Source organism: Callorhinchus milii, unplaced genomic scaffold (genome assembly GCF_018977255.1).
Source record: "Callorhinchus milii isolate IMCB2004 unplaced genomic scaffold, IMCB_Cmil_1.0 Scaffold2, whole genome shotgun sequence".
In the NCBI taxonomy this organism is placed as follows: domain Eukaryota; kingdom Metazoa; phylum Chordata; class Chondrichthyes; order Chimaeriformes; family Callorhinchidae; genus Callorhinchus; species Callorhinchus milii.
Genome location: NW_024704743.1, coordinates 89,636,505 through 89,779,845, shown reverse-complemented (window position 1 = coordinate 89,779,845; position 143,341 = coordinate 89,636,505). Strand labels below are relative to the sequence as shown.

At 42.7% G+C, this 143,341-nt stretch overlaps 4 protein-coding genes across 6 annotated transcripts; 3 read left to right on the top strand and 1 right to left on the bottom strand.

The window, feature by feature from the left end:
- Positions 1–42,572: 42,572 nt before the first annotated feature.
- Positions 42,573–45,778, bottom strand: mettl18 (methyltransferase like 18). The gene is made up of 2 exons (XM_007903205.2): positions 45,691–45,778; positions 42,573–43,672 (listed from the first exon to the last, which is right to left on the bottom strand). The coding sequence occupies exons 1-2, from the start codon at positions 45,776–45,778 to the stop codon at positions 42,687–42,689; spliced, it is 1,074 nt and encodes a 357-aa protein (XP_007901396.2). The 3' UTR covers positions 42,573–42,686.
- A 4,201-nt stretch (positions 45,779–49,979) lies between these two features.
- On the top strand, positions 49,980–71,109 carry LOC103184941 (copine-3). Its single transcript, XM_007903204.2, has 16 exons — positions 49,980–50,070; positions 53,926–54,062; positions 54,904–55,083; positions 57,741–57,815; positions 59,068–59,139; positions 59,683–59,766; positions 60,663–60,752; positions 62,734–62,829; positions 63,808–63,894; positions 64,478–64,537; positions 65,590–65,723; positions 66,728–66,782; positions 66,873–66,924; positions 67,407–67,540; positions 68,571–68,807; positions 70,099–71,109. The coding sequence occupies exons 2-16, from the start codon at positions 53,934–53,936 to the stop codon at positions 70,204–70,206; spliced, it is 1,593 nt and encodes a 530-aa protein (XP_007901395.1). The 5' UTR covers positions 49,980–50,070; positions 53,926–53,933; the 3' UTR covers positions 70,207–71,109.
- A 2,672-nt stretch (positions 71,110–73,781) lies between these two features.
- On the top strand, positions 73,782–104,632 carry LOC103184940 (copine-3-like). 3 transcript variants are annotated; one of them, XM_042331814.1, is made up of 16 exons: positions 73,782–73,853; positions 82,662–82,798; positions 86,562–86,741; positions 88,057–88,131; positions 89,119–89,190; positions 89,454–89,537; positions 90,696–90,785; positions 92,331–92,429; positions 96,013–96,099; positions 96,615–96,674; positions 97,126–97,259; positions 98,046–98,100; positions 98,192–98,243; positions 99,459–99,592; positions 101,379–101,615; positions 103,838–104,632. In XM_042331814.1, the coding sequence occupies exons 2-16, from the start codon at positions 82,670–82,672 to the stop codon at positions 103,955–103,957; spliced, it is 1,608 nt and encodes a 535-aa protein (XP_042187748.1). In that variant the 5' UTR covers positions 73,782–73,853; positions 82,662–82,669; the 3' UTR covers positions 103,958–104,632. The 3 variants fall into 3 exon arrangements, with proteins under 3 accessions (XP_042187748.1, XP_042187750.1, XP_042187749.1); XM_042331816.1 differs by lacking the exon at positions 73,782–73,853 and adding an exon at positions 73,982–73,996; XM_042331815.1 differs by lacking the exon at positions 73,782–73,853 and adding an exon at positions 74,023–74,100.
- Positions 104,633–110,267: 5,635 nt separating this feature from the next.
- LOC103184939 (copine-3-like) lies at positions 110,268–138,447 on the top strand. Its single transcript, NM_001292265.1, is given in 16 exon segments — positions 110,268–110,332; positions 118,812–118,948; positions 119,882–120,061; positions 121,994–122,068; positions 122,791–122,862; positions 122,997–123,080; positions 124,297–124,386; positions 125,221–125,319; positions 126,082–126,168; positions 128,679–128,738; positions 129,963–130,096; positions 130,472–130,526; positions 130,618–130,669; positions 133,466–133,599; positions 134,961–135,197; positions 138,005–138,447. Coding segments are annotated over 15 exon segments (1,608 nt in total). The 5' UTR covers positions 110,268–110,332; positions 118,812–118,819; the 3' UTR covers positions 138,125–138,447.
- The last annotated feature ends 4,894 nt before the right edge of the window (positions 138,448–143,341 follow it).

Genomic DNA, 143,341 nt, shown 5'->3' with positions numbered 1-143,341 from the left:
AGGGGAGCTGAAGGCACGGTCAAAGAGAAAGGTTTTGAGACCGGCCTTGAAGGAGGAAAGGGAGGAAGCAAGGCGAAGGCACTGGGGGATGGAGTTCCAGAGCCTGGGGGCTGAGAGGCTGAAGGCCCGACCACCGATAGTAGGGCGGTTGGGGCGGGGGACGTGGAGCAGACCGGAGCCAGAGGAACGGAGGGTACGGGCAGGTAGGGGGATAGTAGGTTGGAGAGGTAGGAGGGAGCAAGGCCGTGAATGGCCTTGTAGGTGAGGATGAGGATCTTGAAATCAATCCTCTGGGGGATGGGGAGCCAGTGGAGGCGAGCGAGGGTGGGAGTGATGTGGTCCCGAAGCCTGGTGCGGGACAGTACACGAGCTGCAGAGTTCTGAATGACCTGCAGCTTGTGGAGGGAGGTGCGGGAAGGCCGGCGAGGAGAGAGTTCCCATAGTCCAGCCTTGAGGTGACAAAGGCGTGAACCAGGGTTTCAGCGGCGTGAGGGGTGAGGTAGTGCCGTAATCTGGCGATATTCCGGAGGTGATGGAAGGCGGTGCCAGTTGTGGTGCGGATGTGAGGGAGAAAGGACAGCTCAGGGTCGAACAAAACGCCGAGGTTCCTGACTGGCTTTGAGAGGTGGAGAGTGCAGCCTTGGATGCTGATGGTGTCAGCGCCTGAGGTGCGGAGGCGCTGACGTGAGCCAATCAGGAGGGCCTCGGTTTTTCGCACGTTGAGCTGAAGAAAGTTGTCTCTCGTCCAGGACTCGATGTCGGACAGGCAGGCTGTCAGGACATCGGTGGTCGTGGAGTTGAGAGTAGAGGAGGAAAGGTAGAGTTGGGTGTCATCCGCATACATGTGGAAGTTAACCCCATGTTTGCGGATGATGTCACCAAGGGGGAGCATATAGAGGGTGAAGAGGAGGGGACCGAGGACAGAGCCCTGAGGGACACCACATGAGACAGTACGGGGGGTGGAGGAGAAGCCATTCGTTGAGACGAAGTGAAGACGGTGGGAAAGGTAAGAGCTAAACCATTCAAGGACAGTGCCTTGAAGGTTGAGGTGGGAGGACAAGCGGTGGAGTAGGATAGCGTGGTCGACCGTATCGAATGCTGCCGATAGGTCGAGGAGGACGAGGAGACAGAGGGAGCCCTGGTCACAGATGGTCAGGATATCATTGGTGACCTTGACCAGGGCAGTTTCTGTGCTATGAGCAGCACGGAAACCTGACTGAAGGGGTTCAAAAAGAGAATGGGTGGAGAGGAAAGAGCGCAGTTGGGAGGCGACAACTCTTTCCAAGACCTTGGAGAGAAAGGGGAGGTTGGAGATGGGCCGGTAGCTTGATAGCTGCGACGCATCAAGGGAGGGTTTTTTCAGGGTGGGCGTGATGATGGCAGTTTTTAATGGAATGGGGACAGAGCCAGAGGAGAGGGACAGGTTTATGATGTCAGTGATGTGTGGGGCAAGAAAATGGAGCTGGGGAGTGAGCTAGACTATGTGAGTTCAAAGTCCTGACATGGGGCTTGAACCCACAATCTCTGACTCAGAGATGAAAGTGCAACCAACTGAGCCAGATTGACACACACAAACTGGCAATTCATCATGGTTGACTTGTGGGATCCCTGTTTCAAAGCATTATACATCATGGGGATCCCATGAGATGGCTATCAGTTACCAGCAAGATTCTCCTTAGCAACTCTGAGAGACTATTAGTGAATCCTGTTCCAAACAATTGCTTTTTCAATCTCGGTAACAGAATTCATTTCATTCATACACTTTAGGATTTAAAATGCAGTACCTGAATAAGAGTCTGTTTAAAGTGAACACAGACTTTCTTCACACATATTCTATGAGAATACAGAATGCTGCCTTAGAAGGTTAAACAAGCAGAATCAATTAAGGTGTTTGAAGATGAGATAGACAGACAGGTGGAAGTATGAATGGATAAATAAATACTGTGAGATAGCCTGGGGTCTATCGTATAGTATTCAATAACAATGATAATCATATAGTACTTCTCATATTTGTAAGAAATCTCAGTGAAGCATTGGTAAAACAACTGGTGCATGTTAGACCTCATTGATTGAAAATAGAGATGTCTTAGTCATAGCAATAAAGACCGAGAGAAGCATGTAATGGAGTTCTGTTTTCCTGACTCTTTTGAAATATGTTGTACGTTTATCCTTATTTTTATCCAATTTTGCCATGATCTGTTCATGTGATCATCTTCAACACATTTGCACAATCCCACTTCCCAAAGAAAAANTTTATGGAAGCCACGAATGCTCATATTAAAGACAAGAAGGCTCATAGGAGAAAATTTTCAAAATCCTAAAGGATATATATAAACTGAACCTTAAAAATACCAGAACCAAAGGGTCCAGAACAGTGGACATGCACTCAAGCTCAAAGCTGAAGGTAGGTGATCAGACAGTTCACATTTAGTTATTTTGTACAGAGTGATGAATGTGTGGAATAGGCTACCCAGAGAAGCGGTGGAGAATACACTGTGTGAGCAAACTTAAGACAGAATTAAACCACTATTTGGTGAATAATTTAATTGAGAGGTGTGCAAATGTAAGGTTCTATAATTTAGTTCCTTTTTAATGGGATTTATTTTCCTGCTATATGAGGTAAAATGTGTCAGGCTGGTATTTTACTATCAGTTTGAGTGCATTTGCTCTAGAACCTTTCGTTTATGTATATATTATATATTATTAGGATTCAGTTTATTTATATTCTTTAGGCTTTGCAAAGTCAAGGACTCCAAGTGTTCCCAAATTATTTATAAAGGCTTGAAGCTAATACGTTTTGCAGTTTTGTTAAATACTATTTCACAATGGTAGAGTGGTCTTAGCTAGACAAGCAGCAGGAGGCTTGTCAGTTCATGTTTCCAGTGGCAATCTATATGATTTTAGCTGGTTGAACTCCAGTACTAGACCAAAGCATACTCTGGGATCCCCAAGCCTTGGGCTTGCCAACCTGTGCCAAAATGCTCGAGATTAGGTAAGCACAGTCTGTGCTTCCAAGGAGAGAGTGCCTACTCTATAACAGACAAACAGAAATTTCCAATAAATATGTGGAACTCTCAATGGTTTGGTTCGAATATTCTTAATTATAGTCATGTGTTAGACCCCTGGCAGCACCTAAAATCACTTAAATGTAATGTATGTGGAGCTATCTCACAATTACCATCCACATTATGTCAAAAGTTGTGTATAGGATAATTCAACCATTGTATTTTAGGAACAATTGCAGACTGTATTTTAGAAGGGAGCAGAACTATTTGGAGTTGAGGTACATGTCAGCCATGATCTAATAGAATGGCAGAACAGGCTCAAGGGCTGAATGGCCTTCTCCTGTTCCTACGTTCCTATATATAAATAGTTATAATCTCCAGTATCTCTTCCCTTTGCTTTTCATCTCCTTGAAGAGCACTCGCTTTGCAAGTGAGAGACCTGAGTTCAATTTCCGGCAGGGCGAAACCTTGGGCAAGTTTCCTTACTCCACACAGAGCCTAATAATAATCCTCCAAAACAAAAAACAATAATAAATTGGTCATTTTCAATCTACGACTGTTTGTGGGACATTGCTGTGCGCAATTAGCTGCCGCGTTCGCCCACAAATATACAGTCAATTCACTTTACAGTGTGTTCTGTGAAGCGCTTTGGGACGTCCTTCCGACGTGAAAAGCGCTATATCAAATGCAAGGATTATTATTATTATTATTATTATTTTGTTGATCTTTATCTATCTCCTATTCTCCTGTATCTCTTGTCTTCCATCCATTTCAGACATTACCTTCCTGAGGTAATAACTAAGGAAACCAAATCTTCAGATCATGAAAGAAGTTGCTGTCAATTTGCTAAAAACAAATTGCCAAGTTCATAAATTGAAGGACATTTTAATTCAGATAGTGAAAGATGCTCCATTTGGTAGCAAGCCAGAAAAATGTTGAAGAATGGTTTAAAAAAAAAGCTGCCTGAACAGTTACTGACAAGTTTGTAGTAATCTCTCAATAAATTATCTCTTGGCATTGATGAATGTGCAATGCAATGAACACACCTGAGATGTCAGTACTTGTTTATTATGGAAAAATAATAATTTTCTGGAGAATTATTGGCTGCTTTGACACTGCTTGACTGAACAAGTGGAGCGTTGGGCTTATCAAAAGGCAATCTGCCTTCTATTACAACTAATAGGGTTAAAGTAATGATTGATCTGCTGCCTTCCAAATAAATAACTCACATTGCTACCAAGGCATAGCCGCATTGTGTTTTATACCATAAGACAAGGTGCAGCAAAAAAGCAAGTTGCTTGCGTTAATCTATTGAATGTCAACAGATGCAAGGAAATTACAGCCTCCTTGAGTTGGCCATTTATTAAACGTTTCCAGTTCATACATTGGGATCCACAAAAAAACATAGGAATTACTAGATGAAGAGAGACCAAGGTCATCTAGTCTGCCTTCTACCATCCTGGTAGTCGCATTCTACAGTGATGGGAATGTCGATAGCAATTGACTCCAGAGCCCTGGGACATCTTTCTGAAGTGAAGGGCACTATACAAGTGTAATTTGTTGTTGTTGATTCTGTATGGATTGGTCTACCATCATAGTGGAAAGCTTTGGGAACCTTAGATCCAAAGTTGACTAGTTCCTCCAAGCATACCTCACTTGTCAAGCATTCTTAAAGTATTCATATACTGTATCCCAAAATATTATTTTCTAAACAAAATCTATCTAATTTGCATTTGAATGAATTGACACCACCTGCTTCCATCATCTCTCAAGGGAGCCTGTTTCATAGATTTACCACTTTCTCATTGAAATAGTGTTTTTGCAGATTGTTTTTGAATTTATCCCTCTTTAATTGCAGGTCATGTCTTCTGGTTCTCTTGTTCTGGACAAAATAAAACAGCTTATCAAGCTCTAGTCCCTTTAGAATCTTAAAAACAGCAATCAGATCACTTCTCAACCTTCTTTTTTCCAGAGTGAACATCCCCAGTTTACTTAGTCCAACAATGGCCACCTTATTTTCATTATATAAATAATTGTTTCTTTACACAAGTTAGATCCATTTATTTTGCATAATGAAACAGAAAGGAATATCGGGTAAATGGGCGCACAAAATAATGCTTGATTTCTAATTCCCCCTTGCAATGACAGGATGGTGTAGGCGTTGCCCTCAACTGCCAACCATATTGTTGATGTTGGAGTCTTGTCTGTAGAGTGTCTTATCATCCTCTTCATCAGGATCTGTATTTTCCTCAACTTCTGCCTGAGTGACAAGAGGGCAATGGTCTGCCACAATTCTGGGAATTTCTCCTCTTGGCTAAATATTGTGCAACATGTAGCAGATGAGAACAGCAACAACAACAACAAGATTTCATTTATGGAGCGCCTTTCACGTCAGGAGGACGTCCCAAGGCGCTGGACAGTTGGGTCGGGACCCGAGCAGGGGGGAAATGGTCAGGGTGAGGGGAGGGAAGGGAGGGAGCGAGGAGGGGGTAGAGAGTCGAGAGGGGAGCTGAAGGCACGGTCGAAGAGAAAGGTCTTGAGATCGGCCTTGAAGGAGGAAAGGGAGGAGGCGGCGAAGGCACTGGGGGATGGAGTTCCAGAGCCTAGGGGCTGAGAGGCTGAAGGCCCGGCCACCGATGGTAGGGCGGTTGGGGCGGGTGATGTGGAGCAGACCGGAGCCAGAGGAACGGGGGGTACAGGCAGGTAAGTAACAAACTTTAGCTCTTTAGTGATATGGTAATGTACTGTCCAAACAGTGAAAGAGCTGTTTGAAAAACTCAAAAATGTCTTCAATGTTTATTTTTAGCACAGTGATAAGGAGCCATGTCATAGCCGATATCCCCAAGAAGTCATCCGTACAATCTGGAGGGTTCACAGAACATGTGAGGGATCTGAGAGAACTTCAGAGTATGCAAATTATGTGTGGAGCCTGAGAACCCACTGTAGTTGACATGTAAAATGAGCCCTCACTGCTTGAACATTCAACCCGTAAAATCTTTCCTGTTCATGAATGCCAAGGGACATGTGGGCAGAGCTCACATCAGAATGTGTGTTCAATCCACCACCCTGGACCTTCAGAAAGCTATTGAGCTGATAAAAGCTGAGCTGTGCCTTGAGTTGTTCTCTTTTACTATCTCTAATTATACCTGTATGCTTCCAGAAACAACTGGTGGATGTTATACACCGGAAAAAAACATACACAATTTGATATTTGTCTTGACAATACACTTATTTTTTTAAAAATTCTATTAGTTTTGCAATATTTTGTTAATAGAGTAGGGTTGGGTTTAGAATTTTGGTTTTTATAATGTATACTATATACTCATCACTAGATGTTACCACAATGCACAGTTTTATATTTCATACCCACCAGTTTTTTTTATTTTGTATCTATTAGTTTAAAATGACACTGCTTGGTTTAAAGCAAAATTTCTGGTTATTTGAGGCTTTTCTCATCTTTTTCCGTTTCTGCAGACAAACAGTGAAGCAGATGCACTGAGGATGGAAATAATCCAACTAAATTGACACCAGTGCCTGGAAACATATTGTTGTGCTCCTGCCAGCATCAAACAGACAGAAGGCTTCCTGGACCCAAGATGGCTCATGTTCCACAAGTGTCTGACAAAGAAAGAATAAATCTGTTCCAGACCCCTCCAACAATATGCTTCATAGACCTGATTCCCTACCATATAACTGCTATCCATGCATTGAGGAGTTTAGCGTGGCCAGAGAGGAGTTTATTGTAGCTAGAGAGGGGTTTTGTGTGGCCAGAGAGGAGTTTACTGTAGCCGGAGAGGGGTTTTGTGTGGCCAGAGAGGGGTTTAGTGTGGCCAGAGAGGGGTTTAGTGTGGCCAGAGAAGGATGGTATCTTTATCTAATGCCATCCTAATCTGAAGGATGGCATCTCTGACAATGCAACATACCTCCAAAACTGTATCAGAGTTCCAACCAAATGGGCCTTGATTCCACAACCTTCTGACTCAGAGGTGAGAGTGCTACCAACTGAGCTAGTCCAACACCTATCATATAGCTATATAACCAAAGAGGGATGATATTTCCAGAAACCGATGCATTCATTCATCAGGAGAGAATAGATGATACTTGTGTAAAAATAACCTAATAAATGACAACCAGCACGGTTTCAGAAGGCGTATATATTGTCTGATCCAGGTTTTGTGAGGTGGTGACAATCCAAATTGTCTGTGTGAAGCCATAATATAATGTACATATACTTCCAAAAGACAGTTGAGAAAGTACTTCATAAGAGATTTCTTCACAAACTGATGTCTTTGGATATCAGGGTAAGATTTGAAATTCAATTTCCAACAACAGCAATAAAATTACCTTTGTATAGTGGCCTTTCACGTCAGGAGGATGTTCCAAGGCGCTGGATAATCAGTGTTTCAGATCCGAGCTGGGGTTCGGGATCGGGGAGGGTGGTGGACAGGGTGGGAAGTAGGGTGACCAAAGGCATGGTTGAAGAGGGACTACAGGATGGAGCTTCAGAGGGTGGGACAGAGTGGCTGAAAACCGAGCATGGCGGGCCGAGCAAGATGTGGGATCTGAAGCAGATCGGAGCCTGATGAGCGGAGGAAGCAGGCAGGGTGGTAGGGGAGGTAGGAGGTTGCAGATGTAGGGGGGAGCAAGGCCATGGAGGGCTTTGAAAGTGAGAACCAGGATCTTGAACTGTATCCTCTGTGTGATGGGAAGCCAGTGGAGTCGGGCGAGGAGGGGGGTAATAGGGTCACGGAGCCTGGTGCGGGAGACGACACGGGATACATAGTTCTGGATGATCTGCAGTCTATGGAGGGAGGAGTTTGGGAGGCTGATAAGCAGGGAATTTGCATACTGAAGCCTGGATGTTATGAATGTGTGTATGAGGGTCTCAGTGGCCTGCGGTGTGAGTCAGTGGCGAAGCTGAGCAATGTTGCAGTGGTGTGGAAAGGCAGAGTGGATCATGACATGGACATGGTGTATGAAGGACAGTTGAGGGTTGAACAGGATGCCAAGGTTCCATAATGGCTCCGTGGGATGTAGAGTGCATCCATAGATGGAGATGCTCCGAGGTGTGGAGGCACTGATGGGAGCCAAGCGGCAGGGCCTCAGTTTTGTTGACATTCAACTGCAGGAAGTTAGCTCTCATCCAGGACCTGATGTCTGATAGGCAGTCTGTGAGAACAACATTGGGGCTGGAATCCAGGATGGAGGAAGAGAGGTAGAGTTGGGTATCATCTGCATACATGTGGAAATTGGCCCCATGTCAGGGGATGATATCACGAAGGGGAACCACATAGGTATTGAAAAGGAGAGGGCCAAGGACAGATCTCTGAGCGATGCCACACATGAGGGTGCAGGGGCTGGAGGAGAAGCCATTAGTGATGACAAAGTGGAGACAGTAGGATAGGTAGGATTCGAACCAGGCAAGGGCAGGTCCGAGAAGATTGAGCTAAGAGGAGAGGCGGTGTAGGAAGATAGAATGGTTGATAGTGTCAAAGGCAGCAGAGAGGTCAAGGAGGACAGAGAGATCCCTGGTCGCAGATGTTCAGAATGCCATTAGTAACTCTGACCAGGGCTGTTTTCGTGGGCAGCATGGAAACTCAATTGGAGGGGTTCATAGAATGAATGTCGGGAGAGGAAAGAGAGAACCTGAGACACGACAAATTGTTCCAGAGCCTTGGAGAGGAATGTGGGGCGATAGCTGGAGAGTAGGGATGGGTCCAGGGAAGGATTTTTGAGGATGGGGTGATGACAGCTGTTTTTAGGGGGGTGGGAACAGTGCCAGTGGATAAAGAGAGGTTGACGATGTTGATTAAAAGAGGGGCCAGGTGGTAGAGCTGGGAGGTGAGGAGAGGAATGGGGATGGGGTCGAGGAAGCAGGTGGGGGGATTCATTTTTGAGATGATGGAGGTGAGGGAAGAGGGGGAGACAGGGTCAAAGGTGTATTGGGAGGGATGCGTGGGGGCGGGAACCAGGTCCCCTGGCAAAGCCTATACAGGATTGAGTGTCAGTGAGAGTTGCAGCCTGAGTAGACAGGGCCAAGAAAACTGGGCCTCAAAGTAGGCCGAGTGAGCTGGTGAGTCTGCAGGCAGCAGCTCTGGACATATTCCCTAATATCCATTTATTACATACTGGGATCCAACTAAGATAAAAAGCGGTCACTCTAGGTGAAAGATTAGTTGAAGGGCTCAGTGATGCAGACTGAAACTTTGGAGAGGGACTTTGTATCTGTTGGTGGCAGATGGCAGAGAGAGAGAAAGTGTCCTCAGAACCTGGGGCTTCCAAAAGCCATCCACAAGGAAGCCATTCAGTTGTGCCATAGTTGGGCCACATCCAAGACACTTGAGATGTGCTGGAAACTTACTCAAGGTTCAGGAACACTTCTTGTGTATCTGCTGGCATCTCAAAGTTGAGAGGTGGCAGTCAAGAAATTGTCTATTTTATAGGCAGGCTTTTCTAACCTCTTCAGTTCCTGAATTGTTATTTCTGTAACAGGCCCTCATTTTGTTCAGTGGCTGCACAATAAATGCACAATAAATCATAACCATGACATTGCTGCATCTAACACAGCGGGGAGCTCAGTTTGACTTTGAAGTATTGTGGTACTGTTTAATTGAAGGTGCGCATCCATATACCTTTACTACATGTGATTATATTCTGTGAATTGCTTTGATATTTCTCGAAGACGTGTGAGGCGCTATATCAAATATAAGAATTATAATTATCATGAATAGGTCTTGACTAATTCTTTGCAGCATTTCTTTTTATGCTCTCTTTTACATAAGAGAAGTTCATTCATCATATCAAGCTTCTTTAGTTAGTTTATCTGATCATAGCAGGTTTTTAATCTCCTTTTTTCAATACACCTCATAAAAACATAAGAACATAAGAATTTGCTCGGCGAAAGAAGATTGAAGTCCATATACTTAGCCTTCCACCATCCTGGCAGTCGCTTGACATGTCGTGTCCCAAACTATACACTGTATCCCAAGGATATTATTGTCTAGCAGAAATCTATCTAATTTGTTCTTGAAACAAATAACATTTTCTGCTTCCACTGTTTCCCTGTTTCATAAGTTTATTACTCTTTCACTGAAGTAGTGTTTCCGCAGATTTGTTCTGAATTTACCCCTCTTCAGTCTTAGGCCTTGTCCTCTAGTTCTACTATTCAATACAAGATAAAACAGCTTATCATGGTCTGCATTATCTATTCTCTTCAGAATCTTAAAGACCATAATCATATTGACCCTCAACCTTCTCTTCTCCAGTGTGAATATGACACCTCACAACCCTTGCTTTCCAAATATCCACCTCCTCCTTACACATCCTTGTGGAGTTCTGTAGCTCAGTGGTTAGAGCACTCGCTTTGCAAGTGAGAGACCTGAGTTCATTTCCAGGCAGGTCAGGGCGAAACCTTGGGCAAGTTTCCTTACTCCACACGCCTAATAATAATCTCTCCAAAACCGAAAACAATAATAAATTGGTCATTTTCAATCTACGACTGTTTATGGGACATTGCTGTGCGCAATTGGCTGCCGCGTTCACCCACAAATATAGTCAATTCACTTTTCAGTGTGTTCTGTGAAGCGCTTTGGGACGTCCTCCTGACGTGAAAAGCGCTATATCAAATGCAAGGATTATTATTATCCTGTTTAATTCTACTTGCATGGATTCCATTACTTGGTAACTAAGAATATTTTAATTAATATCAGTAAAATTGGTTCTCAAGATTTGATATTTTATTTTGTATATTTTGTAAAACTGTAGGTTTTCACATGGAGTTAATTTGTGCTTTTTTTAAATCGTAATGCTGGATTATAGTTAGGAACATTTGAAAACAGGACAGGAGGAGGCAGTTCAGTGCATCAAGTTTGTTGCACCAGTTCATTAGATCATGGCAGATCTTTTAATCTAATTGTCCTGCCCTTTTGCCATACCCCTTAATATCTCTACTACCCAAGTGTCTGTCTGTCTGTCTTTCTGTCTGTCTTTTAAACATTCTTATTGATTCTGCCTCTACAGCTTTCCAGGGAAGAGCAGAAGAGATCTTCACAATACGCTTTGTGAAGAAATGCTTTCTAACCTCAGTTCTAACTATCTTAGTTCTGATATTAAGGTCATGCCCCCTTTATAAAGGATCCCTCCACCAAAGCAAAGTGTTTCCGTTATACAAATTGTCAATCCCTTTCATTGTTTTAAATACCTCAAACAAATCAGCCCTGAACCTCCTCTGCTCTAAGGAACACAACCGCAGTCTACCTAATTTCTCATCATTGTTGAGTACCTGCAAACCAGGTATTAATCCAGTGGACTGTTGCTGGATGCCTTCCAAAACTAGTATATCCTTCCTATAATTGGGTTCCCAATATTGAACACAGTATTCCAAATGAAGTCTGAGCAGTGCTCTATATAACTGGAGCAGCACCTCCGTATGTTTATATTCTAGACATATTGTTATAAAGACCAGTGAGTCATTTGCCTTAATGACTGCTTTTGAGTTATCATTCATTGGAACTGTATGAACTTAAGTTACAACAGAGTGCTTTTCCCTTGTTTCACTTTCTGTACGCAGTATTCGTAAGTGCTTTGTGGATCAACTTGCTGCTAAAGATAATGGAATAAAAAACACCATCGTATAATCTCACCATTTCTGAGATACCTTTGAACATGTTATGAAATCTTTGTGATGTAACTGCAAGCTATTATCGGATGATTATTGAGGGAGATAGTGGATAAATTACACAAATTCACTTTAAATTGCTAGTGAGAGCTCAATGTGTTCTGAGATAAAACTAGCTCAATGTGTTCTGAGATGAAATCATATTTATATTCCCTGCTGTACTTATACCACTGTGATAAAGAGTCACAAATGATTATTTTCTTGAACTTAAAACAAGGTTAAATTATGATCAGCACTATGATAAAATAAGAACAACTGCAACAACTTGCATTTACATAGTGCCCTTCACACACGATAGTGTCTTGGAACGCTGCACAATGGCAGAGTTAAACACCGAGCAAGGGAGAATGGGAGGAGGTCATCACAGGCATAGTCAAAGAAGGGATTCAAAGATAGATAAAGAAGGAGCGAGGTGGAAGGATTGAGACAGGGAGTTCCAGAAGATTGGAGCATAGTGATTGAAACATCTACCAATGACGGTGTGGAGGGATTGGGAGCCTGTATTAATTGAGCAAAGGGCAGGCAGTGAAGTGGAGTGGAGTATATTTTTGGAGCTATTCATAATATTTTTCATATTATGTAACCTGGCTATAACATATCCTCTATTTATTAAAGGAAAAGAAGATAATCAAATGCACTGAAAACTATTTCATTTTGTGACAATATTATAACAATAACTAATTTATTGTGACAGTGAAGATTGGAAAGGCAAAAACATATAGTGTCAAAATGTATCTCTGTTTCCAAATGGATGAGTATATTTATGAGTAGGGGTCAGCCTGGTTCAATTGGTAGCACACGCCTCTTCACAATGACTAACACTCAGTCAGTAGTGGGGCAGCACGACATTACTGGAGATGTCAACATCGGATGAGATGTTAAACCTGTTGAGTTGGATATCAGCGATCGTATTCCTGGCCCACAGTGTCACTCACTTCATGGTTGTTTGTAGCACATTTTTGTGCACAAATTCGCTGTTCCCTGTGAGGCTCTTTGATAAGCTATAAGTGTTACATAGGTTTGTGTCAAAGGAGTGGATTATTATTATGCAAAACATAATTCTATCATTATTTTCACCAGACTGTACTTTACATTGGTGTTAATAGTATACAGGTATTACCAAGATCATATTCTCATGTTGAAAGGGAGCTGACTTCATGATGGTTTAATTCCAGGTGCTATTTTCAATGCACACAACACCAAGCTCAGTCCATGCATTTAATGCAAATCTTGCAAAAACAGAAAAGGACAGTATTCAGTGATTGTTCAAGGCAGTGAAGAAAACCTGAAATGGCAGCACTATTATTTGTGCTAATTATCCTGTCTGTAGCTGTGTTTCTTTCTCACACAATCCAGACAAGGCAAGGTATTTGAGAGCAGTTTGACATCAAGTGTCAGACTAACTATCTGGTGTCAGCCTGGCTCAGTTGGAAGCATTCTCACATCTGAATAAAAAGGTTGTGTGTTCAAGCCCTATCCAATGCAATCCTGGAAATGGACTATATTGTTGGTGCTATCATTTAATCAAGATGCCGTGTGATTCTTTGGATGGATGTTAATGAGCCCATATCATTATTTGAGAAGAGAACAACAACAATAACTTGCATTTATATTGTGTTCTTCACACAGGGTAGCACCCCGGGGTGCTTAATAGTGGTGGAGCTTGATGCCGAACCTTGGGAGGGGGAAGGTAACCGTAGGTACGGTCGAAGAAGAAGGTCTTTGGGTGTCATCTGAAGATGGGGAAGAAGAAGGCAAGGTGGAGAGATTGAGGGTGAGAGTTCCAAGGTTTGGGGGCTGTAGCGGCTGAAAGCACGGCCGCCGATGGTGGAGATGAGGTGATTTGCAAGATCCACAGCCAGCTGAGCAGAGGCAGTGGGTAGTGGAGTGGGGAGTAAGCAGGTTGGAAAGGTAAGGAACTGCTAGGGCATCAGACAATTTGTAAACAGTGTTTGAGGAACTTGAAGTCCTTCTGTTTTGTATTGGGGAGCCTGGTGAGTACTGGGGAGATGGAGATACTGAGTTTGGTGCGTGTAAGTATATGGGCTGCATTAATTGTTTTGAGTTAAAACTTTTGAATTAATTGGATTTTGCGGAGAGTGGAGTTGAGGAGACCAGCAATGAGAGCATTGGAATAATCGAGGCGGGAGAGGGCGAAAAGCTTGGATTAGGGTTTCGGCCGTGTTGGGTGTGAGGTACAGTCGGAGGCTGGTAATATGACGGAGGTAGAGAATCATGATCCGGGATAGTGAGCAGATGTGGAGTAGGACACAGCTTCAGATTGAACCTGACACCTACAGCTGTCAGAGCCAAGGAGTATGGCTTTTGTCTTGTCAATATTCAACTGCAGAAAATTTGCGCTTTTCCAAGCCTTGATGTCTGATAAAGAAGCTAACTGAACATCAATGGACCTGGAGTTGCAGCTGGAGGAGGAGATGTAGATTTGTGTGTCATCTGCATGCATGTGAAAGTTGCCCGGTGTCTGCAGATGACATCGCTGAGCGAGAGCATGTAGGTGAGGAAAAAGAAACAAAGTTTCTCCTGGTGTTTTGGTGAATCAAGTCCCCTGATAAAAATGGCTATACACTTCATGGCTGTTTATGGGGCATTTCTGTGCATACAATGGCTGCCTTATTTGCCTCTAAAATACATTCACTACAATTTATAGTAAAGTCCTTTCATGTGAAGTGCTTGGAGACAACTGCTTGACATGCAGAGTGCTATATTGTATGCAATCATTATTATTCTTGTCAGGTGGCTGGTTTCTTTGAAAGTGTGATCCAGTAATTTATCATGTTTGATGTCAGTTGCAAGTCCTTTATTAACAACTTTGACAGAGCTCTCAAATGTTGGCTCGGGAAATCTGGTGCCAAATCCCCTGTCCTGAACATAAGAGCCATATAATGAGGCATAGTCAACCACTCAGATAACTGTTGAAAGCAAAGTCTGGAGTTTTGAAAATAGGATTTAACTCTTTGAATTTTGTAGGTGGGCAATTATAGTAGGGCCTAAGGGTGTGTTCATTTCTTTGCAGCTTGTTTTGTTTTGCACAACATAGCAGCTCTGGGTGGGAATATGATACACCCATCAGAATGCAATAAAAATGGATATTAGGTAGATGCTAATAATCAAAGGAGGGAGTTGGAAGCAGGCTGTGTTTTGGACTTAGCCAGTCATGCAGCCTCGTGTATAATCACACTTCATAACGAGCCAAAGTTCTCATAGGGAATATGGCAAGTTTAATCTTCTTATATATACTAATAAAACAACAATGGCTGTCTGCGCTTCAAGAAGGATCTCAATAAACGATTAATGTAGAGACATGATTTATACCTCATCAGAAAGGTCTTGCATCTGGGAGTGACATAGGTATATTTGTTTTCAGGTATCTCCTATCATTCATGCGTTATTTTCAGTTTTGCGTTTTTCGCTGCAGTTACACCTGGTGGCCGCCAAGTCAAAATGGCACTGTGGCATCGCACGTGATGGAGCATGTGTGCATGTATGCATGCATTCCAGTTACACCTGGTGGCCGTGCTGGCTGATCGTGGCGCTGTGGCATCCTGCGTCACAGAGCACACATGTATCCAACACGGGAACAAAATAAAGAACACAGACAAAGCTAAGCCATGGCAACAACAACAAAATTATATTTTTAAAGTGCCGCGTCCTCCCACAGGAGTCCTCCCAGATGAGTATAGATAAAGATGAAATGTCTGTCTGTGTGTCAATCAACATTCCATATTGGATTCTTTGGTTGCAAGTGAAGCTGCAACAGGTACAGCAAGTTCATCATAAATGATAGGGTAAAAATATACAACCAAAGCTACCTTTTTAATAGTTCCTCATACTCTTGATAGCCCACTGTACAAAAACATGTGTCTGCCTAATATCTATCACATCATCAGTTTTCAGAAAGCAAGTTTCCGATTGACTGTTAAAAATGTTTAACTGGTTGAAAATGAAATTTAGTTCAAACATCATAAAACCCTATCATTGAACTCACAAAATGTTTAGTTGACTCAGGCAATCGAAACCTCGAAATTAAAGAGAGGATGGAATGAGAAGAACCATTCCTACTGTGGCTATTCCTTTCATTAGTTTGCATAATCTCTTTAATATTGTGAGATTGATAAATTGAGCCAAATCATAGAATTTTACAGCAGAAGGTCATACTCCATCTCATTTCCCACAAACTCTTTTAAACTTTTCTTTTTCAAATATTTATCTAATTCCTATTTAATCTATTGTGGATTCTACTTAAACCACCATTTTTGATAGGGCATTCCATATCTTAATAATCCCCTGTGTAAAAAAATCTTCTAACTTCTCCCATTTGTTTCTTTTGGTGATCTTATAGTTATGCCCTTTTGTTACTGACTCATCAACCCATGAAAATAGTTTCTCACTATAATGAAACACTACCAATAATAAAATGTAATTTCAACCACTGTTGCAGGTTATTAATAATAATATTATTTGCATTTTATGTAGCTCTTTTCACATTAGGGGGGCATCTCAAAGCACTTTACAGGATTTCTTGTAAATTGTAGTGACTGTGACTCTGTAACAACAAGACTAAGTCAATTTGGTCCATTGAGCTTGCTGGGGAATATTGTCCTTCTCCTGTTTCATTGATACTCGTGAAATATGACACACTTAAAGTAGATTGATGAAACTCAACACTTGTCTAGCACTTGGGATGTCCTCCTAATGTGAAAGGCATTATATAAATGCAATTTTTGTTGTTATTTCAACTATAAACAGTGCCTGGGGACGGTCACCATAATTGCCTAAGGAAATGGAAGCAAGGGCTCTCATAATAATAATCTTTGCATTTGATACAGCATTTTATTGTGTCACTGAAATGTCCCAAAGTGCTCTATGGGATTTACTGCTAGGTGCATTGTTTGTATTTTGTAGGCGTATGTGGCAGCAAATTTCCACACAGCAATGTCTAACAAACAACCATGAAGTGAATGACAATTTTATCTGGGAAATTGTTAGCCAAAACACCAGGAGAAATTCCCTTTTCTTTTTGAATGAGATTTTTAACCTTCATATGAACAGGCAGATAGGACTTTGGTTGAATGTTTCATCCAAAGGACAGGACCTCTGACAAAGATGATTAAGAAGAATCAAATTTTAGTTCCATATCAAATTAGAGTTGATAAAGAAATGACAGCCAAACTTTAATTAAATCACACATAAAACACAATGTTAAATTTGAAATGTTTATTTTCAAGACTGAAGAGCCTGTCTTATTGTTGTTGATAGCTCATTTTTGTAATCCTGGAGATCATCCTCACTACTCTCATCTGTATTGCCTCTAGTATCTGGGGAGTTGCTCCATCCCACACACCCTTCCCCTCTCTCACAGCAACTAGAACTTTACATAATACTCCAGACATGAACTGAGCAGAATACTAGTCAGAACAGTATTACTTTTGATCAGAACTGATTTGTCAATATAGCCCAGCATTCTGTTTTCCTTGTTTATTGCTGTCTCATACTGTTTTGTCATGGTAAGTGAAGATTCAAGAGTCCTTCTTAGCAAGTTATATCCCAAGTCATGGCTCTTGCAAACCTGCACACAATACTATCTGGGATTAGGTGAGCAGAGTGCATACCTCCAGGGTGAGAATGCACATTCCATTTCAGATGAGCTGAACTTTCCATACATATTTGAAACTCTCAGTGATTTAGATTGCATAGTCTTAAGCAATGGTTTCCATGTGTATTCAACACCAGATTGACCAAAAAAGTCTCCATTTATATTGAATCACCATTGAAGTTACTAGCTGTACCTGTTGCAGCTACCTTGCAACCAAAGAATGACACAAAACAGACATACAGACAGACATTTCATCTTTATCTATAGTCATCTGGGAGGATTCCTGTGGGAGGACTCATTTTGGCCGTGCTGTTCTTTGAGTGGGCAACTCATTTTGTTGCACTGTTGCAGTCCTTTCAGCATTGAAATGCAGCCACGCTGTTCTTTGTTCTTCCGTTTCATTTTCGTCTAGCATTTTTACTTATCCTTGAAAGATTTGATTTACGCTTAGGCATCTTTATAATGATAAATATAAATATATAATTTATAATCACTGTGACATCCTCCCGACGTGAAAGGCATTTTAAAAATGTGATTTTGTTGTTGTTGCCGCGGTTTAGCTTTGTCTGCGTTCTTTATTTGGTTCCCACTGCCGCTTGGCTATGTGTGTGCTCTGTGAAGCAGGATGCTACAGCGCCACTTTGACTTGGTGGCCACGAAGTATAACTGCGGTGAAAAACGCAAAACTGAAATAAATTTTACATCATAACTCATGCACGATAGGAGATACCTGAAAGTAAATACACCCATGTCGCTCCCAGATATAAAACCTTTCCAATGAGGCATAAATCATGTCTCTACATCAATTGGTTATCAAGATCCTTATTGAAGCGCAGACAGACATTGTCGTTTTATTAGTATAGAAGATAGAAGAAGATAATGGATTGAATAGGCATTCGATGTATGTACATCGAATGTATGTATTATGTAAGTAATTGTTTAATTGTTTAAATACACCATGCTTTATACTTTCATGTAACATTGTAAGAAATCACAAAAGATACAATTTATCAACAACAATAAAATTATATTTGTATAGCGCCTTTCACATTGGGAGGACGTCCCAAGGCGCTGGACGATCATGTTTTAGACCCAAGCTGGGGGTTGGGATCGGGGAGCGTGCTCGGCGGTGGGGGGAAGGAGAGTCATTGAAGGCACGGTCGAAGAGGAGGGTCTATCTCATCAGAAGCTTCAATAAAGTTTAACACATAATTTGTTCCATTTAATGGGGACCAAAAGTCAAATCTCCCTTCACAAGTGCTGTATTTCTATTAAAGCCGCCTTAATTAATTTCACTTGATCATCTGCTTTTTTTCAAAAATAAAACTATAATTTTATTCTCTCATTGCACAATGCTGTGGAAGAATTAGTTCATATAAAAAATAACAAGTGGAATATTTCACTCCTCCTCCAGTCACTCTCCTCTACAACTCCCTCTCCATCACTCTCGATGCCCTTGCCCCCTCACTCCTATTCACGGAAGTCATCCTGCTAAACCAGCCACCTCCGCTCCCTTAAGGCTCAGGTGTGTGCCACTGAACTCAAATCCAACTTAACAGTCTGGCTGGACCTTATCAAATCTTACCACTCTGCTCTCGCCTCCAGTAAATCATTCTTCTACTCCAAGACAATCTTGGAGGCCAAGACAACCCCAGGCTCCTCATCTCCATCACCAACCGGCTCCTCCGCCTACCCTCTCATGGCTCGCCCATCCTCTCCTCCAACGCCAATTGCGAGCAGATGCTGGACTTCCTCAAAACCCAAAGTCAAGAGGATCCACTCTGCTGCCTCTGCCATTTCGACAACTACCCCTCCCCAACCCTCCCATTATACCTTTGAATCTGTCTTCCCCTCCTCTCTCATCACCACCGTAACCCACATGAAACCGACCATCTGCTCCCTCAACCCCATCCCTACCCTCCTCCTTACCTCCCAGCTCCACCTCCTTGCCCCCCTACTCACAGACATCATTAACCTCTCCCTGTCCACTGGCACTGTTCCCACCCCTTTAAAAATATCCGTCATCACTCTTATCCTTAAAAAACCTCCCTCGACCCATTCCTGCTCTCAAACTACGGCCCCATCTCCAACCTCCCTTTCCTTTCCAAGGTCCTTGAATGAATCCTTGCTTCCCAGCTTCGCTCCTTCCTCTTCTGCTACTCCATGAACCCGGCCAATCAGGTTTCTGTGCCACCCACAGCACAGAAACAACTTTGGTCAAAGTGACAAATTACATCTTGTCCATCTGCAACCAGGGTTCCCTCTGCCTCCTTGACCTCTATTCTGCCTTCAATACCGTTGACCACTCTATCCTCCTCCACCAGTTCTCCTCTTACCTCAACATTCATGGTTCTGCCCTTGACTGGTTCACATCCTATCTCTCACACCATCTCTACTTCATCTCCACAAATGGCTTCTCCTCTAGCCCCCACACCATCTTGTGCGGGGTTCCTCACGGCTTTGTCCTTGGTCCCCTCTTTTTCAATATATATATGCTCCCTCTTCGAGACATCATCCACAGACATGCGGTCAATTTCCACACATATGGGTTGACACCCAACTCTACCTCTCTGTCTCCACCCTTGACTCTAGGACCACTGCTGCCCTGTCAGACATCAAGTCCTGGATAAGAGCTAACTTTCTACAGTTGAACGTCCACAAGAACGAGTTCCCTCCTAGTTGGCTCCCATCAGCATCTCTACACCTCAGCCACTGACAGCATTACCATACAAGGATGCACACTCCACCTTACTAAGCCAGTCCAGAAGCTAGACATCTTGTTTGACCCTAAACTATCCTTTCTACCCCATATCTGTGCCATGACCCGTTCTGCCTTCCCCCACCTCCGCAACATCGCCCGGCTCTGCCATTGTCTCACACCGCAGGCCACCGAGACCCTCATACACGCATTCATAACATCTATGCTCAAATACACAAATTCCCTGCTTGTCGGCCTCCCCAACTCCTCCCTCCATAAGCTGCAGATCATCCAGAACTCTGCTGCCTTGTCTTCTCCCACACCAGACTCCGCAACCCTATCACCCCCATCCTCACCCGACTCCGCTGGCTTCCCATCACACAGAGGATACAGGTCAAAATCCTGGTCCTCACCTGCAAAGCCCTCCATGGCCTTGCCCCCCCTATCTCTGCAACTTTCGAACCCCTACCAAACTGCCCACTCCATCGTCTCAGCAGAGCCTGCTTCATGTTTTGCGCCTCGCCCGCCCCATCATTGGTGGGCAAGCCTTCTGCCATTCTGCCCCCACCCTCTGGAACTCCATCCTATAGTCCCTCTGCCTGGCCCCCTCTCTTGCCTGCTTCAAGACCCGTCTCAAGACCCTCCTCTTCAACTGTGCCTTTGGTCATCTTTCTTGCCCCCCTGCCCTCCACCCTCTCTGATCCCGAACCCCCAGCTCGGGTCCAAAACACTGATTGACCTGCGCTTTGGAATGTCCTCCCGATGTGAAAGGCGCTATACAAATCATAAATAATAATAATAATCTTTGCATTTCGTGCCTTTTACACGTCTCAAAGCACTTCACAGAATATACCGTAAAGTGAATTGACTGTATATTTGTTGGCGAATTGTGGCAGCCAATTGCACACAGCAGTGTCCCAGAATCAGCCGTGGATTGAAGTGACCAATTTATTTTTGTTTTTTTTCTTGAGGGATTATTATCAAGTGTGTGAGGTAAGCAAACTTGCCCAAGGTTTTGCCCTGCTGGGAATCAAACCCAGGTCTCTAACTTGCGAGGCGAGTGCTCTAACCACTGAGCTACAGGACCCCGCAGAATGTAATTGTGTTGTTGTTGTTCTTCATTTGGCTAACTAACAGTACACTCTGAACCACAGAAATTTACAGTCACATGAAGCAACAATTTAGTCCATTGTACTTGTGTAGGCTCTCTCTGAAAGAGCTTTCAGTTTGTACCCACTCTCCTGCCTTTCCGCCCTGACCTTTTTGAACAAAACTGAAAAAGAAAAGGGACAATTGGAATACGTACAGAAAACAAGTCATTATTCTGGCAGTTCCACTGAACTTCATGTTCTGTCTCTGCCTGTATTTTGGCTCAGTTCATCCAGCTCCATCCAATTAATTTTCTCAGATTGAAATAAGAGAAGTTAGGCGGTGAAATTTATAGCATTTCATAACAGTTTCAATGTGCTAATTACCACATGCTGCTTATTCCAGCGATTCCTAAAGACTGGCCCTCTTAGAGCCCGCCCTCCCCCCAGCCCTCCTCCCGTTGATTTCAACACAACACAATAGATCTTCCTTTTCCCACTTTGGGGAAAAAGAATCTAGAACATTTCAGATAAAGGTTTTATATTCTGGAGGCAGCATTTCATTGCTACTTCACAGAAAGCCATTTGAGTTAACTCAAGGTGCAGTTTTTAGTGGCATTGAGATGCTGATCTCAGGATCGGACAGCAACAAAATGGAAAACTCCTCGTGCGCAACCAGCGTGCTGAAGCCAGGTTTGGTAGTGCGGGGGAGGTTAGGAAGGGTAGAGAGGCGAAAAATCAGTTCTAGGGATTAGGAATCACAAATGATTCCCTGCTACATTATATGTAAGGATGGCAGTAATTCAATGAAGTATTGTCCATATCAATCTGTCCGTTTCCTCCACTCAGCAGGCTCTGGCCTGCTAAACATCCCCCACCTGGCCCGCTCCACCATTCTGCCCCCATCCTATGGAACTCCATCCCAGAATCTGGCCACCGATCCCTCCCTAGCCTCCTTCAAAACGCGTCTCAAAATCCTCCTCTTCAACTGAACCTTCGGCCACCCTCCTACCCTCCCCGATCCCGACTCCCAGCTTGGGTCAAAATCCCTGACTGTCCAGTGCCTTGGGACATCCTCCCGACATGAAAGGCGCTATACAAATGTAATTTGTATTGTCCTGAAATCAGGAGTTGTTCAGTCTCTAATCTGCAGTTAAAAACATGCTTTAAACATTTTTACCCCATTTTCTGTGCTGTTTCGTATCACTGATGATAATTAAGAAATGCAGTGTTTAGATACATCGCAATTTTGACCCCATATATCATCTTGTCATTGATGACAGACATATAGCCTAGTTATATACTTTGATATACCAGATTCTTAAATATTTTACAGCATTCATCAAATAATAATACAGTACAATACAAAATTACATTTGTATAGAATCTTTCAGTTTGGGAGGATGTCCCAAGGTGCTGGATAGTCAGGGATTTGAGTGGAAGTGGGTTTGGGATGAGGGAAGATGGGGTGCAGGCAGGGTAGGAGTGGGGCCGAAGTCAGGGTTGAAGAGGAGGGTTTTGCCTTGAAGGAAGCAAAGGAGGGAGCAAGGCGAAGAGAATGTGGGATAGAGTTCCAAACGGTGGGGGCAGAGAGGAGGTAGGGCGGACTGGGCAGGGGACATGGAGCAGGCTGGAGCCTGCTGAGCAGAGGGAGTGGACAGGTTGAAAAGGGGTTAGCAGGTCACAGAGGCAGGACAGGGCAAGACCGTGGAGGGTCTTGAAGATGAGGAGGAAGATTTTGAACTCGATCCTCTGGAGGATGGGGAGCCAGTGGAGCTGGGCAAGGGTGGGTGTGATAGGGTCACGGAGCCCGGTACGGGAGATGACATGAGCTGCAGAGTTCTGGATGATCTGCAGCTTGTGGAGGGAAGAGTTGGGAAGGCCGACAAGCAGGGCATAGGCGTAGATGAGCCTAGATGAGATAAATGTGTGAATTAGCGTTTTGTAAGCCTGAGGGGTGAGGCAGTGGCGGAGCTGGGCGATGTTGCGGAGGTGGGGGAAGGCAGAGCGAGTCATAGCACGAATGTGGGGTAGAAAGGATAGTTGAGAGTCAAACAAGATGCCAATGTTCCGGACTGGCTCAGTGAGGTGAAGTGTGCAGCCCTGGATAGTGACGCTGCCAGTGCCTGAGGTGTGTAGGCGCTGATGGAAGCCAATCAGGAGAGCCTCAGTCTTGTTGACGTTCAACTGTAGAATAATAACAATTGTTTTGATATAACGCATGATCACATCAAAATGTTTCAAAATGCTGCCCAGATAATTTCGCCAACAAAATATAGTGACAATTCACATTACAGTATATTCTTTGAAATGCTTTGAGATATCTCAATGACGTGATATCAAATTCGTTATGCGTTATATCAAATTCAAGGAGTATTATTATAATTGTGTCAAATTATGTGACCTTTCTTGCCAAATGCAGCAGCAGCCATTTGCACCAGCAAGGTACCACAAACAGGCATGAGTAAATGTCCAATTTATCAGTAAAATTGTAGGCCAGGGCAAAAGGGTAAACTCCCTTCTCTTTTTAAATAGTGTCATGGGATTTTTAACACCCTTCCGAATAGGCAGACAGAGTTTTGGTTTAAAATCTTCTATGAGGTACTGTACTGGTGTGCCAGCCTGAACTGTGATCAGAAACTGCATCAATATTAATACACAGCATTTAAAAGGGTTCGGTACCCACTCACATTACAATGACACAACTCAACATTCTTTAAATTGTCAACACAAATTAAAATTCCATCTTTGTTCCGTTTTTTCTTGCTTTTTTCTGCTGGATACCATTACCTAGAACATGGAGTTATGCATTCAACCTTCTCTGGGCTAAATGGCTTGTGCCAATGTCACTATTGACCAGGACTGATGGAGATTTGCTGGGTCCAATTTTTGGAGATTTGCCACATCCAATTTTTCATTTAATTTTCACATTTAAAAGCCATTGAGATTAAAGCATTACTTGCATAAATCGGACAGGAAAGTAAATCGGACTTTGCTTCAATTCCAGCAATAAGTCACCCCTGCACATAAATGATTCATCTCTGTAATCTGTATAATGGTGATGGAGACAGGAGTCTAAAAACAGCAAATGAGAAAGCCCCTTGTATTGCATTTGAAGATAAAAGGATGTGAGTGAATTACAGGGTGTAGAATAATTTCAGGTTTGGATGACATTCGTGCATTGTTTGGCCTTTACTCTCATTATATCTTCAGAGGCTCTTGACTGCACTGTCACCTTACCTTGGCATGTGTACACTTTTGAATTATTTTCTCTAGTGATGCAGTATCATGCAAATCTCTGGACTCCGCAGCAAATGGTGCCCAGCTGAGACAGATTGAGATTCAACTGATTGATGCAATTCTAAATAGCAGTAACATCTGGACGCTAGTTGGCTACTTACACCACCATCAGTCAGTGTCAAAATACTCTGCACACCTGCAATCTTATAACATTGTATCTACATAAATTCAGGCATACAGGTAGGCTGAACTGCAAATACCCTCTGTGATCAGACCAAAATGGTGCTCTCTGGTCTGATGTAAACAGATAGTACAGGCAAGGTGTTGGGTGGCTAGGGCTACAGGGGGCTCACCCCACCCCAAATCTATCTACCGCTCACCTAAGGGAAGCTGGGTGGAGAAAGCCCTGAGCCCAGAGGACCACAGCCAGTCCCCCGAGCAGCCCCCAAGGGTACAAATCAATAGATCTCCATCACATAGAGGGGTGACATATGGGATATTTCATCACAGATTCATGTGATATCACATCAATTCTGTTATAAAACAGCAGAATATCAGTAGATATTTATCAAATGCCCTGAGCTGTAAATATCCCTGTAACTTTGCAACAATGGTTTGTTCAATGGGAGCTTTTTGAAATGCTTTGTTTGGACAAGTGGATTATTTATCAACTTGGAGACAGCAGTTGAAGTTACTTTGCAGGATAACAGATGAGTTAAGCTGGTGCTATTTTTCGGAGTTTCCAGTCTCAATTGGGTGCACAAAGATCTTCATGCCTCAGGCTTTGACTCCAAACAAGAACACCTTTTTTTTTGAATAAAGAAGTGTTTGAGGAATAAAATCCCTGCAAAAATCTCTGGGGATGTTTAGATCTGAAGCAACCCCTAAAGTTACAAAGTAAAGGGACTCAGGGTTAGTTCCCCCACTTTGCTGAATTTCTGATCCAGCTATGTTTAGTGGAACCCATCCCAAAAGAAGCAGAGAGCTTCTTCCATTAATGGTCTAAGCATGGTATTGACGTGGTAGTAGCTTATCCACTCAGTTAACTGCTCTGGATGGTCACAAGGGCCAACCTTCAGGGAGGAAATCAGGGGGATGAAATGAGAACGACGTACCCTTTACTAATTGATCTCCTGTGGCCTTGCTGTTGGAGAATTTCTTTAAAAGATTTTCTCTTGCAGTTGCATATCAGAAACCAGAAATACCTCTTCATTAAAAGACACATATAAAGAGATGTCAGTCTTCACTCTGTTATACAGGTATACATATAGTAGTATATTTATTATTTATCTATAATATATGAGCCAAGTGGTGTAAAACACTAATCATATAGTGCTCCCAAGTTGCAAATGAAGAGCACCAAGATTACTGCACCTACTAATCTTGTTTATCATTCATATGCTGGTTGCATAGTTACTGATCCCATCCCCTCCTGAGGAATACAACACATGCATAATTTGTTGATGCTAATGGAGAAGAGGGGATTATGATGCATGGTACATGTTCTAAATTTGTGTTTGTGCCGCAGGTCATGTAAAAATGCTCTTTCGCATAATCCCAAACACTGTAAAATGTAGCTGAATTAGTTGTGTTGCGTTCTGGGATGCTACCCTGCATGAGGGGCACTATATCAACAACAAATTACATTTGTATAGTGCCTTTCACATCACGTCCCAAGGCGTTGAATATCAATGCAAGTTGTTGTGGTTGTGTTGCACTTCAGGGCAGAGTGAGTTGTTACAAGTGTGCCTGGCCATGAATGGTTGCATACAGACCTTTAGTTCATTATTATTTATTATTATTGTATCAAATGTAAGGATTTTTATTATTTTTCTAGTCTTTCTTCATTTGTTGATGTTAATATTCATTTGGGACTTTAAACTCATACAGTTAACTGACACTCCAGTGCAGAGCTAGGGGTACGCTGCATTGTTGGAGGTGACACCCTTCAGATGAGATGTTAAATTGAGATCCTGTTCAAGTGGACGTTAAGTGGACACTAAATATCAAATATAATATAATGTGGAACACGTTAGCAGTTTGTCTGTAAAATTAAATAAATCGGAATAGACAAAGATGTTGAAGCTCAACATTTATGTTTTGTCTCTTAAAATTAAGAGACAGAGAGCAAAGCTTCCAGTTGTAATATTGGCTACATTGGTTTAGGTTGGTTCCTTAGTACACACATTACAAGCACACAGGGAAACCATTTTGGGTGCGACTGAAAAGAGACAGTCTGCTAACAACTGAAGACTACAAAGGGCATTCAATCAGCATTCAATAAGCTGAAGTTGGACACAAAATTGTGACAGATGGTAAAACTAATCATTGTGTTAATAAATGTGCTAAGGCTTCTATAATGGCTCAGTGTTCTATGCCATGTAACCTCAATTTGATCACATTTTATGTTGAGTTAGCTGATCTCAGCCAATAACATGTTGGGGTACTGCAATTGATTTTGGGTTAAGGAGAAACAAATCAGTCAGTGTTTTCAGTTACTCCTGCTGGAAAGTGGATGTTTGTGGTTATTAGCTGAGAATCAGGTTCACCTTTGGTGTCTGCAAAGGTCAAAACAGCTGTCCATCAGTCCAGGCTCATGTATGAGAAATGGGAACTTTGACATAAAAAGTTTTAAAGGTACAAATTGTAAAGCATCAGCCTGTTATAGAAAGACACAGTGTAAAGATGTAACAAAAAAGCATACTATTTTTAGCAATCATAAATGTCAGTGCTTCAGCTTGGCTTGGTTGCTGATCAGAAACACTGGAGAAACATTAGTACCGGTTCACTACACAACGGTATCTGCCGGATTAAAGACCTGCATTATGGTGCCTTTTCAGCCTCCTGTATTCAACTTCAACACATGGCACTTCTATTCTCTAGTTCCCGTTCTGCTGATATAATAATCATAAACCAAGTAGCTTGGCTTGGAAGCAATCATGAACCATGTAGCTTGGCTTGGAAACAAATTACTTCTGCACAAAAATGTTGCAATTCTGAACTTTTCCTAAATGTCTTTTCAGAACATTATATACTGTACTGTGATGCTGATAGCAGTACATTTATATACAGTACTGTGAATTGAAAAACATTAGTATGACTTTATGATAAAACATAGTGCACCAAGAGGGTTTAAACATTCATTTAAATTGGAAATTCAACTGTAGCATTTAGTTAAAAACAAAAAGTAACATATTTTTGTAAGAAAATAGCTATTAAAAATGTGTCTGTTGGTGGTTACATATCCGGATTTGAATATAACTACGTTAATAGCACAAATGGCTTAGGAGGGTTAAAAGATCAGAGAATTGTGACCAACTAAAGACAGTTCAATTTTGTTGTAATGCTGCAGTGAAGAGTTATTTATTTATAAGCATTCAAAAACAATTTCACTAAACTTAAACAGAGCAGAAGAGCACTTAGGTCACAACACTGAACATAATACTGAATACTCTGCATTAGCGAATGGAGCAGAACAATTCCTAATGTCTTGCACACTAACACTTGTCTTTATAGGTCATTTTTGGGGCACGTTTATATCTCTGTATGTTTACTATGTACACATTTGGCTATGCTTTGTAGCCATCCTCGCAACGTGAAAGGCACTTTACAAATGTAATTGTGTTATTGTTGTTGTAAATGACATATATATCAGAGTATAAGGTCAGATCCCTCACATGCCAGGCTATGATTGACTGCGTCGTTTCCCACTCACTGGAAGTGTTTTGGGAAGATGTTCGCCTTTCCTGGAAGACTTGAGCTCTCCTGAACCAATGCAACTTCTCTCTTCCCCAGCTCCCATCCCCACCAAAAATAAAATGAGATTAACTCTTTCAATCTCAGGCTCCAGGAATTTCCGGCCAATGATGTTTTAGAAATTTGATACTTATACATTTCTAAGATCAATGTCAGGTGGCGTTTATTATTCAGAAATCTGTTAAGAAATACCACAAGTGGGATTAATTTGGACAGTTCTTTCAAAGAGCCGGCATGGACACGATGGGCCGAATAGCCTCCTTCTGTGCTAAACCTATGATTTTGTGATTATATGATCGGGAAATGTTGCAGTGACACACTTCCACTTATGAACTAAATTACAAGTTAACTACAGATTCTCTCTTAGAGAAGTTTGAGATTTGTCACAATTGGTGGTTCAGCTAATGCATTGTTATTAAAGTTACAGCTCAGAGGACCAGAGACGTTCTGTAATCTTCGTACAAAAAATGTGCATCATATTCCACACTACACCAGTCATTTCAGAAATGATACAGACAAAAAGTGTGTAGATGATAATTATCTTCCATTCTAAAATCTTTCTACAAGATTGGCTTTTAAAGGACTGTTTTGGAGCTTCAGGTGACAGGCATTTTGTGTTGCCAGTCACAAGTGAATGCTTCCAAAGCTGGACGCATTCGACAATCCATTACATGATTATTTCAGTAATATTAATGACTAACATTTTGTAATCAAATGCAGTGAAGTGGAACCATAAAATTGGTTCAGGTAAGATCAAACCCCATTCCTGATTTGATTTTTAATATTGAGATGTGCAGAACCATTAATATTCACTGTGAGATTAAATGCTTCCTAAGATCAATAGGCTCTCAATCTAAACTGTCAATAATTTTCCCATCCAATTACCATCAATAAGAAAATGCCACTTTGGGCAGTAAGAATATTTGTGGTGGTTTGATTCCAACCTAACATTTTCTGATACGGGCTTTGCATTTAATTACCACTAAAGAACTCATAACACTTACTTGACCAATTACAGTGCAGCCTTTTTGCAATATGCTTCAGTCTATGTTTGGATATAATATCTAGGACCCACTGTGTAAGACAATTTACAAGAAAATGTATAGCATAATATAATAGGTGAAAGGAAAGCTTAAATTCTGGACAATTATTTTGTGCATTTTATGAGAACAAAATTAATAAAGATGATTAGTAATACAAATATATACTACAGGTAAATACAATGACTTGCTTTTATATAACTCCCTTCATGTAGGACAATGTCTTGGAGAACTTCATATTGACTGGGTTGAACGCTGAGCAAAGGAGAAGGGGAGGTGACAATTGGCACAGTTGAGAGGCAGAGGTTGGATTTAACATGAGATTTACTGACAGGTAATATCAGAGGGATAGAGGGTGAGACTCCAGTTCATATATAATTTAATTTTACATTTATAATGTAATGTTATTTCTAATTTGAGATTACATTTATTCAGAAGTACCCAGAGACATGAATGAAGCAGAGTATGCCCTCTATCTCCACACTTTGTGACAACATGATACCTTGCTCCTACTTCTCTTCTTAGAATCACCTCCTGGAATTCCTTTGGAAAATCTTTTAATGTTGATAACAGTGGAGATCTGATTTGTGAGCTGTGCTAATTGCAAAAAAATAGGCCAGAGAACAAACCTGTGTCCAAAAAAGATCGATTATCTCATGTCTTGAAATTCTGACTCAACTCAATTTTTTGCTAATGATTGCAGAAATAGTCTTTTGCAAAATATTTCAGGGACTTGTTATCACACAGGTACAAGTGCAAATCAAACTGTTTCCAGTGCAGAAAAACAAATGATAATAATTAGAAAAGGATTATGGATGCAAGAAGCACTGTTTTGCAGTGAAACAGATGTGGAGGAAATGTGCTGTCAAACCCTTGCCTCTGTTAGAGATAGAAGCATCTTGAATACAGTCCAGTGAACATTGTAATCCTGAACCTGATGGATGGTGATGGTAATAAAGGGTTGGTTAAACCCTAAATTAAATCCCACACACTCCAAAATAATAGGAGAATCTGTTGAATTCACCAAGTGCATTTATCTAAGTAATCATCAATATTCACTAGTGTTTATACTGTCTTATTCTGAAAAAGCATGTTCGATGTGCTTTTTGTATTTGTACCCTGTCCAATTATTAAACCAAGCAAACATGTACTTAGGACAGGTTTCTCCGCTTCTTTTGAAGTAGAAGTCTGTAATGTTTTTATAAATAGTGTTAGAGCATGTTGTCTGAGAATAAGTAACCTTTTCAGTTAGTTTTGATGTAATAAGAGCGTTTACATCTTTAATTTCACTAAAAGAAAATAATAAAAGAAAAGCATCTCAAGGATGTCTTCAAAGCCCTTAACCAGGGTTTAAGGGCAACATCCTCCAAGGTTAAGCTTTTTTCATTATGAAGCCTGGTTTGGTCTTAGGAACAAAAATCAAGATGACATTTACAATAATACTAACAGATCCACGTGCTTTGACTACAAGATAGAGACATGCAATGGATGACTGGCATTTTACTGATGGCACGTAAATGATTCTAAGAGTTTGAAGGAACTCTGTTATTATAGATGTTTTGCTGTTTAAAGGGACCACATAAAAAATGCCCCACAGGTCACAATGGAGAAGTGCACAGTTATCAGTGAGATGAAAATGTCATTCTATTGTGAAGTGTGTCTGGTGCAAGAACATTATTCATTTTCATTCAAGTAAAAAAGTCAAGGCCAAAATGCAAAAAAAAATCCATAGGTAATATCCGGCAACAGCATATTTTCTCCCACAAAATACACAAGTCAATTCACTTGACTAAAAACCTTCCTTTTTGATCGTGCTTACAGTCACCTCCCGCCTACCTCACCCATGGTTTTTTGTCAAGACTCCACCACCGTAAGTGCTCTGTGAAGGGCACAACAAGTTGTTGTTGAATCCACAGTAACAAAATAAAACCTGCGATGTTCATGTTCTACTTATCTGCTAAGCTGCGTTTAAACAGAACTCCAAAATGGAGATTTTGCTTTAATAATGGGGTGCAAATTATACAGTATAATTGTAGGAGGTGAGGAGAAACTGTTAGAAGAGACAAAATGAAGATGTCAGGATATCAGGAAAGGACAGAACCATGGAGGTGGAGCAAGTAGGAGAGACAGGTAAGAAGAATAGAGATGTCAAGACGAACAAGGAGACATAGAGTCCTAATCACAGATGTCACAGCAGACTCAGTGCTGTGGACAGGTGAGGAATCTGGAAAAGTACCCCAAAGAAGGAAAAGGGAGAAATGGAGAAAAATTGGCAACAAAACAGAACATTCTTAGACAAACATAGCTATTAAAAAAGAGTCAGCTTGACCTAGAATCAGAGGGAAAGGACATTTAGTTTACCACAGCACAAACCTGACCTATTAAATTGCAAGACCTAACAGGGATTTATCAGTCACTCAAAAATAAAGATTTTTTGGGCTGTCTTTAAGCTCCATGAGGCAGCTACTCATTGAAGTCATTTCCCAAGGGAAAGGCAATTGTTTGAAAACCACTCAATATTTGCAAGATTTATCACACTACTGTTAAGATTTTCAGATCTTTCCCCTCCCATGCCTGAGACTGATCCAAATCTCTATCCCTAGCCACAACTTTCACCCACACATACGAATACACTTGGTTCATTACCACAACTGCAAAAAAAAATGATTTGCAAATCTGTGACTATAAAGAAATCATATAATTTATGTGAAAAATGGTGTTGCTGAGCTCATCATTTATTCAACAAGCAAGAGTTAGGTATTAAACGCTCAGCTATGGTGCAAACTATTAGTAAAAACATTGGTGAGGCAGAATGCAGGAATGATAAATGCTGTGTTAAGATAGCAGCAATTCTTCAGTCCTGTAGACTAAAACAGAATGGAGTCAATTTTGCTTAATGGGATTTCTTAATTAAGAAACCCAGGTGAGGACCCTTTCTGAAACATAATGCTGATACAAGGGATTCCCCAATCTGAGAATAGATCAAGGTTGAGTGTTCTTGTCAGTAGATATAATGGAATTCTAGATTTATTAAGCAAGAAATCCTGTTAAGAAATACACACAAACAACATTAAATCAGTAATGTCAATGAGATGATCTTGGTTACCTCCAATGTCACTTCTGTCTTTTTTTCATTTTTAGTAACTATTTTATTTCTTTCAGTTTGGAAAGATGTTTACCAAACTTTCTCCAGTTCATATGTTGACCTTTTAAGAAGTTTGCTTATGACAAAATGGAAAGGCTTGAATGCGCTACCATTCCTCCCTTTTTTCCCTTATCAGTTTATCTCAGACAAGTTGAAACTCTCAATTTCCTATTCTGTTCCATTTTCTGATCTCTCTTTCAGTGCATTCATAATTAATTGTATTTTCTGTGCTGTTTCACTTGATCCTAGTTTTATTCTTGAAGATACAAAGGCCAACAGTAAGAATCAGCATAGCCACGGCACAGAAAGTCCATTCTGCTAGAGATATTGTTATTTGTGCCCACAAGCAAATGTCCCAATTTATTTCAGCATGCTGATAAAATATAAGTTGACCCAGTTTTCCTTCTTATGTGCAGATGCACAATGAAACACAGGCAAAACACCATTTAATGGGTCACAATTTGCGGTTTATTTTTGGATATTCACAAATCACTATTGAAATGGCATGAGTGCCTGGCATACTTAGTGCTGAGTAAAAGAAACAACAATTTGTTTGCAAAAAACAAAGCAGCAGCCAGAAATAATGCTCTTGCAGTATTGAAAATGTTTAAAGCAGCTATCAAGCTGTGTGATCTTTTATTCAATTTGCCCACAAATATACAGTCAATTCACTTTACAGTCTATTCTGTGAAGAGCTTTGAGACATCTAGAAGATGTGAAAAGGAAAAGGAATCAAATGCAAGGAATATTATTATTATTAATTCAGAAAGTCTGAATACAACAAACCTTACCTAAATCCCAGGCTAAACTTGGAATAATAGAAAATATTTTTCGTGACCACTATCATTGATCAATACCATAAAAGCAGAAGGCTGTTCATCACACTGAGCCGTTTTATAAGTTTACAACAGCTCTTTATCTTTTCAATCCAATTTTCACAACTCCCTCCCCTGCTCTCCCCACCCACCCTCCTGAGGCAATGCATTCCATTCTTGCAGTCATTTGTATGAGTTTTTTAAAAAAATTACACTTATATATAGCGCCTTTCACATACTGCAGTTAAATGCCTCAAAGTGCTTCATAGAAATGGAATGGGAGCCCGAGGAGAGCAGGAAATAGGGGGCTAGAACAAGGTGACCAAAGGTACAGTCAAAAAGAGATTTTTGGAAACCCTTAACCATGCTTAAGAATATTCAAACCAGAAGAACTTCCACACATGTATGGCATCTACACATGAAAATTTCCCTCTAACTGGCATAGAATGTGTATGCTCTCCCTGGAGGTACAAGCGCTCCGGGACATTACCCTGGGTGAAGGAGCTATATGAATGAAAGTTGTTAAATAATAATAATCCTTGCATTTGATATAGCACCTTATCACATCTTCAGACGTCTCAAAGCACTTCACAGCATATACTTTAAAGTGTAGTGACTGTGTATTTTTGTGGGCGAAATGCAGCAGCCAATTGCGCACAGTGATGTCCTATACTCGGTCATGGATTGAGTGACTAAATTATTAGGGTTTTTTTTAAATACTGAGTGAGCATGACGGGGAGTCGGAAAGACACACAAACCTCATGGTGCAAATGCAAGTTGTTGTTGATCGACATACCCTGATTAACTAATTCGGCACAAGGTGGCAAGAGTCAAAGTTTGTGGACTCCAGAGTGTTTGCTGGGATATTGCTGGGGTTAAACCAGCTGAAGAAACCACAACCTGGCAAGCTTCCTGTTGCTTGTCCAGCTATGATTAACTTACCAATAGGGCTTTGTCTTACATACACAGTTAACATGAGCTAAGTGGGAAGAATCCCTGACCCAGTGATTAGTTAGCCCCGCCAATTTCTGCTGATGAGCTAGCCTCTGGAGTACTGCAGACTCACCTGCCTCAAGAACTGGACTACCCAGACCACCGCATAGGGTTGACTTCATTCTGATATTCTATTGCCAAGGACATCACCTTGGAGATGGCTCAACTCTAAGGCAACCCCGTTTAACCCCCCCTCCTCCAATCCCCGTTATTAGCAGTGCCATCCTTTGGTTGAGAGTCCCTACAATTTTCCACTTCCCTCACCTTCTTCACGGTCCACTTCCCGACTTTGACTGTGCCGTTTGGTCAACTTTCCCCTTTCACCCCCTCTCAGCCTACAGCTCAGCTGTAAACTGTAGACTTCCAGCACCTTGGGACATCCTCCCGATGTAAAAGGCATTATATAAATCTATATGTACTGTAAACCGAGGTTCTATCTAACTGTTCAGATGGACTCTAAGGATCCCACAGCAATATTCTAAAAAAAAGGGATTTTCTCCCAACATTCAGGCCTACAATCCCCCAGATTTAAAAAAAATGGTCATTCATTTCATGGCTGTTTGTGGGACACTGAGAGCCCAATTTGCGCACAGCAATGTCACACAAAATGCTAGGCAATTGCTAGCCATGAAATGCTAGGCTGCTAGGCAAAATGTGACAATGTAATCATTACAACTCCATGAAGTGAAGGTATATTGATATAAGGATTGCAAGAATTGGGATTTATTAATTATTGTTATTATTATTTTATGGAATCCTATTAGAATTCCAATCATGATATATTACAAATTTCAACGCATTTTTAGAAAAGGAAAAACATGGACTGGGATAATTGCGTGGTTAAGTTTAATGATGGCTCAAATGTTTCAAAGAATGCTATTAATGTTTATCTGTAGAGTGCAGAGATCATTGAGAAATGCATTGCAGACATTATGAAGGGAAAGTCAAAGTTTCTGGAAAAAAAGAGAATTGATCCAGATCCTTTAAATGCTAAATGCATAAACAATTTAGAAGCAAGTTCTCTGAGACACTACCCTGCGTGCAGGGCGCTGTATAAGTGCAAGTTGTCGTTGGTTGTGTTGTTTGTTTATCTTAAAATGTGTTCTTAGAACTGGAAGACAAATGGTTAAATTCATATGGTTCAAGTAAAACTATGGAAGTTACGTGGAATTAGAAAAGCAATTGATTAATAAATATGAATGAGTATCTGTTTAAGATTAAGACTGCAGGTCTAAGGATAAATATAGCCATAGCTGTAACCAGTCATGGTTAATTTTTGAAGGCTAATGGAGTTCTAGCATACACCCGTTTCCTAGTAAAAAAAGTAATGAAATTTTTTTTAGCAATAGAACAAATTGCATATTTAGAACATCTTAACATGTCACAACACTTAAATGTAATTACTAAACGCAAAATACTGCTGATGCTGGAAATCTGAAACAAAAACAGAAGGCGCTGGGAACACTCAGCAGGTCGGGCAGCATCTATGGAGAAAGGAAAGTGAATCAATGTTTTTGGGTCCACGACCATTCGTCCTCCGTTCTGACTAGGGTGGAGGACCCGAAACGTTGACTCACTTTGCTTTCTCCACAGATGCTGCCTGACCTGCTGAGTGTTCCCAGCGATTTCTGTTTTTGTTTTTAAAGTAAATACTGTGCTGTTAATTGTAGTGACACTTTTTCTTAGCAACCTGGCACTCAGCAAAGTCTCACAACAAGCTATGAGTTATATGATCAATTTATCGAGAGGATTATTGGCCAGGACAAACTCCTTTTGTTATTCAATTGGTGGATCTTTTAACATTCACTTTGAAAATGATAGATGGGACCTTGGAGTAACATCTCATCTGAAAAATAGCACCTAGCCCAATGTAGCAGAGGCCCCAGTGTTTCACAAAAGTGTCAGCATCATCTATGAGTTCAAATCCCACATTACTGATCAGAGCATTAGAATAATTATTAGAATAATAATCCTTGAATTTGATACAGCGCCTTATCATGTCTTCAAAATGTTTCAAAGCTCTTCACAGAATATACCGTGAAGTGAATTGACTGTGTATTTGTGGGTGAAACGCAGCAGACAATTGCGCACAGCAGTGTCCCACAAACAGTCGTGGATTACCAACTGAGTTAAATTAACACAGATGTTATTGTGGACCACCCCCCCCATTATCCTGGAATTTTTCCTCAGTTGTCAAGGAAAAAGTACATAACGATTTGGCTTTTTCCTCTATGGACACTCCTCTTCCTCAAGAGGCAAATTAATATGGGCTAGCCATTGATATATAACAACTTTGCACTTATATAGTGCCCTCCACACAAGGTAGCTCCTCAGAGCGTTTAACAGTGGCAGAGCCTGCTAGAGAATAAATTGTGCCTGATCTATTGAAAGGAGTCATATTGATGGACTCTGGTTGTTGTTGGCGGGAGAGCCTTCAGCCCCTCTGCCCCCAACCTCTGGAATTCCATTCCCCAATCACTCCGCCTCGCCCCCTCCTTAACCTCCTTCAAGTCCCGTCTTAAGACCCTCCTCTTCGACCAGGCCACCCCCCTTCCCCTCCCCTCTCTTCTTCCCCCTCTGACCCCTGCTCCGGTCTGAAATGCTGTACACTGTCCAGCACCTTGGGACATCCTCCCGATGTGAAAGGCATTATACAAATGTAATCTTCTTGTTATAATAATACTCCTTGTATTTGTTGTAGTGCCTTATCACGTCCTCAAAGCATCTTAAAGCGCTCATAGAATATACTGCAAAGTGAATTGACTGTATATTTGTTTAAACCATGAAATACTGTTATATATTGTTCTCCATATGCTTGTAAACAAGCCGGTTCTTGTAAAAAAAAGCTGATCTACAGTGACACTCACTGGTCAGACAGAAAAGTACAGTAGTTGAGGCATTTTCTTAACTCATTTTCAGATGCAGTTCTGTGACAAACCAGTAGGTAACTGCAAAGCAGTTTTAAGACCAAAGAAATCTCCAACTTGCACACAGTTTAGATATGGGAGCTTTGGGTTTAATTTGTAGTCCTACAGTGCTTAATAAGAAATGACTTTGAATTTCTCATCAAGCAAAACTTTTGGAAGTAGATCATGTTGGGAAATAATTCTCATAGGTTAGTGTGATGTTACTTTGGTTATTGGAAGGAGCCCCCATATAAGTGACTCAGATACTTAAATATGAAACGCAACAAATTGCACCCCTACATATTGTATTCTAGCTAGCGTTTTTTTTACAAGAAACTCCTCTATTTAGGAACATCTTGTTTTGTTTGTTTCAAGTTAATTCTAAGATAGGGTAGATCAGGTCAGTCATAATAAAAACAAGTGTGATATTGGAATTCATCAACACAAGTGACTATTAAGACTGGATTAATAGAATCATTCAAAAGGGAACTGGATGAATTCCTGAACAAAAACATTCAAGGATATTGGGAAGAGATCTGGGATTAATTAAAAAGGGTGAATTGGAAAAACAAGCAACAGTGATGCAGAACATTTCTGTGGATCTTTGTTAACAAGTAACCTTAGATGTTTCTACCCCTATTTCAGTAGAAATATGCTGTACAGTTTTAAAAAAACACAACTTAAAGTAGATACCAAAACATTATTTGGGGGTAAATTGTGTTGGATTTCATAACACATTCTTTGAAAGACAATAAATGTTATGAAACCCTGCAAATTTGTTCCTTAATTAATACCAAATGGCAATTAATGACTCACTTTTTGCTGTGTCTCATCTCAATCCCAGCTACCATCTTTGAATAACTTTGTTTCCTTTTCAATGCAATGCAAATGCTAATTTTTCACATCAAACTGTGCCCACATCTTTGTAGCATCATGTATCTGTATGCCATCATATTGTGGTACGCTGCTTCTTTAAGATGCTGTTCTGTGTAAAACTTGACAAATTCAGTAGCTTTCACTAATTTTAACAGATAAAATGGTACACCATATCTCCACTTATACAAAAGAATTTTGTATAAAGTTATAAAGTTGTTCCACAATGGAATTTCCAGACATTAAGATTGTTCCACCATCTGTGAATGTCTCCATTATTTAAAATTCTGTACAGTTGTGGAACAGTGAAAAATGTAATTAAAAAATGTAATTTTCCTTTATTGGATGTGCAGGAACCTTCACTAGGAAGTTAGGCCAGTATCAAAAACACAGGAGGTCTTGGTGTCCGAAGGACTTGAGAAAAGGTTGCAGTCAACTTCTAATAATTCATCACTAAAAGGCAAAAAGGCTCAATGACGAGTTAGCCGTAGTAGCAAATTTTAAGCATAATATATATACACACACACACAAATGTGGGCCAGGACATTGACAGTATGATTTAAGTGGTAGTGACAATCCAAGGTTGAATTATTAGGGAGTTTCCACAAGTGGAAACATCTTCCCTAGGTCTACCCTATCAAAACCTTTCATAATTTTAAAGACCTCTATCAGGCCATCCCTTACAAGTGAAAAAAGTTCAAGCGTGTTCAGCCTTTCCTGATAGGTATAACGTAATTTTCTATACCTATCAGGATAGGGGTGATCAAGTTGATCATAGTTCTGTGATCATTCTTGTGAATCTCCTTTGCACATGGTTTATTTTATCGCTGTACTCATAGAAAAATATAGACTTTGCAGTCAAGTCAAAATAGCAATTTTGGTGATTTGCGCAATTTGTATCATTTCAAGCACATTGATGCTCCCTTGTTTTAATATGGAGCAAAAATAGATACAATTTTATAGATACATTAAAAGTCCCTTGGTTTAATATGTAGCTGCATAGATACAAATTGCATCTATTAAATCTATTGTATCTATTCACAATGTATATTAAAAGTACTGTGATTTACTGTCCTGTAGTGCTCAAGGAAATAAGTTGGAAAGTCCTGAGGAGAGGCTCCGTGCAGAGGCACTTTGAGTAGATTGCTTCTCGGTTGTTTATTTGCATCTTAGAGGTGACCTAGCTGTGAGCCTGTGGACAGTCAGCTGCATGAGAAACATCAAAAGCCATTGGCCAAGCAAAAATACATCTGTTGAGTAGAGGCAGTGAGCGTTTATGATACTGGTGAGGCAGTGGCAATGATGCTATCGTCTGGGATGGGTGAAATTGAGGAGTGGATAAAGTATGAGGCACAAGGACCTCAGGGCAGGAAGGCTTGAGAAGTGGAGCCTGTGCTTACATTAATAATAATAATCCTTGCAATTGATATAGCGCTTTTCACGTCTCCTAGACATCTTAAAGCGCTTCACAGAATATAAAGTGAATTGACCGTATATTTGCGGGCGAACGCGGCAGTCAATTGCGCACAGCAGTGTCCCACAAACAGTCATGAATTGAAAATGACCAATTTATTATTGTTTTTGTTTTGGAGGGATTATTATTAGACGTGTGGAGTAAGGAAACTTGCCCAAGGTTTCCTCCTGCCTGGAATTGAACCTAGGTGTCTCGCTTGCAAGGCGAGTGCTCTAACCACTGAGCTGCAGTGGTGTTGACGTCCCCATGACTCTCTTGTTGGGGCCAAGCTAAGGGTGGAGACCCTAGCCTGAACAGGCAGCATGAGACAGAGGCCACATAGCTGGTCCCAGGTTGGCCAATGCAGGGGCGGGGGTGCAAGTGTGCATATTTGTAAGAGAGGTGGTAGGTACAGCTCACAAGCTCAAGTCTTGCTTGAGCTTGTGGGCTGTACGTGGCACTTGAGCCTCTCCTGGTGTTCTGGCTAACAATGCCCCAGATAAAAATGTAATTGACAGCTGGGCTTTCAGCCTATCTACCCCACTCTCTGGAAGTTCATCCCAGAGTCCCTCTGACCTCATTCCATGTTCCATCTCGAGACCTACCTCTTTGATCTTGTTCGTTCCTCCCTTGAGACATCCTCCCAACTTGAAAGGTGTTGTGTAAATGCTAAAATAAATGTATTCCCAACATTGCAGCCTACTATGGACTTACCTGAGTTCCACAGTGGAGTACAGACAGCAATGAAGGTCCTTACAGGCCACATTTCAGGATATAATCCTTAACCAATTCAGTGTACACGAAACTGAACTGTACTGAAACTGTACTGCACTGAAAGAGAAAGGCTGAAGCTCCAGTTGTGAAAAAATCATCTATTTGATCATGCAGGAGGAAACAAAATAGTCCAGTGAAAAAAAGTTAAAAAAGTTTCTTTTTGTTCTGCTCATCATACCTACATCTGTGTACATAAAATTAAGTTTGGTTTTGAACCACCTCTCATCCAAATTTCTGATGCTACAGGTATTCCAACTTCCGCAAAATGATTTTTTCAGCATTATAGATCTTGAGCTAAAATGTATAGAATAAGCTCATCCATATAGCCAGAAGCTACTCGCACAAGATCAAAGGTCTTAAAATCAAAATGTGATACTTTATTGATATAATTTAAGGCACAAAACATGCAAATGTTACAAAGTTTAGTACTTTAGTACTAAAGTCGGGTGATTTAAAAAAACGTTACCCAAATTTAAATTTTTAAAATCCAAATTTGTCAATTTGTTTCAGCAACCATGACTGAAATGCAGTGAAACACCCAAAAATATTTAATGGCTCTTATTCACAATTTAACATTTTGTTGGTTATTCTCTTATTGTTGGTACCAATCTATGAGTGTACACTCATAATTAAACTTTCCAATAAAAGATGTTCAGTATCAAGTCAGTAACTGTTCTAATAATCCTTATATTTGATAGCATTTTGAGAAATCCCAGAGTTGTTCACAGGATTTACTGTAGAGTGTAATGATTGTATTTTGTAAGCAACCAACTATTTTACAAAGAAGGGACTCATATCCTTTAACAAAACACCAAAATTATATTTGTACAGTTTAAGGTAGCTTGCCAAGAAAGCCTCTTTTTTATGGAAGAAAGGTCGAAAAGAAAGGTCTTTAGCAGAGACCTGAAAATAGGAAGAGAGGGGCGAGGCGAAGGGAGTGGGGAAGAGAGTTTCAGAGCCGTGGGGCATAGTGGCTGAAGGCACGGCCGCCGATCGTGTAGCGGAGAATTCAGGGGACAAGGAGGAGGCCAGACTCGGTGGAGCGAAGGCAACAGGCACTGTTGAGAGGAGGTCAGAGAGTTAGGGGAGTGCAGAGGAGTAGAGGGATTTGAAGACAAGAGTGAGGATCTTGAAATCGATCCTCTCTGGGACAGGCAGCCAGTGCAGTCTGGCAAGGACTGGGGTAATCGGGGAGCGGAGCTGGATGCGGGTAAGAATGTGGGCGGCAGAGCTTTGAATGACCTGAATTTCATGAATGGGAGTGGAGGGGAGACCGGCGAGGAGGGCATTTGAATAGTCCAGCTGACACTGGACTCTGGAACTCCCTTCCTCACGCCTTTGCTCACCTTCCTCCCCCTCACTCGGCCCTGCGATCCGTTACTGTGAAGCGTTCTGAGATGCAGTCTGGCGTGTAGGGCGCTATATAAATCGACGTTGTTATTGAGGTGGATTTTGATACCAGAGTCCTAAAATCCTATTTACATTAGACTATTTTGTCTGAAAACTTTATACTGCACAGAATTGTGGAAAATTCTTAAATGCATTCTGAATCTGAAAGTTGTTTTTCAGCAGTTCTTATATATTGACGAATTGAAGAATTTTCCACAATTCTGCACAATTGTAAATTTTAAGACTTTTTTTTAACAACAACATTACATTTGTATAGCACCTTTCATGTCGGGAGGACGTCCCAAGACGCTGGACAGTCAGGTTTCAGATCCGAGCTGCGGGTCGGGATTGGGGAGGGTGGAGAAGCATGGTGATCGAAAGCATGGTCGAAGAGAAGGGTCTTGAGATAGGTCTTGAAGGAGGCATGGGAGGAAGATGGAGAGACTGCGGAATGGAGTTCCAGAGATGGGGGCAGAGTGCAGAAGGCCCCACCCCACCCACCAATGGTGGGGTGGGCGATTCGGGGGACGTGAAGCAGGCCAAGCCCACTGAGCAGACCGCACGGGCAGGATGGTAGGGGGCTAGGAGGTTGCAGAGGTAGGTGGGAGCAAGACCATGGAGGGCTTGGAAGGTGAGGACCAGGATCTTGAACTGTATCCTCTGTGTGATGGGAAGCCAGTGGAGTCGGGTGAGGGTGCGGTTGATAGGGTCACAGTTCCTGGTGCGGGAGAGCTCACGGGCTGCAGAGTTCTGGATGATCTGCAGCCTATGGAGGGAGGAGTTGGGGAGGCCAACAAGCAGGGAGTTTGCATAGTCAAGCCTCAATGTAACGAACATGTGTATGAGGGTTTCGGCGACCTGCGTTGTGAGACAGTGTCGGAGCCGGTCAATGTTGCTGACATGAGGGAAAGCAGAGCGGGTCATGGAAAGGGATGTGGGGTGGAAAGGTGAGTATGATGGATTCTATGCAAGAAAAAGTTCTAACTGCATCAACATGTGAATCAGTTTACTCTTCAATACAAAGAATTAAGATTTCACCCACAAAATATAGACAATTTACTGAACGGTATATTCTGTGAAATGCTTTGAGGCATCTCAGCGACGTGATAAAAGATATCAAATGCAAGGATTATTATTATTGACCTATATTCCCCATCAGTAAGAAACAAAAATACATCCTGGATATCCGCCGTTAAAGAGCTGAACGTAAAATCATTCCTTTACATGGACTTTATATCTGACTGTGCACAGGATTGCAGGCAGACAGATGATCGTGTGTCTCGCCTGAAAGTCATTTCAATGATGCACCTCTGCAGTCCCTCGTCAATAACTTGCACGGTTCTGGCGTGGAAAACCTTTCGCTCCTCCACGAAGCTCTGGTACAAGCGAGCGCCGCCGCCCACCCCAAAGTAATGGCTCTTGGTGGCCAGATAAACGGTGCCCGTGTCGGCCAGTAACCCCGACAGCACGGCGTGTAAAGCGCCATAGTACTGGGGGTTGTAAACTGTCTCGGAGGTCAGGATAAGGTCGTACCTCAGAGCGCCGCCGAGGCGGGCGAGCATCTCACGGCCGAACTGTCTCCACTCCCCCGAGAAGAACCTGCACCTGGAGAGAGTCCCGGGTTCAGAGCCTCGCTCCCCCGCCTTCCTCCTCTTGTGAGGCCGCTCAACCCCTTCCTCCTCCGGGGGTACCCGGGCCTCCTCCTCCCCCTCCTCCTCCTCCTTGCCGGCGTCCCCTGATGCTAGCTCGGCCTCCTCCTCCTCCTCCTCCCCCCCCGAGGGTGTCCAAGGGCCGGTGCCCGAATTGAGCAGGGCGTTGGGCAGGGTCACCCTCTCGATCACGCCGCTGTTATAGTCCTGGAAGTGCACCTCGCGGGCTCCAGCCCTGAGCGCCAGGAGGCCCAGCAGACCGGCCCCGCAGCCCAGGTCCAGCACCCGCTTGCCGGTGAAGTCCACCCGCCGCCCGGCCAGGTAGCTGAGCAGGTCCAGCGTGCACTCCCACACCTTCATACCGCCCTCGTACACGCCGCTCACCAGGTCCGAGCCTGAGCCCGGGGCCGCCTCTCGGTCGCCATCCTGCCGCTCCCCGAAGCCCATTTCCACCGTGGCCGAGCTGACGTGCCTCAGGCCGGGCAGCGCCTCCAGCTCCAGCCTCTCCACCACCGACCTCTCCAGTAGCCGCTCCGCTCCTCGGGAGGCCGGTGCTCCTTAAACGGAGGAGGAGGCGGTTGCGCGGCCGAGACCGACACAGCCCGAGCTCCTCCGAGTGACTCAGCCTCACTCCGCCCGTCGCCGAGACCCGCGGTGTCCCGAGGAGCGCGAGCGGCTCCCGAGCTCCGACCGTTACTGACATCAAAATTAAACTTAAACTCCATCCGCGCGCCGCCACAGCAACCGCCGCTCCCCGCGGCGTGACGTCAGGAGGAGGCGGGGTCTGGGCGGACAGGGATGGGACACGCGGGGTCAGTGGGCGGGTAAACAAGGAGTGGGTGTGCGGGGTCGGGGGGGGTGTGCGGGGTCGGGGGGGGGGTGCGGGGTCGGGGGGGGGGGTGCGGGGTCGGGGGGGGGGGGTGTGCGGTGTCGGTGGGGGGGAGTGGGTATGCGGGGTCGGGGGGGGGGGGGGGGGGGGGGAGTGGGTGTGCGGGTCGGGGGGGGGGGGGGGGGGGGGGGGAGTGGGTGTGCGGGGTCGGGGGGGGGAGTGGTGTGCGGGTCGGGGGGGGGGGGAGTGGGTGTGCGGGGTCGGGGGGGGGGGAGTGGGTGTGCGGGATCGGGGGGGGAGGAGTGGGTGTGCGGGGTCTGGTGTGCGGGGTCTTGGGGGCGCAGGATAAGCAGTCAGAAAGAGGGGTTTGAGGTCTGGGGGGGATAAACAGTCAGAAAAGGGTAAGGAATGTCTGGGTTGGGGGAGGGAGTAGGGTCTCTGGGAAAAGGAGATGGTAGATGGGGTCTGTATTGGGGATGTCCTGTGGGGGGGGGGGGGGGAAACTGAACATGGACTCTTGGGCGGAGGTTGAATTTCTTCATACTCCAATAGCCCTCCCTCTGCCTCACCCACAACGTTGGCGAAATCCTCATTCGTGCCCTCATCACTACCAGAGTCAAATTCTCACATTACAGCATCTCCACCATCCACAAGCACGAGCTCATCCTCTACCTCCCGCCTCACAAAACTTCATACCCCCAAAACTCCTGCCCTCGCCGGGGTCCACTGGCTCTCAACAGATATCTATCTCTCTGATCTTCTCAAGCCTCCCTCCTCCGCGCGCCTCCTCCTTTTAGCAAACGCTGCACTGCCCCCTTCCCCTATCGCCGTCAGCCATGTACCCCCACCCTTTCAAGTGTGACGAGTTACATGTTAATCGGAGTGACAAGTAAAGTGATGTCCTTTATTAACAGTTTATATGGGAAGCAGGATTTTGACAACATGCCTAGTTAAGTGATAGTGGCGAGTAAGCCAGTGTCGAGTTATCTGGAGCTTACTGTATATAGTGTATATGGTGAACAGTAGCAGTCCTGACACAAATCCCTGCAGAGCACAATTTCTTACCTCTTGTGAGCCTGAGAAAATGCCTTAACTCCTATCCTTTGCTTTTCTAACCATTCTTTAATTCATTCTGTCACCTCTCTCATGACTCCACGTGTCCTGATTTTGGACACGAGTCTCTCTTCAGCAATTTATCAAAGGCCTTGGAAATCCAAATATACTACGTTCACTGAACTTGTCTACTTCATCTGTTCATGTCTTCAAAGAATTTGATAAGAATGGTCAAGCATGACCTTCCTTTTGTAAATCCATGCTGCCTGCTCTTAATTATTCTCTGAGATGACTTATTACTTTATCTTACTTAATTATATGTTTAATTATTCACCATTGTCAATCATTAGATAATGTGCCTTTTCTGTCAGTGATTCTAATACCCACCTACATGATGCAACCTGCTTTAATAGGTGGGTACAATTTACAGGTTTCTAAGTATCTTTGTGATAATTAGTTCTGCCTGATAAATGCAAGGATTATTAAGTTCCTTCAAGTCATCACATTGGCAGAATTTATGTTAATTTGGTATTTAGCATTAAAAGACCACAAGAGGGCAGCACCCCAATCCTGGCGTTATTTCTACTGTAACAAATTAATCAATCTCCACCATTTTGAGTTTGAAGTGCCTTTTTAATTTAAATTGTAGCCATTGAAACAGCTTTTAACGTAATGTTTTTGTTTAATATTTACTTTCCAGCTGTGATCTGGTGAAGAAGAGTGAAATCTGCATTCTCCTGGGTACAGACAAGCATTTCCTGATTGTGTCCAAAGTCTCCATTTGGGCATGGTGATGATTTATCACATTGTACCTTTACAATCCTCTACATTTACCCCTTGTGAAACACTGCTGTGAGCAATTGACTGCCAAGTTTCGCCCACAAAATATACAGTCAGTTCATTTTACAGTATATGCTGTGAAATGCTTTGAGACAACAACAACAAAATTACATTTGTTTATCGCCTTCCATGTCGGGAGGGTGTCCCAAGATGCTGGACAGACAGGGTTACGGACCCGAGCTGATGGTTGGGGTGGGGGAGGTTGAAGGGCAGGCGATGAAGCAGGGAGATCGAAAGCACGGTCGAAGAGGAGGGTCTTGAGGTGGGTGAGACGTGTCAACGGCATGTTAAAATGCTATATCAAATGCAAGGACTATTATTGTATTTCAGAGATAAGATGTTCAAATTGAAGGTACTAATTAAATAGGAAATGAGCGATAGCTACCTTGATTACCTGAAGCTCACTGATTCAAATTCTGATGCTGAGTTTGCTGGGGCTAAACTAGCCCTGGCTTTCCCTTGACTAAGACAAGGCTCAACATGAACAATGACTAGAAGGCTACCAGAGAGCAACCAGCACCCATGGAACCATGCCCCAGCAAGAAGAGGTTGGGGACCAGGAGCAATGATATATGCCAATGGGGAGAAACCTAACTGGAAACACATTTTTTTAAACAAAACACAAAATACTGCAGATGCTGGAAATCTGAAACAAAAACAGAAGTTGCTGGGAACACTTGGCAAGTCAGGCAGCATCTATGGAGAAAAAGATGCTCCATAGATGCTGCCTGACCCTTTTTTTTTCAAGTTTGGGGGTTTAAAGACAATAGTGAAGTAAAGAGGTAAGACGATTCCCTGCTACGTGCTCAATTAAGAGATATTTGTAGACAGAGTTAAATAGTAAAACACCACATTTTAAGTGATGTGAACAATGGCGAATAGCAATTTATCTGTTCAAGCTCATCGCACATCTGAAACTTGCCAAGGATAAGAACAAATTCCAAACCATTTGAATATTACGTACAGATGAAGCCTCAGAAAAGCTGGTCTTCGCTGAGTTGTTACTGGCAACCGACACTACTCTGATGCACTCCAACTAGAAGGTTTCAGAGCAAAGTTCTTGACGGTCAGTGACGTACATCTGGTTAACTGTGAAGACCGCATTTTTGAATCTCATTGTTCCCATTCATTCCAAAGTCCCCTTTAGCAAACACATCAACCATTTATTACCTTTTCACATGCAGTGAGTTGTTTCTAGTTACCATTTATTTCCTCTTGCATACTTCTTTTGTTTACTTAGTTTGTCTTTGAACCAAGGAGTGCCGACGATAATAATAACAATCCTTGCCTTTGTTATAGTGCTTTTCAAGTCTTCTAGACGTCTCAAAGCGCTTCACAGAATAGCCTGTAAAGTGAATTGACTGTATATTTGTGGGTGAACTGCGGCAGCCAATTGCGCACAGCAATGTCCCATAAACAGTCATGGATTGAAATGACCAATTTATTATTTTTTTGAGGGATTATCATGTGGAGTGCGGAAACTTGCCCAAGATTTCACTCTGCCGGGAATTGAACCCAGGTCTCTCACTTGCAAAGCAAGTGCTCTAACCACTGAGCTACAGGACTCCACGATGATTGTGACTAGTGATATGGCTTTGGAAATTCACTGCTGTAGTACAATCAATCTATTCTAATGGTAAAATGTTTCATAATTTATATAATCTTGCTACTTTCATATTTATCACATTGTTTCTGTATTGAAATGTTGGAAATGATGGGCAAATTTGCTTATTCTCCACGCCTCTGTTTACCTTGCAGTAAGTAGGAACCCAGTTGTTAGTTGATTGGCAGATTGCTTTTCCGGGGATAATAATCCTTTAAAAAAATAATAATTTGGTCACTCAATCAACAACTGTTTGTGGGATACTGCTGTGTGCAATTGCCTGCCACATTTTGCCCACAATATACAGTCAATTCACTTTAGAGTATATTCTGTGAAGTGCTTTGAGACATCTCGAAGACGTGAAAAGCGCTATATCAAATGCACGGATTATTATTGTTACGATTTCTTTCTTGAATATTGTGGCAACTCTTGGTATATCCATGTCTCCAAATAAAATAACAGGATGGGGGTGACCGAGCAGTTGAATACATTTCAGCTTGGGTTTCAAGTCAGTTTACATCTCAGTGGCTTAAAGTAACTTTGCATATTGTTCTCATGAAGGATCTAATTGTTCGTACTGTCAACATTCACACCTACAATCTCACAGAGGTGGAACCATGTCTATTTTAGTGATTTTAAAGCATCTATAGTGAGAGCGGTGTCACTAACAGGGTATAAGAAATGGGTTCCAAATACTTGTGCTGGGAAGAAAGCACGTTCTTTTTGAGAGCGAGAGATCTACTTACATTTGTGAGAGATAATATTTTTGAATTGCAACAACATAACAGAATGGAGATATTAAAAGGAGAAGATAATCCTTGCATTTAATATAGAGCTTTATCACGTCTTCGAGACGTCTCAGAGCACTTCAAAGAATACCATAGAATCATAGAATTATACAGCATCAAAAAGAGCAGTGTTCTGACCAAAAACCCTCCCCCTATCCCTGTCCCAATTGTCGCCCTTCATTTAGGCCCACATATAATGCCTCACTCATTAGAACACACTGCCTCTTTGGGACCACTGCCTTTAAAATTTACATTTGCACAAATATGGGGAGAATTCTTGCATTGAGTCTATTTGGAAACAATGTTCCACAGAGGCCAACAAATCCCCCAAATAAAATTGGTCACTCACTCCATCACTGGCTGCCGCATTTTGCCCACAAAATACACAATTACTCCATTTTACAGTATATCCTGTGAAGCGCTTTGAGACGTCTCGATGGCGTGATAAGGCGCTATATCAAATGTAAGGATTACTATTATAAAAATCTCCTAAATAAACTTGGTCATTCACTTCATTGCTGTTTGGGGTCATTGATGTGTGCAAATGGGCTGTTGCGTTCGCCTACAGATACAATCACTATGCTTCACAGTAAAATTCTGTGAAGCCTTTCGAGCCATCTCGGCAAAGTGATAAAGTGCTATATCAAATGTAAGGTCTATTAAATATTATTATTTTTACTCCATTGGAATATCAGCCTAGACTGCGAGCTCAAGACCGCACTTGCACTGCAGGCTTACGTTTGATGCTACGGAAAATATGAATGAGAACCTACTCTATGCAGCAGACAATGCACAAGCAGTGCTATCATTGAGTGTCCTGAAGCCACCAATTTTTCCAAGGGAGGCAAACAAAGCAACAGTACAAAAAAGACATTAATCTGTAGGATTAACCAATTATGGACACAATGCAGGGCTCACCATCCCTCTGATCCAGCAGGACTCCCCCCCCCCCCCCCCCCTCTGCTCCCTCAAATCACAACCCCATGCACCCAAACGTGGACGGCACAAAACCAACCTTGGGTACATCACCAAATCTGGCGCAGCCACTTCTGAAACTACTGCCTCTTCCTCTCTGAAGCTGAAACCTTTGCGCGCTGTCACTTCTTACCTGGTCATCTAATAGGCAATGCAATTACACAGCGCCTTTCGCGTCAGGGGGACATCCCAAGGCGCTTAACAATAATGGCTTGAGGAGAGCGGGGAGTCAACATGCAATGCACCTCAGTGCAGGGGGGGGGGGGTACAGTCGGAGTTTCATTCTGTTTAGCATTCTTTTGTGGAGTCCTGTAGCTCAGTGGTTAGAGCACTCGCTTTGCAAGCGAGAGACCTGAGTTCAATTCCAGGCAGAGGGCGAAACCTTGGGCAAGTTTCCTTACTCCACACAGAGCCTAATAATAATCCCTCCAAAACCAAAAACAATAATAAATTGGTCATTTTCAATCTACGACTGTTTGTGGGACATTGCTGTGCGCAATTGGCTGCCGCGTTCGCCCACAAATATACAGTCAATTCACTTTACAGTGTACTCTGTGAAGCGCTTTGGGACGTCCTCCCGACGTGAAAAGCGCTATATCAAATGCAAGGATTATTATTATTATTATTATTATTATTATTATTATTATTATTATTATTAAAAGTCTCACTTTTCCCGTATTAGTCTCCAAAAAAAAGAGGGTTAATTGATTGGCCCGGATCAGGGTGGATTGCGTGCGCTCGGCTCTGCTCTGCTGCGGCTCCGCCTGTCCGCGCAGTGCGAAGGGTTTGGTCTGTGTGTGGATCGCAGTGCGCGCTGACACGCAGCTCAGCGACAAGGCCACCGGGAGCACAGCACGACTGGAAACGGTAAGCTTTCGGATAACTTGTAACCACACCGCAGAGGGGATTCACGGGGTTATTCTGCAAATGTTTAATCCGACCCCAGGAAACTGCAATCGCGTTTTATCCTCATCCCCATTTTAGTGCTCTGCCTGGCCTGCACCCTCCTGCAGCAGCAGCAGCAGCAGGAGGAGGAGGAGGAGGAGGTGGAAAGATATTATATATATTTTCCAGCATCTGCAGTACTTTGCCTTTCGGAGGAAAGATATTGTTGCACTTTGAGACGCTGCTGGGGTTCAAGTGATTTTGCATCGGACCAAATGCAGATTTCTAACGCTCGTAACTTCTGTTTACTGCGCTGTGTTACTGTGCGAACTTCCTGGCCAATTTGGCCAATTTCTGGAGTACACCCATCAAAGGCACAGGGAGGTTTCTTTCTGCTTAATTCCTCTCCCTGGTTCTGCTGAGCTGAAGCCCAGGTTACAGAAGTGATTGCCCTGCAGACAGGATATGACTGATCTGTCGGCAAGAGTCAGCAGCAGCTGGGGCTGTGTTGGAAGGAGGTGCAGTTGCCAGTTTATGGAGGTTTGTGTTAGCAGATCCAGTTCCTGAAAAAGCCCTTTTTTTTAAAAAAAAGGCAACACTTCATAAGTGTGTGCTAGCCTGGCTCAGTGGTAGCACTCTCACCTCTGACTCGACCCAAACCTCTGGTTGTGGGTTCAAGGTCCACATCAGGAATTGGGATCACATAGTCTAAGATGAAACTCCGATGTAGCCCTGGGGCTGGGCTGCATTGTTGAAGGCGCCTTCGGATGAGAAGTTTACCTGTGGTCCCGTCTGCCTGTTCAGGTGGATGTTAAAGATTCTGTGGCACTATTCAAAAAGAGAAGGGAGTTTCTCTGTCCTGGTATCATAGAATTATACAGCACAGAAGGAGGCCATTCGGCCCATTGCGTCTGTGCCGGTTCTTTGAAAAGAGCTATCTAAAGCAATCCCACTGCCCCGTGCATTCATTTTTTTTGCATTCACTTTTCTCTGTAATTTTCCTCTATAAAGAGTCAATTTGTTCAGTGGATCAGCACTGCTTTAAGTGATCCATGATGGATTACATTCATTATGGCACTCACCAACACTATACACAGTTGCTACACTTTACAGTAAATCCCATGAAGTACTTTGGAATGTCTTGACGTGAAAGGTACTATTATCAGATGTAAGGTAGAGTAAGTCTCTACTTTTCATTTGCCACAGTTTTGGAGAACATTGCATTGGAGAGCAAACATAGTAATATTTCACAAACATAATTCATGTATCAGCTAAGGCAGGATGGTCCAAACGTTTTGGCTGCTGAGGGCCATATGCCCTATTCGAGAAACGTCCGCAGGCTGCATAAGCAATAAATTTGTGTTTCCCTTCCAGAAACGTAACATAACATTTACAGGTTATTGGGCCAAATGAAATGGGGGGGTGGGGCATGGATGAAATTGGTCCAGCGATTAGATTTGTATGCAAGCAAGCAGGCATATTCTGTCTATTGGCAAGCAATTGTCACTGCCAGCAGGCAAAATATATTTGGTTCAAAAAGTTTGTGCCTATTCAGCTAAACCAAGCCCATTGTGCTGAGGCTGAGGTCAAACTAATCAATGTAATCAGACAATGAAGTATGTACTCATTGGTTATTGATTACTGCAGAAATTTTCTGTTGCATTTGCCAACCAATATACAGTCAGCACACTTTACAATAAAATCTTGTGAAGTGCTTTTGAGTTGCTTTGGCAATGATAAGGCACTGCATCAAATACAAGGGTTATTATAATAGGTTCAGTACCAATTAGTGTCTAGTGACTAGAGGATTTGCAAGATGTCAAGTTTAGTACTCTGTTTTGCAACTCTACAAGAAAAGTGAAACAGCACAAGTTACATTTATATTACACCTTTCACATCGGTAGATGAAGCGCCTTAGGACATCCTCCCGATGTGAAAGGCACAATACAAATTAAATTTTGTATTGTAGTATCTAATCATTTATAAAATACAATACAACACAAATATAATTTATATATCCTCCTCACCGGCCTTCCCAACTCCTCGCTTCACAAGCTGCAGATCATCCAAAACTTTGCAGTTTGTGTACTCTCACGCACCAGGCTCTGTGACCCCATCACTCCCACCCTCGCCCGACTCCACTCGCTCCCCATCCCCCAGAGGATCAAGTTCAAGATCCTCATCTTTAAGGCCATCCATGGCCTTCCCCCCTCCTACCTCTCTGACCTGCTGACTCCCTACCAACCTGCCCGCTCCCTCCGTTCATTGGGCTCTGGCCTGCTCCATGTCTTCCGACCGATCCGTCCTACCACTGGTGACCGGGCTTTCAGCCTCTCTGCCCCCACACTCTGGAACTCCATCCCACGGTCCCTTTGCCTCGCTTCCTCCCTTGCCTCCTTCAATGCCGGTCTCAAGACCCTTCTCTTCGACCGTGCTTTTGGTCTCCCTCCCACCTCTCTGCTTTCCCTCACCCCTACACCACACCTCCCCCATTCTCGGGTCCCGACACCTGACTGTTCAGCGCTTTGGGACGTCCTCCCGACGTGAAAGGCCCTCTATAAATGTAATTTTGTTGTCTTTTACATCGGGAGGACATCTCAAAATGCTTTACACTGTTGGCTAGACACTGTTGACAATTTGCTTTGCAGTAGTCTTAAATAATTGATGTCAGAAGACAGGTTAGCTTTGAACTGATGTTGTAATTAATGAACCAAGTACAAATCCTTGTTGGAGTTAATAATAATCCTTACATTTGATGTAGCACCCAAACATGTTGACAAAACATCTCAAATTGCTTTACAGGATTGTTACTATACTCTTTCACATGTTAGACACTTGGCTGACCAAAAAAAAGGTAACAGTCTGACCCCAATGTGTGAAGTGTTAAAGGGTATCATTGTGACTTTAAGTGCTTATGGGATAAGAAGAGAAGTGTAAAAGAAAACTTGTACTGTGTATAACTTTTCAGCTTTTGTAATTGTACAAGAATGTTTTGTCAGCTGGGTATCTGACACATGTGGTGACCCATTACCATGCTTAAGCCTCATACACATCTTCGTCACCTCCTGCCTCAACTACTCCAATGCCTTCGGTCATTCCACTGGTCTCACCAGCTCCAGTACCTACAAACTGATTCAGTACTCCGCCATCTTTATTCTCATCCACACTAAACTCACGACTAAAGACCTTTCTCTTGTCCAGCTAGGACCACCCTACCCGTTAGGGATTTGGCTTGCAGGATTAACAGGAGCTGAGTGTGATGATTTCTGGTCCCCAGTGACTGCTCTGCCCTTCCAAACCCTGCCAATGAGCTGTGCTCTCATCAATACCACAGCCCTGCCTGGCTCAGAAACCGGACTACTGAGACCACCACAAGGGGCTGGATCATTTGCAACATGTCACCTTGGAGCCAGTTCTGCCCGCTTACCTCCCGCAACAATGCTAGTTGCTTGTTTGACAGGAAACAAGTGTGGGTTTGAGCCCTCACTATGTGGCTGGTAATTACCAGGAACTCTCTGCAAGCATGAAATGGGTGAGAGAATTGCCACCATCTTCCTGTCTGCAGCTCAGGCACACGTCCCTTTGCATTGAGTGATGGTTTCACCAATTGGAGGTGCAGAGTTTAAGCAGCAGATTGACCTCTCTGCAGGCCAATCGAGGTAGATTCCCGGTGCTGAATGTGTGTTCAAGAACTCGGTCTCCAAGTAATGCCTTCCAACAGTTGTTGCCCCAAGCCTCAGAGTTGTTTTATTGAAGTGTTTCAATAAGATGTTTTATTGAAGTGTGTTTCTTCCTCCCTGGATAATGTATTTTGTTTTCTTGTTCTGCATTTTACAGATTAACAGATGGCACAGTGTGTGACTAAAGTAGAGCTGAGTATCACCTGCGACAATCTGCTGGATAGAGATGTTGGGTCAAAGTCTGATCCATTGTGTGTGTTCTTGATAAGCACTGGTGAAAAACAATGGATTGAGGTAGGGAACTACCCATTGATATATGGCAAGTTTCACAAAAATATTTACCAGTAATGATTTTCCCTTCCCTTTCCTCAGCTTCCCCATTCCCTCATCTCACTCCCCTCCCTCCACTCCACCCCCTTCTTTTAATGTTACAGAGCATATTTAAAAATACTACTTAGCATTTGTGTACTAGTGGTCACTGTTTAGTTTTTTTTTGCAACTTCACAACGTGCACTTTCACTGCTCCATTCCCAAAACTCAGCAATTTTCTTTGGTCAACTCAAGCAACCCAGAATTCTGGCATTGCTTCACCCCACCCCCACCCCACATACACATGTTATATTCTTAATTAATTGTCTTGCCATTTTGTTTACAGAATATATTTTGTGGTTAAAATCATTTAACAGACACAGAATTAGAATAAGCCTATTCAAAGCTTTATGAACTTCCTGGTGTTAATTCAGCTCAAGTCATTTTTGGGGCTGAGTAAGTTCCATCTCATTCCTAGATAATTGTATGAACACTGTTTTAAAAAAGAAACATTTATTAAAGTTAATCTCTGGACCAGTTTTAGAAATGTTCTGTTCCAGATTTGGGGAAATTACCATGCATAGGAGACATATATACATGGAACTAACTCTCACTCTGGTTTGGATACTCTTAAACATGATGATGGATTTTTGCATGTGTCAGACACCGAGTGTTAGTGGTACACATTGAATATAAACATCCATTTTAAGTGTGAGTTTATGAATAGCTCAGAATGCATTGTATCATTGCATTGTGTTCTCATTATTTTAGAAATTATTCTTGATTCCAGATATATTTATCAGACGAGACATTTGTTTTGTTGCAGATTGATCGCACAGAAAGAGTTGAAAATTGCTTGTCTCCGAAATTCTCCAAGAAGTTCCTGGTAGATTATTATTTTGAGCAGGTTCAAAAATTGAAGCTTGCAATTTATGATATTGACAATAAAACCATTGACTTGAATGATGATGATTTCCTGGGAGAATTTGAATGCACTCTGGGGCAGGTAAGCACAAATATTTCCTTTTTGGACCAAAAATACTCTGTGTATACTCTTGCAGTCTTGTTTTATTTATGTATTACAGGAATTTTCAATGCTAGCTCAATTATAAAATATTTTTCATTATGGTGCAATAGACTTTTTTAATATAAAGAGATGAAGCAAGTTTAACCTTTTTTGGTATTCAGATACTACAATATTATAATTTTCAGTCTAACTTGTGTGAGATTCCCCTATACTATGAACTGGAATAATGTATTAACTGATAGTATTGCCCATAAAATATACGGTCAATTCACGTTACAGTATATTCTGTGAAGTGCTTTGAGATGTCTTGAAGATGTGATAATAATAATAATAATACTTGCATTTGATATAGCGCTTTCCACGTCGGGAGGACGTCCCAAAGTGCTTCACAGAACACACTGTAAAGTATATTTGTATATTTGTGGGCGAGCGTGGCAGCCAATTGCGCACAGCAATGTCCCACAAACAGTCGTAGATTGAAAATGACCAATTTATTATTGTTTTGGGTTTTGGAGGGATTATTATTAGGCTCTGTGTGGAGTAAGGAAACTTGCCCAAGGTTTCGCCCTCTGCCTGGAATTGAACTCAGGTCTCTCGCTTGCAAAGCAAGTGCTCTAACCACTGAGCTACAGGACTCCACATAAGGTGCCATATCAAATGCTGGAGTCCTATAGCTCAGTGGTTAGAGCAAGCAAGAGACCTGGGTTTGATTCCCAGAAGGGTGAAATGTTGGGCAAGTTTCCTTACTCTGTTTACCTAGCAGTAAGTAGGAACCGGTTGTTAGTCAATAGGCGGATCACTTTTCTGGGGGTAATAATTCTTTTTAAAAAAAATTATAAATTGGTCACTTCAGTTGTGTGCAATTGGCTGCCACGTTTCGCCTACAAAATATGCAGCCAATTCACTTTACACTTTACAAACTGCTTCACACTTTACAGTTTCTTGAAAATGTGATAAGGCACTATAATAAATACAAGTGCTATTATTATATTGTTATATTTAAATGTCCATTATATCTTTCAAAAGAAGCATGTTTTTAATTGCATATCATTTCTAAAGAAAGAACATTATCAGTATTTCATATGGATTATTTGACAACATTAAGAAATGGTGTTAAGGGTTTTTCTGAAGTGGAGACTAGGAACATTATTTAGATTATTTCATGAGTGTGTTTAATATAATGTGTGATGTATAACTAGTGCGGATGTCCTATGAGGCAAATGTACGCAAAATGACCAATGTTGTTTGAAAATGGATCTGTCACTTGGTAACAGTTAAATTAACTTTGTAACAATTATAGTTCATCATAGAATTATACAGCACAGGAGAGGCCATTCGGTCCATCGTGTCTGTGCTGGCTCTTTGAAAAGAGCTGTTCAATTCAATCCCACTCCCCCACGTTCTCCCCATAGCCAGGCAAACTTGTCCTCCTCAAATAATTATCTACTTCTCTCTTAAAAGTTGCTATTGAATCGGCTTCCACCTTTCAGGCAATGCCTTCCAGATCTGAACAACTTGCTATGTGAAAACATTTCTCCTCATCTCCCCTCTTTCTTTTAACAACTATTTTAAATCGGTGTCCTCGGGTTACCGACCCACCTGCCAGTGGAAATAGTTTCTCCATGTTCGCCCTATCAAATCCCCTCACAATTTGAAAACTTCTATTAAGTCTCCTCTTAACCTCCTCTGCTCCAAGGAGAATAATCCTCGCTTCTCTAGCCTCTCCTCATAACTGAAGTCCCTCATTCCTGGTACCATCCTGGTAAATCTCCTTTGCACCCTCTCCAATGCCTTGACATTCTTCCTAAAGTGTGGGGCCCAGAACTGAACACAGTCTCCAGCTGAGGTCCAACCAGTGGTTCATAAAGTTTCATCATAACCTCCTGACGTTTGTATTCTATGCCCTTATTTATAAATCCTAGTATCCCGTATGCTTTTTTAATAGCTTTATCTACCTGTCCTGCCACCTTCAAAGATTTACTTATATGAACCCCCAGGTCTCTCTGTTCCTTCACCCCTTTTAAGATTGCCATCAGCTTATATTGCCTCTCCTCATTCTTCCCCCAAAATCCATCACTGCCCAGTTTACCAGTCTGTCTATGTCCATATGTATCACTACATGTTTGGGTGTGGCATATACATTGCAGGCAATAATGAGTTGTTCGTCTCCAGGAGATTTCCACTCACATAGGTAAACGTGAAAAATAATACCCATACCTTTGTCTAAACAGAATCAAAACTATTGTAGAATTAATTTAGTCCTGAAAATGTAATGCTACAGATTTACAAATCTAAAACGTATTTATGTACAAATGTAGCTGCTTTTCTTGTAATCTTTTGTCAAATGAAAAAGCTGATGGAAATAATAATTTTGTGAAAAACAGTGTTAAATCTAGTGCAGTTGAGCTTTGAAATGTCTATGTGGATATTCAGGATCAGATCATTGGACTGTGAAGTTTCCCTGTGTGTTAAACACGGTTGAGGTGTGTCAAACCACAGTGCAGGGCTGAAGTTGTTAATGTGAATCTTCCCATGCATCGTGGTAGCATTGACAACACACAGCACTGCAGTCCTGTTTTACCAGTTGTAGTGACAGCAATATCATCAATCTGACTGAGGTGTAATTGTTTTGGCAGATTGTCTCCAGCAAGAAACTGATGAGACCGCTCCTGTTAAAAAATGGAAAGCCTGCAGGGAAAGGAACAATCACGGTAAAGAAGAAAACCTTTTTCTGTTTAGAATTACTGAGGTCAATTGTAGGAATATTTCATCCAAATAAATGCACCAACCAAACAAAAAAAAATGTGGATCAGGATTTGTAAAAACACTAAACTAAAACAAATCTGCTGTTTTCATATTATTGTATGTTAAGGTGTTTGAATCGAAAAAATATGTTGTGCACAAATGTTGTTAAACTTCTAAAATGTGTTGCTGTAATATTTGTCAACAATTAGACTACTGGGAATTTTTTATGATGGCTTCAAATATGTGAATGCAAATGAATGAAAGGCTCTTAATTTATTGAAATGTTTATAGAGTACTTCAATGCGAGTAGGTTTTGGTAGCACAGTAGATACCTATAGTTGAAACACTGGAAAATAGTATGTCAAATTTGTTTGTTCCTGAAGGTTCAGATACTTGAAACAAAATTGATGGCATTGTGTTTATACTAATCTAGTCAGTTATCACATAGAGACATGTATGGCAGTATTATCAATCTATTAATGTAAGTCCAAAAAATCTCAGTCTTACCCAGTGACGATTAAATGCTAATCCTGAGATCTGTTTATTGCAACATTGTGTTTTCAGTTATGACATACTGTATATACTATATACTTTTGGGGATTTATGTTTTTTTATAGTTTTTAATAAGGTGAGTGGTCTGAGAAGATTTTTTNCAAATAATAGGGTATTATGAAAACATTTTAATTAGCAATAAATGTGACCTTTTACATCAGGCAGAGTCTTTAGTAGGAGTGATACTAGGAACAAGGAAGAAGAGATGCTGAATGAATCATGAGCATTATACAGGGCAACAGCTTCATAACACGGGCATGTGGGTCCAATGACTCAGGCCGTGTGTTATAAAATGGCACAATTTTAAAAAGTCTGGCTTCTGGATAATCAGGATACAACTGATGTCAGTTGCTGTGAATAGCATGCTTTTGTAGCATGTCAGAAGTGATGGACGTAGTGACCTGGTATTTCTTTTCCCAAGTTACTGGATTTGAATGAACTGATTCTAAAATTTTCAGGTAAGTAAAGGTCGGGGTCAGCAACCCAATTGCATCATAGGCAAACTTGTGTTATAGCAAGGCACGTTATAATGGGGTTGTTCTGTACTTAGAGTTATATAGTGATGGAAATCCGCAAGACAAAAATTTTAAAAGTGCCAATTTATGTATGCTGAGTTTTAAAATCCTTGTTTTTCAATTTTATTGTATTTCATTTGGGGATCCTTAGATATTTGCAGAAGAGGTAAAAGATAACCGAATGATAAACTTTGAAGTTGAAGCTCGAAAACTGGATAATAAGGTATTTGTATGCTTTATGTTTAATTTCAAATTAGTTGTCTTCATTTTCATACATAAGATCTCTTCGGGGCATATTCTTGCAGCAGTTGTTCAGAGGTGTATGAGAAAACTTGAAAATGAATTTCCCTCTAGTTTTTACTCTCTTTGCCGGTGACTTGTGCTCAGCATTTTTGTATTGGTTTGACTGAGATTAGCAACGGAATGATGGAGAAGTCTGGAACACAGAGATACATACTGTGCAATGTGCAGAGCTAAATCTGTTTCCATTTTCCTGAATTTTACACATGAGTACTTTTGTTTGCATGACATTTCCGACCATACATTTGATATGGTGAGTCTGTACAGTTTGGAGATTGATGATGGTTTTCTGTGTGCATCAAGTATCCTAGTTAACCAAGCCGTTGGCAAGATTGTTTTATAACAGCTTCCTATTACTGTTTTCACTGCTGAAAAATTGCTTAATCGCTTCAATGTAACACAGTTTGCAATGTATCACATTTCTGTTTGAATAATACCCTGTTTCATTCTTGTGTGTGGCTATTAGGATTTCTTTGGGAAATCTGATCCTTATTTAGAGTTCTACAAACAGACTGATGATGGAAAATGGCAGATGGCGCATAGAACTGAGGTGAGAAGTTCACTGTTCACTTTGGTCTTTCCTGTCAGAACAAAGTGCAATGTAGATTTACAAGGGTTGAGTGGACACAATAAGCAAGAAAGATTGGACAGGTTGAGATTGTTTCTATCTGGAGATGAATGACTGGTGGAGGATTTTTTGATGAGTCCAAAAGAAGGGGACTTAAAGATAATGTAACCAGTAGCTGATCCAAAAGGAAGCTCAGGGAGAACAACTTTATACAGAGGGTACTGAGAACGTGGAATTCTCTACCAGAAGCTGTGGTTGAAGCAAAAAACAACCAATATAACAGGAAAAGTGATGCATACGTGAGAGAGAGAGAGAGAGAGAGAGAGAGAGAGAGAGAGAGAAAAGGGAATAGAGGGGTACAGATGAAGAGACTAGGAGGGGAGCAGACATGTGTGAAGTATAAACTGGAGCATGGACTAATTGGGCCAAATGGCCTGTTTTTTTTACTGTAATTCTATGTAAAACACATAGCAATTGTATTATTTACTTTGTTGGGATTTCATAAATTCAACATAAAATTACAGAAGAGCAGATCTTAATCTTACTATTTTGAAGTCAACAAAAGTAGAGAGCAAAATAGGTCCATAACAAAATACTCAATGCTGAACAAATTCCTAAAAGAAAAATACTGTTAACTCATATAATACAGTAATAGTCATTCAGGCAATATTTCCAATGGGATGATATTCGAAATGAAGTTTCAATTCTCTCCTTTCACCAACCAAGACAAACCACTGACAACTGTTCCATATCATGATACAAGGTCTTAACACCTTCGTTGCGATCAAGGAAACAAGACCCAAAGCAAAAGATTCAAATTGTTAAATTTACTTACTTATATTCCTCTCTTTTAATCTTTCCTTTGTTTGTGTTTTCAGGTCATCAAAAATAACTTGAATCCCACTTGGAGACCCTTTAAAATCCCTTTACATTCTCTGTGCAATGCTGATTTACAGAAGCCTGTCAAGGTATTGGGAATCATATTGACCTATTTGGGAAAGAATGGTTTTGTTCTCATTTTTTGAATGCTTGGATAAAATCTAAATGAAATAGGAAGTATTGCTCTCACTTTGGCATAATATTTCATGATGTGTATACTTTGTGATGTAAATGCAATTGTATGGCATTTAAACCAGATGTTACTACTCCCTCCTCTACATGGGTTGGATTGGTGTAGTATGATGTATCGTTATAATGTTGTTACTGATTGGAATTGGGCAGTGTTGAGTTATCAGCAATAGAATAGGCTTTAATAATTCAGTATTAAGTGAAACCAGCACATGTTCTTCATACAGATGAAATTCTAGCACTGCATAGCTGTTATGCAAATACAATGTTTATTATTATCAAATGCATGATAACAAATGTACAATATTAAATGCAGTAGGATCCTGAATTACTCCACACCAACTACAATGGGGCTTTTTTATAACACAGTGTTTAGGATTCATAAAATCACAACCATACATATAGCAAGGCACGATGGCCGGTCTCACTGTGCAGGCAGGCATGCACCAGCTCACTCACTTCTTGGATCCCAAAACAGAAAACAATGTCTGACTTCCACTTGCCATAGATGTCGCCTCCTGTTCATAATCTTTACACTGATGGAATTAAAGTAGCATCCATTTATAGCGTGAACATTTATATGCTCATAATGATGAGTATTAATGCTGCAAATGGAACACCTATTTTGTGAACTCAGCTTCAGCATCCGGTACTTCAGTGTAAGGTATGATACAAGTCTGACTAGTACATAAGTACAAAGAACTATTACTCTCGTAGCCACAAGTTTTCAGGGCAGCTGGAATGATGGTTTCATTACAGTTAGTAAAAGCTGTTGAGACAGAAGGTATTGTTTTACTGTCTGTGGTTTCAAAAATCTATTATAAAATCTTGAATACTGTAGAGACACAGAGCTGCTTCAAATTGATTAATTGCTTTTTTGACTCGGGGCATAAAGTGAGGGGAGACTCTTTTGCGTCTTTTTTTCTGGGGATTTGGGATGAAAACTCCAATATAAGTTGTGGAACTCTGTAATTGAGATGATCTTGAGAAGTTGCTTTCAATAAGAACAATTAATGTGGAGTGGTGCACGATAGCAGGTAGTGCCAATCCAAATCCATTTGAGCTTCTGATCGGAAATAGTTCTCAAGACCATTGAAGGGGCTATTTTTAATATGAAAGACATAGTCACACAGCTTGGGAGAATAACCAGTAGCAGGAAGTATAAATCCTGCTGACTGATCAGAATCGATCTGCTGAATAGTCCAGTCCAGAACTGCACCAGATGCAGTTTCATTCCAGACAGGTATTACATTGTGGTTATATGGTTTGCATTGAAGTTGTGCAATGAACATGTTAAATTGGATCCATTATGTTGGAATCTGGAACTAATAGGCTAACCAGGCTCCGCGACCACATCACTCCCACCCTCGCTCGCCTCCACTGGCTCCCCATCCCCCAGAGGATTGATTTCAAGATCCTCATCCTCACCTACAAGGCCATTCACGGCCTCGCTCCCTCCTACCTCTCCAACCTACTATCCCCCTACTTACCTGCCCGTACCCTCCGTTCCTCTGGCTCCGGTCTGCTCCACATCCCCCGCCCCAACCGCCCGACCATCGGTGGCCGGGCCTTCAGCCTCTCAGCCCCTAGGCTTTGGAACTCCATCCCCCAGTGCCTTCGCCGCTTCCTCCCTTTCCTCCTTCAAGGCCGGTCTCAAGACCTTTCTCTTTGACCGTGCCTTCAGCTCCCCTCTCGACTCTCTACCCCCTCCTCGCTCCCTCCCTTCCCTCCCCTCACCCTGACCATTTCCCCCAATGCTCGGGTCCTGACCCAACTGTACAGCGCCTTGGGACGTCCTCCCGACGTGAAAGGCGCTCTATAAATGGAATCTTGTTGTTGTTGTTGTTGTTGTAATAACCTCTTGACTTTGTCCCTCTTTAGGTGGACTGTTATGACTATGATGATGATGGGTCACATGACCTAATAGGTTCATTTGAGACTAACGTCGAAAAACTCCAAGAGGCCTCCCAGAACTCAGTAAGACTTTGTGTTTGGTTTAAATGCTCAGATTCTGCCATTGTATTGATGCTCCAGCTGCAAGTTATTATTTTGTGGAGGGGCGGGGGGTCTTTATTGTTTTTTGTTTCATTTTACAGACCCTGTAGATTTAATTGGATGCTTACATTGGGATAGTACTATGTCTTTGTTTATTCTTGTTGGAGAGTGACAAAACTGGAGAGAAGGTTGCCCTCGCTGGATCAGCATGCTTATCTAGCGGATGTGAATCCCTTGTCTGTGAGAAATTGTTAAAAGTGGCTTAGGGTCTTGGGTTAAAGTTCCTATTCCAGATCACTATCCAGTGCCCCCATTCCCCTCTCCTCCTCAGTTAAAAGAGGGAGGTCATAAACTTAGACATTTCAGAAAGGTTGGCCATTTAGTCCATTGTAACTGTCTTTTTCTGTAGAAGGCTCGGGTCCCACTGAAGCAATCTGCGCTAACCCCATTGTTCTCACTCTTTCCTGATATGATTTTTAAACAAAATCTTTCATCCAGTTCCCTTTCAAAATAACATAATTTGCTTTAATATTCATTTATGGTAACAGATTCCAAATCCTAGGTAACGCAATGAGGACTAACAAGTACTCAGCAAAAAAAAACAGCAGCATTTGCACTGCAAACTGCTCAAGTAAATTAGATGTGATATTTCGTTCATGGGGCAGGAAGGTGGGAAGTGATTTGTGTGTGAGATTGTTGCACATTGTTTGTAGTCCAGGCCTTTTGTGTCAGTCGAGTGGCCACAGTTGTTGCTACCTTGCATATCTGAATGCATTATCGAACTGAATTTCTAATTGTTTGAATAATTCGAATGAAGTACAGTATGTTCTGATGTGCCATGTGTTTGTACTGTTGTCTCTTGTCCTTAATATTGCAGGACATGTATATATCTATATATATATATTCATGTGTGTATATGATGCATTTTATCAGGACACTAATAATGCGCTTCTCTCGCAGACAGAGTTTGAGTGTGTTAATGTAAAGAAAAAGGAGAAGAAAAAGAATTACAAGAATTCTGGAACTTTGAGGGTTAAATTATGTCAGGTATGTGGTGCTGGGGATTTTTTGTTTTGATGATTGAGGATGTTTTTAAAATCTTTGTTTAGGAAAACACTGTGCTTTCTTTAAATGGTTTGTTCTGAGAAACTTGCTTTTTTTAAAAAAAAATCCTCCATTCATTTAGTGGCATTCATGTTAGGAGGAGGTTTTAAAGCACTTCTCGGGATTTACTGTAAAAGTAACTGTCCATATTTTAGGCAATATTGTTATTGGATAACATATATATCTACAGTGATTTGTCACGCTTGTTAAAAATATTTTTCAAGGCTCCTAGGTGGAGCTCTTACACAATCTCAACATCCTCCATCTAAATAAAGCAGAGATACTGGGCCAACAGAGCCAAGTGTCAGATCTATTGTGAGCAGTCTCCCTTCTTCCTCACAAAGTCAGTTCCGGCCTGGGTCAAGTACTTACTATTAATTGTGCTTACTTGTATCTTAAAATCCTTTCAAATGAACAAATAAGAAAACAAAAATTGAGTAGGCTTTGATAATAGTTCCAGTGTATGTATTCCAGATAAGTTATGAAAATAATTCATGGCTTTTATTTCAAACCTTTAACTTTGTAGATTGTGAAGGAGTACACTTTTCTGGACTTCATTATGGGTGGATGTCAATTGAACTTTACTGTAAGTTTACTGTTCAGATTTATCATGTATTCTAATAGTGATAATCTTTGTGGATTGCATTGGTGTTAACACTTATAATAATAATACTTGCATTTGATATAGAACCTTAGCATGTCTTCAAGACGTCTCAAAGCGCTTCGCAGAATATACTGTAAAGTAAATTAACTACATTTTGTGGGAGAAAAGTAGCAGCAAATTGCGCACAGCAGTGTCCCACAAACAGTCATGGATTGAGTGACCAAATTACTATTTTTAAAAATATATATTTTTGAAGGGATTATTACTCCCAGAAAACCAATCCACCAGTTGACTTGCAAATGGGTCCCTACTTACTGCTAGGTAAACAGAGAGAGGCCTATGGAGTAAGGAAACTTGCCTAATGTTTGCCCTGCCTGAGAATTGAATATTGTCCTCTCGCCTTGCTCCTAGGTCCTCTGGTTTACGGGATGAGTGCGCCAACCAATAGACTACAGGACTCCATTGCCTAGTTAGCTGCATGTTAATTGTAGTAGTATTAACTAGATATGGATTGTAATGATGTTAACTGGATTTGGGTTGTTAGAGTGTTAATTAGTTATGCTGGACTGAAGCATACGTGCTTGAGATATAAAAGCGCTCTGAAATATTACCCCGCATGAAGGGCACTATATAAACGCAGGTTGTTGTTACTATTACTGTTGTTGGAGTCTTTCTCTAATAATAATAATAATTCTTCACATTTATTTATTTTAGACGGTCTGCTCCTGATAGCTTCTTAATTGTTCATTGGCTATGGACAACCTTTCCTCTCCCCTCCCCCTCGACTTGTGAAAATGGTTGGGCCAAAGGTGCTTGTTGCTGCCATTGATCCAGTGATCCAGCCGACAGTGTCATTGAACCTTCAAAGTATTTCAGTCCTGGTTTAGGGAATATTGGATTAGCTCTACTTTAAAGTTTTTGAACAATCTTGCCACAATCTGGAACAGTCTTTGAATAATTTTGAACAATAATGGCTTGTCTATCTGTATTCCCTTAACTGATTCAGTAAATATATTTCTGTTTCTTAATTGCAGGTCGGGGTCGATTTTACAGGTTCAAATGGAGACCCTCGTTCACCAGATTCCCTACATCATATCAGTCCTAATGGACTTAATGAATATCTGATGGCAATCTGGTCTGTTGGAATGGTCGTTCAAGACTATGATTCGTAATGCATCCCTTGTTATTATTTTTATTAATTCAAACACATTATTCCTCTAATTCTTTAACCCTTGCATTTGCTGCAACAGCAACAAAATTACATCTATAAAAGGCCTAAAACATTGGAAGGATGGCCCAAGGCGCTGGACAGTTAAGGGTTTGCACCCGAGCTGGGGATTGGAATCAGGAAGGTGGAAAGTAGGGGAGGTGGGTGGCCGAAAGCACGATCACAAAGTCTTTAGACGGGCCTTGACGGATATACAGTATATTTATACATCACCCCGAGACCCAGTGCTATGTGAAGGCACTATATGAATGCAAGTTGCAGTTTGATATTGTGCCTTTCATGTCATCAGGATGTCCTGAAGTGCATAGAATCATACAAATGTACAGCTCAAATCTGCACCAGATCTCAGAGCACACTGCACTTTCAATTGCTTCACAGTATTGTGTATGTTACAGGGGCAGTCAATTTGTGCACAGCAATGTATTGCAAATTTTCAGCAAGTGAATGACCAATTTTACCTCGCGGAATCTTGGCCAAGAAATTGGGAGAAAATTCTCTTTTCATATGGTGCCTTAAAATCTTTAAGGCAGACAAGACCTTGGTATCATCTGATGGATAGCAACTATAATAATGCAGCGCTCCTCAGTACTGTAATGGAGTGCCAGTTTAGACTGTGAATTCAACGTCCCAGTATGGGGATTGAACCTGCAGTCTTCTGACTCATAGGTGAGAGTCCTACCAATTGAACTAGGCTGAAGCACGTAACACATGATCACTGCATCCTTCTATCCTAGATGTTGAGCTGTAATTAGACCAACAATATCTGTAAACAGGGTAGTGAAACAAAAGTGAGAGATCTCGTAACATCTGTATTCCTCTAAAAAAAACTAAATGCCACACGTATTCTATTTCCCTGCTGACAATGACATATCCTCTTTTTCTCCCTCAATTGTACACATACGTAGTTTACCAGCAGCTGTCCAACCATGGTAATTTCTTTACAGAGATAAATTGTTTCCAGCATTTGGATTTGGTGCACAGATACCCCCAAACTGGCAGGTAAATGAAAGTCACTTACATAAAAATAAGTACTGTATCTTTTATACAATTGACCTACATTATACTATAAGGCATTGTTCATTCTTCTAGGTATCACACGAGTTTCCACTTAACTTCAGTGCTGATAACCCATTCTGTTCAGGTATGGAATTAAATGTATATATGATGTTAGCTTGACGACAGTTACGTGCATGCTAAGTACCCCAATACAGAAAGGGTGTCAAGTGCAGAGAGTGTCGGGGTGCATATGTGCGGTAATCTGTTTGAGGTAGGGGCAGAAGGAGACCATTGGACTCATCAAACTTTTGGTGGTGGTTAATTGAAGTCCTGGATAGAGAATGACAATGAATAGACAGTTGCTGGATCTGTTGGATGAGAATCTGATAACAAGTGTTTTGTGGCAACTACATTAATTAGCCTGAATATAGCAATTGATTGACAATCTACTGATATCATTATGAATTACAACAACAAAAAGCCTTCCTTTCCACTGCCATTGTAAAGTTTCATGCTACGTATAACCCAAATCAATTCTACACAACTGCAGGATTTATAGTATAGTGGATATTCATTAAATTTTTTATTGAATGCATTTGATGTTATATTATCGGTTACATTCTTTAGGTGTGCAAGGGATTGTGGATGCCTACCGCAACTGTCTGCCTCAAGTCAAGCTATATGGGCCCACAAACTTCTCTCCCATAATAAACCATGTGGCTGGATTTGGAGCTGCAGCAGCACAGCAACCAGCAGCTTCAGTAAGTGTTCAAGCATTTAATCTCGCTAACTATAACTGCAGCAAAATGGCAAGTTTTAAGAGTTCTGTAAATGATAACATTATCTATATCTCAAGTAGAATAAATTATATCAAAAGAGATATTTTGGCAGTGAGCTCAAGCCTGTAATTTCATCCCAAGATTCAGTTGGTATTTATGAACCACTCGAACCTAATGCTTATTGAGGGTATCAAGATTGCTGCCTTATTATTCTTCAGGTGTTTCTTGCATTTTCTATGTGATGGACTCAAGGTATGAATGGTACTTTTGTGGCAAATGTCATACATTGTATCTTCACTTTGTCACACGATGCAATCCAAAGTGTGTTTTACCACTAAGCTCTGTTCCTTAATTTTCCAAAAAATGTTGTACTATTGTAAGAACAACAATTGCTTGATCTGATTCATGACAAGAGTATATCCTGGGGTTCAGATATGTGTTTTCAGCTTTTTTCTTGAAACTTCTGGCATCTTTAGAATTTCCCCAATTTGTAGTTTAAGTTCATCAACAATATCTGCTATGTGCTTAGAGTGTGCGTGATCTTGGGAAAGTAATTGAAATTGTCATTTTGGTGTAGAGTAGCACTCCTGCCTCTGGGTCATTGGATTGTGATTCAAGTCTCACACTTGAGCTTCAAACTGACAGTCCTGTGCAGTACTGGGAAATACTGAACTGTTGGATCTGCAATTGTTTGGATGAGCCATTAAACTGAGATCTCATCTGTCTGCTCCCATGTGGATACTAGAAATCCCAAGCCACTATTTTAAGAGTGAAGGGAAGTGTCCTAGCCTGCGGTCCTGCAGATTAATTCACTATTCACCTCATGGCTGGTTGCAGAAATGTACTGGTGGAATTGGTTGCCACATTGATTTACAAAATAGTTGCAACATTGACATAACTATCCTTGAGATGTTTCAGTGCTGTGTAACAACTTATCACAAGTTGTTTCAATAGAAATACTTCTATGGTATTTAGAGCCTGCATGTTTGAATTTTGAAATATTTCTAAACAGCAATATTACATCCTGCTGATCATCACGGACGGAGTGATAACTGATTTAGATGATACACGACGTGCCATAGTCAACGCTTCCAAATTGCCAATGTCCATCATCATCATTGGTGTTGGTGGGGCTGATTTCACTGCCATGGAGTTCCTGGATGGTGATGATGGTGTTCTTCGATCCCCCACCGGAGAAATGGCCATCCGAGATATAGTCCAGTTTGTGCCTTTCAGAAAGTTTCAAAATGTAAGTGTCTCATGAAATTTGTTTAACTTTTTGTTGTGTAGATTTACGAAGAATTGTTCAAGCTAGTCAATAGGGTAAAAGCAGAAATTCTTAATTAGTATTACAAACTGCACAGGATGGAGTCACGCTACAATATACTGTGGTGAGCCTGGGTTTGCCAATAGCATAAGTCTGCTGTGGACTTGTGCCATACAAGAAGAATGCTACACCCAGTTTCTCGTGCCGACAAGCTGGCTTCCTGTGGTTTTAAAAAAAAATGTCCACATGCGTGCAATACGTTAACAGCAACCAGAAACCAATTGCATAACTCTAGACCTCAATCATGTAACTGCCATGAGGATCAAAATATACTGCCATGTCAGTGTGGATCACTTACTTTTTATTTTCACATGAAATGTGTTTTTAATATTAATATTCCTTGTTTATGTAATTTGCAGCACTGCTGCTAGAAATGAAATTACATTTGTTTGTAACAAATGGTGAAGGAATTGCATGACTTGGGAGTATTTGCTCCTTTACTTATTTTGTGCTTTAAGTCCTTGTTGCTATTCTGGGGTTGAACATACTTCCACTTCTTGGATCCAGTATCAGTGCAGCGCTATATTAGCCTGGTGAGTGACAAGCTGGCTCAGTGCATCTCGCTTCTGAGTCAGGAGGTTATGGGTTCAATCTCCATGTCAGAACTTGAACTCACGCCTAGGCTGACACTCCAATGCAGTGCTGTGGAGGTGTTGCATTGCTGAAGGTGCCGCCCCTTGAATGAGATTTTGAACCGAGGACCTGTCTGCCAGTTTAGGTGGATGTTAATGATCCCATGGCACTATTTGAAAAGAAAAAGGAGTTTCTCTCAATGTCCTGGCCAACAATCCCCCAAATAAAATTGGGTATTCACCGCACTTCTCTTTGTGGGACACTGCAGTGTGCAAACTGGCTGCCCATTCGCTGACAAATACAGTCACTACTCTTCACAGTAAATCCTATAAACTGCTTTCTGACGTCTTCCCGACATGAGAGGTGCTATACCAAATGCAATAATTATTTATTATTATTTTATTAAATTAGTGATAAATTATAAGGATGTTAAGACTGGGCGCTTTTATGTGCTATGGGCTGATTTGAGATGGGGAGGGGTGGGGGAATTGCAGTTGGTATTCATGTTTCAAGTTGAATGCATGTGTACCTATTTGATTTTAATCCAGGGTAACTTTGACAATACTTTTGAAACAACTTTAATATCTTGTTAATTTATCAGTAACACATATCCATGGTATGATTTTCTCTCATTCCACAGGCACCTAAAGAAGCTCTTGCACAAAGTGTATTGGCTGAAGTGCCTCAGCAAGTGGTGTCCTACTTCAACACACGTAAACTGCGCCCTCCCAATGAGACCAGTACCTGAGTGTCTCTGGATGTACCTATCATTGTACTTTAGTGGTTTATACACATGTTTATTATGGAAGTATATGTGCCATAGCTATAATGTGTTTATATTGTGATTAATCAGAATGCTGTTATAAAGAAGGATAGTATGGAGAAGAGAAATTGTACTTATTTCTTCTCTTTTTCTCTCTGTATCTATGATATATGTGTATAAACTTCAAGACATTTAATTTCTCTCCTCTATACACACTTTGTAGAGACTTGACATTTTGGGATCTCTTCCTGCAAGATTCATTCATGGAGGATTTGGTATATATTACAAGCATGCATCAAAGTGTCTCAATAGTTCAAGACAGAAGTTAGCTAGAAGACTTATGCAGATGATGATCCAAAGGGCACCTGAGAGGGCACTCTGTGTGTTTTCAGTGAGCCATACAGATCAGAAAAATCCCACATTCATTGGCTACAAATACAATCACTGTGTTTTACAGTACAATCCTGTGAAGCACTTTAGATGTTTTGACAGTGTGATAAGGCACGATAGCAAATATAAAGATTATTATTATATGATGCATTTTGGTAATACATTTAATGTGCAACCAGATAATACCAAACATGTATAGTAAACTGCTGATAACTCATTACTCCCAAGGGAAAAGGGCTCAGTAGCAAGGTAGGTATATGTATAAATACATAAATAAATGCGGTGGGGATATTGACATCATGATGAGTTGTAGTGACAAGTTAAGCCAGGGTTGAGTTATCAGGAGTTTATTATGTATGTAACCAAATGAAAGCCAAGTCATCATCTGAACTGATTCATGTCCTTAAAGGGAATTGTTTTCTGATATCCATCATCTTCTTTGTCATGTACATTGCTTATGGCACTTCTGTAATAATGAATAAAACATCTCTTATAGAATGTTTGTTTTTAGAAAAAATCTATTGTATTAGTCATACATGCTTTTATTTATTTGTAACTAGAAAATATTTCTTCAAAGAAATATTGTGAGAATACGGAATGAACTACTTCAGAAAGTCATCAAGGCAGCAACAACTTAAATGTGGGGTAGGATCTCAGAATGCTGAAGAATGGTGTAGTATGATGGTGAACCAGGAAGAAAGGGGAGTTGATCATAAGCACTGTCAAAGAGAAAAGTTTATAAGTGTGAACTGCAGCTGGGCAAAGAGGGAGCAAGGCAGAGGATTTAGGCAGAGAGTTCCAGGGATTCTGGACATACTGCCTGAAAGGATGCCCCCCCCCCATAGTGGAGCAGAGAGGTTGGGGGATGTGGAGATGGTTCAAGACAACTGATTGAAGGGGCAGGTCGAGGAATAGGATGTGAGCTGGTTGGAAAGGTAAGAAATTACTCTGGCATGAGTGATTTTGTAGGTGAGTGTGACAATCTTGAAATCAATCCCTTCTGTGACAGGAAGCCAAAGGAGCCTGGGCAAGGACTAGAGTGATGAAGGAGTGGCAAGGGAGACTGGTGAGGAGTGCATTGGAGAAATCAAGATGATGGAGGTGTTTAAAAGGGAGAAAGATCGTTACCATACTTGGAAAGTGATAGTATTCATCTTATTGCATCGCTTTACATTGGTATCACTTCACATTCATCAAAAATGACAAAATGGCCCCTCAAGGCAATAAGCAACAGTGTGATGATGGTCACCTCCCCCTGGCTCGGAGTTGTGCTCCACCTCTGTCAAGTGCTCTGGGATGCTACCCTGCCCGAGGAGCGCTATATAAAAGCAAGTTGTTGTTGTTGATAGATTCTCACTGATGTTGAAAATGCATTCATATGTAACCATATTGAATCTCCCAAGTGTAGAATGCTGGTTAGGGCAGATGTATTGCAAAGCAAGAACATCAATAGATGGAACAGGCTCAATAGGCTGAATAGTCTGTCCATGTTTGACGTCCAAGAAATCAATAGCACTAAAAGATAAACAGATCCAGAAGCCTTACTCTATCCCCAGTGCCTTCGCCTTGCCTCCTCCCTTTTCTCCTTCAAGGCTGGTCTCAAGACCTTTCTCTTTGACCGTGCCTTCAGCTCCCCTCTCAACTCCCTACCCCCTCCTCGCTCCCTCCCTTCCCTCCCCTCACCCTGACCATTTCCCCCCAATGCTCGGGTCCTGACCCAACTGTCCAGTGCCTTGGGACGTCCTCCCGACGTGAAAGGCGCTTTATAAATGGAATCTTGTTGTTGTTACTGTACTGCCTTTGTTATTTTAAATGAATCATCAACACCACCCATTATCCACACAGTGAAGGAATGCAGCAAACTCCTTCAATGCAGCAAACTCCTTCAATGAGTCAGAAAAGCTATGGCTCCCTCATTCTTCATAGATTCTTCATTTGGTCATTGTGTATGCATGTTAAGGTGCCTGTAGAAATGGCCATTGCTTTACATTTCTTCCCATTAAATACTGTACCATCCTCCATTCTTTACTGTATATCTGCTTAATGTGTGCAGGTCTGTTTGAGTGATATCTTAGTAAATATGAATCTTTCCTTCCCTATATATTGGGCCAGTGCCAGTTTTTACATGGGTATGTTTTCATTTGCATAGGAACGCCACACTCCTCTGTGATGCCACTGATCGGTTTGAATAATAATGTCTTTACATTACCCTGTGGCTGCTTGCGCTGTGGATTCTGCTCTGCAAACACAAAAGGGCGTCATTACAGAGCCATGCAACCCAGGAACAACTGCACCCGTAGGTCTGGAGATGGTGGAGATGCTTAGCAGCTCATTATTGTAGTAATACATTTTCTTTCATAGTGCTGTCTGCTTTTGGGAAACAGAGACAAATTTATTCATAAGCCTGACAGCACTTGACTAGAAAACCATGACGACAACTCACATTGTTTTTTTCGAAGTTCACTCACAGTAAGTGCTCATTTATTTCTGTGTCATTGAATATCATGGAATACAATGGTTCGTGGGACACTGCTGTGCGCAATTGGCTGCCATGTTTCGCCCACAAAACACGCAGTCAATGCACTTTTCAATATATTCTGTGAAGAGCTTTGAGACGTCTTTATGGCATGATAAGGCGCACGATTATTAGACACAATGTAGAGAAAACAAACAAGGATCATCCCTGTTCAGACAAAGTAAAGCTGTTCAGCATTGAAAGAGACGTCTCCGAGGCAACTTGATAGAGCTGTGTAAGACTTTAAATGGAAATGAGAATTTAATCTCAGAGCAAAGCTTTAACCTCTGCCAACGCAACCGAACCAAGAAAGCCCAGGGAAACCTCTCCTCGGGGTACGGTTAACAGCAACAACAAATTTTTTTGCTGCTGTTAAAGCACGTTTTGCAGGATTACATTCTTCCTTTTAAAAAAAGGGCAACGAAGCCCCCGCCCAAAGGCGTTTTGGCGGAAAGCCCCACGCGCAAAAGCCGCCCAATGGGGCGTGAACACGCCCCCCCCAAAGCCGCCCAACCCGCCCAACCCGCCCACAGTGGCTTCGGGCTGGGGCGGCGCATGCGCGGGGCTGAGCCCAGTGACAGCCGCAGCCTCTCAACACCTCTCTCTCTCTCTCTCCTTCCCTCCCTCTCTCCCACAGTGAGTCAGTCAGTCACACACACACAGAGCCGCGCTTCACGGCTCAGGGCCTCCCCCCCTCCGCCCTGTCACAGGCGCCAACAACATTCAGGTATTGCACTTTCTAAACCCATCTCTCACTGTAACTGCTGTAAACCTCTCCTCTCTCTCTCTCTCTCGTGTTGCAGAGGGGGTCACTCCTCTCATGTGACACACCTCCTTCTTCCTCCATCTAAACCCGCTCTGTGCACAGCAGTATGTGTCTGTGTCTGTGTGTGTGTGTGTGTCTGTGCTCCTGGCAACTTGTGCACAGATTTTCTCTGTGCGATGGGACGAGAGGCTGTTGCCCACACAGTGCAGTTTGTTTTCGTTTTCGTTCCTTGACTTGTTTTGTTGGGAGCAGCTCTTTCAGAGGCTTTTGCACAGTCTGCAGGAAACCCTGAAGCAACTGCAGGTTGGGTAACAGCGGGTGAGACTTGAGTTGTTCCAGCAGTGATCCTTCCGGATTCACAGGCAACAACAACAACAACAACAAGATTCCATTTATAAAGCGCCTTTCACGTCAGGAGGACGTCCCAAGGCGCTGCACAGTTGGGTCAGGACCTGAGCAGGGGGGAAATGGTCAGGGTGAGGGGAGGGAAGGGAGGGAGCGAGGAGGGGGGAAATGGTCAGGGTGAGGGGAGGGAGGGAGGAGGAGGGGGGAAATGGTCAGGGTGAGGGGAGGGAAGGGAGGGAGCGAGGAGGGGGAAGAGAGTCGAGAGGGGAGCTGAAGGCTCGGTCAAAGAGAAAGGTTTTGAGACCGGCCTTGAAGGAGGAAAGGGAGGAAGCGGCGAAGGCACTGGGGGATGGAGTTCCAGAGCCTCGGGGCTGAGAGGCTGAAGGCCCGACCACCGATGGTAGGGCGGTTGGGGCGGGGGACGTGGAGCAGACCGGAGCCAGAGGAACGGAGGGTACGGGCAGGTAGGTAGGGGGATAGTAGGTTGGAGAGGTAGGAGGGAGCAAGGCCGTGAATGGCCTTGTAGGTGAGGATGAGGATCTTGAAATCAATCCTCTGGGGGATGGGGAGCCAGTGGAGGCGAGCGAGGGTGGGAGTGATGTGGTCCCGAAGCCTGGTGCGGGACAGTACACGAGCTGCAGAGTTCTGAATGACCTGCAGCTTGTGGAGGGAGGTGGCGGGAAGGCCGGCGAGGAGAGAGTTCCCATAGTCCAGCCTTGAGGTGACAAAGGCGTGAACCAGGGTTTCAGCAGCGTGAGGGGTGAGGTAGTGCCGTAGTCTGGCGATGTTCCGGAGGTGATGGAAGGCGGTGCCAGTTGTGGTGCGGATGTGAGGGAGAAAGGACAGCTCAGGGTCGAACAAAACGCCGAGGTTCCTGACTGGCTTTGAGAGGTGGAGAGTGCAGCCTTGGATGCTGATGGTGTCAGCGCCTGAGGTGCGGAGGCGCTGACGTGAGCCAATCAGGAGGGCCTCGGTTTTTCGCACGTTGAGCTGAAGAAAGTTGTCTCTCGTCCAGGACTCGATGTCGGACAGGCAGGCTGTCAGGACATCGGTGGTCGTGGAGTTGAGAGTAGAGGAGGAAAGGTAGAGTTGGGTGTCATCCGCATACATGTGGAAGTTAACCCATGTCTGCGGATGATGTCACCAAGGGGGAGCATATAGAGGGTGAAGAGGAGGGGACCGAGGACAGAGCCCTGAGGGACACCACATGAGACAGTACGGGGGGTGGAGGAGAAGCCATTCGTCGAGACAAAGTGAAGACGGTGAGAAAGGTACGACCTAAACCATTCAAGGACAGTGCCTTGAAGGTTGAGGTGGGAGGACAAGCGGTGGAGTAGGATAGCGTGGTCGACCGTATCGAATGCTGCCGATAGGTCGAGGAGGACGAGGAGACAGAGGGAGCCCTGGTCACAGATGGTCAGGATATCATTGGTGACCTTGACCAGGGCAGTTTCTGTGCTATGGGCAGCACGGAAACCTGACTGAAGGGGTTCAAAAAGAGAATGGGTGGAAAGGAAAGAGCGCAGTTGGGAGGCGACAACTCTTTCCAAGACCTTGGAGAGAAAGGGGAGGTTGGAGATGGGCCGGTAGCTTGATAGCTGCGACGCATCAAGGGAGGGTTTTTTCAGGGTGGGCGTGATGATGGCAGTTTTTAATGGAATGGGGACAGAGCCAGAGGAGAGGGACAGGTTGATGATGTCAGTGATATGTGGGGCAAGAAAGTGGAGCTGGGAGATAAGGAGTGGAGTGGGGATGGGGTCAAGGGAGCAGGTGGTTGGTTTTAGGGATAGGATGAGTTCAGTGACAGAGGGTGGGGAAACGGGTACGAAGGTGTGTAGGGGAGGATGGGTAGGAGTCGGAGTGTGGGAGGGAAGGGGTGGGTGGTGGGTGGAAGTTGGAGGGGAAGTGACCGCGGAGCGGATTCCCTTGATCTTGGATTCAAGGAAATCCAGCATCTCCTCGCAGTGAAGGTTGGAGGAGATGACCTGCGCGGGGTGGCGGGGGGGACGGAGGAGTCGGGTTGTGGTGGAAAACAGTAGCCTGGGGTTGTTCTTCGCCTCCAGGATTATCCTGGAGTAGAAGGACGACTTGGCCGAGGCTAGAGTGGAGCGGTAAATTTTGAGGAGGTCCAGCCAGATTTGTCGGTGGACCGTTAGGCCAGATTTGACACAGGTGCGTTCAGCAGCCCGCACCTGGCTTTCAGTGAGCGGAGGTGGGTGGTGTACCAGGGGGAGGAGCGGGAGTAGGAGACAGTGCGGGAAGTGATGGGGGCAAGAGTATCGAGTGTGGAGGAGAGGTATTGTGGAGGAGGGAGAGAGGAGAAGAGGGGTCGGTGAGGGTTGAAGGCCAGAGGGAGAGGAGTTCAGAGGACTCCAAGGCATCGGTTAGGGATTGTGGGGGTAACTTCTTCCAAGGGCGGTAGAAGATGGTGGTGGGTCTGGTGGAGGTGGGGAGGGGGGTGGAGGTGGTGAAGGAGATGAAGTGGTGGTCAGAGATGGCCTTGTCGGTAATAGTGACATCCGAGACACTGAGGCCCCGGGTGATCACCAAATCGAGTGGGTGGCCGTGACTGTGAGTGGGGGAGTTTATGTGTAAGGAGAGGTTGAGTGAGGAGAGCAGGGAAGAGAAGTCTGTGGAGATGGAGCAGGAGGGGGTGAAGTGTAGGTTAAAGTCGCCCAGGATGATGAGGCGATCAGAGCAGAGGCAAAGAGATGTGAGGAGTGTTGAAATGTCAGAGATGAAGGTGGGAGAGGTTTTAGGGGGCCGGTAGAGGAGGAGGATTTTAAGGGAGAGGAATGAGGGGTGGGAGAGGGTGAGGTGCTCAAAGGAGGGGAAAGAGCCAGTGGAGTAGGGGGATAGGGCAAGTGGTGTCCTTGAGATAAGGGCAACACCACCGCCACGGCGGTTGGGGCGGGGGATGTGGTGGGAGGTGTAGCCGGGTGGCGTGGCCTCCGTGAGGGGGAAGGTGTCGCCTGGGGTGAGCCAGGTTTCTGTTAAGGCCATGATATCAACGTTCTCATCAAGGATGAGATCGTTGATGACCAGGGCCTTGTTGCAGAGGGAGCGGACATTTTGCAGTCCGATGTGGAGGGAGCGGTTGACAGAAGGGTGTGTGGGAGGGGAGGGGGGTCCAGGTTGTGAGGCAGGGGTGGGGGGATGGGGATGAGGGAGGAGAGGTTGACTCCCCGGGTCTGTGTCCGGGGTGGGTGGCGAGTGTGGTGGGGAATGGGGCAGTCGGTGTGGCTGCTGCTGGACAGCCAACGCCGAGTGCCACGGTGAGCCCGGCGGAGGATTCCCAGGCTGGGGAGGTTGTGGGAGGTTGTGGGAGGGTCAAGTGGGGATAGAAGACGAGAGGGACGGAGAGAGAGGAGGAGAGAGCGGGAGAGATGCAGAGGGGGGAGGGTTTGGGGGGAGAGAGGAGGGGGGCGGGAGGGAGGGCGTGAGGGGGCTCGGGTCAAAGCGGCAGCCATAGTGCGCACGCGGGGACCGGGAGCGAGCGGTCAGGTGGATGGCATTATCCCGTAGATTGGGGCAGCGAACCCAACAGGACCATAGTGGGCTCTGATGTGAGCCCTGGGGGGGGGAGGGGGGGCGCAGAGGGTTTTTGTTTGTTTTTTTGTGCGCGCACACGTACCTGAAAACTAATCTATGACGTCGCAGTTCCCCCGCTCCTTCCCCACACCTCCCTCCCCTCCCCCGGGGCTGAACTCGCTCCGGCGTCGAGTTTAAGTACCTGGGTCAGTAGGCCCAGGCTCCTCCCCGCGCTGTCCTGCCGCCGCTCCCCGACAGCGAGCCAGCGAGCGGAGTGGCCCAAGTCATAATGAGAATCCTTCTTTCCACCGCCCCGCGACCTCCTCCGTGGCCCCACCCTCAGGCCTCCTCAATCTTCGTATCAAATGCCAAGTGCGAGGAGCTCATGGACTTCTTTTCTTCTAAAATACTTAACATCCGCCGGGCGGCCTCATTCTCCTGCCCCTTGTCACCCACCACCACCACCACGCCCTGTCTGTCCCCCTCACTTTCCTCATCATCTGCTCCTACCACCACCCCCTTTCTACATTCCTTCCTCCCCATCTCTCCCCCCTCCCTCTCACCCACCATCATCTCTATGAAACCCACCACCTGCCGCCTCGACCCCCTCCCCACCCACTTGCTGGTCACCCAGCTCCCCCTCCTCTGCCCACTACTGGGACTGGTTGACATCATCAACCAGTTCCTCTCCTCTGGATCAATCCCTGCCTCCCTCAAAACTGTTGTCATCAGCCTCCTCCTGAAAAAACCCTCCCTGGATCCCTCAAACCCCAGCCATTACCGCCCTATTTCTAACCTGCCCTTCCTCTCAAAAATTCTAGAACGTGTTGTTGCCAATCAACTCCGCGCACATCTCTCCTCCCACTTTGAACCCCTCCAGTCCGGTTTCCGCCCACAGTACACAAAGTCACAAACGACATCCTCTCTATCTGTGACCAGGGCTCCCTCTGCCTTCTTGTCCTCCTGGACCTCTCCACCGCGTTCGACACAGTCGATCACGGCCATCCTCCTCCACCGCCTTTCCTCTGTCATCCACCTCAGTGGGACCGCACTTGCCTGGTTCGAGTCCTACCTCACAAACCGCCAGCAGTACATCTGCACAAACGGCTTCTCCTCCCGCTCTCACCCGGTCACCTGTGGGGTACCCCAAGGATCCATCCTTGGCCCCCTCCTCTTTCTGATCTACATGCTCCCTCTTGGGGACGTCATCCTCTGCACCCCCCTACCTCTCTGACCTCCTCTCTCCTCAAAACAGTACCTGTTGCCTTCATTCCTCCGGGTTTGGCCTCCTCCTCATCCCTCGAGTCCTCCACTCCACCCTCGGCGGCCGTGCCTTCAGCCACTATGCCCCGAGGCTCTGGAACTGCCTTCCTCACTCCCTTCGTCTCGCTCCCTTCCCATTTTCAGGTCTCTGCTGAAGACCTTTCTTTTCGACCGCGCCTTTGGTCACCTTCCTCCCCCTCCCCCTGGCTCGGTCCCGGGATCCGTTACTGTAAAGCGCTCTGAGACGTCGTCCGGCGTGAAGGGCGCTATATAAATCCAGGTTGTTGTTGTTGTAACTGCTTTGCAGAATCATAGCATGTTACAGCACAGAATCAGGTCATTTGGCCCATCCAAGGTGGATGTGGGTTAGTGTTACTCTTAACGTGAGCCTCTTAACCTAATGCCACTTTCCTATGAGTTCCCCATATAGCACCTTATCACATCTTTAAGACATCTCAAAACACTTCACAAAATGTACTGTAAAGTGAGTTGACTGTATATTTTGTGTGCAAAACACGACAGCCAATTGCACACAGCAGTGTCCCACAAATAGTCGTGGATTGAGTGACCAAATTATTATAATATTTAAAAAAAAAAAAGTTTTGAAGGGATTGTTACCCCCAGAAAAGCGATCTGCCAATCGACTAACAACCAGATTCCTACTTGGTAAACAGTAGCGTGTGGAGTAAGGAAACTTCCCTAACATTTTGCCCTGCCCAGGAATCAAACCCAGATCCTCTTGCTTGTGAGGCAAGTGTTCTAAGCACTAAGCTACAGGACTCCACAACTGCAAAAGATGAATGGGGTACAGTCGAAGATTTTTATTTATTTTGGTTATTTTGCCTGCAAAATGCACAGTCATCACACCTAACAGTGAATCCTGTGAATCACTTTGAGACATCCTTTCCATGTGAAAAGCATTGAAACAAATGCAAAGATTAGCTGTAATATTTCCCTTAAAAGCAATGGAAATCATTGCCTTCCCAATGATATCAAATAACTTGTCTAGGTTCTGGATAAAATAAGAATAAACCGAGAGGAGGTACTAAAAAGGTTGTCGGTGCTCAAATCACACGGTCCGGACGCAATGCATCCTAGGTTACGAGGGAAGGGTGGAAATAACGGAGGGTCTGGCCACGATCCTTCATTCCTCCTTGGACACCGGGGTGGTGCCAGAGGACTGGAGGGTTGTGAATGTTATTCCCCTGTACAAAAAGGGGGAGAAGGATAAACCTGGGAACTACAGGCCAGTCAGCCTAGCGTCAGTAGTGGGGAAATTTCTAGAGACTATAATCCAGGACAAAATAAATTTTCACTTAGAAAAATATGGGTTAATAAAGGACAGCCAACACGGATTTGTTAAGGCAAATCATGTCTAATATGCTAAGTTTTTTGATGAAGTAACGGAGAGGGTCAATGGTGGGTGGGTCGGTAACCCGAGGGTACCGATTTAAAAGAGTTGTTAAAAGAAACAGAAGGGAGCTGAGGAGAATTTTTTTCACACAGTGAGTTGTTCGGATCTGGAAGATCTGAAATGCATTGCCTGAAAGGGTGGTGGAAGCCGATTCGATAACAACTTTTAAGAGAGAAGTAACTAATTATTTGGGGAGAACAAGTTTGCAGGGCTATGGGGAGAGCGCAGGGGAATGGAATTGAATTGGATAACTCTTTTCAAGGAGCCGGCATAGATGAGATGGGCCGAATGGCCTCCTTCTGTGCTGTGTAATTCTATGATTTTATGATTCAAACATGAAGTGTGTCCGCTTGGCGAGGTGCTGGGGATCCAATTTGCTTGTAGAGTTATACACTAGTATGTATTGCAAGAGTTCAGAAGTAAGAGGAGAAGATCAAAGCAGGTGATCAAATAACATGGGTCTGTTTTGTGATAAAATCGATTATGCAGCTCATTTGAATACAGAATTCTTTGTCTTTTATGAGTCATTATTTAGTTTTCAGTATATGAGTATTGACAGGGATATATTTTTATCTGAGTATTATGCTCGACGCAAACATTATTGTGCCTTAGAAGTTCAAAGAAGAATAGATGATTATCCTAAATTTGATTTTACAATGCTGTTAGAGAAAAATAAATTGTATGGTATTGCAGCATTACTTTGATCAGTTCATGCTGAGAGACCAATAATGTATGTTTAAACAACTGAGCAGTTCATGGAATCAGGGAATCTCACAGCACAGAAGGAGGCCATTCAGCCCATCGTGCCTGTGCCTGTGGCGACTCTTTGAAAGAGCTATCCACTAGTCCCACTCCCCTGATCTTGCTCCATAGCCTACAGTTTTTTCCTTTTCAAGTACCCATACAATTCCCTTTTGAAACCAACAATGAATTTGCTATCACCACATCTTTCCGAAAGTGCATTCGAGATCATAACAATTCTCTGGGTAAATAAAATTCTCCTCGTCGCCCCTTTGGTTCTTTTGGCAATTATCTTTAATCTGTGTCCTCTGGTTACCGACCCACCTATCTACTCACCTATCTAATCGAAATCCCTCATAACTTTGAGCACCTCTTTTAAATCTTCCCTCAACCTTCTCAGCTCTGAGGAGAACAATCCCAGTCTCTCTAGTCTCCATATAATATGAAGTCCCTCATCCCTGGTATCAATCTCGTAAATGATAATTGCTTTGTATTGTACATTTGAAAAAGGAAGCATTAAGTGTAAATTCAATGAATATTTGAACCCATAAACAATCAGCAATTTAAAAGAACACTGATAATAATTGCCACTGTTCCTGAATTTAAATCTATTTTGTTGGTACTATATCTGATCTGTGTGTAAGATGCAATGTTTTTATATCCTGTCTCTTACATTGCGTGTATAAGGGCAGCAGTAATAAATTATTGATCAGTTTTGTAAATAGGATTCATGCATCATTTAGTATAAGTTAAAGTTGGGGAAGAATTATTGTTTTTTCCTCAGAAAGCTACAGCTAAGCTCTATTTTATTACTGCTGTGCTTGCACTTAAAATGATTGATATTTCTTAAAGATGAGGGGATGAGAATTGAAATAGCGAAGAATCCATGTTTTATACCTTTCAGATTTGTAGTATCAATGGATGGACAACAAAACCCAACTGACTGGAATGGTCTTAGAGAATTCTTGCTGCCTTTTCCTGTTTCAAATGCTTGTACTCCTCTGATCCTCCTTTCTGTGAGCGCTTTGAGAAGCTACCTGTGTGAAGAATATTATATAAATATATATGGTTGTTGAAGAAACCAGTGATATTCTTACTGGCTCTAACGTTTCACACCTAATTCTACTGAGTCTGTCAAATTGCTCTCCGCAGTGCAACCCACAACTTCATCCATAATAGTAACCATCGTCTGATAACATCTCATTCACATCTACACTGGGTTAAACAAGTGGATTAGTTATCATCTTTTTTGATCCTGTACTGATTGCAGGCCAACAGGTTTTGAGCTGAGTGATAACAATTTATTGCACGTTTGGAAGATATAATGTTCTCAGTTAATTGCTTTTAAAAAAATTACTGGCAGCATTTTGAGTGTAAAACAGAGTTTGTATACCAAAGGGGGATATTTAGCAGCTTATTTAAATGGATGCATAACAGTGTAAATTAAACATGCTGTTGTTTTAAACATTTTGTAGGTCAAGAAATGGCAGATTGTGTGACTAAAGTTGAACTGAGCATCTCTTGTCTAAATCTACTGGATAAAGATGTTGGTTCCAAGAGTGATCCGCTTTGCGCAGTCCTCATGAATACAACTGGAAATTATTGGGTTGAGGTAAGTCATTCTAAACTGTTGTGATGCAAGACTTGAGTGAAGGTTAGGTCCCTTAACTTAAAAAAAAGATTGATTACTTCATGTTTGCTTGAGAAACAACAACAACAACAAGATTGCATTTATAGAGCGCCTTTCACGTCAGGAGGACACCGCAAGGCGCTGGACATGGGTCGGGACCTGAGCAGGGGGGAAATGGTCAGGGTAAGGGGAGGGAAGGGAGGGAGGGAGCGAGGAGGGGAGGGAAGGGAGGGAGCGAGGAGGGGGTAGAGAGTCGAGAGGGGAGCTGAAGGCACGGTCGAAGAGAAAGGTCTTGAGACCGGTCTTGAAGGAGGAAAGGGAGGAAGCCGCGAAGGCACTGGGGGACAGAGTTCCAGGGCCTAAGGGCTGAGAGGCTGAAGGCCCGGCCACCGATGGTAGGGCGGTTGGGGCGGGGGATGTGGAGCAGACCGGAGCCAGAGGAACGGAGGGTACGGGCGGGTAGGTAGGGGGATAGTAGGTCGGAGAGGTAGGAGGGAGCAAGGCCGTGAATGGCCTTGTAGGTGAGGATGAGGATCTTGAATTCGATCCTCTGGGGGATGGGGAGCCAGTGGAGGCGAGCGAGGGGTGGGAGTGATGTGGTCGCGAAGCCTGGTGCGGGACAGTACACGAGCTGCAGAGTTCTGAATGACCTGCAGCTTGTGGAGGGAGGTGCCGGGAAGGCCGGCGAGGAGAGAGTTCCCATAGTCCAGCCTTGAGGTGATGAAGGTGTGGACCAGAGTTTCAGCAGCGTGAGGGGTGAGGTAGTGCCGTAGTCTGGCGATGTTCCGGAGGTGATGGAAGGCGGTGCCAGTTGTGGTGCGGATGTGGGGAAGAAAGGACAGCTCAGGGTCGAACAGAACGCCGAGGTTCCTGACCGGCTTTGAGAGGTGGAGAGTGCAGCCTTGGATGCTGATGCTGTCAGTGTCAGAGGTGCGGAGGCGCTGACGTGAGCCAATCAGGAGGGCCTCAGTTTTGCGCACGTTGAGCTGAAGAAAGTTGTCTCTCGTCCAGGACTCGATGTCGGACAGGCAGCTGTCAGGACATCGGTGGTCGTGGAGTTGAGGGTAGAGGAGGAAAGGTAGAGTTGGGTGTCATCCGCATACATGTGGAAGTTAACCCCATGTCTGCGGATGCTGTCACCAAGGGGGAGCATATAGAGGATTAGAGGAGGGGACCGAGGACCGAGCCCTGAGGGACACCGCACGAGACAGTGCGGGGGCTGGAGGAAAAGCTGTTTGCAGAGACAAAATGAAGACGGTGGGAGAGGTACGACCTAAACCACTCAAGGACAGGGCCTTGAAGGTTGAGGTGGGCGGACAAGCGGTGGAGGAGGATAGAGTGGTCGACTGTATCGAATGCGGCCGATAGGTCAAGGAGGACGAGGAGGCAGAGGGAGCCCTGGTCGCAGATGGTCAGGATGTCATCAGTGATCTTGACCAGGGCGGTTTCTGTGCTATGGGCAGCACGGAAACCCGACTGGAGGGGTTCGAAAAGTGAGTGGGTGGAGAGGAAAGAGCGCAGTTGGGAGGCGACAACTCTTTCAAGGACCTTGGACAGGAAGGGGAGGTTGGAGATGGGCCGGTAGCTTGATAGCTGCGACGCATCAAGGGAGGGTTTTTTCAAGGTGGGAGTGATGGTGGCAGTTTTTAAGGGAATGGGAACAGAGCCAGAGGAGAGGGACAGGTTGACGATGTCTGTGATATGTGGGGCAAGGAGGTGGAGCTGGGAGATAAGGAGTGGAGTGGGGATGGGGTCAAGGGAGCAGGTGGTAGGTTTCAAGGACAGGATGAGGTTGATGACAGAGTGTGAGGAAACGGGTTCGAAGGTGTGTAGGGGCGGATGGGTAGGAGTCGGAGTGTGGGAGGGAAGGGGTGGGTGGTGGGTGGAAGTTGGAGGGGCAGTGACTGCGGAGCGGATTCCCTTGATTTTGGATTCAAGGAAATCCAGCATCTCCTCGCAGTGAAGGTTGGAGGAGATGACCTGCGCGGGGTGACGGGGGGAATGGAGGAGTCGGGATGTGGTGGAGAACAGAAGCCTGGGGTTGTTCTTCGCCTCCAGGATTATCCTGGAGTAGAAGGACGACTTGGCCGAGGCTAGAGTGGAGCGGTAGATTTTGAGGAGGTCCAGCCAGATTTGCCGGTGGACCATTAGGCCAGATTTGAGGCAGGTGCGTTCAGCGGCCCGCCCCTGGCTCTTCAGTGAGCGGAGGTGGGTGGTGAACCAGGGGGAGGAGTGAGAGTAAGAGACGGTGAGGGGGGCAAGAGTGTCGAGTGTGGAGGAGAGGGTGTTGTGGAGGAGGGTGAGAGCAGAAGAGGGGTCAGTGAGGGTTGAAGGCCAGAGGGAGAGGAGTTCAGAGGACTCCAAGGCAGCGGTTAGGGATTGTGGGGGTAACTTCTTTCAGGGGCGGTAGAAGATGGTGTGGGTCTGGTGGAGGTGGGGAGGGGGGTGGACGTGGTGAAGGAGATGAAGTGGTGATCAGAGACAGCCTTGTCGGTAATGGTGACATCTGAGACTTTGAGGCCCCGAGTGATCACCAAATCAAGTGGGTGGCCGTGAATGTGAGTGGCGGAGATGATGTGGAGGGAGAGGTTGAGCGAGGAGAGGAGGGTGGAGAAGTCCGAGGAGATGGAGCAGGAGGGGGTGAAGTGCAGGTTGAGGTCGCCCAGGATGATAAGGCGATCAGAGCAGAGGCAAAGAGATGTTAGTAGGGTAGAAATATCGGAGATGAAGGTGGGAGAGGTTTTAGGGGGCCGGTAGAGGAGGAGGATTTTAAGGGAGAGGAATGAGGGGTGGGAGAGGGTGAGGTGCTCAAAAGAGGGGAAAGAGCCAGAGGAGTAGGGGGATAGGGCAAGTGGTGTCCTTGAGATAAGGGCGACACCACCGCCACGGCGTTTGGGGCGAGGGATGTTGTGGGAGGTGTAGCCGGGTGGCGTGGCCTCCGTGAGGGGGAAGGTGTCGCCTGGGGTGAGCCACGTTTCAGTTAAGGCCATGATATCAACGCTCTCATCAAGGATGAGATCGTTGATGACCAGGGCCTTGTTACAGAGAGAAGCGGACATTTTGCAGTCCGATGTGGAGGAAGCGGTTGACAGAAGGGTGTGTGGGGAGGGAGGGGGGTCCAGGTTGTGAGGCAGGGGTGGGGGCAATGGGGATGAGGGAGGAGAGGTTGACTCCCCGGGTCTGTGTCCGGAGTGGCTGGCGAGTGTGGTGGGGAATGGGGCAGTCGGTGTGGCTGCTGCTGGACAGCCAACGCCGAGTGCCATGGTGAGAGGATTCCCAGGCTGGAACAGAGGGAGGTTGTGGGAGGGTCAAGTGGGGATAGAAGGCGAGGGGGACGGAGCGGGAGAGATGCAGAGAGGGGAGGGTTTGGTGGGATGAGAGAAGGGGGGACGGAGGGAGGGGGGGAGGGGGGGGGGGCTCGGGTCAGAGCGGCAGCCATAGAGCGCACGCGGAGACTGGGAGCGAGCGGTCAGGTGGGCGACATTAGCCCATAGGCTGTGGCTGGGGCAGCCAACCCAACAGGAACACAGTGTTCCCTGGTGCGAGCCCGAGGGGGGGCGCAGAGGATTTTTTTTTTTTTTGTTTGTTTTTGTACATATCTGTACATAAATCAGCTGCTTTTTGCCTACAAAATATAGTTACTCACTTTATTATAAAAATACTGAAGCAGTTTCAGACGTTTCACCCTGATAACTTTGCTTTTGTCAGGCGTCTAGTAATTGCAGAATGTTTTCATTTTTCTTAGATTGGCCGCACAGAACGCGTCCAAAACTGCCTGGACCCCAAGTTTTCCAAGAAGATCCTGGTAGATTATTACTTCGAGCAGATTCAGAAACTGAAGTTTGCAGTTTATGATATTGACAATAAAACCATTGACTTAAGCGATGACGATTTCCTGGGAGAATTTCAATGTACTCTGGGGCAGGTATGCATAAATCTTTCCTATTGATCATTATTCCTTTGGGTCGCTAAATTGAATCTATTTAATAAGAATTATGGGAAAAATTACAAAGCTTAATGTATCTCTATAATGTTAAGAAAGTAATTCATTGTGTTCTGTAAGAAGAAAACTAAGGTTGAAGGTTTAACTCTGGGAATAATGTTCCACAATATTATTTTCAAGGATGAGATGAAACCTATTTTTACTGTTTGCTGTATATAATGCATGTGTTAATAAATCAATGCAAAACATGCTATTGTTTCATTCCATCAGTTGATTTCAGTAAAATACGTAATTAAAACGTGAGACGTCTGATAATAACCAAATAATATTTCCAGGTTCAGTGGACAGCCCAGTATCCCCACTAATCGGTACAGAGCTATAAGGTCACAATGCAGAATACAATAATACTGGTTAATAAAAAAAATTAATAATAATCTTTGGACAGCAAACTTATGATAACGTGTCACTCCCAAGGGAAAATAAGTGACGAGTTATCCAGAGTGGTGTTAGGCATATGTATAAATACCTAAATAAATGCAGCTAGGATACACTGTTATGTATCCTTAGATATCATTTCCTAACAAAAATCTAATTTGTTCTCGAAAGAATCAACACTTTATTTCTTACACATCAGTAGGACATTTTAATGAGCTTCATAGGATTTACTGTAAAATGTAGTGACTGTATATTTTGTATACGAATGCAAGAGCAAATTTGCACAATGTCCCACAACAATCATGAAATGAAACACCATGTTTAGCTGAGGGATGGTTGTCCAAGACATGAGAAAAAACTCCCTTCTTTTTTAAATAGTGCCACGGGATCTTTAATGACTGCCCGGCACTTTGAAGTGTCAGCCTAGACTGAGCTTAAAGTCCCGAAGTGAGGGTTGAACCACAACTTCTAACTCTGAGACAAGAGTGCTGAGCCAGGCTAACGCAATATTCAGTACTAATGAACACCTTCGATCAGGAGATGTCACTATAGTACCACACGTTGCCAGATCTTCTCTTGCTTTTTCCCTCTCACTCTATCTTACTCTCTCTGATGCTGACTCTCACTATCACCATCTCTTCATTCTTGACCCTTCCCACTTTGCTCTTGTTTCCACTCTGTTATTTGCTTCGAAGCGTTATTCTATGTGAGGGGTTGTATTTGGGTGATATAAAAAACAGTTGACAAATGTACCAATATGTGATTATGTAAGATATTACACAAATATCACCTGTAAAAAAAGAATGTACTTTATGGTATTCCTCCCAATACAGCCTTATTTCAGTGACATTTTTTTTGGCAGATTGTCTCCAACAGGAAACTGACCAGACCCCTTTTGCTACGTAACGGGAGACCTGCAGGAAAAGGAACAATCACGGTATAGACCTAACTCTCTCCATATTCAGTGGTCGGGGATAACCCAGAGGGAGTGAATACAACACTAGGAACATTTAATGGTTTATTAGACTAAAATAGTGGATATTAGCAAAATCTTCAGATTGATATATGTATTCACTGTCACAGTTGCATAAATGCAAGCTCCCTGTCAAGCAGAATGATTTGTATCAGTATTGTTGGTTTCTCTAAGCAGAAACAGCATGTCAAATATTACTGATTTTAAAATTGCAAGAAAGCAAGATATGCAAAATTAGAACTAATCTGAATGAAATTGGCCAGTGGGGGGAAAGCTAAAATGGGATTCTCTGGGTTTGAGCTGGCTTCATGTTGATGTGTATTGATTTTGATACCTACCTTGCATTTCTTTTGACCTTTTAGATTAACATGCAGTAAATTTGCATAGGTCTTATCTTTATAAATCATATAATTGACTAAATCATACATTCACCCGAGACCCGTTAAGTTTCCTATCAAAACCACTTAGATTTATGTGCACCACTCGTATTAATCACCTCCTAACTTATAACGCTGCTCCCCTACCCTCCATTACTCCCGCATTTCCCGGCTGCCTTGAATCGTGGGAAATGTAATCTTGATCTGTGGACTCTTGTGCAGAACAACTTCATTTGCAATGATTCAATAAGATGCCAATGACCCATTGAATTGTGGGAAATGTAGTCTTCACCTGTCACTGCATCCACACTTGCCAGCTTCCTTGAATTATGCATGAGCCATACAGATTATTGATTAAATCAGATTTTATACTGTTTGACTGCAACTCAGATTTTGTGTAAGTCATATTAAATGTCATGGTCCTGACTGACTCGATATATGTGAGTTTTATTGTATTTGTGCTGAACCCTGAAAATTTGAACATATAACAGTGTCCACGCTCATCTTTTTCATCAATTGTGGATTAATGTATATTTTTTCTGGTTTGTAATTTACTCTCCATTTGATGCACTAGATATTTGCAGAAGAGGTGAAAGATAACCGAGTGGTGAACTTTGAAGCACAAGCACGAAATCTGGATAATAAGGTAAGTTTAAAAATTAATAGGATTGATGCATTGAATCCAATCTTAGGGAGTCAAATTTTAGCAGACTAGATTTGATGTGATGCTTCTGTTTGCTAATATTGATAGCCTTCTAAATGTGATATTCACAAACTGGCAAATCATGAGTTCTGAAAGAAAGCGGGCGAAGTGTGAAAGAAAGTCTGGAAAGTAATGCGGCTACTGATGGATTTCTAAGCAGTAACCTGTGCTGTTTCATTTCCAACACCTGTGATGGTGGTGGTTAGGATTTCTTCGGAAAATCAGATCCTTATTTGGAGTTCTACAGACTGAATGAGGATGGAAAGTGGCAGATGGTGCACAGAACAGAGGTAAGGGATGTTTTCAAAGACAAAAAGATAACTGATCTCTTCTACGTTTTAGTAGGAAGAATATGGCTTGGGAGAGCATCTGTGATTGATATACTCTTTAGTTTTTCCCTTTCCTTTCCAGAAAATCCATCTGGTTTTAATCCGCATCCACCGCCACACCTCTCACCTTAACCTTCATGGCTCTGTCTTGACTGGTTCAGATCGTACTCACACCGCCTCCACTTCATCTCCACAAATGATTTCTCCTCTAGCTCCCGCATTGTCTTGTGCGACATTTCTCAGGGCTCTGTCCTTGGTCCCCTCCTCTTCAATATCTATATGCTCCTTCTTGGTGACATCATCCGCAAACAGAGGGTCAACTTCCACATGTATGCGGATGACACCCAACTCTACCTCTCTGCCTCCACTCTTGACTTCAGGATCACTGCTGTCCTGACAGAATATCTGTCAGACACCAAGTCCTGAATGAGAGCTAACTTTCTTCAGACCGAGGCTCTCCTGATTGGCTCCCATCAGCGCCTTCACAGCTCAGGCGCTGACAGCATCACCATCTATAGTTGCGCACTCCACCTTGCTAAGCTAGTCCAGAACCTTGGCTTCTTGTTTGACGCTCAACTATCCTTTCTACCCCACATCTGCGCCATGACCCACTCTGCCTTCCCCCACCTCCGCTGCATCGCCCAGCTCCTGCACTGTTTTACACCACAGGCCGCCAAGACCAAGATGCTTTCATTACGTCAGAGCTTGACTGCAAACACCTTGCTTGTCGTCAGGCGGTGGTAAGAGTATAGAGTTTATTGCATGAGATGAAACATAAGGTTTAACAATCTGTAATTAAATTATGCTACATATAACAACACAATAACAGTACAAAACATCTATGTGAGCAAAACATTTACCACACAGCATGCACACAGGGGTAATTCTTTTAGCCATTTAACTATCAAACCTGAAACATTCACTTGCTGTTTGAAATATACCAAGGCACTCTGAGGTGATAGTCGGTATATTTCAACATTGTCAGCTTCCCCAACTCTTCCCGCCCCTCCCTCCCACCCCGGTTGCAGCTGAAATTGGGTATATATTTTTGAAAGAATCAAAATGACATTTGTGACGCTGCATATGCTGTGTTAGTTTACTCTCTGTTGTATTTTACAGGTTATAAATAATAATTTGAATCCCAGTTGGAGACCCTTTAGAATTCCATTGCGGTCTCTGTGCAGCGGTGATTTGCAGAAGTCTGTCAAGGTATTCTCACATATTTTCTCTATAGAGGCAAATAATGTGGGGCTGAACAACCCTTTGGCTTGAGGGAGAATGATTTCTCTCTCAGGCTTTTCAGAATGCAAATGGATGTCTGTTATTTTATTTTATTGATGGCCTGAGATTTTAATTCCCAGACCCTTGAATGGCTTTTCAACTTGCAAAAAAGATGCAAAATTGATTCTCTCAATGTTGGAACAAAATCCTTGCCTGCTTTTTTTAGAAACAAAAGCTGATGTTTCTCTGTATGTGTAAGCTGAGATGGTTTCAATTTAAAGAACTGGGTTTATAGCTCCTCCAATGGCCTTGATGGTAATGGTTAATTCCAAAACTCTGCAGCTTATCTTCTCTCACGCACCAGTCCCCGCGACCCCATCACTCCCACCCTGGCCCGACTCCACTGGCTCCCCATCCCCAGAGGATCAAGTTCAAGATCCTCATCCTCACTTTTAAGGCCATCCATGGCCTTGCACCCTCCTACCTCTCTGACCTGCTGACTTCCTAACCAGCCCGCTCCCTCCGTTCAGCGGACTCTGGCCTGCTCCATGTCTCCCGCCCGACCCGCCCTACCCTCAGTGACTGGGCTTTCAGCTTCTCTGCCGCCACACTCTGGAACTCCATTCCATGCGTCCCTTCGCCTCGCTTCCTCCCTTGCCTCCTTCAAGGCCGGTCTCAAGACTCTTCTCTTCGATCATACCTTTGGTCGCCCTGCCACCTCTCTGCCTTCGCTGACCCCTAAACCACACCTCGCCCATGCTCGGGCCCCTACACCTGATTGTCCAGCGCTTTGGGACGTCCTCCTGACGTGAAAGGAGCTCTATAAATGTAATTTTGTTGTTGTAATGCCATCATCAGGCTATACAGATCTGAAACTGATAACTTTGAATCTGTCTATGCTGATAGTGCAGTTGGGGGTGTTACAACTGACTGAAAAAAATACCAGTCAGGGTTATTCATTGCTGTCTTACTGAAATTTATGGATATAGGTGAGGACAGTATAGGGCTTATATATGATTACCCTGCAGTTAGACAGCCTCCTACCAACACTCACTATCAAGCTTCACACATGAATCAATAGGTGATGTAACAAAGCTTATAGGGACTGCACTCTTGGATCCATAACCCAGTGGAAATAAATTTGAGTCATATGTTTTTATGAGAAGACACTTAAATTGGCTGGATATTATTCTTGTGTGGTAGATGAGTGTTCTGCTGCAGATATGCAGTAAACATAGAAACACGAGAAGGCCATTCAGCTCCTCGAGCCTGTTCCGCCATTCTATAAGATCATGGCTGATCTGTACCTCAATTCCAATTACCCTCCCCTGCGCCATATCCTTTGATACCCTGATAAATATGAAGTAAGATCAAGGAATTTCAAAAAAATGAGAGTACTGTGACAGCTTCTTGTGGGCACCATTGGAGCACAAGTTCTATTACTGTCAGTACTTGTGAAAATGTCAGACTCTTAGCTCTGTTGCAGAAGAACTGTTGTTTTGTAGCATTAATCTATTAATTGAATTTTTTCAGGTGGAATGCTACGACTATGATAATGATGGATCACATGATCTGATTGGTATATTTGAGACTAACATGGATAGGATGAACGCAGCATCCCATAATTCCCCAGTAAGTTTTCATTGTCTATTCTTTCTGTTCAGGTGTAAGGTGCAACATTTGGCTCGCCATTTAACTACCCTCCCCCTTCATAGTCACAAACAGTATCCTGTGTGCTGTCTCCTCCCATATTATTTCTTTGTCATATTTAAGTTTCCTGTAATTTTGGTAATTCATCTTGAATCCCCTCCTTTTCACCCTCTATATGCTCCCCCTTGGTAACATCATCCGCAGACATGGGGTTAACTTCCACATGTATGCGGATGACACCCAACTCTACCTTTCCTCCTCTACCCTCAACTCCACGACCACCGATGTCCTGACAGCCTGCCTGTCCGACATCGAGTCCTGGACGAGAGATAACTTTCTTCAACTCAACATGCGCAAAACTGAGGCCCTCCTGATTGGCTCACGTCAGCGCCTCCGCACCTCAGGCTCTGACACCATCAGCATCCAAGGCTGCACTCTCCACCTCTCAAAGCCAGTCAGGAACCTCGGTGTTCTGTTCGACCCTGAGCTGTCCTTTCTCCCTCATATCTGCGCCACAACTGGCACTGCCTTCCATCACCTCCGGAATATCGCCAGACTACGGCACTACCTCACCCCTCACGCTGCTGAAACTCTGGTCCATGCCTTTATCACCTCAAGGCTGGACTATGGGAACTCTCTCCTCGCCGGCCTTCCCGCCACCTCCCTCCACAAGCTGCAGGTCATTCAGAACTCTGCAGCTCGTGTACTGTCCCGCACCAGGCTTCGGGACCACATCACTCCCACCCTCGCTCGCCTCCACTGGCTCCCCATCCCCCAGAGGATCGAATTCAAGATCCTCATCCTCACCTACAAGGCCATTCACGGCCTTGCTCCCTCCTACCTCTCTGACCTACTATCCCCCTACTTACCTGCCCGTACCCTCCGTTCCTCTGGCTCGGGTCTGCTCCACATCCCCCGCCCCAACCGCCCTACCATCGGTGGCCGGGCCTTCAGCCTCTCAGCCCCTAGGCTCTGGAACTCTATCCCCCAGTGCCTTCGCCTTGCCTCCTCCCTTTCCTCCTTCAAGGCCGGTCTCAAGACCTGTCTCTTTGACCGTGCCTTCAGCTCCCCTCTCGACTATCTACCCCCTCCTCGCTCCCTCCCTCCCTTCCCTCCCCTCACCCTGACCATTTCCCCCTTGCTCGGGTCCTGACCCAACTGTCCAGCGCCTTGGGACATCCTCCCGACGTGAAAGGCGCTCTATAAATGGAATCTTGTTGTTGTTGTTTTTTTAAACAAATTCTCAATCATCTGTAAAATTCCACCCTTGAACTAGTTATCGGAAATGCATGAGGTTGACTTGCTGTCCGGTTTAATGAAACCATTTCCCGTCTCTGTAGGGAAGTATTGTGCTACCAATGCAAAAGCTTTCTTTCCACAGGTGACAATGGTGAGAACTTGTATCCATCACTTTTATAATGTATGTGAATTGGCACTCTTGACCCTGGGACTCTTAATACTATTTAAAATGATGGGAGTGATGATACAAAGATACTCAAGTGGTTCAGTATTTGATGCCCCAAAACGTAGTAAGGTTCAGAGGTCTGCTACCAATATATAACCTAATTTGATGATTTTTATTAAATGCAGGCATAATGTGAGTGGAGTCAGTGTAGACGAGCTTAAATCTTATCTACCTTAAATATTGACCAATTTATGGTCTGATGTTTGCTGTGCACCACACAAATCTACAGACTTTTGACCGAGAGATTTATTTTGCAGAGTGACGAAATAAGCCTACATCTCAATCTATCTTTGATAGGAACTAATCTGCCCATCAGAGCCATGTGGTTAACCAGATCCGTCTTGTTCTCAGAACTAATAAGCTTCACATGAGACTGGAAAGTTTTTATTTCTCCCTCTGTTGCAGTATTGGAAATGTAATACGTACTGCAGTACATTACAAGAGTGCCAGTCATAGCAGGTGCCCCACATGATTCAAGTCATGTAAAAAGAACAAGATGATTATTGGTTAGGAATGGTATTGAATGTTGCAGGAATTATTTACATGATTAAAAATAATGGATTACTCCATGAAGTAATTTCCCATGGTGCTGGAAGGCTGAGCTGGTGGAGACATGGTGAAAAATATTCAGCAATTTTGCTCAATTACCTTGCAAATGAAATTTTACAAAACTTTCTCTGGGATTAAATGAATGGGTAGAGTCCATGAGAGGGTAAATGGTTCCTGAAGGTGTTGAATGGAAATAGCCTTTTGTTTCATACATGTATTTTGTTTGTGTTGTAGTCCCATAGCTATACTGACAGATTATTGAATGTATTCAGAGGATTGGATCACCAGTCAGTTGAGGTTCTGGCTACTATTTAGGGTTAAGACTGGAAGGCCTCTTTTCTTTTGTATTACTACAGCAAGCTCACGCTGCCACCTGACTACATGTTTGTGTAGCTGTCCCGCTGTGTCACAAACCCAGTGGCCACTAGTGTAATTGCATTTTGCACAATCAAAGAAGTTCAGATGAAGAAGGCTCTTTGGTCCTTTTGGCCCTCTTCCAAAATCTCACCTTGTCGTCTTCCCTTTACAACTCCAAGCTGTTCCTTAAATCAGTCCAGTAGTGTGCTACATTGTGCAAAATACCAGCCTCCATTAACAAAGAAGCAACAAGAGTAAATGATTCTGACATGTTGCCATGTAAATCTACATTAGACACAACACAAGATCACAAGAGATGTTCGGATGAAGAAAACACTTTGGCCTATTTGATTTCATCCTTCCAGAATACCCACCCTACTCATGCTTCTATCACAGAATCAAAGTTTTTTTTAAAAAAGAGTCCCATTCCCTGGTCTCAACCCTGGCTTTGTTTATTGTTGTGTACACTGTTTAGACGTAGTAAGCCATAAGTCAGTTACCTCCCCAAAATCTCTTTCAGCTTCCTCCTTGGCATATTCTACCCCAATTGCAGTTCCTCTCACGTGCAAATTGAATTAAAGTCCTGTTTCTAGAATACACAGTTGCAGTAAATAATGTATGTAAATATGATGACTCATACGGTTGAAGAAGATAGTTTTTATATGTTCTGCTTTATTATTGATGAGATCTGGTGCGTTGTTTTTTATTATTGAGCCCACATTTAATTTTCACAAGATTATCCTATTGATTTCACTTTGGAATAAATGTATTCCATTTCTGCTCCCCTGTGTGAAGGATGCTATAAAAGTGCAAGTTGTAGTTCTCAAATTTCACAAGTGAATTCGCCTATCTTCAGTTGGCAACTTTCAGATTCTTGGCTAATTTAGTAGATAGAAAATCTGCTAAATTAGCCAAGGACGTAGTGAAGATTAGGATGGATTCATCCTGCCGAATCCCAAAACCCACTCGTGGATTGACAGAGGAAGGAGAGAAACAGTTAAGTACTGTATGGGATGATTTGTCTTGATGCTTTCATTTCTGTTTCCCATCTCCACTACTCTGAGCACCAAGCTTAATAAATTGCTATATTATTGCACTTGCTCTTCAGTGTAGAGTTTCACACTGTAGTAATTCAGTGGTCTTGTGGTATTGTATTGCGTAGTGACATTTGTCATGGTGCCGATTCTCTTGCAGGCAGAGTTTGAGTGCATTAATCCAAAGAAGAAACAGAAAAAGAAAAGTTACAAAAACTCGGGGATAGTGAGTTTCAAACTGTGCCAGGTATGTATTGATAGAGCTTTTACTGTTGCACATTAAATCAAATATTTTAGGGAAACTGCCCCTTGGGTAAAGGAAATTGTAAACAAACAACATTTAAAAAGAACCTATAACTATCTGGCTAAAAATGGAATTAAAGGTTATAGCAAAACATTGTTGATTGATAACATTAAATGTCCATGGGTCATGATGTCTCAATTACTGTTAGAGGAAGAGAGAAGTGTTCCTATGGAGGAGACTAAGCCAAAGTTGACCCCTGCAGATGCAGGTAGATTGATATTCTGGATTTTCTTGACTTGATTTGGGGATAACGGGCTATTTATGCAGCGATCTACCTTTTTTTGAATGCCTTCTGTGGAAGCAGTTGGCTTGATGGGACTAAATGCTCTTCTCTCATGCTCTAAACTTTGACTGCATACTCGTTGCAAATAACTTTTTATTAAGACACATATTACAGCAGAAAGTTGCCAAATCACAGAATGTTTAGAGCGCTAAGAATTTTCACCTTTAATTTACAGATTGTGAAGGAGTACTCGTTTCTGGACTACATTATGGGTGGATGTCAGATGAACTTTACTGTAAGTAAACTGGTTCTGTTGGATATCATCTAGTCTGTCAGGAATGGGTAGGACTATATAAAGTAGGACTAAGATTTGGAGGGTAAATATATCCTATTGCCAGTGCCTTTATGAAAGCCTTAGGCTGCATTATACCATCAGACACTGTTTTTCTTTTTTTTTAAAAAACTAGTCTTTTGGAGCATTAGTAAGGAGTCGTGTATTTATCACGAACCAGTTATCTTCTGATATAAAGTTAAAACTTTCATAAGGCTTGTGAAAACTGAAATTATAGTTTTTGGTTTGGGTTAAGTGCAAGACTGCTCAACGCTAGTTTGTAAAATACAATAAGCATTTAATAACCCATATGCCGTGCAGAATTTATATAGCAGTGTAAGGCTAACCAAAGGGCCTGCATGTAGTATTTTGTTGTTAGCTTCTAAATAAACGCTTCTTGTTTTGTTAATTACAGGTCGGGGTCGATTTTACAGGCTCAAATGGGGACCCTCGTTCACCAGATTCCCTACATCATATCAGTCCTAATGGACTTAATGAATACTTGATGGCAATCTGGTCTGTTGGAATGGTCGTTCAAGACTATGATTCGTAATGCACTGCTTCTTATTTCATTGTGTCATTTTGATCTCTTTCAGTCTGTTTTATTTCTCTTTTAACATTTCAAGTAGAACAAGACCGGGAAAACATCTGTGTATTATTATCTATATGCCCAAATATACATTGGGCATTCCAGATGTTATTTCTCAATTATATATTTTTTAAGAGGCTGGTGGAAGGGTAGCAGGCCCTTCTCAGCACAGGAGATAAACCAAGCTTGAAAAAAACTAGCAGAACAAATGCAAAGAAGTGGTCAGGTGAACCCAAAGTTAGGTTTAAAAGCCTGTAGATTGTTGAGGATGAGAAGACAGGGAGGTAAGGGGTTTTACAGTGGTAAGGTTTTAAGAAACATTTTGTTACAGTGGAACTTAATGGATTAGGTTTTGATTACTGCACGGTGAAGAGCGACTGCATGGCTTATTTACTGCTTGGGAGGTGCTGGAGAGGGGATCGTATGTATGTATTGGTTTAATGTTTCCATTGCCTATTCAATCTTCTGGAAATACTGTGCACCATGAACCTGTGAACCTGTGTCTCAATTTTTACAATTGGACTGATTATTAACATTCATTTATAGTGGAATTGTGGTACATCTTCAGCTTCCTCCACTGACTGGCTGGCTTTCTGTGCATCATGCACAGCAGTGTGGAGAGAGCGATGAGTTTTCCAGTTGGGATTCTGGTGTATAGTGAGCATGTACAGTGCGCAGGAAGTAACGTCATGATATTTCTGTACATGCCTGGCATTATGTAAGTAAATCTGATTATTTCTTTACAGAGATAAATTGTTCCCAGCATTTGGATTTGGTGCACAGATACCCCCTTCCTGGCAGGTAAATATAGATCACTTTTATATGAAAACTATTTATTCAAGTTTCACATTTTATTCACAAATCATGCTATACAGTAGTATTTTTCCTATAGGTTTCTCATGAATTTCCACTTAACTTCAACCCAGCCAGCCCATTCTGTTCAGGTATGGAGTTGTATTTTTTTTATTAACCAGAAAGTTATTGTAACCAGAAACCAGTCCTTGTCAAACTCTACTGGCTCCCAATTACTGAACAGATCGATTTCAAGATCCTCTCACTTGTTTGAAATCCCTTCATGCCCTCGTACCTCCCTGCTTATCTGCTCTGTTTACCCCCCAATCCACCACCCGCTGCCTCCGCTCGGCCGACTCCGACCTCGTGTTTATCCCTCGTCCCCTCCGCACCACCATCGGTGGCCATGCCTTCAACCACTGTGCCCCAAAACTCTGCAACTCCCTCCCTCAATCGCTCCACCTTGCCCCCTCCCTCCCCAATTTCAAATCTCTCCTTTTTTTTGATCGTGCTTACGGTCACCTCCCTCCTCCCTCTCCCCCCCGGCTAGTTGTCAGACTCCGCCACTGTAAGCGCTGCGAGACGGCGTCCGGGGTGTAGCGTGCTATATATATGCAGTTGTTGTTCAGTGGAAAGAGAAAATATGGTTGAAACTAATTTTTTTCAGAGATTCTAAGCAGCACATGGGGCTCTTCATGTTCGTGTTACATATGTTACAAAGATGTTGTCATGTTGAGTTATTCACACCCAACATAATTTGTTTTGTTCAAAACTGTTCAGCATGTGCTCTACCGTGACATACAATATCCTCACACACCATTCCCTCACACAGAACAATCTTGATTTGAGCCCTCTTTCTTTCCCCTTCCCTGGATGGAGTATTTCTGAACCCAACAAAATTGAACCACCTGCACAATACTCATTCAATCCCAAACCTCACAATACATCCTATAAACGCCTTTAGATGCCCTAGTAACGTAAAAGGCCCTATATCAAATGCAAAAATTATAACTGTCCTCTTGTTCTTCCCAAGCTTTGAATATATCTGACACTTTCTTCCTTCTTCCTCATCAATGTGGTGAGAGAGGGGGGGGTGGGGAGAGAGAGATGACAAAAGGACTTGCATCTTTATATAAAGCCTCACATCCCTCACCCTGTGCTCTTTGGCATTGCAAAGGTCATAACAAAACAAAAATACCCTAGCAGTCAAGAACCATACACCAGCAGTCCTCAACTTTACAATACAGAGTCCTCAACTTTATGGACTTTACCACTAAGAATTGCAGAAGGGAATTCCCATCAAAGGCAAAGGGCATACGAATAATAAATGAGTTTAACACGTTGTGACTGGTGTCTGTATTCTTTAGGTGTGCAAGGGATTGTGGATGCCTACCGCAACTGTCTGCCTCAAGTCAAGCTATATGGGCCCACAAACTTCTCTCCCATAATAAACCATGTGGCTGGATTTGGAGCTGCAGCAGCACAGCAGCCAACAGCTTCGGTAAGTTCCCACATGTGCACTTGCTCCAGCCAACTTGCAACCAGCAATGAGAATGGCACTGAAAGTGACTAAAAGCAGGTTACCAGTCCACGTTCTGATTCAGGGACATTGTTTGGCCAGAGTAGAAAGAGCTTTATCTAATCTGGAAGTACTTGAAAGTTGGCATGAGTCATGAGAAATTCCATCTGGGTCTAGATTTAATTTGTAACCTTTCAGAAGGTCTCGAGTTTGTCAAATTCTTAAATGCCTCCTTAATTTTGAAATTGATTTTCTGTAAGTTACTTAAACAATTGCAGAAAACTGAGTTCAAAGGTAAGATTGAATTCAACAATTTGCTCAGTTCTGAAATGCTAATTTAGTAAATGCAGATCCTGGCACCATTGGGTACCAAGAAAGGAAAAAGTGTTATTTTTCAATATAAATATCTTTCACTTTCGTGAGCAGGCAATCCATTGAAGGGTAAAGTGGTTTGTATATATCTACTGCTTGTTATATAGTTAGAGATGAATTTATCTAAATTTTGAGTGGACAGTGGATGTATGTAAAATGTATGGGTATCTTTTACAATTTGAACACCTGGAGAACTTGACGATATATTTAATCACTGAAAAGCATCTGCGTTTTACATTTCTTAATACTTGTAGTTAAAGATGAAATTTACAGTGAATCACTTTGTATGCACAAATTATAACAGAACCAAGAATATCAAACTAAAAGGTTTCAAGATATTTGTAAGTTGTTTTATACTGAGGGTAAGTGAAAATCCTTCCACCTGTAAATTGATTTCTTCCTGCTCTTCATCATAAAACAAGGAAATTAGGAAAATTCTCCTCATGTGCTACCGATATCTGTTTCTGAAATATATGCTACCAATACATGCAAATTCACTGCTTGTCAGCCTCCCCAAGTCCTCCCTCCACAGGCTGCAGGTCATCCAGAACTCTGCAGCCCGTGTTCTCTCCCGCACTAGGCTCTGCGATCCTATCACCCCCATCCTTGCCCAACTTCACTGGCTTCCAATCACACAGAAGATACAGTTCAAGATCCTGGTCCTCACCTTCAAAGCCCTCCATGGTCTTGCTCCCCCCTATCTCTGCGATCTCCTAACCCCCTACCACCCTGTTCGCTTCCTCCGCTCAGCGGGCTCCGGCCTGCTTCACATCCCCCGCTTTGCTCGCTCCACTATTGGCAGGCGGGCCTTCTGCCACTCTGCACCCACCCTCTGGAGCTCCATCCCGCAGTCCCTTCATCTCGACCCCTCCCTCGCCACCTTCAAGACCCACCTCAAGACCCTCCTCTTCGACTGTGCTTTCGATCTCCCGATTCCCCCACTGCCCTCCAACCTCCCCCACCCCGACCCTCAGCTGAGATCCGTAACTCTGTCTGTCCAGCGCCTTGGGATGTCCTCCTGACGTGAAAGGAGCTACACAAATGTAATTTTATTGTTGTTATTGTTTCTTTTCATCCAATGAACCAACAAGAACTTTCCCCATAGCTTTGCAGCTATTTTCTTCTCAAGTAAATATCCAATTTCCTTTTGAAAGTTATTATTGAATCGGCTTCAATCACTCTTTCAGGCAGTGCATTCCAGATTGTAAGAACTAGATTCCATTTGGTAAAATATGTTGTCCAATTCACTTTTGAATCTCACTGCTCAGTCGGGCATAAAAGGCTTTTGCGTATATTAAGAAGTTGCACTTGCAGGTGTATCTGATAACTTCAGAATGAGATAAGATTTGCACAGGATTGATGATGAGTGTGATGAGATCATCTTATTTTAAAACAGCAATATTACATCCTGCTGATCATCACGGACGGAGTGATAACTGATTTAGACGATACACGACGTGCCATAGTCAACGCTTCCAAATTGCCAATGTCCATCATCATCATTGGTGTTGGTGGGGCTGATTTCAGTGCCATGGAGTTCCTGGATGGTGATGATGGTGTTCTTCGATCCCCCACCGGAGAAATGGCCATCCGAGATATCGTCCAGTTTGTGCCTTTCAGGAAGTTTCAAAATGTAAGTACGGTACAGACGCGTTTCATTATGACTTATCCCAATGTCTCTTTATAACTGTCAACAGCTTCTCCTTCTACCCCCGCACCATCACATGCGGTATTCTTCAGAGCTCTATCCTCACTCCTCTCCTCTTTAATATTTACATGCTCCCACTCGGCAATGTCATCGCAGACATGAGGTTAACTTCCACATGTACGTTCAACTCTATTTCTGTGCCTCAAATCTCAATTTCAGGATCACTGCTGTACTGACCGATTGCCAGTTGAATGTTGATAATACATAGGGCTTTCCTACTTGGCTTCCACCAGAGCCTGTTACCTCAGGCGCTGACAATATCAGTATATATTAATGCACCTCTCAGAGCCAGTGTGAAACCTCCATGTCTTGTTCAACTGACCTTTAAGCCCCACATCGATATCTTGACCCGTTCAACTTTTCACCACCTCTGCAACATTGCCTGCCTCTACCACTACTTCTCCCTTCAGGTTGCTTGGATCACGTCTAGGCTTGCCTATGCCAAGTCTCTCCTTGCCGGAATTCCCAAGCCTTCCCTTCACAAATCATTCAGAGCTCTACAGCTTGTGTACTTTCCCACACGCTACTCCCCTTGGCCCCCACCCCTCCCGAAGGCAATCTCCAGCTCGGATGCAAACCCACAACAGTCCAGTGCCTTAGGACGTCCTCGTGATGTGAATGGCACTATGCAAATGCAAGTTGTTGTTGTTGCTAGTTTGGTACATCTCAGTGGAGTCCTGTAGCTCAGTGATTAGAGCACTTGCCTCACAAGCGAGAGATCTGGGTTCTATTCCTGGCAGGGCGAAATGTTGAACAAGTTTCCTTACTCCACATGCCTCTTTTTACCTAGCAGTAAGTAGGTTGTTAGTCGATTGGTGGATTGGTTTTCCGGGGATAATAATTCCTAAAAAAGATAATAATTTGGTCACTCAATCCACGACTGTTTGTGGGACACTGCTGAGCGCAATGGGCTGTCGCGTTTCGCCCAGAAATATACAGTCATTTCACTGTACAGTATATTCTGTGAAGCGCTTTGAGACATCTAGAAGATGTGAAAAGCACTATATCAACTGCGAGGCTTATTATTATCTCCTCTGTATTGTACTGAATTGACCAAATGATTGCAGTACTGAGGACACAAATCTTTTGCTTAACCTACAGCAAATATTATTTGAGTTGCAAGACTTTGACGTAAGTGAGGCTGAGGTTCTGGATAGGCTGAAGGATTTATAAACCAAGAAGTCCACCAGGATGGAAGAATTATATCCTCAGGGATTTGGGGAGAAGAGGTAGGAGGTTTATGCAGCAGTGACAGAAATTATGAAAGAGTTCCTCACCAATGGTGGAACCAACGGATTGAAGCAAACAAACATGGTTCTCATTTTCAAAAGTATTATTCTGGCTTCACTTTCGCAATCCAATTTAAAATGTTGTATACCTTTAAAAGGCTTCCTCTGAGACGTCTCCTTTCAAAACTGAAGAGCCCGAGCTTGTCTAATTGGTATTCGTTCCTCACTTGTTTAACATTGGGGATCATCCTTGTTGTGTTCCTCTGCACTGCCTTTAGGGCCTGGGAAATCCGCTTCTGTTGTGTCAACCAGTTCTGTACTCACTCTGGAACTCCAACCCACAGTCTGTTCGTCTCGCGTCCTCCCTTGCCTCCTTCAAGGCTGGTCCCAAGACCCTCCTTTTTGATAGTGCCTTCAGTCGCCCTCCCACCTCTCTGCCTTTCCTCACCCCTAAACCACCCCTCCCCCATGCTCGGGTCCTGACCCCTGACTGTCCAGCAGCTTGGGACGTCCTCTCGACGTGAAAGGAGCTCTATAAATGTAATTTTATTGTTGTTGTTGTTGTATTCAGTACTCAAGGTGTGACGAGATAGCTTGAATGTGGTTTCTGGGGACCTGAACTCAACTGGCAATATAGGCCAGTATCCAATTTACATGTTTAGCTGCCTCACATTGTTTTGATATGGTGCGAGATTAATTAGCTAACGTCCCGAGATCTCTTTCAGCTTCTCCTTTGGCAAGTTTGATCTCAATGGTAGAGTACATGTGTTACCTATTTTTCTTTCCTATATGCATTTATCTATAGGTTTTGAAACAGTGAGGTCTGAATGCTTCCTGTTGTTGTCAGTCTCTGCTGATGTTTGATGTCCATGTACATATTTGCGTTTCACAATAACAAAGTTGCATTTCATTCCACAGGCACCTAAAGAAGCTCTTGCACAAAGTGTATTGGCTGAATTGCCTCAGCAAGTGGTGTCCTACTTCAACACACGTAAACTGCGTCCTCCTAATGAGACCCCCAATGAGACCTGTGATTGAGATCTGGTTACAAAGTCTAACTTCAGTGAATTGTTACATAAATCTATTCAGTGGAACGCAGAGACTTGCCAAAGCTGTCAGTGTCAGCCACTCTATTGTTTTATTATGATGTTCACAGTGTATTTAGATATAGGTTCATTATATATGTTTTGAACACTTTTGAATCTATATTTGTTAACCTATCAATTTTTTTAAAGTAATGCAATCTATTAAAAGGAATACAACAACAACAACGAGATTACATTTGTATAGCGCCTTTCACGTTGGGAGGACGTCCCAAGGCGCTGGGAATAATGAAACTGGATGAGATAAAAACAATTCTGTGTAATTTTGTTGCTATTTAGTTGCCATTTATGTAAATTGATTTTATTTTGCTTCTAACATCTTATTTTAAATGTTTTGATTTATGTCCAAATCTTTATAATTTTATACAAGAACATAGTTTATTTTTGGAATTTTAAACTTGAGGCCAAATAATTCAATCCTAGTATTAATTCATAGATTCATAAATAACACCACAAATTACATTGTAAAAGAAGTAGCCAATAGTAAGCAGACAGTAAATGAACTGATAAAATAAATAGCGAGCTGCCTTTTATTCTTGTTTTCTTTACAATTGAAATGGTCATTATATTCAATGTATTACAATATTACAATAATGTATTGTTCACTATATTCAATGTGCGTGTCAGTCTGGCAGACAGTGTGTCACTCGCCGTTGAGGTAGAAGGTTTTGGGTTCAAGCCCCGTGTCAGGACTTCGAATCCCATAGTCTAACCTGACACTCCAATGCAGTGCTGGGGATGTGTGGCATTGTCTGATGTGCCATCTTTCAGATGAGATGTTAAACTGAGGTCCCATCTGCCTGTTCTCTGGATGTTAAAGATTCCATGGCACTATTCGAAAAGAGAAGAGAGCTTCTCCCCGTGTCCTGGCCAACAACCTCCCAAATACAATTGGTCACTCACTCCATTTTTGTTTGTGGCGCATTGCTGTGTGCAACTAGCTACTGTATTTCGCCCACAGAATATAGTCAATTCACTTTATATTATATCCTGTGAAGCGTTTGGGGAATTCTCAACGACGGGATAAGGTGCTATATCACATGTAAGAATTATTATTACTATTAATTACATGTAAAGTTAATGTTCAGATAAATACTTTTGTTAACATAATCCATCTGCTTTAGTCATCAGCAAAATAAAACCAGAAATATTTTATTCACAGATTTAACTCTATAATTCACATCTTTTAAAAGACACAATGGGCATCTGGTTGGGAAGGGCAGTAGGAGACATAGAAAGGGATGCAGACTTAACTGACTAATAGTCCAAGGGGCAGAATGGTTCATGGTATAATATGAAGGTAGGTTAACTAGTAGAGATACATAAATATCCTGAAGGTTTTGCTCCGATATCTTTTCAGATCAGGCTACATCAATGCTGAACTTTACCATAGAAGTTGGAGTCCAAGGTGGGCTTTAGTGGAGGGAGGGGGCCTGATGGGCGAATTAAACCCATTTATAATTCTTACTGCAATAGAAACAATGTTAACACCTCCTACAATCCATTTTGTTGTGGAAGTGGTCTCAGTTTTTAATAACGTTTATATAGTTTATCTGATGTTTACTACAAAATTATAACCAGGACGCTAAACAAATTCTCCAAAGCATTCTTTAACAGGTCAACCAATTGAGATGCTTTTATTTACCTCAATTATATCTAATCCTTCGCTTTGTTTTCAGAACACTTTCATGTGATGATTTGACGAAAGGGTAGAACACCTTTAGTAACAATCCTGTGTAACATATGGGACCGTATTGAAGGATGGAAGCACATTGTTTATAATATTTACCTAGAGTTCTCTGTAGGTTTCTTTTACAGATATGGGCAATAGCCAATTTTTATTACCACAATTTTGTAAGTATTTAGTAATTTCGTAACCATGAGTTACTAAATGCTTATAAGCAAGGAAGAGAATCAAAGGGCAAGGAAGTGAGCAGGAGAGTGGAATTAGATTGGCTCATGTGGAGAAAAACACAAGTGCAGAGTTGGTGGGTTAAGTGGCCTGTTTCTGTGCTGCAACATGCTATGGCTAAGTCTTTGTCTGGGTAAATGATGGGTAATGTGGCTGACGCAAACATAAGGCTATATTTGTACATGTTTGGAATATTTTATCAGAAATGAAATTAATGAGATGAGAAATGCTTTTTGCACTTATAGTATATTTTGCTATTTTAATGTATGTGTAGCTCATTAGTTCCAGCTCCCTCTGTGTGTCAGCCTCATTCTGCGAATTGCTCACTTTGCTGATATCTGGTGAGTCTGTGCTGAAAGCAATGGTTTGTCTTTGTTTTGTATTGTATTATGCAAAAAATAAAATAAATTTGGTTCGACATTCATTCAATTCTTGTTTTGTCTTGTGATAGATGTAAATTGTGTAATTTAAGTGCTATGTTTCAATTGGAAGTTTTAGATGCCCATCAACTTGGTTCTGCAATATATTTGTGCAGCATATAACACACACCTGTATTTGAATCCAATTCCTGCTCTTTGAGTCTCCTAGATGCTGATCCCAGATATGTTTTTAGAGTATGGCTGAGCAGAGGAGAGATGTTGAACCAAAATAGCAGAGGTTGCAACATCAGTTATACAGTGCCTTCTGGCTAAATCCTGAGAAGTAGATCTTAAAGGATGTGGGAAAAAGATGATTAATTAAAAATTATGATTTATTAAAAAATGCACATACATGGCGCACACACAAGGCTGAATGGACTCCCTTGGCTGACCGTTCTGCAAAGATGTGCAGCCCATTGCAGCAAATTGGCTACAAGCGTTTCACCCACAAAATATTCAGTCAACTCACATTACAGTATGTTATGCGAAGCTCTTTGAGACGTCTCAAATGCAAGGATTATTATTAATTGGGAAACTATCAGGCCAAACAAAATCAACAAATGCAAGTTTAAGGAATAAAGTTTTGTTGTATCAGAATAAATTACTTTAATAGGCTTTGATAGTCACTTTAATAGAATAATACGGGATGGGTGAGAATGGGCTAACCTGGCCAAAGAAAACTTTCTATTACGTGGGATTTTACAATTGCTCAAAGGAAGCTCCTAAAGGTGAATTTAAGAGAACAAAAGAATAACATTGATCCCATTTACTTGGGATCAATGTTATTGATGTACTAAATTATGAGTGTTTCGCTGATACCCAGTAATGAAATATTTACTGTTAGTGGCCTGCAAAGTAGCAGATCGATGGAGTGAATTTGGTAGTATAACTTAGTGCATTTATGTGATGATCGGAACTTTATTTGATGGATAGGTGTGCCATGTAAAAACAGGATGGGTACAAAGCGGAGTTTGGCAGGTGAAAGGTACGATGCGCTTTTATTGGAATATTTAGAATATAGAGAGGCAATCCTTTCCATTGGATCCAGTAAAACCCTGGTACAGTTTTCGGTCACAGCGATATCCCGATGCTTCATCTATATGGAATTTTGCCAGCTGCTGTACATATGGGGAATACAACAATAGCAACAAAATCACATTTGTATATAACCTTTCACGTCCAGAGGACGTTCCAAGGCACTGGACATACAAAGTTATGGACCCGAGCTGGCAGTCGGGGTGGAGGAGGGCAGGGGGGGAAGCAGGGAAATCGAAAGAGCGGTCAAAAAGGGTCTTGAGGTGGGTCTTGAAGATGGCGAGGGAGGGGACGAGAGGTCGGAGGTAGGGGGAGCAAGACCATGGAGGGCTTTGAAGGTGAGGACCAGGATCTTGAACTGTATCCTCTGTGTGATGGGAAGCCAGGGGAGTTGGGCAAGGATGGGGGTGATAGGGTCGTGGAGCCTAGTGCGGGAGAGGACACGGGCTGCAGAGTTCTGGATGATCTGCAGCCTATGGAGGGAGGAGTTGGCAAGGCTGACAAGCAGTGAGTTTGCATAGTTGAGCCTCGATGTAATGAAAGTGCGTATGAGAGTTTTGGCGGCCTGCGGTGTGAGACAGTGCCAGAGCCGGGTGATGTTGCGGCAGTGGAGGAAGGCAGAAGCGTTCACGGTGCAGATGTGGGGTTGAAAGGATAGTTGAGCGTCAAACAAGACGCCAAGGTTCCGGACTGGCTTAGTGAGGTGAAGTGTGTATCCATGGATGGTGATGCTGTCAGTGCCTGTAGTGTGGAGGCGCTGACGGGAGCCAATCAGGAGAGCCTCGGTCTTGTTGACGTTCAACTGAAGAAAGTTAGCTCTCATCCAGGACTTGGTGTCTGACATTCTGTCAGCACAGTAGTGGTTCTGGAGTTAAGGGAGGAGGCAGAGAGGTATAGTTGGGTGTCATCCGCATACATGTGGAAGTTGACCACGTCTGTGGATGATGTCACCAAGAGGGAGCATATAGATATTGAAGACGAGGGAGAGGACCAAGGACAGAGCCCTGAGGAACGCTGCACAAGACGTGTGCAGTATCAAACAAATGGCAGGACATGGACACAGGTGTATTTTCACTTCTCCTGGGTATGCCCTTCTACCTTTGTATCCCAGCGATATCTTCAGGATACCGCAATGCTTCACATAATTCTTACTGTGAAGTGTAGTGACTGTATTTTTGCAAGCAAACGGTGGATTGTCGGGGATGTATTTGTGGTATGAGCAGGACGCATTGCTAATGTCTATTTTGGCGCACTGGACATGTCGTGCGCAGTAAGTGTCACTTGCTCTCTGCCCTACAAATCCTGCCAAGACTGGCTGGGATATCACCAGCATCGCCTTGGAATACTGCAGACCCACCTGGTTACCAAAACTGCCGCAAAGAGTTGACTCAATTTCCATATTCCATTGCCAGCACATCACTTTGGAGGCAGCTGAGTCCCAAAGAGATTCTGCGTTATCTCCTGACATATATATAGATATATTAAATAAAAATCACTCAATTCGTGACTATTTGTGGGACACACAGTGTGGAAGTGGCTGCCGCATTCTCCCACAAAATAGTCAATTCACTTTACAGTACATACTGTGAAGTGCTTTGAGACGCCTGAACAACAACAAAATTACATTTATAGAGCGCCTTTCACATCGGGAGGACGTCCCAAGGCGCTGTATTAAATGCAAAGCTTGTTATTATTATTTCCTTCCCTTCTCCCCTCGGCTGGTCACAGCTTGGTCAGTGGGCATGTGGCCAGTGCTGGGCTGAGCCCTGTGACTTGCAGTGTTTGGAGAAGAGCCCGGGGAGTGGCTGTGGGAGGGCAGGGCTGAGCAGGGGTGGGCTGGGGAGGGCTGAGCAGGGGAGGGCTGAGCAGGGGAGGGCAGGGCTGAGCAGGGCTGGGGAGGGCTGAGCAGGGCTGGGGAGGGGAGGGCTGAGAAGGGCTGGGCAGGGCTGGGAAGGGGAGGGCTGACCAGGGCTGGGGAGGGGAGGGCTGACCAGGGCTGGGGAGGGGAGGGGGGCTGAGCAGGGCTGGGGAGGGCAGGGGAGGGCTGAGCAGGGCTGGGGAGGGGAGGGCTGGGGAGGGCTGGGGAGGGCTGAGCAGGGCTGGGGAGGGCTGAGCAGGGCTGGGGAGGGGAGGGCTGACCAGGGCTGGGGAGGGGAGGGGAGGGGAGGGCTGAGCAGGGCTGGGGAGGGGAGGGCTGACCAGGGCTGGGGAGGGGAGGGCTGACCAGGGCTGGGGAGGGGAGGGGAGGGCTGAGCAGGGCTGGGGAGGGCTGAGCAGGGCTGGGGAGGGGAGGGGACGGCTGACCAGGGCTGGGGAGGGCAGGGGAGGGCTGACCAGGGCTGGGGAGGGGAGGGGAGGGCTGACCAGGGCTGGGGAGGGGAGGGCTGACCAGGACTGGGGAGGGAGGGGAGGGCTGAGCAGGGCTGGGGAGGGGAGGGCAGGGGAGGGCTGAGCAGGGCTGACCAGGGCTGGGGAGGGCAGGGGAGGGCTGAGCAGGGCTGGGGAGGGGAGGGGAGGGCTGACCAGGGCTGGGAGGGAGGGCAGGGGAGGGCTGAGCAGGGCTGACCAGGGCTGGGGAGGGCAGGGAGGGCTGAGCAGGGCTGGGGAGGGGAGGGGAGGGCTGACCAGGGCTGGGGAGGGGAGGGGAGGGCTGAGCAGGGCTGACCAGGGCTGGGGAGGGCAGGGGAGGGCTGAGCAGGGAGGGAGGGGAGGGGCAGTGCTGCACACACTCAGTGCCACTCACACACTCACTCACACACTCACAGCTCCGCTCCAATCCGCCCCTGAGAGCCGCGGCCCCAAACCCTCCCTCTGGAGCCGCTGCTTTGACTTCGCATTTCCTTCCCACAAACTTCCTGCCTCTCCTCCTCCTCCTCCTCCTCCTCTGGAGCCGCTCCCGACAGGAGGCGGTTTGCGCGCTCGGAGTCGCGGGGACCGTTCACAGGTAATGTTGTTGACCGACACTCGGAGCACATTCGCTGGACTTTGGGTTTCCGATGTTGTTTTGGGTACTTTGGGAGAGGCGCCGCGTTGGGGAAAAGGGCGACAGTGCTCTGCGCCTCAGTCCAGACGGGAGTGAGGTTCCGCCTCGAGGGCTTCGCGGTGAACAGGAACCAGTTTCAGGGGAAGAATCGCTGGAACATTGGTCATCACTGCAACGTGGGTTTCTCCCGCAGTGTCATATCCTCTTTCCAGATGTGCACAGTGTGTGTGTGTGTGTGTGTTTGCAGTGGAAACTTCTTCACACGACATCTTCCACACAGTCAGTCAGTCAGTCCCCTGCGCTCTGATAACTGCGGTGGAGCAAAATATGTCAGTGGAATCCACTCGAGATGTGAATACACCACATGTGGAGTCCTGTGGCTCAGCGGTCAGAGCGCTCGCTTTGCAAGCGAGAGACCCGGGTTCAGTTCCCGGCAGGTCAGGGCGAAACCTCGGGCAAGTTTCCTGACTCCGCGCGCCTGATAATATTCCCTCCCAAAAACAAAAACAAAAACAATAATAAATTGGTCATTTTCAATCCATGACTGTTTGTGGGACATTGCGGTGCGCAGTTGGCTGCTGCGTTCGCCCACAAATACACAGTCAATTCACTTTACAGTATATTCTGTGAAGCGCTTTTGGACGTCTAGAAGACGTGAAAAGCGCTATGTCAAATGCAAGGATTATTATTATTATGTCACCCCCCCCCCCCCCCGCTAGCTTGTGTTTAAGAACACCAGGAATTGCGGCAAATTGGTTGAATTTGGTCTTGCTTTGGAACTCTTGTCATTTTTAAGACCTGCGGCGAAATAAAAAAGCTTTCAACTTCAGACCGAACGTAAGATTTTTCCCCATTTATGCGTGAGTTTTTAAAAAGTTTGACCAAATGGTCTTACAGCCTAAGACTGAGTTGAATCGTGGACCTTGACTGGCAAAGAGATGATGGGAGGTGTAGCATAGGGCATTCTGACACATGTGGAGGGATGGACACTTTAGTAAACTCTGTCAAACTGAGATGGTTCACAGATTTCCAGACATTTCTTCAGACATTTATAATACAACTTGATTTGGTGAAATGGGGGTGGGGGGAGAGAAGAAGGAATCTCCCAACCCTCTTCCTTCCCCACTTTTGACTCACGACTGTAGAAACAGGGCTCTTTTTGGAGGAGGCCATTCAGCCTCTCAAGATAGTATCAGTGGTACAGGAGAGTCATGTGTGATTTTGTTTATTAAACATTGGGACAAACCAGATGGAGGCGATGACCTTTTTGCTATGTTGCAAGTTTTTCTCTTGGTCTCTGATACTCTCAGTGGCAAGCTATGAAGTTTTAGCTGGTTAAATTCCAGCAATACCCCAACACACACATCGGGTCCTCAATCTGGCACTTAGAATCTGGAGATTCCTATTATGAAAAGCCCGTATCCTGAAGGGATTTCCCCACCCTTGGATGCATTGTAAAAGCACCAACTTTAATAATGGCTTCCCTTGATAATTAAACAACGTTTAATTATTATTATGTCACCCCCCCCCCCGCTAGCTTGTGTTTAAGAACACCAGGACGACGTTAAACAACACATGAGTAACTCTAGCTCCCAACTTCCTAAAGCTGGGTCAGTATATCAGTTTCTAAATTAAAAGTATCTATTCTGTCATTCGTGATATGTCAGATCTTCACTAAATCCACCTTAAAGGTGCAGTGCCTCTATACTTAAAATCAGGGATGGCCAACTTGTGGCTCACGGGCCACATTATGCATGTATAGAATTTTCACTCCTATGGACTGCAAACTGGTTATTCCTGCTTAAAATAATGCATAATCACTGCACCCTTCAGCCCCAGGTGTTGAGCTGTAAATAGACTGAAAAGGATCTGCAAACAGTAAAGTGAAAAGCAAATGAGAGATCACAACAACAGTGTAACTTGAGTCACCGGTTGAAGATGATAATAATAATAATAATCCTTGCATTTGATATAGCGCTTTTCACGTCTTCTAGACATCCCAAAGAGCTTCACAGAATATACTGTAAAGTGAATTGACCGTATATTTGTGGGCGAACGCGGCAGCCAATTGCGCACAGCAGGGTCCCACAAACAGTCGTGGATTGAAAATGACCAATTTATTATTGTTTTGTTTATGCTGGTATAAATATGCTGGTTATTCCACTGAATATTGTTGGGAACTATTCATTATGTACATGACTTGTGCTGCTTACACCCCACTTCTCTACCCACCCCGTTCACTTGGCCAGCTTTGGCCTCTTGCGTGGCTCTCGTCCCCTCCTCTCCATCGTTGATGGCCGTGCTTTGATCCCTAACACCCGAGACACTGGAACTCTCTGCCTCAAGCCTTCCACTTCACCTCTTCAACAACAACTTGCATTTATATAGTGCCTTTCACGTGGGGTAGCGTCTCGGAGTGCTTTATCTCCTTAAGAACATACCTTAAGATCTTTGTCTTTGACCGTGCCTATGGTCACCTCTGTGCTCACCCTTCCTTGGCGTCAAGCTCCACCTTTGTTAATACGCTTTGAGATGGTAACCCACATGAAGCGCTCTATATAAATGCAAGTTGTTGTTTTTGTTGTGGAGCATTAACGTCTTATATTTGTTTCAAACTATTCTTCCCGGGAATTTTTTGAATAATAATTATTTACCCTCTCTATAACTACTCTCAGGAATCTCTGCTCAAATTCAGGCAGCTGTGGAAGCAGGCTGGGAGGGAAATAGTTAATTTCATTAAATCTCGTCAGTGTGTTAACCTAATTAAAAATCTCTTTCCTTTTTGTGGACAGGTTTCATCCATCTTCTTGCTCGTAGTAGCTTCGATTGAAGTATTTCCAAAATAACACTTTTCACTAGAAAGAAAAGGAATTATAAATGTATCTTTGGGAACGTCCCTGATGTCAATAAATTAACACTGGATTCTTTTTATTTAGGATGAAGCTTTGTGTTCAGTGTTTTATGAGTTGCATGCTAATTGAATTGCAATAGTGAGTCAAGCTAAAAAGCATGTAATAAACAAAGGCCATTGGAATGAATAAGGAAAGGCCCATAAATTCCAGTCAGCGCATACTGTACCGTATTCCTATCACAGGCTTCACCCACTCGTATTTCCTGGGAATTAGCATCATAGATACCTGGATCTCTCAGATAATTAAACAAAAACTTTCAAAAGCACTCAGCATCTCCACTCCTCAAATCTTGGAAGACAGATTCTGCTGAGGAAGCAATATAGAGGAATACTCAAGGCCTGAATGAAGGAACAGCCGTGGGCTAAGGTCTGAATATCTGTGTTCCAAAGCCTGTGGGAAAATTCATGAGGCTGAGGATTTGAATTGAATGGTAGATCATAAGTGAAGGGGTTGGAGATGATAAAGCAAGTTATATGAGAAAGTAATTTCAGTGAAGCAGTTGCATTGATGGTACATCAATATTGGTATGAAAATAATAATAACCCTTCCTTTTGATATTGCGCCTTATCACATCTTCAAGACACCTTAAAGCGCTTCATAGAATATACTGTAAAGTGTAGTGACTACTTTATTGGCGAAACACGGATGTCAATTGCGCACAGCAGTGTATCACAAACAGTCGTGGATTGAAGCGACCAATTTACTATTTTTTTTTTGAAGGCATTATTTCTCCCGGAAAAGCAATCTGCCAATCAACTAACAACCGGGTTCCTATTTACTGTTAGGTAAACAGGGGAGTATGGAGTAAGGAAACTTGCCCAACGTATCGCCCTGCTGGGAATCCAACCCAGGTCTCTCATTTGCAAGGCAAGCGCTCTAACCACTGAGCTTCAGGAGTCGTGGTTTGAATGACCACATTATTATTATTGTTATGATGTGTGGGAGGTTGAGCATTATGCTAGTCGATGTCGTTGGGTGACCCAGACTACTGAATAATCTTTATTGTTTATTGTCTTGTGCGGCGTTCCTAAGGGCTCTGTCCTTGGTCCCTTCCTCTTCAATACCTATATGCTCCCTCTTGGTGACATCATCAGCAGACATGGGTACAGCTTCCACATGTATGCGAATGATACCCAACTCTACCTCTCTGCCTCCACCCTTGACTCCAGGGCCACTGCTGTGCTGGCAGAATGTCCGTCAGACACCAAGTCCTGGATGAGAACTAACTTTCTTCAGTTGAACGTCAACAAGACCGAGGCTCTCCTTGGTTCCCATCAGCGCCTCCATCACCATCCATGGCTACACACTCCACCTCACTGAGCCAATCCGGAATCTTGGGGTCTTGTTTGACGCTCAACTATCCTTTCTACCTCACATCTGCGCCATGACCCGCTCTGCCTTCCCCCACCTCCACAACGTCACCCGGCTCCGCCACTGTCTCGCACCGCAGGCCACCAAAACTCTCATACGCACCTTCATTACATCGAGGCTGAACTATGCAAACTCACTGCTTGTCGGCCTCCCCAACTCCTCCCTTCACAGGCTGCAGATCATCCAGAACTCTGCAGCCCATGTCCTCTCCCGCACTAGGCTCCGTGACCCTATCATCTTCATCCTTGCCCAACACCCCTGGCTTCCCATCACACAGGATACGGTTCAAGATCCTGGTCCTCACCTTCAAAGCCCTCCACGGTCTTGCTCCCCCCTACCTCTCCGACCTCCTACCCCCTATCACCCTGTTCGCTACCTCTGCTCAGTGGTCTCCGGCCTGCTTCACATCACCCGCCTTGCTCGTCCTACTAGTGTGCCACTCTGCACACACCCTCTGGAAGTCCATCCCGCAGTCCCTCCATCTCGCCCAGTCCCCGCCACCTTCAAGACCCACTTCAAGACCTTCTTCTTCGACCGTGCTTTCGATCTCCCTGCTTCCCCCCTGCCCTCTCCTACTCCAACCCTCAGCTTGGATCCATAACTCTGTCTGTCCAGCGTAAATTTTGTTGTTGTTTCTTTTTCCTATATTTTATCTGTACACTTGGTGCTCATCCATTGACAGGATTGAACATCATCCCTGTTTGGATGGTCTCAGCGCTTTGGGGCGTCCTCCTGATGTGAAAGGTGCTATACAAATGTAATCTTGTTGTTGTTGTCTTAATGCTTTTTGAGATTGAATGCAGCACTTGCATTACCTACAACATTCAAACCTTTCAAAGCACTTCACGATGAAGCTTTGTGCTTTGATCAAGCCACACCTAGAGTACTGCATAGAATTCTTATTGATACTATATAAAGGAGCTATCAAGGTCCAGGGGTAGTGCAGAGGAGATCAACAATAGAGGAATGGTTGGTCTCATCAATCTTGGGAGTATTAGAGAAATGAACTATGAGCACTGATCAAACAAACTAAGGTTTCTCAGACTTGAGAGAAGACATCGCAGAGGGGACCTTACAGAGATGTGTAACATTTTAATTGGGATTGAAAGAGTAAACCCAGAACAATACTTTAGAAAACACCAAGACAGTAGAACAAGAAGACATAGGTTTAGAGTTGCAAAGGGCAATTCCAGGATGGACACCAGAAAGTACTACTTTACCCAGAAGATAATTAACAACTGCAAAGAGTGGTTAAAATTAGGACTCATTTAAAAACAGCTTAATGCCATGGGTTTGAACATACAACCTTTGGACCTGTCCTGCCACCTTCAAACATTTACTTATATGAGCCCTCAGGTCTCTCTGTTCCTTCACCCCCTTTAAGATTCTGCCATCAGCTTATATTGCCTCTCCTCAATCTTCCTCCCAAAATACATCACTTTGCATTTCTCCACGTTAAGCTTCATTTTGTCCTGGAATGTAGTATCTAGAAGTTTCCCCACTACTGGCCTGTAGTTCCCGGGTTTATGCTTCTGCCCCTTTTTGTACAGAGGAGTAATATTTGCAACCCTCCAGTCCTCTGGCACCACCCCGGTGTCGAAGAAGGATTCAAAGAATGTGGCCAGAGCCTCTGCTATTTCCACCAGTACTTCCCATAGTAACTTAGGATGCATCTCGTCCTGACCGGGTGACTTATCTACCTTGAGAATCATCAACCATTTTAGTACCTCCTCTCAGTTTATTCTTATCCTATCCAATTTCTCTAACCTCTCCTCCGATACTGTGGCATTGGCTGCATCCTCTTCTTTTGTGAAGACAGATGCAAAGTACTTATTCAATACGTCAGCCATTCCCCTGCCTCCACAAGAAGATTTCCCTTTTGGTCCCCAGTTGCCCCACCCTACCTTTGACTAACCTTTTGTTCTTTATATGCTTATAAAATACCTTAGGGTTCCCTTTTATATTACCTGCTAATCTTTTCACATACAATTTCTTTGCCTTTTTTATTTCCTGTCAGTTCTCTTTTGTAATAATAATCCCTCCAAAAATCAAAAACAATAAGAAATTGGTCATTTTCAATCCATGACTGTTTGTGGGACACTGCTGTGTGCAATTGGCTGCTGCGTTCGCCCACAAATATACAGTCAATTCACTTTACAGTATATTCTGTGAAGCGCTTTGGGATGTCTAGAAGACGTGAAAAGCGCTATATCAAATGCAAGGATTATTTATTATTTTTTGCGGTTTATTATAAGCGGCTTGTTTGACAGATAACATCTTGTCAGCGAACAAATAACCACGTATATGCAAGTTTTTAATTTATAGTTACAAATGAATCCTGAAAAAACAAAAGCATGGATAATAAGGATTTTATTTGCAATTGGAATGAGGTATGGGCAGCCATGGGCAACGTTCTGTAGGTGGAAGAAGGCAGTCTGATGATGGAACGGATTTGAAACTCGGCCCTGGACAAATAGAACAAGAAGGTTACTGACCCCCTGACTTTTCGAGGCCCCAACTTGTTCTGAGTGCTACTAACTGAGCCAGGTCCTTGATGTTCGACAATAGTGGATTACGATACAATACAAGTTAAAAATTTGTGCAGCACTTTTCACGTTTTGAGAATGTCCCAAGGCCCTTAATGTACTGACGTGGCACTCGAGCTGGGGGTGGGAACCGAGGGGGGTTGGGAGGGGAAAGATGACTAAAAGCATGGTTAAAGAGGTAGGTCTTGAGAATGGCTGAAAGCCACCCGATGATGGTGTGCGAGATAGGGTGAGGGACATGAAGCAGACCAGTGTTTGCTGAGTGAAGGGAGCCCAGGTCAGTAGGGTTTCAGGAAGTTGGGGAGGTAGGGTGGAGTGAGGGCTTAAAAGTGAGAACGACACACTTGAAGTCGAACCTCTGGGGATAGGGAACCAATGGAGCCAAGCGAGGATGGCAGTGATAGGCTTGCGGAGCTTATTTGCAGGAAAGGACATGGGCTGCAGAGTCTGGATAGCGTGCAGCTTGTGTAGCGAAGAGCTGGGAATCCGATGAACAGAGCATTCATGTAGTAAAGCCTAAATGTGATAAATGTGTGATTAGGGTCTTGGTGACCCGAAGAGAGTGGTAGTGGCGGAGACGGGCAATGTTTCAGAGGTGGGGAAAGCTGAACGAGTCAGAGTACAGATGTGCGGTTTAAAGGACAGTTGACAGTCAATCAAGACACTGAAAGATAGTGGAGGCAGAAAGATAGAGATAGATAATAATAATCCTTGTATTTGATATAGCGTCTTTCACATCGTTGAGATGTCTCAAAGCACATACATGTGGAAGCTAACCCCATGTATGAGGACGACATCACTGAGCAGGAGCAAAGAGATTGTGAAGAGCAAAGGACCAAGGATAGAGCCTTGAGGAACACAATGGACTCCACCTCTATCATTTTACTTGGCAGGTCCTTCCATGTCCCAACAGCTCTCTTTGAAAAAAAATTAAGCTCTCCTTTCACTCTTCTTGTGCTACTTTATTATCCTTGTCCTCTAGTCACTGACTCCCCTACAAGTGGAAATAGCTTGTTTCTATTTCTCCTGTCAAAACCCCTTATAAATTTGTACATTTCTATCAGGACCTCTTTCAATGTTCTTTGCTCCAATGAAAAGAGATGTGACTTCTCCAATTTTTCTTCATAGCTGTACTCCTCATTCTTCTCTGCATTATGTCCAAGATTTGCTTTCTGAAGTGAGGATCTGAAAACTGAATGCAGTACTCAACAACAACAACTTGCATTTATATAGCACCCCTCATGCTGGGTAGCATTCCAGAGTGCTTTAATGCTTGATACTCTAGTTGCACATAAAAGTGAAATGGTGGAATAAGACAATATTCAAACACGAATAATATATAATGTTCATTAAAAGTGATCTAAGGTTCTGAATAATTATTAGGTTGGACTTGTAAGGTGTAGATTACACCTAGATGAATTTGATTTGGGGGGAGGGATCTCAAGCATATCGAACACAGAGAAATCTAATGTAGTCCATCTTGAATGTTGTGCAGAAGTGAAAAGTGAGAGGTGCAGCCGAGTGGGGGAGAGTTCAATTTGTTTTAAATGTCTCATTATCAATCAGATTGGTACCTATTTCAATCGGTTTTTCTTATTGTGTAATTGTCAGGCTATCAAATGGCAGATTGTGTGAGTAAGGTGGAACTGAGTATCTCCTGCGAGAATTTGCTGGATAAGGATGTTTTATCCAAGTCTGATCCACTCTGTGCGCTCCTCCTGAACACTGGTGGGAATCAATGGGTAGAGGTAAGCAATATCTTCTAACTTCTCGTACAGAAGGCACCTACTTAAGTGTACAAATATATGAGTATTTATAGTGGCAACAGTTCTTTAACATTGTGGTGCTTTATTAACTGGGTAACAATGGGATTTCACCAGGTTTTAGCTGCCGATTACTATTCCACATTATATGACAAGATGGTTAATACTGTAATATGGCTTTATTGCATTAGTAAGAACATTCATCTAATTTGATTAAACATTTTCCCCTCACAGTATTATGCTTTTACTTTGCTTTCCTGCATTGTTAAAATCAATTGTCTTCTTGAGCTTAGAAATACTGACCTAACTTATTTGTAACTTCATGTTGTACCAATATAAATAACCTGACCTCAATCATCTTTCGAGCAACTTATTACAGTCATTAATTACTTTCTGAGTAAAGAAAAACGTCCACGTATTCATCTTGAAATTGCTCTTTGCGACTCTAAACCCATTTCCTCTTGTTCCACTGTCTTGGTGCATCCTAAAGTATTGATTTGGTTTTACTTTTTCATTCTTATTTAAATGTTATACACCTATAAGAAGTACCCTCTGAATCGTCTTCGCTCAAGACTGATGATGATTTTTTTTGACGCCAGCCATTCACGTGGCACTTGGTTAAGAATTGCAAGTTACTGTCAAATGAAGGGCAGTTTCTTTTTATTGGTGTTCTTTACTCCCTCCTATTTACCTTCCTCAACTCAATAAGTTGATTCATGCATCTTTGGGAGTACCACAGTTCCAATGTCTTTAACCCAAGTGCCTAAGCAGTGATTGTTAACAGATCAACTTCAAGATTCACTCTGATCAACAACAAATTGTATTTAAACAAATATTTATTGATTTATTGATTGATCAGTGTCTTACACAGTTTTGAGTGCATTTTTTCAACCAGTTCATACATTGCCTGATTTCTAGATTGGCCGCACAGAAATGGTTAAAAACTGCCTGGATCCGAAGTTCTCCAAGAAGTTCCTGTTAGATTACTATTTTGAACAGGTTCAAAAATTGAAGTTTGGAGTTTACGATATTGACAATGAAACAAATGATTTGAGCGATGACGACTTCCTGGGAGAATTTGAATGCACTCTGGGACAGGTGAGCACAAACACTCTCTTTGATTTTTCTGTCTTATACCACAAAATAATCCTGATCCATTCATATGTTTTGAAACAATTTTCAGCCTTGAGTCAAATCAAAAAGTATTTATGTTTACCACTCCCCTGCCATCCCATTGTTTGTGTACTGCAGCGACTTGTATGTTGAAAGAGAATCTGTGATTTTGAAACACTTTTATCTTGTTCTGCATTCTGTATTTGTGCTGTATTTGTAAGTGTTTACGATGGGATTTCTGGAGGTTTCATGATTTTCAAAGAGCAGGTTTCCTGTTGAGTTGAAAAGCTGCCATTTTAAAATTTGAACTGGCTCAGAGATCCAAGTTAATCATTTGTCTTCTGACGTTTTAAATATTTTTCTTTTTAATTTTTTTTCCACTCCTTGACTGATTCCCACGCTGTTCTGTGCTCTGGCAGCAACTGCACATGGTAATGATAATATTGCTTGCGTTTTATTCGGGACCTTATCATGTTGTTGAGACATCTCATAGCCCATTACAAGGTAAGCTAATTTGCATACTGCAATGTCCCACAAACTGCCATGATCTTATCTGGATGAAGGTTGGCCAGGACACCGGGAGAAACTCCCTTCTCTGTCTCAATAGTTCTGTGTCTGAATTTATATCCATCTGAACAGGCTGACGGGATCTCAGTTTAATATGTAATCCGAAAGACATCACTTTCAATATTGTAACACTTCTCCAGCACTGAACTGTAATTTCAGTCTAGGCCACACTTTGCCAACCAACCTTTGGTCGGCCAAAATATACTTTGCTTTAATAAAAAAAACTGAAAATACATTGCTGATCTGCACTTCTACGAATGTTAGGGGGCTCCTTCTTCACTAGACTAGCGTATGAGTTCACAGACTCCATGTGAGGCTTGAACCCATAACCTTCTTATTCAGAGTTATGGGCAAAGCGAAAGCCAGAATCCACCTTGGCTGTTGCTGGCATGCTCAGAACACTGTTTTTTCCGGGCTGCTGATTCAGAGACCATATTAATTTATAGTATTATGAATTAATACTGCTCCCAAGCTCCACTATTCAAAAAATCCAGCTCATTCAGAAGTCTGCTGCCCGCATACTTTCCCGGAACAAACTCTTTACCCACATCTCACCAGCTCTGGCCACTGGCTCCCCATCACCGAACAGATCGACTTCAACATCCTCACACTTGTGTTCAAATCCCTTTTCTTCCCACCTCCCTACCTCTCCGACCTCCTCACTCCCCAATCCACCACCCAGTGCTTCCACCGGCCTCCTGCTTGTGCCTCACAGCCTCCCCATCCTCCCCCATCCCACCCCAACCATTGGAGGTTGCGCTCTGAAACCCTGCAACACTCTCCCTCAATACCTTCGCCTTGCCCCCTCTCTTGCCTTTTTCAAGTCCTGCCTGAAAACCTTCCTCTTCGACCATGCTTAAAGCCACCTTGCCGGCCCCTGACTCGGAGTCAGGCTCCGCCACTGTTAAGCCCACTAAGATGCTACCCTGCATGGAAAGTTGTTGTTGTATAGTAGCACCCAAGTAGTGCTGCTCTCTTAAGTAAGCTTTGTATCAGCTAATCTACTATTTGGAGCTATTTGCTATAAGATCATTCATTTTCAAAAAAACTTCTCAATCATAAAATGAGAGATTTCTGATTCTTCAATGTGTTATTGTCAAAGCAGGCGATTTCTAGCAATAACATGCTAAGAGCAAGTTCCCTTAGAGGGATTTGTTGTTAAAGGCTATTTCAGTTCCTATGGTAGTAAAAACTAACATCCAAACTGTATTTGAAGCTATCAATGTGCATTACCTGTATTTTAGAATTTGTGTTTGAGGATGATGAGGCCTTTAACAATGTTGAATAATGTGTTGGTTCCTGTGAGGAATCATTCTGTCCAAGCTGATTATGAGAAGGTTTTTTTGGCAGATTGTATCCAGCAAGAAACTGACCAGACCTCTTATGCTAAGAAACGGGAGACCTGCAGGAAAAGGAACAATCACGGTATAGACCTAACTCTAATTCGGTTGTGGTGATTGGCTGTGGTCAAGAGAGATAGTAAAAATAATAATAATTTTTGCATTTGATATACGGCATGCCTTATGTTGTCAAATTCCTAAAGCTCTTTACAGTTTTTTCTGTAAAACATAGTGTTTGTGGACGAATGTAAGTAAACACCTCAGAGGTCACACTCAGAGGTAAATTAAACAAGGACATGCAGCAACAAAAAGATCTGCAAAACGAATCAAAACTGGTTTAGTTACCCGGACTAGTAAGGAAGTTGAGCCACAGACTGAGCTCTTCAGCAAAGTGCACAATATTTAGTCGTTAAAAGGCTTATGATACAGTTATATTTTAAGGTGCAGATCTTCGTAAGAAAGGTGTTTTAAATCTCCTTTTATGAATACCATAATGTTGATAAACAGAATTGAGATCCAACAAATAGTTCCATAAAGAGTTGGAACAAAAGCTCTTTTTCTCTATCTGTCTCTTTCTCTGATAATCTCAGCTGTTCTACTTTGAGGAGTTGCAGAATTATGGTATCTCTACCAGAAGAAGGGAGACTGAATCTGGAGGCAAGTCCTTAAGCAACCCAGGCCTCTGTGCAATATTATCTGAGGTCTGGGAACTGTTGTCTAATCTTCTTTCTCAACTGTAGGTATACCTAGTCCAGTGAGCCTGAAAGATTTTAAACTGTTTCCCTTTTTGTTTCCTTGATATGCTAGATATTTGCAGAAGAAGTAAACGATAACCGGGTGGTAAACTTTGAAGTCCAAGCACGGAAGTTGGATAAAAAGGTAGTGTTTATTGAATTATAATTTATCAAGTTTACTGATGTGGAATAATTGTTTTATTCAGTAATGCATTACTCTTTCAATCTCTGACAAATAATGTACAGTATTTCGGTTTCATTATTCTGATGATGATTTAGGATTTTTGGGGAAAATCGGATCCTTATTTGGAATTCTGCAAACAGACTGAGGATGGGAAGTGGCAGATGGTACATCGAACAGAGGTGAGAGACTTGTTCTGAAGGTTAAATATCAACGAAATTTCATCTGTAGCTCAATGGTTAGAGCGCTCGCAAGTTAGACCTGGGTTCGATTCCCGGCAGGGCAAACCATGGACGAGTTTCCTTACTGCACACGCCTGGTAATTATCTGTCAAGAAAATAATAATAATAATAAATTGGTCACTTCAGTCCACAACTGTTTGTGGGACACTGCCGTGCACAACTGGCTGCCGTGTTTCGCCCAAAAATATATAGTCAATTCACTTTACAGTGTATTCTGTGAAGCGCTTTGTTGCATCTAGAAGATGTGAAAAGTGCTATATCAAAATGCAAGGATTATTATTATATCTCCACTGCAATAAATATATCTATGCTTTGTATTGTTTATCTTGTGTAACAATGGTGAAGTAACATAGTCTTGTTTAAACAGAAAATAGAAATGTACAACACAGGAGGCAATTTGGCACATTTTTTATGCAGCCTCCATAGAAAGATCCTGCAAGCAGCCTCAGCTATCAGCAAACTCCTGTGAAGGATGTTTGGCCAGGACACCAGAATTCTCCCCCCCCACCCACCCCAATAATGTTGCATGATCCTCAACCCCCACAAACAGGGAGATGGGATCCCGGTCCAACAAGCTTGTGAGCATGTTCTATCTATTCTATTTGTTCAACTAACTTTTTGCCTTATACAAATGGTTCTAATATCTGGAATCTAATTAGTTTTGCTCAAAAAGGAGCAATGGGAGGGCAATCTATCTTAAAAATGTTAATTGTTTAATGTTAAGAGCCAGTTGCACTGCAGCGCAGGCTGTTTCCACTCATATTAATAGATATAATGTTGCCTGGTTAAGCATTGAGTTTCTAGTGAAGGCAATTTTTTGTTGCCCATTAGAGTAATTCAACCTGAGCTATTGGGAGATTTTGAAACTAAGAGAAAACTGGCTAATCACTCTCGAGTGATTCAATGGAAGTAGCCCAGTGACAGTATTCCCAGGTCAGTCATAACCCAATTGTCATCTAATGTAGCTTTTTCATTAAACTGCTGCTGAACTGCGTATATCCTGGAATGAAAAGTGCAGTTGTATTTATTGTTTTTTCCAATTCACACCTGCTTGCTCAGTGAGTGAACTGGACTGGGACTATTACTAATTATAATGCAAATATTATCTGTTACTTCGGACATTTTAATTGCTATTAACTTACTTTTATCATTTCAGGCTATCAAAAAAAATTTAAACCCCGCTTGGAGACCATTTAAAATTCCACTCCAGTCCCTGTGCAATAGTGACATGCAGAAGCCTATCAAGGTATTCTTTTTTTCGTCGTTCTTCACTTACAGAAAATACACTTTCCGCACATCTTACTAATCTCTATTTTTATGACTTGGTCCCTTGAGAAATGTCACCCAAAGTATATTACTGCAATATAATAATCTTAGGGAAATTATTGATTCACATTAGAAATAAAATAAGATCCTGAATTCATAGAATTTAACGGAACATCCAGCGAATACAAAGCACTACACCTCATTTTAATATGATACTGGAGTTACTCTTTGTGATATAAAGAGATGTTTCACCCTAAACAAACATGAGATTAAAGGTGCCATTGCATGTGATCCAATTAGCATTTTCACTGGTTGTAATCTGCTCCTGCTTTGGTTTCTAGATTTCTATTTGAAGATTGACCTTATTTTGGAGTGTAATTTTGGAGACCGTCAAGATGCCACACACACTGTCATTAGCACAGATTATCTGCTTCGGTCACCCTCCTATCCCTGCTACCACCTCTCCTGATCCCAACCACCAGCTCGGGTGCAGATCCCTGACTGTCCAGCACTTTGGGACGTCCTCCTAAAGTGAAAAGCGCTGAAAAAATTTAATTTGTTGTTGTTTTCCCCTGAAACTACAAAGCTACATATCTTCCATGATCACTGTTATCCTCTTATGGGTTCATTGGTTAATTTTGGGTTTGGACAGTGACCACTGACAGGCTATGCAATTGTACAATATAAATCATTTGTATCTTAGTGCAAAAATGTGTGACAAATTGTGTTGCAACTAAACCCAGGATTGTTGATTGTGAACAGAAATGTTTAACTGGCTCTTGTTGGCTTCGATCTAAATGAATCTTTCTTTCAGATAACGTGCTATGATTATGACAATGATGGGTCGCATGATCTAATAGGTACATTTGAAACAAACATGGAGAGGCTGCAAGAAGCAAAGCAGAGTTCACCAGTACGTTTGTGGGATTTTTATCCTTTCCTCTGTTTACTGTGCTGTAGATTTCCTCTTCGCACTTCTTTCTTTCTCTCACCGCCCCCCCACTCCTCCACTCACACACAAACACTCCCACACAACGCCATGATTTGAAAACTTAACATGTAGGAACAAACTTGACCATTTGCGGGACACTGCTGTGCGCAATTGGCTGCCGTGTTTCGGTCAGAAAATATATAGTCAATTCACTTTAGAGTATACTGTGTGCAGCGCTTTGAGACGTCTTCACCAAGACACATATATTTTTATTATTCATTTATTTTTTGGAAGAGATTATTAGCCCCGGAAAAGCGATCTGCCAGTCCACTAGCAACCAGGTTCCTACTTACTGCTGGGTGATCAGAGGTGGGTGGAGTAAGGAAACTTGCCCAACGTTTCGCCCTGCCAGGAATTGAACCCAGGTACTCTCACTTGTGAGGCGAGTGCTCTAACCACTAAGCTACAGGACTCCACTTCCTCCACCCCCTACTGATAATTTGGCCATGATTTGAAATTGCTATCAAAGAGAGCTTTGAAAAACTCAACAATCTATAGCAGGAATATTGCCAGGAATAAAAATAATCTTCATGGAAAAGCATTGCTGGATTATTCAGTGTTAATAGCATTCAATCTGTTTCCTTGCAGTATACACTCTGTTTTCACACTGAATTGTGTGCTGTAATTCCGTAGTTGTACTGTATTGTGCAGTGCCATTTCTTATGGTGCTATTTTTTTTTGCAGGCGGAGTTTGAGTGCATTAATCCAAAGAAGAAACAGAAAAAGAGAAGTTACAAAAATTCGGGGATAGTGAGTTTCAAACTGTGTCAGGTACATACTAGGGGAGAGTTTCTTTTTCAGCTTAGTCATGTTTACAAAATTCATTAATCTATATTGCTCTATGTCTGACCTCAGATAATTTGGTTAACACACTCATCTAGTGTTTTGCTTCACTGACCTTTCCTCTCTTTCCCTCCCCCTCAAAACATTAGATGAAGACATAGTAAACAAAGCTCTGTGAGAGGGTTGTATTGTATTTTGTATTCCTCTCCACCCAAATACACTTGGCACAATGAGTGACCTTTTATATTTTTAGCAACGTTATTATTTTGGCCACTTTACAGTGAACATTTTGATTAGAGCTTTGTTTAAAGCTTTTAGACATTAAAGTATGTGTATCTGGTTTTGAGAGCCTTGCACTGTGTAGAATTGTGCGTTGGGTGTTGTTTTGATTGTGTCCATGGTGTTTCCTTTTGTAGTACAGTTGGTTGCAATGTAATATGAATGTTTGGCTTGGATTGATTTCCAGCTATTTGCCTGATTTCTGAGCTCATATCGTTTCCAAACAAAAACAATCCGAATAAGTGGATTTGGGAAGGCAGAGGGTGTTGCCAATATTCTTTTGAAACCACTTTTGAATCTGACTGGTAAAATGGGCAGATACGGGGCAGATGAAGTTTAATGTGGAGAAATGATGCAATGTGATGCATTTTGGGAGGAAGAATGAGGAGAGGCTATATAAGCTGATGGTACAGTCTTAAAAGGGTTGAAGGAACAGAGAAACCCGGGGGTTCATATAAGTAAATCTTTGATGGTGGCAGGACAGGTAGATGAAGCTGTTAAAAAAGCATAGGGGATATCAGGCTTTATATATAGGGGCATAGAATACAAAATTCAGGAAGTTATGATAAACCTTTATAAAACACTGGTTAGTCCTCAGCAAGAGACTGTGTTCAGTTCTGAGCACCACACTCTAGGAAGGATGTCAAGGCATTGGAGAGGGTGCAAAGGAGATTCACCAGGATGGTATCCCGAATGCAGGACTTCAGTTATCAGGAGAGGCTAGAGAAGCTAGGATTGGAGCAGAGAAGGTTAAGAGGAGACTTAAGAGAAGTTTTCAAGGTTATGAGGGGATTTGATAGGGTGAACAAGGAGAAACTATTTCCATTGGCGGGTGGGTTGGTAACCTGAAGGCACCAATTTAAAATAGTTGTTAAAAGAAACAGAGGGGAGGTGAGGAGAAATTTCACACAGCGATTTGTTCGGATCTGGAATTGCCTTAAAGTGTGGTGGAAGCCGATTCGATAACAACTTTTAAGAGAGAAGTAGATAATTATTTGGGGAGGACAAGTTTGCCTGGCTATGGGGAGACAGCAAGGGAGTGGGATTGATTTGGATAGATCTTTTCAAAGAGCCGGTACAGACACGATGGCCTCCTCCTGTGCTGTTTAATTCTATATGATTCTATAGGGAGAGTGGGATTGATTTTTATAGATGTTTTATGCTGGCGCAGACAAGATTATCCAAATGGCCTCCTTCTGTGTTATATAATTCTATGATTCTAACCAGTGCCACATTGTGAATTTGTGGGTGTTGTAACATTAGGAAGAAAAATGTAGTAAGTCTGTTCTGTCACTTAATGCCTGAAACTTAATATAGCTCAGGGTTTGGCGTTTTTCTCATCTATATTGGCTACTTCCTGAAATTATTAATTTTTATTATTAATATTATCATAATAGAATTACTTTTTTTTAAACAGTCACTTGTCAGGCATTTAAAATTATTCTCCGTATCCTCGGTGTGTTAAGCAACTACAATCTCTTTAACTGAATTGGATGTGAAGCTGATAAACCTAATCTGGGTTTATCTACATTTATGCCAATACTGTGGAGTTCTGGGCCTCCGTCTGTGATCCCTCCACGTTATAGAGGAAGCACCAACCAAGGCCACACACTTGCCCACCACCATGAGAAGGCACGTTCAGAGTATGGGACGGTGGTCCCTCCAAGCGGCTAATTCTGAAATGTCTGAGACTTGGGAGCAGAACTATCCACTCTGTCAGATGAGACAATTAAGCGAAAGAAAGAACAGAAGTGGGAAAGACACAATGAGAACTATACTCAGATAATGTTCTTCACTCAACAGTGCCTCACGGATGGAGATTTTAAGAAGCATCTTAAGCATTGCTGCATCTTAAACAAACTGTGAAATGTATTTATCCATTATAAAAAGGGTGAATCTCAGATATTCACCTTTTTGTCAGAACATCCTATTTTCTTGAGATCTATCCAACTGTATAGTCCTTTTTGAAACTTAGTTTGTCATTGCACTAGATATTAGCCATTGCACCCATGTACAGGATACCTCTTTCCTTGTTTAAATTAAAATCACTTACGATATCTTTTTTGGATGAGGTGAATAAATATTAATAACCAAATGATATGTTTTACCTTTCACATGATCAACATTTTAGGTAATGTATTCTAGAATGTATTCTAGTGATACAAGCTGTAACACATAACTTATACAGATCTAAACCGTTGCTGATATTTAACTTGCAGGTTGTGAAGGAATACTCATTTCTGGACTACATTATGGGTGGATGTCAGATGAACTTCATTGTGAGTGAATTGCTTAGACATATTGCATGTAGCAAATTGCAGTTTTGGTATTCACAATGATAGAAAAGCTAGGCTGCATATTGTAAAATGTTTAATTTCTCATCAAAGTTAAAGTTAATAAATACCTGCACGGGAAGTGGATTCTTCGCAAACTTATAATTGTAGTATTACAATTTTAGTTATTACAAATTTCATCAATGCTTCATTTTCCTAACTGTTCATCGCTTTGTTTTCTGCTTTTTATGCTTTTGTTCTCATTCCATTTTTGTGTTGCTCTCTTCTCTGGAAACAATGCCCAAAATGGAAAAATGCATTGAGCGGTTCACAGATGTCCAAATGGAAAGCTCACTTTAACAGTAGCAAAGGAAATAACGGTGTTAAACTTGTATAGATCCATATGATTTGTGTTTTAGATTTTATTTTCTCAAAACATGTATATTACAGTTACCCAATCAAAAAGCAGAAGGAGACTAACTGCTCCCAAGGTTCGTTGTGACTGAGTAATCTTGTCGTCTTCGAGCAATTGGTGTGGATGACTATTCCTCTTGGTGGGGTGGGGGGAGTTAAGAAGGATGTCCTTGAGTGGGAAGTAAGTGGGATTTCCTTGTGACTGAACTGGCTCCAGATGACATGCTTTTTGTATTGAAACGATGGAATCAAATCAACCCTCTGTGGCGGTTTTGATAGGCTGGTTCCTGAGCCAAGTAGTTCTGCTGTACTCCAGGGCACTGCTGGTGCCAGCCTGGCTTGTCGGCAGGATTTGGAGGGGCAGACTGGTCATTAGGGACAGGAATTCTTCCCTTTGGCTGCTCTTAACCCTGCATGCCAAATTGCACTCCAGTTACCCTTGATGTCAGATTTCGAAGCTGCTAAATCACAGTAGCAGTGGTGCTTGGCTTTAGTGCACTTGTGGGTTGAACAGTTCATTGAGTTGGGAGCATTGGGTATAAGAACCAAACTATCACAGCTCAGCTTCTCATCAGTCAGTAAATGAAAAATAATATTCATTGTTTCTGGAGCTCGGCACAAGTGAGTGATTTCTGAAATTAATATGTCACCAGCAAAAAAAAAGTAGCTTTTTGCCCACTAAAATGCAATCCAATATCTAACTGAATCATTCAGGCAATGAATCCTTGGTATTGTGCTCCTAGGTTTTATAGTCCCAAGTTTCAACCATTTTATAGAACTTGCCACCAGTAAATATTTCCTTCTCTTTAATTACAGGTCGGGATCGATTTTACAGGCTCAAATGGGGACCCTCGTTCACCTGACTCCCTACATCATATCAGTCCTAATGGATTTAATGAATATCTGATGGCAATCTGGTCTGTTGGAATGATCATTCAAGACTATGATACGTAATGCACTCCAGCTTATTTATTTTTTCTGTTCAACGTCTGGCATTTTATGTGAGTGGGGAGGGAATCCTATGACTCTCTGGACATTGATAAGAATTTAAAGCTTATGATGACATTTTGCAGTATAAGATTCACAATGAGAGAATGGATTGATGGTGGGCCTTCTGGTGTACATTGAAATTGTGGTACATTATCAGCTTCCTCCACTGACTGGCTGGCTTTCTGTGCACCATGCACAGCAGTGCGGAGAGAGCGATAAGTTTTCCAGTAGGGATTCCTGTGTATACTGAGCATGTACAGTGCGCAGGAAGTAACGTCATGATATTTCTGCACATTCACGGCATTATGTAAGTAAATCTGATTATTTCTTTACAGAGATAAATTGTTCCCAGCATTTGGGTTTGGTGCGCAGATACCCCCTTCCTGGCAGGTAAATATAGATCACTTTTATATGAAAACTATTTATTCAAGTTTCACGTTTTAATCACAAATCACGCTTTACAGTAGTATTTTTTCTATAGGTTTCTCATGAATTTCCACTTAACTTCAACCCAGCCAGCCCATTCTGTTCAGGTATGGAGTTGTATTTTTTTTCTTATTAACCAGAAAGTTATTGTAACCAGAAACCAGTCCTTGTCAAACTCTACTGGCTCCCAATTACTGAACAGATCGATTTCAAGATCCTCTCACTTGTTTGAAATCCCTTCATGCCCTCGCACCTCCCTACTTATCCGCTTTGTTTACCCCCCCAATCCACCACCTGCTACCTCCGCCGACTCCAACCTCCTGTTTGTCCCTCGTCCCCTCCGCACCACCGTCGGTGGCTGTGCCTTCAATCACTATGCCCCAAAACTCTGCAACTCCCTCCCTCAATCGCTCCATCTTGCCCCCTCCCTCCCCAATTTCAAATCTCTCCTTTTTTTNGATCGTGCTTACGGTCACCTCCCCCTCCCTCTCCCCCCCGGCTAGTTGTCAGACTCCGCCACTGTAAGCGCTCCGAGACGCCGTCCGGGGAGGGCGCTATATATATGCAGTTGTTGTCCAGTGGAAAGAGAAAATATGGTTGAAACATTTTTTTCAGAGATTCTAAGCAGCACTTCATGCTCTTCATGTTCATGTTACATATGTTACAAAGATGTTGTCATGTTGAGTTATTCACACCCAACATAATTTGTTTTGTTCAAAACTGTACAGCATGTGCTCTACCGTGACATACAATATCCTCACACACCATTCCCTCACACAGAACAATCTTGATTTGAACCCTCTTTCTTTCCCCTTCCCTGGATGGAGTATTTCTGAACCCAACAAAATTGAATGACCTACACAATTAAATCCTAAACCTCGCAATAAATCCTGTGAATGCTTTGAGGTACCCTTGTGACTTGAAAGGTGCTATATCAAATGCAAGGATTATTATTACTTAGTTATTATTAATAATAGCATTAATAAAGTGCTCTCTATTCTTAATTACTAAGAAAAAAAGATATCAAACCAACTGTAAAATAATCACAAAAGTAGGTGAGGGAAGGAGTTACTTTGTTTGCAGCTCACGGTCAGAAACACATGTTAAAATTACCTTTACCGGTTTTAAAGTTGCTTTCACCTTTCAGTCAGGAGTAATATTCAAGGTAACTTTACTTTCTGTGTTGCTTCAAAGCCAAACATTAAAACAAACAAGTTTAACATGTATTCCTGAATGCGAGCTGCAAATTTAAGTTTTAACTGCAGATCCCTCATTTTGTGTAGTAATAGCATGTAACAGTTTTACAATATGTATTTTATAATTTAAGAACCTAAATGTGAGAAATCTGTTCACAATCTGAGGTCTGCAATTTGTAGTGAACTTACCATAGGTCTGTGTTTTCAAACTTAAACTTGGTCAAAATGAGAAAAAATCTTAAATTGAATCATAATTTGGAAGCCAAATGTTGTTTCCAAGTTAAGGCTGAATTGAAGAATGGTCTACAGTTATGCACAACCTTAATTTTTAAGATAATCGTCTTAAGATTATGACTGTGAGAGATTTGAGTCCTCTGGTTCATTAGATTTGTGTTATTTTAAACCCAGCTTGTAATGTGGTGGGACAAAAACATTATGATTGCAACGTTCAGTCAGATTCTTTGCACAGGAACAAAGAGTCTCAAAACTATCAGTTTCCAGATTGAGCTATGATGCTGTGCATTGCAGGCTTCCAAATGCCCAACTACTACACCCCTAACCTGTGGAACTTCATCCCTCTATCTCGCCTCTCTCTGTCTTTAAATCCTACATTCAGAACACCCTCCCTCCCTGATTCCCACCCCAGCTCGGGTGCAAACCCTGACTGTCTTGGAAAATCCTTTTGACGTTAATGAGCAACAACAACAAAATTACATTTGTATAGTGCCTTTCACGTTGGAAGATGTCCCAAAGGGCTGGACAATCAGTGTTTCAGACCCAAGCTACGGGTCGGGATCAGGGAGGGTGGAGGGCAGGTGGGGGGTGGAGGGTGACCGAAGGCACTATATAAATGTAAATTGGTTTTGAATACACCTCAAGGGGGAAGGGGATAAATAAATGAGAGGCAAGTCTCTTGGGAACAAATATACCATCAGAACTCTTCATTTCTTTTATCACTATTCTTGGTCTCACTGTTTCCTCTCATTTTGACACAACACTAGGCAAGTACCTGTGAAGCACTTTGAGACCTTTAAACATATTTTAAACAAGGTACTATAAACATAAGTTTTCTTTCTTAATCTGAAATGATACTCTCACATATTTATTAGGGAGTTGCCTTCTAGAAGCTTGGATTCCATGTTTTTAACTGCCTGACATGAAAGGTGCTATACAAATATAATTTGTTGTTGTTGCTGTAATCTCTTGAACTGTCCTCTTATTCTTCCGAAACTTTGAAAACATCTAACGTTCCTTCTTCCTCACTGCATCCTCAATGTGATGACAGAGAGGGTAGGAGTGGAGAGAAATAAAGATAACAAAAGAACTTGCCTTTTTTATATAAAGCCTCACATTCCTCACACTTCCCTCACATCCCTCACATTGTGCATTGTAAAGGTAATTACTAAACAAAACAAATCATGCAAGTACCTTACACCAGAAATCCAATACCGAGTCCTCAACTTCATGGACTTTACCACTAAACATTTCACAGGGGAATTTCCATCAACAGGGTACAATCAGTATGATAAATATCAAATGAGTTGCTAATTGGAGTTGAATATTGTTCTAACCTGTCCAGCAAGCGGAAAAAAAAACTATCGCAAAACTTTGAAACCTAAAAGGCAAAGGGCAAACCAGGAATGGTACCAAGCTCATACCAATAATAAATGAGTTTAACACATTGTGACTGGTGTCTGTGTTCTTTAGGTGTGCAAGGGATTGTGGATGCCTACCGCAACTGTCTGCCTCAAGTCAAGCTATATGGGCCCACAAACTTCTCTCCCATAATAAACCATGTGGCTGAATTTGGAGCTGCAGCAGCACAGCAGCCAACAGCTTCGGTAAGTTCCCACATGTGCACTTGCTCCAGCCAACTTGCAACCAGCAATGAGAATGGCACCGAAAGTGACTAAAAGCAGGTTACCAGTCCACGTTCTGATTCAGGGACATTGTTTGGCCAGAGTAGAAAGAGCTTTATCTAATCTGGAAGTACTTGAAAGTTGGCATGAGTCATGAGAAATTCCATCTGGGTCTAGATTTAATTTGTAACCTTTCAGAAGGTCTCGAGTTTGTCAAATTCTTAAATGCCTCCTTAATTTTGAAATTGATTTTCTGTAAGTTATTTAAACAATTGCAGAAAACTGAGTTCAAAGGTAAGATTGAATTCAACAATTTGCTCAGTTCTGAAATGCTAATTTAGTAAATGCAGATCCTGGCAGAATTTCTCCTCACCATTGGGTACCAAGATAGGAAAAAGTGTCATTTTTCAACATAAATATCTTTCACTTTTGTGAGCAGGCAATCCATTGGAGGGTAAAGTGGTTTGTATATATCCACTGCTTGCTAAATGGTTAGTGATGAATTTATCTAAATTTTGAGTGGACAGTGAATGTGTGTAAAGTGTAGGGGTATCTTTTACAGTTTGAACACCTGGAGAACTTGATGACATATTTAATCACTGAAAAGCAGCTGTGTTTTACATTTCTTAATACTTGTAGTTAAAAACGAAATTTACAGTGAATCACTTTGTATGCACAAATTACAACAGAACCAAGAATATCAAACTAACCGGTTTCAAGATATTTGTAAGTTGTTTTATACCAAATGAAAGTGAAAATCCTTCCACCTGTAAATTGATTTCTTCCTGCTATTCATCGTAAAACAAGGAAATGAGGAAAATTCTCCTCATGTGCTTACCAATGTTTGTTTCTTTTCATCCAAAGAACCAACAACAACTTTTAAGGAACTATTTCAGAAAGGGGGCACAAATGATTAGCAACTCTTTCTTTACATTGGCGATAGAATCATAGAATCATACAACACAGAAGGAGGCCATTTGGCCCATCGTGCCTGTACCGGCTCTTTGAAAGAGCTATCCAATTAGTCCCACTCCCCCGCTCTTTCCCCATAGCCTTGCAACTATTTACTTCTCAAGTAAATATCCAATTCCCTTTTGAAAGTTATTATTGAATCGGCTTCAATCACTCTTTCAGGCAGTGCATTCCAGGTTATAAGAACTAGATTCCATTTGATAAAACATGTTGTCCAATTCACTTTTGAATCTCGCTGCTCAGTCGGGCATAAAAGGCTTTTGCGTGTATTAAGAAGTTGCAGTTGCAGGTGTATCTGATAACTTCAGAATGAGATAAGATTTGCACAGGATTGATGATGAGTGCGATGAGATCATCTTATTTTAAAACAGCAATATTACATCCTGCTGATCATCACGGACGGAGTGATAACTGATTTAGACGATACACGACGTGCCATAGTCAACGCTTCCAAATTGCCAATGTCCATCATCATCATTGGTGTTGGTGGGGCCGATTTCACTGCCATGGAGTTCCTGGATGGTGATGATGGTGTTCTTCGATCCCCCACCGGAGAAATGGCCATCCGAGATATCGTCCAGTTTGTGCCTTTCAGGAAGTTTCAAAATGTAAGTATGGTACAGATGCAGTGTTGTTTCTACTTATCTACCTCAGGGTTTCATTATAACTTATCCCAATGTCTCTTTATAACTGTCAACAGCTTCTCCTCCCATTCCCACACCATCATGTGCAGTATTCTTCAGCGCTCTATCCTCACTCCTCTCCTCTTTAATATTTACATGCTCCCACTCGGCAGTGTCATCGCAAACATGAGGTTAACTTCCACATGTATGCAGATGACACTCAACACGATCTCTCTGCTTCCACCCTCGATTTCTGTAGCTCAGTGGAGTCCTGTAGCTCAGTGGTTAAAGTAAACACCTCACAAGCGTTTGAATCCCAGCAGGGCAAAACGTTGGGCAAGTTTCGTTACTCCACACTTCTCTGTTTACCTAGCAGTAAGTAGGATTCCAGTTGTTAGACGATTGACTGATCGCTTTTCCGGGTGTAATAATCCCTTAAATTATTTTTTAAAAATTGGTCACTTCAATCCATGACTGTTTGTGGGTTACTTCTGTGAACAATTGGCTCCTGCGTTTCGCCCACAAAATATACAGTCAATTCACTTCACAGTATATTCTGAAGTGCTTTGAGACGTCTAGAAGACACGAAAAGTGCTATATCAAATGCAAGGATTATTATTATTAGATTATTATATAAAAACAAGAATTGTTATTGTTATATTAATACCCAGATGTAAAGTGGAGTAGCCTTCTTTGCAGTAATATACATTGTATGGCAGAATACAGCAGTTCTGTAATTTGTTATGCAGATGCTAGGCTTTGGGGATTTAGATGTGACTGATGAAGGGATTTTTTGGTTTCATTTGTATTCTAGGTTTAAAGTTTGAGTATCTGTACATTGTTGGGATGCTTGTGTTTATTAAAAAGTTCCAGTGAAATTAACTGTTTGAAAATTACAAAAACAAAATCCTGCCTCTGCAACTGGAGGTTCTGAAACTCTGCGAGTGTTTCTGTATGTGACCAAAAAAGGAAACTTGCAACACACCTACACACAGCACGAGGCTTAAATTTCTTTCATTTTTCACTTAGCTCAAAACCTCTAATTCAGTTTATGTGGTTGGTGTATTAAAAGCAGTTTCACTTCAGCCAAAAAAACATTTATAATTTGTACCCCACCCTCCGCTCATTGGGTAGAATCTGCTGCCCCAAGCTATTTGTACTGTTGTGTGGCTAAAGTAGTTGTCGAGCAGTTTTGACAACTTTGGATCCATTTGGGCTAAAGTTTAATTTGGTAGGTAAATTAGCCTAAATGGATTGCCCTGTGTTGCTTCTGTATGTATTAGGTTTGCAGTCAATAAAAACACAGGGTTGATTGTTAGAGCCATATCATCATTCCAGCCCTGTCAATCTCTGACATTTATTACATCTGAAGCAGTAAGTGTAAGGGGGGGATGGATTGGGGAGGCATGAATTGTTGATAAACCAGGAATCTGAGTACTGTTAATACTGAGACGTACATTTTCTGAGAAACTGGGCAAGACTATACCACTATCCCTGCAATTAATGATCACTCCTGGTCTATATTGATTTTTTTCTTATTCGGTCAGATGGATGTCTGACGCATGCACAAACCCATCACTATGCTTAAGACATTCCAAACCAAACTACTAAGAGTTTCACATGTGCATGGAACTCTTGTTTGTCTGAAATGCAATGCTCACTTACTCCACGGTCCCTGTTCACCTAATCCCAAGATTTTAGATGTAAATTGAACCTGCTTCCTCCTCCAAAGCAAGTTCAACAGCCCCCTGCAGAATCAAAGTACATAATTAACAGTACCTTGGAGTACTGTGGATATGGTTGGATCACATATCAAGATATTGAGGCCACAACAGTCTTGATTGAGATATTTCTTTTCCAGGCAGACCTTCTTCCTCCGAGAAGGATAATCACTACTTGTTCACATCTTTTTAGTGCAGGTTTGAACCCTCATCATTTTCCCACCAATTGTGTCACAAAATCACAAGATTGGCTTGGATGAAGAAGCATTTGGCTCATTTGATCTCATCCTTCCAGGATACCCACCCAACCATCTTCCCATCACAGAAGCAAACTGTTTTTAAATGAATCCTGGTTAATCACCCTTCCTGGTACTATATCCTGTTCCAGTTGTAATTACCCTCCGGCTAAATAAATAATGCTTCATGCCTGTCTTGAAATTGTCCTTTAAACCTGTGACCTTTTTTTCTACTGTGTCAGTGCATTTAAAGTATTATTCTGGCTTCACTTTCTCAATCCAATTTAAAATGTTGTATATCTCTAAAAGGCTTCCTCTGAGACGTCTCCTTTCAAGACTGAAGAGCCCGAGCTTGTCTAATTGTTATTCGTTCCTCATTTGTTTAACATTGGGGATGATCCTTGTTATGTTCCTCTGCACTTCCTTTAGGGCCTGGGAAATCCACTTCTGTTGTGTCAACCAGATCTGTACTCAGTACTCGAGGTGTGACTTGATAGGAGCCCGAGATAGCTTGAATGTGGTTTCTGGGGAACTGAACTCAACTGGCAATATAGGCCAGTATCCAATTTACATGTTTAGCTGCCTCACATTGTTTTGATATGGTGCGAGATTAATTAGCTAACGTCCCGAGATCTCTTTTAGCTTCTCCTTTGGCAAGTTTGATCTCAATGGTAGAGTACATGTGTTACCTATTTTTCTTTCCTATATGCATTTATCTATAGGTTTTGAAACAGTGAGGTCTGAATGCTTCCTGTTGTTGTCAGTCTCTGCTGATGTTTGATGTCCATGTACATATTTGCGTTTCACAATAACAAAGTTGCATTTCATTCCACAGGCACCTAAAGAAGCTCTTGCACAAAGTGTATTGGCTGAATTGCCTCAGCAAGTGGTGTCCTACTTCAACACACGTAAACTGCGTCCTCCTAATGAGACCCCCAATGAGACCTGTGATTGAGATCTGGTTACAAAGTCTAACTTCAGTGAATTGTTGCATAAATCTATTCAGTGGAACGCAGAGACTTGCCAAAGCTGTCAGTGTCAGCCACTCTATTGTTTTATTATGATGTTCACAGTGTATTTAGATATAGGTTCATTATATATGTTTTGAACACTTTTAAATCTATATTTGTTAACCTATCAATTATTTTAAAGTAATGCAATCTATTAAAAGGAATACAACAACAACGAGATTACATTTGTATAGCGCCTTTCATGTTGGGAGGACGTCCCAAGGCGCTGGGAATAATGAAACTGGATGAGATAAAAACAATTCTGTGTAATTTGTTGCTATTTAGTTGCCATTTATGTAAATTGATTTTATTTTGCTTCTAACATCTTATTTTAAATGTTTTGATTTATGTCCAAATCTTTATAATTTTATACAAGAACATAGTTTATTTTTGGAATTTTAAACTTGAGGCCAAATAATTCAATCCTAGTATTAATTCATAGATTCATAAATAACACCACAAATTACATTGTAAAAGAAGTAGCCAATAGTAAGCAGACAGTAAATGAACTGATAAAATAAATAGCGAGCTGCCTTTTATTCTTGTTTTCTTTACAATTGAAATGGTCATTATATTCAATGTATTACAATATTACAATAATGTATTGTTCACTATATGCAATGTGCGTGTCAGTCTGGCAGACAGTGTGTCACTCGCCGTTGAGGTAGAAGGTTTTGGGTTCAAGCCCCGTGTCAGGACTTCGAATCCCATAGTCTAACCTGACACTCCAATGCAGTGCTGGGGATGTGTGGCATTGTCTGATGTGCCATCTTTCAGATGAGATGTTAAACTGAGGTCCCATCTGCCTGTTCTCTGGATGTTAAAGATTCCATGGCACTATTCGAAAAGAGAAGAGAGCTTCTCCCCGTGTCCTGGCCAACAACCTCCCAAATACAATTGGTCACTCACTCCATTTTTGTTTGTGGCGCATTGCTGTGTGCAACTAGCTACTGTATTTCGCCCACAGAATATAGTCAATTCACTTTATATTATATCCTGTGAAGCGTTTGGGGAATTCTCAACGACGGGATAAGGTGCTATATCACATGTAAGAATTATTATTACTATTAATTACATGTAAAGTTAATGTTCAGATAAATACTTTTGTTAACATAATCCATCTGCTTTAGTCATCAGCAAAATAAAACCAGAAATATTTTATTCACAGATTTAACTCTATAATTCACATCTTTTAAAAGACACAATGGGCATCTGGTTGGGAAGGGCAGTAGGAGACATAGAAAGGGATGCAGACTTAACTGACTAATAGTCCAAGGGGCAGAATGGTTCATGGTATAATATGAAGGTAGGTTAACTAGTAGAGATACATAAATATCCTGAAGGTTTTGCTCCAATATCTTTTCAGATCAGGCTACATCAATGCTGAACTTTACCATAGAAGTTGGAGTCCAAGGTGGGCTTTAGTGGAGGGAGGGGGCCTGATGGGCGAATTAAACCCATTTATAATTCTTACTGCAATAGAAACAATGTTAACACCTCCTAGAATCCATTTTGTTGTGGAAGTGGTCTCAGTTTTTAATAACGTTTATATAGTTTATCTGATGTTTACTACAAAATTATAACCAGGACGCTAAACAAATTCTCCAAAGCATTCTTTAACAGGTCAACCAATTGAGATGCTTTTATTTACCTCAATTATATCTAATCCTTCGCTTTGTTTTCAGAACACTTTCATGTGATGATTTGACGAAAAGGTAGAACACCTTTAGTAACAATCCTGTGTAACATATGGGACCGTATTGAAGGATGGAAGCACATTGTTTATAATATTTACCTAGAGTTCTCTGTAGGTTTCTTTTATAGATATGGGCAATAGCCAATTTTTATTACCAAAATTTTGTAAGTATTTAGTAATTTCGTAACCATGAGTTACTAAATGCTTATAAGCAAGGAAGAGAATCAAAGGGCAAGGAAGTGAGTAGGAGAGTGGAATTAGATTGGCTCATGTGAAGAAAAACACAAGTGCAGACTTGGTGGGTTAAGTGGCCTGTTTCTGTGCTGCAACATGCTATGACTAAGTCTTTGTCTGGGTAAATGATGGGTAATGTGGCTGACGCAAACATAAGGCTATATTTGTACATGTTTGGAATATTTTATCAGAAATGAAATGAATAAGAGATGAGAAATGCTTTTTGCACTTATAGTATATTTTACTATTTTAATGTATGTGTAGCTCATTAGTTCCAGCTCCCTCTGTGTGTCAGCCTCATTCTGCGAACTGCTCACTTTGCTGATACCTGGTGAGTCTGTCCTGAAAGCAATGTCTTGTCTTGTCTTGTATTGTATTGTAGAAAAAAAAAAAAATTTTGGTTCGACATTCATTCAATTCTTGATTTGTCTTGTGATGTAAATGGTGTAATTCAAGTGTTAATGTGCAATGTTTGAATTGGAAGTTTAAGATACCCATCAACGTGGTTCTGCAATGTATTTGTGCATCATGTAACCCACCTGTATTTGAATCCGATTCCTGCTCTTTGAGTCTCTTAAATGCTGATCCCAGATGTGTTTTTAGAGTATGGCTGAGCAGAGGAGAAATATTTAACCAAATAGCAGATGTTACAGGATCAGTTATACAGTGCCTTCTGGCTAAATCCTGAGAAGTAGATCTTAAAGGATGTGAGAAAAAGCTGGAAAGTGGGATACAGTGGCTGTGATTAGGAATTGACTTGATATCGTGGTTCAACCAATGTTGATTGTAGACTATCTCTTCACAAGATCAGTTGGACCTTTTCAGTCACGTATACCAACAGCTTGTTTTTACCATTCATTGTAGGGTTAAAAATGTATCCTTCAAGGTCGGTAACTCCTTTTGTTCTTGGCAGTTTAATATACTGATGTTACCAATGTCTTTGTGAGACGTAGAATCAGAATCTTCCCGATTCCCTTCTGCCCCGGCCACCACATCACTCCTTTCAACTAATATTAGCATCTGTAATTACAGCAAATCATTAACAATAATATCATGGTTAACAAACAGTATGCCCACAGAAATTTGATGGGTGTTCCCTCTATCCTTGACTGCTGGTTTTGAGCATTACTGAAATAAGACAAACCAGCTACACTGTATCCCTTATACAGATATACCAGGCAACAGACAGAACAGAAAACAGCAATAACTTACTTATCTAACACATAAAGAATTGAAAACAATTTTTCTACGACCAGATTAGTTTGCTAATTTAAACCTATACTCTGACCAATGTTAACTTTGTCCAGGTTATCTTAGAGTGGTTTACCCTATGGTGTCCCGGCTTGATCAACCGATCAGAATGACTCGGGATACACGCCCTCCTGGCTGGTTCGCCAATTTGTTAATAATTCAACAAGCAATGGTAAGAGTATAAAGATTATTGCATGAGATGAAACATCAGGGTTAACAAATCTAATCAAATTATACTAAATATAACAACACAATAACAATACAACATATTATACTGCATATAACAACACATTAACAATACAACACATCTATGTGAGCAAAACATTTACCACACAACATGCACACAGGGGTTGCTCAGTACTCCAAACAAACAACACACCTCAAAATACACAGCAGTGATCAGCCCCTGGAAAACCCTCAGGGACAACTGATTCTATAACACAAAACTTCAGAAGACAGACAATCCCCTGGACTGTCTTTTAACCGGCACCGGTACGGAGTTCAGCCTCTGGAATCGCCCCTCACATATAGCTGATCCTCACAGTACCTTGCAGCCCTTAGTACTGACAATACAGGGATGACAACACGTATCCAGGCACTGTTTTGTATTCCAGACTAAACAGTAGACCTGGGATCACACATTGACATACACTGGAGAGATCACAGAACTATCACACAGAATCACAGAGAGTGGCTCCTGGAAACTCAACAGAAACAATCAGCTCTTAGCCCAGCACCTCACGTTTCAAACGGACCAACTACTTCTACTGTTATTACTTCTATGCCTAGCAGTCAGAACCGAAAACATATTACCCACTACTCTTTCACTTTAAAGGTCACTTTCTTACTGGAGGTGAATTCCCTCACCCCTGTACATATACATAGTTGCAGTAGAATCTATATTAATTCCACTGGGAAGTGTGTTAGAAAATAAAATCAGCCAAATCTGTAAGGAAATAACGCTAATTCCTCTAACCAGACTGTTTTATTATTATTCGTTCGTTATTCCCCAATATCCCGATGGGTCAGACCAAAGGCCGGTACAATCAACAGATCTTATAACAGAAAAACACCACTATAGATATCTCGAGTTCAAGTGTTCAAGACTGTCTTTCCAGCACACAAGCTTGATTCTTCATGCTTTCAGTCTTCTTGCTTACAGCTTTCAATCTTCCATCTGATATCCTCAGTCTTAGTGTTTCCAGCTCTCAGTCTTCCATCTCCGTACCCTTGTCTCCGCAGCCCGAGACGGCCCCATCTCCCGTATCCTTGTCTCCGCGACCCGGGACGGCTCCATCTCCCGTATCCTTGTCTCCACGACCCGGGACGGCTCCATCTCCAATATCCTTGTCTCCGCGACCCGGGACGGCCCCGTACATAAAGTTATCGGAACTCTTATACCAATGTTCATCCAATCATGGTGCGGACATTAGATCACCTGTCGAAATCATGCCGGGTTCACGTGAACACCTCATGGGGTGTATGTGCCTCACACACACAAACGCACTGTCCTTGAGACAGTCCGTTATCTCGTGTACGTGCAGGGAGTTTCAGTCCAGCTGCCCACAACACACTTAACTTAAAAGTTAACCCGTTCGCAACATCTATTGTGATTCTAACATTATACAAAAAGTGTAAATTCTAACAAGTGCGTTGACCCTCTACACAACTCCAGCTATTTCAGTTACATATTTCTTTTATGCGTTTCTATCTCCACCTCCCCGTGTCACAGAGATAGGCCCCACCCTTCGAAGGCTGCTTTGCACAGAGAGAGATATGGACAACTTCTGGGCAGCCTCCCACAGTCTGTTTGTTTCTCAGCCTTGAGATAGGCAGGTGTCTGAGGCTGCAGCCTTTTCTTTCTGTGGTTCATTGTTCTTACATCTATGCTCAAGGACCCGATGGTTCATTATCTCAGAGGAGTGAACATCTTTCCAGAAAAATATGTAATGTAATCAGAAGCTAAACTCAACCCATCCAG

What these genes read in the sequence shown, in the direction of transcription:
- mettl18 (XM_007903205.2), bottom strand. Translation starts at nt 45,778, where the DNA reads ATGGAGACTTTGGACACAATCAGGAAATGCTTGTCTGTACCCAGGAGA. An exon ending in CACCAGATCACAGCTGGAAA is followed by an intron (nt 43,673 to 45,690) that starts GTAAATATTAAA and finishes CCTCCGTTTAAG; the next exon opens with GAGCACCGGCCTCCCGAGGA.
- LOC103184941 (XM_007903204.2), top strand. Translation starts at nt 53,934, where the DNA reads ATGGCACAGTGTGTGACTAAAGTAGAGCTGAGTATCACCTGCGACAAT. An exon ending in AGATACCCCCAAACTGGCAG is followed by an intron (nt 66,783 to 66,872) that starts GTAAATGAAAGT and finishes TCATTCTTCTAG; the next exon opens with GTATCACACGAGTTTCCACT. An exon ending in TGATAACCCATTCTGTTCAG is followed by an intron (nt 66,925 to 67,406) that starts GTATGGAATTAA and finishes TACATTCTTTAG; the next exon opens with GTGTGCAAGGGATTGTGGAT.
- LOC103184940 (XM_042331814.1), top strand. Translation starts at nt 82,670, where the DNA reads ATGGCAGATTGTGTGACTAAAGTTGAACTGAGCATCTCTTGTCTAAAT. An exon ending in ATTTGCAGAAGTCTGTCAAG is followed by an intron (nt 90,786 to 92,330) that starts GTATTCTCACAT and finishes GAATTTTTTCAG; the next exon opens with GTGGAATGCTACGACTATGA. An exon ending in TGAGTTTCAAACTGTGCCAG is followed by an intron (nt 96,100 to 96,614) that starts GTATGTATTGAT and finishes TTTAATTTACAG; the next exon opens with ATTGTGAAGGAGTACTCGTT.